General features: G+C 46.6%; 1 protein-coding gene across 4 annotated transcripts; it reads right to left on the reverse strand.

The window, feature by feature from the left end:
* Positions 1–43617: 43617 nt before the first annotated feature.
* Positions 43618–118203, reverse strand: PTGES3L (prostaglandin E synthase 3 like). Of its 4 annotated transcripts, none has more exons than XM_069237753.1 (8): positions 117729–118196; positions 85832–85945; positions 79382–79448; positions 77990–78088; positions 61200–61289; positions 56631–56697; positions 46091–46116; positions 43618–44474 (listed from the first exon to the last, which is right to left on the reverse strand). In XM_069237753.1, exons 1-7 carry the CDS (start codon positions 117731–117733, stop codon positions 46112–46114), a joined length of 447 nt encoding a protein of 148 aa, XP_069093854.1. In that variant the 5' UTR covers positions 117734–118196; the 3' UTR covers positions 43618–44474; positions 46091–46111. The 4 variants fall into 4 exon arrangements, with proteins under 4 accessions (XP_069093854.1, XP_069093853.1, XP_069093852.1 ...); XM_069237752.1 differs by having other exon boundaries at positions 56635–56697; positions 117729–118191; XM_069237751.1 differs by lacking the exon at positions 46091–46116 and having other exon boundaries at positions 117729–118197.
* Positions 118204–144179: the final 25976 nt, after the last annotated feature.

The raw sequence follows: 144179 nt of genomic DNA on the forward strand, positions 1-144179 counted from the left end.
ACTACGACCTCAGAACCAAGAGATGGCAAGAGCTTTGGACTATGATCATACTCAGAATATCAATCCTGTAACATCTATGCATTCATAACATAAACCTTTGATCATGACCTAGAAAATCTCAAAGAATTAAATATGCTTTTCATATATTATGCTTTCCAAAAAACAATGAAAACTATGATTTGCTTATCTCCAAAAATACTTTCACATTCACGACTATAAAGGCCGAAATGTTTTTACTCATTGAACTTGACTCGCTTTACTTACAATACCAGGAAGTGCTTTTACTTGCCTTGCCTGGAGCGCTACGCTCGTTATGATAAGGGGATGCTTTACTCATGTGGCCTAAATCACTTTGATTGTTGTGCCCAGAGCCTTTTACTCCTGTGGATTGAAGCGCTTTGATTGCTGTGCCAAGATCACTTTACAGCTGTGGACCGAAGCACTTGAATTGCCGTGCCAAGAGCGCTTTACATCTGTGGACTGAAGCGCTTGAATTGCCGTGCCAAGAGCGCTTTACACCTTTGGACTGAAGCGCTTGAATTGTCATGCCAAGAGCGCTTTACACCTGTGGACTGAAGTGCTTGAATTGCCGTGCCAAGAGCGCTTTACACCTGTGGACTGAAGCGCTTGATTTGCTGTGCCAAGAGCACTTTACATCTGTGGACTGAAGCGCTTGAATTGCCGTGCCAAGAGCGCTTTACACCTGTGGACTGAAGTGCTTGAATTGTTGTGCCAAGAGCGCTTTACACCTGTGGACTGAAGTGTTTGAATTGCCGTGCCTAGAGCGCTTTACATCTGTGGACTGAAGCGCTTGGATTGCTGCGCAAAGAGCGCTTTACACCTGTGCTCTGAAACGCCTTTGATCGTCGCGCCAAGGCCGCTGTACTCTGGAAACTGAAAACGCTTTGCTCGTTGTGCTAAGAGGCGCTTTACTTCTGGAAGTAACAACTTCCTCCAAAATTGGATTCATCAAGGCCTTACCGCTACGAGTACGACCTACTCGTTTTTGAATTCACCATGGAAACAAGGATACTTCGATTGGATGTCACTCTGCCATGCAGGAACTCTGCTCTTCTTCAGAGAAACCCCCACGAGGTCTGAATGCATCGAAGTCTTCAAAATAGTGAGCAACGTGCTTGGGTATGGCTGGGCTTTATAGGCCTTCCACACCCCAAGATGGCTGCTGCCTCTAAAAACATGGGAATTGTAGTCCCTTCATGGAATAGCACTGATAAGTGCATCTTGTCCACCAATGTCCTGAACCTGCAGCTCTATGAGCTTTGCCACAGGGCAGATGACGCTGATGGCCACCTTTGGAACAAGAGGGGATGACAAGTGATGCGCATAAAGCACTGCAGAGCCGGGCAGCGGAGTTTCGGGTGGGACCTGGACCACGCATGGCCTTATTCCTGACTCTACTAGAACACGTAGCACATAAAAATATATGTCCTACCTTTTAAATACACAGCACCCTGCCCATTCGGGCTATCTAGGGCCTACCTTAGCGGTGAATTAGGTGTTAAAAAAGGAGTTTAGGCCTTGGCAAGTAGTTTGACTTGCCAAGTCAACGTGGCAGTAAACTGCACATGCAGGCACTGCAGTGGCAGGCCTGATACATGTTTGAAAGGCTACTTCTCTGGGTGGCACAATCTGCACTGCAGGCCTACTAGTAGCATTTAATTTACAGGCCCTGGGTATATGGTATACAACTTTACAAGGGACATACAGGTAATGTAAATAAGCTAAACAGGTGTAAGCCAAAGGTTTTAGAGGAGAGAGCACATGCACTTTAGCACTGATTAGCAGCAGTAAAGTGCCCAGGGTCCTAAAGCCAACAAAAAGAGGGTCAGAAAAATAGGAGGAGAAAGGCAAAATATTTGGGGATTACCCTGCAGAAAGGGCCATTTCCAACAATAGGCAATTACATGAACTATGCAACCAGCAAGTTTAGTGGCAAAGTGTACAGATTTTAAGTGCAAAGGATTCAGTACAGTTCTATATGAAATGCAGCATAAATTTTCCTTTTAAAGGTGGGAATAAAGGGTTCCGGGGTGCAGAAAACTAGAAGTCCTGTTAAAGGGTCTTAAACAAAGACTTTCATTAACAAGTATATGGTTCTCAGGGTGACGACCAATAGAAAACAAGCAAGAAGATACATTTTACTACAGAACACATTCAGAGATTCCGTCATGGTAGTATTACATTGAATTTCAGTCATTCTCACAGTATATTGATGCATGCTAGTTGATGCATTCATTGTATGGCAAAAGCCTGAGACAGTTAGGATGTCTTTGGTTAAGTACAATGTGGGAAAAGTCTCCTGGAACACTCTCTGTTTATTAGTGTAAAGCTCACAATTCTTTATTTAGATCAAGAAACAACACCCGTAGTCATCACATGATATATTGTGATATAGATGCAAGATGGAGAACAGGGTAAACGTAGTTTAGTTTAGCATAAGGTCAGCTCATTTGCATTTAATGTGCAAAAGGAAAAAACTGTTCCCACACTGATATTTTAATGACCCAGCTGGTACAGAAATTAGGAAATCACCTAAACCTGGTATTTTTCCCCTTGTAATTACAGACTTGAATGACATTAAATTATAGATGCCAATTGACGTGATTCAGGTGGGAGACTCCTGATTTTTTAAGCAAAAAATGGCTTTAGTTTAGCTTTTCACTCTCTGAAATTGCCTCTGCTTCAATAGAGTTCAGTAGGTAAACTACTTTCTCCCAATTATTCTTTTAAAATCTCCCACTTTCTGCTTCTAAAATCTTGGCATGTATGGTAAATGTGAGAAGAAAACAGTTCAAAATGTGCTCTACACGTCCTTTAATGACGCCTGACTAATAATTAAGCAGACAGAAAGGCCATCTTTACAGTGAATATTGACCATTTTGTATAAAGTTCAACTTAAGAATCATGTCTGAGCCTTTCCAGAATCTTAAAACGTGAACAGATGGCACATATTTTTCTCTGCGAAAGTTGAAAAACCGATGTACACCCTCGCAGACACTGTGCAGCGTCTCTAAAAAAATTAAATGTGTGATATGGCTGCAACATCCTTTTGTAGGTGTGGGCATGCATTCCACACCAACAAAAATCACTTTTTTTAAATCAATCTAGCATGAAAGTTTAAAAATAATAATAATAATGAATGAGCAGATTGCTGGAGAGGGTTTGGGTGGTGGGTGAAGCAACCTGGGGTTGGGGGGAAAGCAACACAGCAGGCAGAGAAAAAGCAAAACGACGGGGGCAAGGAGAAGCAACAAGAGTGAAAGACACAGGTAAAAGAGAGAAATGTGGAACACAATTGGCTGAGGTCCACAGGCGACGGAGAACAACATGAGTACGGGTGGGGGAGAGAAGCACATGGACAGAGAGAGAGAAGGAGGTGGAAAGGCACATGAGAGAGACAACTGGAAACACACACACTCTCATGAAGTGCTTAAACAAAAGAAAAAAAGTATTTCCCTAAATGCAAGCAGATGAACGGTTGAAGCTAGAAAATCATTGAAAAGCCCTGTGAGGGACAAGCACAAGATTGTAAAATAATAATCAAATATAAAGAAGCCAGATGAGAGTGATAAAGAGTTTTATATATATTAGAATTCATATGACAATAGATACCATGTATGTGAAGTTGATTGCATTTATTTGGCTAACGTAGGCCTCGATTTTAAAATGGTTGGTGCTGTTTGTGAACATCTTTTCAGCATGTCATTTTTTTCCTTGTCTCTGTTTCACTCTGCACACAAACGATTCATTCATATGAAGATGTAAGGCAATTTTCCCAGACATAGAATGCAGTTTCTTTCTTTACGACTCTATTGCACACTCTTCCACTGAGAGCCTCACCTACTGGGACAATGGTGGCTTTTCATGAGAACCTGTCCTTGTACACTAAGGTGCAACGTCTGTACTTACTGTTGTGGTGCCTGAAGTATCCTGGGAGTAGTAACTGTATTTTTTGTAAATCTGTGGGATGGTGTTGAATAATGTTATTTCAGAAAGTGTATTGTTGTTTCTACTAACCTGATTGGTCCAACTTGTGGGACCCTTATACAGTTTAGTTGAAGAGCAACAAAATCTGTCAGGGGTTAACACCACTCCCAGTCCATCAGGGACAGTCGCGGCTTGCGGGGTTTACTGGGGGCGGGGAGGTGCGCATGCGGGAAGGGGTATTAATAAAATTTTAAAATACATTTTTAAAAAACTTACCTGCGGCCAATCCTGACGCTACTCAGAACAGCCCTGGCCTAACAACCCACATGTTAGACTGGCCTTTCTGGCAGTCTGGCACTTCCAGATGTGCCAGCTTCAAAGGGCAGGTTTGTGAGCCATTTTGTTTTGGTCCCGTGAGCCATGAAGGGACCAAAACAACAGCCCGCACACTGGCCCTTTTCAGCTAGCCCATCTGGCAGTGCAAGTCTGCCAAACTCCCATCTGGTAGTACAAGACTGCCAAAATGCCCAAAAAGCCAGTCCAACACTGTGTTTATCTCTTTATAAAACGAGGACGACAAGTCCTAGAATGCACAGAAAAAACCTGGACTGGATGAGGTACGCACATATGGATCTTGGAAACTTGGGGGCTCTGGTTTTAGGACAGTCAGAGGATGCAGAGCCTGGGGCTTCAGGGTGCGAGCTGGATGGTTTGGGATGCCACTTCTTTACCAATGGAAGGCTGGAATATAAAGAGCCTGCTTTAATGACCTAGTGTGGGAGGGTTTACCAAACTGCCACACAAGACTCTCACATGGAAGTTGGATCTGGATCAATGAGTGCCGTTTTGTATTTAAGCTTATAAACAGGGACGGCTCCTCCGCTAAGGCGAAGGAGTGTTGCCCCGCTGGATGTTTGAAAAAGGAAAAATGAAATGATAATAACATATGCTACGTTATTATCATTTTATTTTTCCTGGGAGTAATGGGCGGGGCTGGGCTGGAGGGAGGGGGCCGGAAGAGGGCTATGCACCACAATGTGCGCATGTCTGTTTGGCCTGCCGTGTTGCGCCGGCCAAACAGACATGTGCACTTTGCATGTTCTCTACTCGCCTGTATTGCACAGTGGAGAACTTCCACAGGCTCCCACTCACAGTCTGGGCGACAAGAGGCAAAGCAGGCCGCTCAGACCAATCACAACGCTACTGTCATGCTGGTGACAGCAGCGTCGTGATTGTCTGAGAACCTGCATGCACCCAGGAACAGGAAGAAGACGAGGATGGGGGTGGGGACAAACGTGTCTCCCCTCAAAGGTAAGTGTTTTAAAAAATATATATATATTTTTTAACCTCCTCTCCCCTCCCCTGTCCCAATGCGCCCCATCCCACCCAGCCACCCCAGTTCAGTGGCAGCCGCCACTGCTTACGATCTACAGTTCACACACACACATGCTGCTCTTTGTTAAGGGGACATGGCACAGTTTCCTGGCTAAGGAGCGTTCTCTAATGAGACTGTCAGGGAACGCACACATGGGAGATTATTCTGTGAGTACTGGGCATGTGCCAGTTAAGTTCTTCAGGATTATTTTTAACAAGCTAGGGCATGGGGCGGAGTCTAATCTTTAGCACTAGAGCCAAGAAAGAACAAAAGTGAGACTGAATAAGCTGATATGCTAGACAAATTATAGACCCTGCAGTATTGCAAGGGTTACTTTAAAATGCATTAGTCTAACCCAAGTTGCATGATAATTTTCAGGATTGGATCACCCTCTTAAACATCTGGCCTCAGCCTCATTTGGGAGCCAAAAGTTTGACGGGTATGCTATTCAGGGGTATGCTATTCAGGGCTCCGCTGCGCACATAAAGGTTTCTGAGAGCCAGCAGAACTGCAGGAAGCACACTACCACTGAGAAAAGCCTAATGCAAACCTTTCAATTAATGGAAGGAGGGGTTCTAGACAAAGCAGAGCTATGCACCATTTGTTAGTGATGATATATTTTCTGCATTTATTTTGCGCACCCCCATACGTCCACTTAGTGCAAATGTAGGTTTAAGAGAACCTGAGTTATGTAATGTCTTCCATGATACACCAGTCACCGAACAAGCCATTTTCATAATTCCTGGGAAAGTTGACACATAAGACACTTCACCCATCCATGTAGCTAGGTAACACAATGGATTGGATTAATTCGAGGGCTAACATGCAATCAGTCTCAAATTTCATAGATCTGGCAGACCTATACCATTACCAAAAAAGGTCCTGCACCCTTGTGGTGCACTTGTTCCTCACTTATTACTACAAAATCTCTATTTTCTCCAAATTTCCAAGGGCTTTGCTTACTCTACGTACAATGAAATGGCTTCCCACCTTTCTCCTACCTCATCCACTGGATTTAGTAGCCTTATAATGTTGGCACACCATGTGGCACCCACTTACTGCCATGCAGGATTCCAAAAGGTCCAGTTTCTCGTTTACTCCTTTCCTCTTCAAACCCTGGGTCTGATACAGAAATATTTTGAAGCCATAGAGAAACTGCATGCTGGTGGCCTAAGCCAACCTAGTTCTGGTGTGTCCAGTCTTTGGGATGACAAGAATCCTTCATCTTCCCATTGGAAGACAGCATCAAGTCAGAACCCTCCTTGAAATAACAGACCCTCTGCCTGCCGGAGAGGGAACAAGCTGAATCCCTGCAAATGATCTCCTTAGAACAATGGAATAATCCTCTGAAAAACAGCCACATCATCCAAATACATCCACTCCCCTGGAGGCAGACAACCAATTACAATCCCACAATTGATGCTACTCATACCAGGTTGAGCACATTTATGCTGCCTGCAGGACAGCTGGCTAGCCTGCAGGGTAGCAATGCTCCTACAGGTTACTTCAAAGTAGAGACCTGCTCTTCAGGAACACTCGCCCCTGTAGTGAGAAGAATCGTACATCATCTCACTTTGAACTTGTCCTGGACCTTAGATTGATACAGAACTTCAGCATTCATACATGCAAATAGTTGTCACCATACCTTATATACTGCTGTATGTAGACAGGTGTCATAAGACTCCTCTAGCCCTAATCATACATCCAGAGGGATATTCACATATGCAACAGGGCTAAATCCTATACTGGAGCTTCATTGTATCAAACACACAAAAGATGATGAGAATGCTTGTGTAGGGTAGCATTCCAACCCCATTGTTATTCATTGTATCCACACCCGTGAATCCCTTTCATTGAGAGCATTCTCACAGTCATAGGAATATTAATTCAGTCAATCACATGCTTACCACTAGAGCTGAGCGAATAAAATGCCTGTCTTTTCCCACCTAGTTGCATGCCCACACTGGAATCTATCCTCTGGTTCCAGGAACTGGTCCTCCAGTAATAAGAGTGGATCCCGTAATGACTGCAAGTCAGTTCCCTACCAATCTGGGTTCTCATCTCAATCCTAGAGAAATGCATCCACTGCCTTACAGGCTGTAGGCACTCGGGGCTGATTAATATTTTGGCGGTATGTATACTCTGTCCCAATGGCAATGGAGTATACATACTGCCAAGATAAAGGTCTGTCCCCTTCCTTTTGATGCATGCAGGCCTTATGCTTGGCTATGGTGGTGACTACTCCAGCACGCCATAGCCAAACATCTCAGATGGCCAGACAGAGTATCGGTTGTCAGAGAAATGCCTATATGTTCGCCCATCCAATCAGGATGGGTGGACCTATAGCCATTGTTTACTGTCTGTCACTGCCAGGCTAATCCTGGTGATAAGGGACCATAAAATGGTAATAAACGAGAAGACTCCCGTGGCGAGGGTCCTTTATTTTTTTATTTGGAAAAATAAAATCCCATTTTTGAATTTTGTTTCTGAAAGAAAAAAATAAAACTGTTACGTGCAGAGCTGAACCAAACAGCAAAATGCATTGACAGGAACAGCCATGATGACTGTTCCTGCCAATGCATTATAAATAACTGTCTGCTTGCAGGCGTGGCTCCTCCGTATGGGTGGAAGATCGTCGCCTCACCCCCCCTGCCGGCAGCAACGGCTGCAAATCCTTTTACAGAGAAAGGATAATAAACTCTGTTTATTATCATGTCCATTAAAAGGGGCGGGCATTGGAGGTGAAGAGCCGAGGGGAGTGCTCTGTGCACTCCACTCAGAGCGCATGTGTATTTGGCCGGCCGTCTGTGGTTGCTGGGCTGGAGAAAGCCTGCACAGGCTCCCAGTTTGCCACTCCCAGCCAATCCTGACTCTGCTTTGAGCAGCGTCAGGATTGGGCAGGGCAGGCTGGGAGCCTGTGCCTGCAGCAGCAACTGGAGAGGAGCGGCGCACAGCGCAGGAGCAGAGGTAAGTTTTTTAAATTTATTTATTATTATTTCATTTTTTCCTGTGCCCCCCGAACGCCCCACCCAGCCATGCAAGCCTCTCCTGTTCATTTATAATTGTCACTGGCAGTCCCTCCACCAGGGTAATTGGAGTAATATACTCCATACCCCTGACAGAACGATGGGCCGTCCACCCATATATAAGTCACCTCCTCAGGCTCTTCTCACTGTCTTTAAGTCATCTGCAATATCACAGCTTGGAGAATCCAAACATCCACCCTCACAACCTCTCAGGAATCCCATTTACATTACAGACAACGGTCACTCTTCCTCAATGGGATGACACTTTAATTGCTGGATACCTTTCTTTGCCACTGTCAGGTTTCCTGCATGGGCGGCCATTAATCAAATTCCTTCAGATGCCATAAATGTGTCCCTACAGGGCAGAGAACTCTGTCTAAAAGAGAAAATGTGACATGCAGAAAAATCGCATTCTGCAGTGGAGGGAAAAGGAGGAGGAGATAGAAGTGTGATGCAGGAATTTAGATGAGTTCCAGGAGAATGGGGGCTATGCTACCTCACATTTCTTTGTGTTTCTGGTATGCATTTGGTTGACTCAGGTTCCAATGCGGATCTAGCTTGCACACAATTATGCCATCAGCAGCCTTCTAGTGCACACTTCTTAGGGTCCTTGGCTCTCTATAACTGTGTGATCCTTGAAAATTGTATTGCCACTAATTCACAATCTGATGCTCAAGGCCTTTTTTAAAGGCTCTTCAGGGTGTTCCATGATAACTATGGCACTGTCTACCAGCACCAGTTGATCAATGCACTGAGGCACCCACTGCCACTACTCCACCTTAATAAAGATACATTAGATGGCCTTATTGCTCAGTCTCATGCACTATTCTCCTGCACTCCATCACCGCCATTCTCAGATTTGAAACTTGGTAGGTGATTTTCTTGGAAGCACTAGTGATATTATTCCATGGTTGACTGGTTGCACGGTTTTTAGACTGCATTTAACTTGGCATTTCAATGCCTTGCTTCAATTCCTGCATAGTTACAGCCTTCTGGCACCTCAAAAGGAGGGAGGGCCTCCAGCATGCACTCAGATGTCTCTCTGATGGTAAACAGGAAGCAATCAGATGACATGCTCCACACCTTGGTTCATTGCACAGTTTCCATGCAGATTCTTGAAGTCTTCAATTTCTGCCCTTCACTTTCCCAGCCCCCCCTCACTCATCTTCTTCTTATGCTCTCTTACTTTGTGAAACGGGTATGGTCCTGAGACCACTGCTCTGATAATAGCTCCATATTGTTGGTGGTATACAAGAAGCACTTCAAAAGACACTGCAACTAAGTGGGCAATGCTGAAAGGCTCTGAATTTGCTGGTGACCCCCCTCAACTAGACTGTGGCATGGGGTATGTGGGTGACCCCCAACTCCTTTGATTCCACCTCAAGGTCGTGTTCTTGCACCTTGGGGTTTTGTTGTCAGAGGCCCCATCTGGGTGGCCTTGAACCATGAACTGTTAGTCCTATATTGGATGTGTCAACCATCAGGCAATGATCAGGTACACGAGGTGAGATACCACACACAAAGGCAGCACACTGAGACTTGATATGGTTCCCATGTTTAAGATCCCTTGTGGAATACTGCAACAATGTAATTAATTTTAGTTGCCTTTGTTGTAAATTTCACTCCTTTATGAGGGTCAAATGTGGTTAGTAACACAGAATGTTGATTGGTAATCAGGATCAAGATCACCAAGGACTAAGCATAAGGGTAACTAGCAGCAAATGACCTTAGAACAGGTAGAGCAATATGACAGCCAACTGACAAGTACTAAATAAAGAAGAACAGTTATTTAGGAAACCAATAGACAGTCAAAATTATGACTTTACAACATGGTCTTCAAGTGCTTCAGAACTGTCAGTGAAAGCTCAATGGCGAACCAGTAAGAATAAATAGATATTTATTCACGGAATTAATCAGAAAATCATCACAGTTTGTTTACAGAAGGAATCAACAATATAAAATCCGACCATGACAGGATGAATTTCAGGTCCATTGATAATCTTGCACCTAAGCTTGTCTTTTCCTGCAACGTTTGGGATGTTCCATCATGGAAGGAGCCTCATAAACTCTTGTCACCACATCACTCACCTCAAGATAGCTCCTCTTCTGTACTTCTAAGAGAGGGTGACGTACAAATAACCACTTTCTCTTCATCGTTGTCTACTTGGTACAAAGTAGTTCAATGTGCTCTTAAGCTAGCATTGGTCATAAGTACACATTTTTGCTCACATGAAAGTGACATAATGTGGGTACCCTTCCCATTTCTTCCTTTACTGCATCAAATGCTATTTGACATTCTTCCACCCATGTCTATTTCATTCCTCTCAACTGAGTCACAATGCTTGCAAAATTCTGAATGAATTTGGAATAATATTTTTCTAAGACCAAAAATGATCTGACCTTCAAATCAAATCAAATCAAATCATTAACATTTATAAAGCGCGCTACTCACCCGTGCGGGTCTCAAGGCGCTAGGGGAAAAGGGGGGGTTATCGCTGCTCAAACAGCCAGGTCTTTAGGAGTCTCCGGAAAGCGGAGTGGTCCTGGGTGGTCCTGAGGCTGGTGGGGAGGGAGTTCCAGGTCTTGGCCGCCAGGAAGGAGAAAGATCTCCCACCCGCCGTGGAGCGGCGGATGCGAGGGACAGCAGCGAGTGCGAGGCCAGAGGAGCGGAGGAGGCGGGTGGGGACATAGAAGCTGAGGCGTCTGTTGAGGTATTCCGGTCCCTTGTCGTGGAGGGCTTTGCGTGCGTGGGTGAGAAGTCGGAAGGTGATCCTTTTGCTGACTGGGAGCCAATGCAGGTGTCTCAGGTGTGCGGAGATGTGGCTGCTGCGGGATATGTCGAGGATGAGGCGGGCCGAGGCGTTTTGAATGCGTTGCAGGTGATTTTGGAGTTTGGCTGTGGTCCCGGCGTAGAGGGTGTTGCCGTAGTCCAGGCGGCTCGTGACGAGGGCGTGGGTCACGGTTTTTCTGGTGTCGACGGGGATCCAGCAGAAGATCTTGCGGAGCATGCGGAGGGTGAGGAAGCAGGCGGAGGACACGGCATTGACTTGCTTGGTCATGGTGAGAAGAGGGTCCAAGATGAAGCCGAGGTTGCGGGCGTGGTCTGTGGGGGTCGGTGCGGTGCCGAGGGCCGTGGGCCGCCAGGAGTTGTCCCAGGTGGACGGGGTGTTGCCGAGGATGAGGACTTCCGTTTTTTCAGAGTTCAGCTTTAGGCGGCTGAGCCTCATCCAATCTGCGACGTCCTTCATACCCTCTTGTAGGTTGGTCTTGGCGCTGGCGGGGTCCTTGGTGAGGGAGAGTATAAGTTGGGTGTTGTCGGCGTAGGAGGTGATGATGATGTCGTGCTTGCGTACGATGTTGGCGAGGGGGCTCATGTAGACATTGAAGAGTGTCGGGCTGAGCGATGAGCCTTGAGGTACGCCGCAGATGATCTCGGTGGGTTCTGAGCGAAACGGAGGGAGGTAAACTCTTTGGGAACGGTTTGCGAGGAAGGAGGCGATCCAGTCCAGGGCCTGGCCTTGGATCCCGGTGGAGCGGAGGCGGGAGTCATTATTGACTCAGCCAAATCAAACACTGGGGCTTATGCCTTGCTCAGACGTGGAATAGTGCAGGTAAGACACTATTCAAACCATAAACTGGCATTTCTCTCTTTCATTGTAAAACCACTTGGTTCTCTTCTTCTCAACACTTTCTTCAAAACCCTCTAGTATTCTTCCATATATCTGCCCATATATCTGCCGTGCCCCCCCCCCCCCCTTGTAATTAGGGAAGAAAGTAACCTATTACTCTCCAGTACTTCCTTCATGGGCCTCTGGAAATCTGCTGATGTAGAGACCAGACCAAAGGGCATTCTAACAAACTGAAATGCACCCAAAGGTGTAACAAAATAGGTCAAATGCCTACAGTCCTTTTGTAATAGATTCTCATGTTATTCAGAGGACAAGAATATGGGCCTGATTTATCTCACGGAGTACAGTTTGTACTCTGTCAAGGCGAGGTAGTATTTTACTCTTTCAAATTTCTTGTCAAGAATAAGCATATAATGTGGGCCAACATCAGCTAACACTATCACAGGTTTACTACACCTTCAGTGTCACATATGAGCATGACTACTATTGCTCCCTTATCAACTACACTCACTTCTTCAACCTGTTGTACATCACGCATTTTACAAACATGTGCATAGATGCCATGTCTACCACGTGTCATGCACAATTATTCACAAAGCAATTTATGTACTCCAAATTGCCACACCTATAACAATTTAATTTATTGTCAAGATTGAGAACCAGGCCTTTCCACTAATAAGTGGAAAGTCCCATTTTGTTGGAGTGTTAAAACACTACCATATACAATGGACGATATGCACAAACACATTTTCCCATAGACACAGAATGGGCAAAACCCTTTGATACAATTGGCCCTATGTCTCTGAAGAATCAACCACTCCTCGGGAAGAGGATATATATTGTTGATTTCATCAGCAGAACTACAGGAGTTTTTTCCCAAACAGTTATTGCTGCTTTGGGATGTCCTGGGGAAGGTACATCCACTAAAATACTTCCAACAGATTCTGATGTGGATGGGGTACTGGACTCTTCTTCTCTTGCTTCAAAAGGGGCCTGATCCTGTTGACACAAAAGTAGAGAATACAATGTTGTGTTCATATTCAGCCTTGAATTGAGCAGTAAGAGCTGTAAGTGCTGGAACTTAAGTTGAATATCTGTGAAGAACTTGACATAGTGAAGGTTTCTCTTGTTCCATTCACGCTTGCTGAGGAAAGTGCAACTCCTCCCAGAAGTAACAGTGCATTGTTAAAATATATATGAAAGGTGTCACATGTCTCCTTAAGAGGGTATCAGTTAGAAGAAAAAGTCACAAAGGGCAGAACAAAACTCCTTTGCAATATTGGCAGTTCTTAATTGAAGATGTAGTGTTGTACAAGAGTTTGAAAGTAGATTAAGAGTCTAGCATATATTTTCCTTTCAGGAGACATGTCCTCTCAAACCACAGCTGTATGAAATTTCATTTAGGCAGGATATAAGACAACAGGAGAATGGTTGTACACCATTTTGGGCTGGGAAGCTCTGGCTTCATAAACTGAAATTATGCCCATCTTTGCCTAGGAGTATATAAACCTAACACAGTGCTGCACTTGTATGGAAGGTACAAGGAGGGAAGCTGAATGTGAAATATCCTCCCCTTTATCCATCTAACATCCCTGATCTTTTATATCCAGGAGCTCCTTCTTCTAACTTCTCAGCCTGGTGTCCTGGACCATTCACAAGCATCCCACTGCGAGTGGAAAACCTTCAAGGATGCTAAATTTATGAGGACATTGATCCCATTTTGCTGTCCTGGATGATGGAGATGAGAAATTTTCCTGGCATGACAGGTAGGAGGGCCTTTGCAAGAGAGGTAAAGCACACAAAAGATGCTCTTGCTTTCAGACTGCTTATGCGGAGTCAGATGACCACACTGATTCCTCTGCAGAACGAAACCCACTCCCCAGTGAGTCTCATTTACAGCTGTCAGTATCTGAGGCCGGACGCCTAGCTGAAGACCTTTGGTTGCGAGTGAAATGGGAGGTCCATGTCTTAATGGTCTTGGTCTGCCAGAAGAAGGGGCGATCCCTTCCAGTAGCCACAATACCACCGACAAGCAGATAGTGCCATCCAGAAGAAGCCCCTAATGAAGGAAAAATCCCAATGGGCAAAAAACCTCCAGGATGGCAGTGGAAATCAGGAGTGAGAAGATAAAAACTAAGAAGCACGCAGAGCACCCAGAAGCAGAACTGATTAAATTCCCAGGAGACAACTGAAGGAAAATAACAGAAAAACCAGAACCAGGAACAACTGGAAAGAAGTTGGGAGCGAAGAAGCTATTGAAAGGACTGAAAAAGCAGTGCGATGTGAAGAGAAGTACATCGGACCTTCCTTTATGCCCCAGAAATCTGTAAATTACATCAGGAATGGATATCAACATGATGAATAGGGAAAGTCTAATTGGATTGAGAAGGTTATATCCCACTAGTCCTCACTAGAGGATTCTGGGAAGAAGATTGTTTTCAATAATGGAGGCAGTGGAGGTGCCTCCTGGTAGCAACCACCTAAGTAGCAGTACAGAGGATCATACTGGCCGCAGCAATGTAAGTGCCTGTGAGGAGCGCAGCGCCCCACCAGCACCCACTGCAGTCCCCCTGCTGTCAGTATGCAGTACACCTTACCTCCCCGAGAATACCTCAGTAACTGGCGTGGATGCGGCTGCAGTGCAAAAACAACAGTAATAATACACTGCACAAACTATATTCTTCAAACTCAAAATGGGTGCATTGAAAATGGGGATGATCCATCATCTGGACTGACCTTATTCTTTGCTTCCTATAAGACATAACTTTTGATCTACTTTGGTGTTCAGCTACTACTTCTTGGGTCTCTCTTGCTGCAAGACATCATCTTTGGAGTCTGAAGCAGGGTAGAGAAAACTACTCAAACATTTGTCTTTCCTTGATCCAAACTATTTAGTCCTGACCTAAATGATTTGATCCAAAAAGTGACTGAAGAACAGATGTTTCAAACAGCTGCTGGTCATTCAAGTTATTTTCTAGCTTGCTGATCTGCGATTTCAAATACATTTCAGTCATATCTGCACCAGTCCCAGCAAGTGCAGCAGCCTCCAAAAGCATGATTTATCCTCTTAGGAGGCAGTGGGTGCAGAAACAGAAAGTTTCTGGACTATTAGACTCAGCTGGTTCAGGATGCTTTGGTTATAGAGATTGTAGGATATAGTTGTTTTCCACCTAACTCCAGACTAACATTTTTCTAATGACACCTTTTCCACATCTATCAGTATGGTAAGAGGCTTGGTTGAGAAATGCCCAAACCTGTGCTTGCTCATGGAGCCATCATTCTGGTTCTGCTTTCTCCAATAGGACAACATAATTCATTTCCTTTCCCCAAAGCCAAACAGGAACTTTTGTCCAATTTTGAAGCTGAGGGGTGTAATTTGATTTGTACATCACATTCCTTCAATATGGTCTTCTTTCAGTCAATTATTCCTCTGATATCCACTGGGAGGTTCCTGGTGACACTGGACTTAAAAGACACTTATTTTCAAATTCTGATTCATCAGAATCATCTAAGAGGTTTATTATTTGCAGTACCAATTCTGTGCTCATCCATTCAGACTCTCAGCTGCTCCTCTGCACCTGTTATCACCTGTCTCCGCTTTTCTTCATGGAAAGGGTTCTGATATTTCATTGTTTAGACAACTGGGTAATCTATGATTAATCTTGGACACTCAGAAATTCTAAAAGTGTCCAGAGTGTCCTCCCTCCCCCCTCCCTTCTTAATGGCTGGCGCTGCGCGTCGCGAGTGAGCGACCTCTGACCTGTTTTTGGTCTAGAGCTCGCCCCCCACGTCCGCAGCACCACCTTGCTGTCTCGTGCCCCTGACTCCCGCCCACGCTGCTGCTAGCGTGTTCAAGGCCCTCCTCCACCCGCAGGCATCCTCCTGCGCCTCATCCTTGGTGTCTAGTGGGCTCTGGTAAGCTTCGCTAGACCCGTGTGTTCTCTGCCGCTTTTCGCCGTATATGTAAGTGTTTTTCTACTTTTCAGCGCCTTGCCTCCTTGTGCTCTTGCCCCCATTTGTGCCCCTTCTGATTGCTGTATTCCGATTGTATTTTGTGCCATTTACCATATTTTGGGACTGTTTTTAACTTGTGCCTTACTTTTGTCATTTTGTGCCTTGTTTATCCTGGTTTTCGCCCCTTAGGCGCTCCCCCTTGCCGCTTCCACTGCCGCTGCTTTCCTACCGCCCGCCCCCCTCGCGCCCCCATTCGCCGCTCCCTCCCGCCTCCCAGCTGCTCCTCCCTCCCCACTCCCTTCTTAATGGCTGGCGCTGCGCGTCGCGAGTGAGCGACCTCTGACCTGTTTTTGGTCTAGCGCTCGCCCCCATGTCCGCAGCACCACCTTGCTGTCACGTGCCCCTGACCCCCGCCCACGCTGCTGCTAGCGTGTTCGAGGCCCTCCTCCACCCGCAGGCATCCTCCTGCGCCTCATCCCTGGTGTCTAGTGGGCTCTGGTAAGCTTCGCTAGACCCGTGTGTTCTCTGCCGCTTTTCGCCGTATCTGTAAGTGTTTTTCTACTTTTCAGCGCCTTGCCTCCTTGCGCTCTTGCCCCCATTTGTGCCCCTTCTGATTGCTGTATTCCGATTGTATTTTGTGCCATTTACCGTATTTTGTGACTGTTTTTAACTTGTGCTTTACTTTTGTCATTTTGGGGGTGATTCTCACCCTGGCCGCCCGCCAGAGTTCCCCCCTCCAGAATACCGCACCGCGGTCATTAGACCGCTGCGGGTATTCTGGGTTTTACACTGGGCTGGCGGGCGACCGCCAAAAGGCCGCCCGCCAGCCCAGTGTAAAACAACCTTCCCACGAGGACGCCGGCTCCGAATGGAGCCGGCGGAGTGGGAAGGTGCGACGGGTGCAGTGGCACCCGTTGCGAATTTCACTGTCTGCAATGCAGACAGTGAAATTCATTGTGGGGCCCTCTTACGGGGGCCCCTGCAGTGCCCATGCCATTGGCATGGGCACTGCAGGGGCCCCCAGGGGCCCCACGACACCCCATACTGCCATCCTGTTCCTGGCGGGCGAACCGCCAGGAACAGGATGGCGGTATGGGGTGTCTGAATCCCCATGGCGGCGAGCTGCGCCGCCATGGAGGATTAAGAAGGGCAGCGGAAAACCGTCGGGAGACCGCCGGTTTTCCACTTCTGACCGCGGCCGAACCGCCACGGTCAGAATGCCCTGCGGGGCACCGCCAGCCTGTTGGCGGTGCCCCCGTCATTTTAGCCCTGGCGGTCGACGACCGCCAGGGTTAGAATGACCCCCTTTGTGCCTTGTTTATCCTGGTTTTCGCCCCTTAGGCGCGCCCCCTTGCCGCTTCCCCTGCCGCTGCCTCCCCGCGGCCCCGCCCCCCTCGCGCCCCCATTCGCCGCTCCCTCCCGCCTCCCAGCTGCTCCTCCCTCCCCCTCCCTTCTTAATGGCTGGCGCTGCGCGTCGCAAGTGAGCGACCTCTGACCTGTTTTTGGTCTAGAGCTCGCCCCCCACGTCCGCAGCACCACCTTGCTGTCTCGTGCCCCTGACCCCCGCCCACGCTGCTGCAAGCGTGTTCGAGGCCCTCCTCCACCCGCAGGCATCCTCCTGCGCCTCATCCCTGGTGTCTAGTGGGCTCTGGTAAGCTTCGCTAGACCCGGGTGTTCTCTGCCGCTTTTCGCCATATCTGTAAGTGTTTTTCTACTTTTCAGCGCCTTGCCTCCTTGCGCTCTTGCCCCCATTTGTGCCCCTTCTGATTGCTGTATTCCGATTGTATTTTGTGCCATTTACTGTATTTTGTGACTGTTTTTAACTTGTGCTTTACTTTTGTCATTTTGTGCCTTGTTTATCCTGGTTTTTGCCCCTTAGGCGCTCCCCCTTGCCGCTTCCCCTGCCGCTGCCTCCCTGCGGCCCCACCCCCCTCGCGCCCCCATTTGCCGCTCCCTCCTGCCTCCCGCCTCCCAGCTGCTCCTCCCTCCCCCTCCCTTCTTAATGGCTGGCGCTGCACGTCGCGAGTGAGCGACCTCTGACCTGTTTTTGGTCTAGAGCTCGCCCCCCACGTCCGCAGCACCACCTTGCTGTCTCGTGCCCCTGACCCCCGCCCACGCTGCTGCAAGCGTGTTCGAGGCCCTCCTCCACCCGCAGGCATCTTCCTGCGCCTCATCCCTGGTGTCTAGTGGGCTCTAGTAAGCTTCGCTAGACCCGTGTGTTCTCTGCCGCTTTTCACCGTATCTGTAAGTGTTTTTCTACTTTTCAGCGCCTTGCCTCCTTACGCTCTTGCCCCCATTTGTGCCCCTTCTGATTGCTGTATTCCGATTGTATTTTGTGCCATTTACCGTATTTTGTGACTGTTTTTAACTTGTGCCTTACTTTTGTCATTTTGTGCCTTGTTTATTCTGGTTTTCGCCCCTTAGGTGCTCCCCCTTGCCGCTTCCCCTGCCGCTGCCTCCCTGCGGCCCGCCCCTCTCGTGCCCCCATTCGCCGCTCCCTCCCGCCTCCCAGCTGCTCCTCCCTCCCCCCTCCCTTCTTAATGGCTGGCGCTGCGCGTCGCGAGTGAGCGACCTCTGACCTGTTTTTGGTCTAGAGCTCGCCCCCCAAAGTCCGCAGCACCACCTTGCTGTCTCGTGCCCCTGACCCCCGCCCACGCTGCTGCTAGCGTGTTCGAGGCCCTCCTCCACCCGCAGGCATCCTCCTGCGCCTCATCCCTGGTGTCTAGTGGGCTCTGGTAAGCTTCGCTAGACCCGTGTGTTCTCTGCTGCTTTTCGCCGTATCTGTAAGTGTTTTTCTACTTTTCAGTGCCTTGCCTCCTTGCGCTCTTGCCCCCATTTGTGCCCCTTCTGATTGCTGTATTCCGATTGTATTTTGTGCCATTTACCGTATTTTGTGACTGTTTTTAACTTGTGCCTTACTTTTGTCATTTTGTGCCTTGTTTATCCTGGTTCACGCCCCTTAGGCGCTCCCCCTTGCCGCTTCCCCTGCCGCTGCCTACCTGTGGCCCCGCCCTCCTCGCGCCCCCATTCGCCGCTCCCTCCCGCCTCCCGCCTCCCAGCTGCTCCTCCCTCCCCCCTCCCTTCTTAATGGCTGGCGCTGCACGTCGCGAGTGAGCGACCTCTGACCTGTTTTTGGTCTAGAGCTCGCCCCCCACGTCCGCAGCACCACCTTGTTGTCTCGTGCCCCTGACCCCCGCCCACGCTGCTGCAAGCGTGTTCGAGGCCCTCCTCCACCCGCAGGCATCTTCCTGCGCCTCATCCCTGGTGTCTAGTGGGCTCTAGTAAGCTTCGCTAGACTCGTGTGTTCTCTGCCGCTTTTCACTGTATCTGTAAGTGTTTTTCTACTTTTCAGCGCCTTGCCTCCTTGCGCTCTTGCCCCCATTTGTGCCCCTTCTGATTGCTGTATTCCGATTGTATTTTGTGCCATTTACCGTATTTTGTGACTGTTTTTAACTTGTGCCTTACTTTTGTCATTTTGTGCCTTGTTTATTCTGGTTTTCGCCCCTTAGGTGCTCCCCCTTGCCGCTTCCCCTGCCGCTGCCTCCCTGCGGCCCGCCCCTCTCGTGCCCCCATTCGCCGCTCCCTCCCGCCTCCCAGCTGCTCCTCCCTCCCCCCTCCCTTCTTAATGGCTGGCGCTGCGCGTCGCGAGTGAGCGACCTCTGACCTGTTTTTGGTCTAGAGCTCGCCCCCCAAGGTCCGCAGCACCACCTTGCTGTCTCGTGCCCCTGACCCCCGCCCACGCTGCTGCTAGCGTGTTCGAGGCCCTCCTCCACCCGCAGGCATCCTCCTGCGCCTCATCCCTGGTGTCTAGTGGGCTCTGGTAAGCTTCGCTAGACCCGTGTGTTCTCTGCTGCTTTTCGCCGTATCTGTAAGTGTTTTTCTACTTTTCAGTGCCTTGCCTCCTTGCGCTCTTGCCCCCATTTGTGCCCCTTCTGATTGCTGTATTCAGATTGTATTTTGTGCCATTTACCGTATTTTGTGACTGTTTTTAACTTGTGCCTTACTTTTCTCATTTTGTGCCTTGTTTATCCTGGTTCACGCCCCTTAGGCGCTCCCCCTTGCCGCTTCCCCTGCCGCTGCCTACCTGTGGCCCCGTCCTCCTCGCGCCCCCATTCGCCGCTCCCTCCCGCCTCCCGCCTCCCAGCTGCTCCTCCATCCCCCCTCCCTTCTTAATGGCTGGCGCTGCGCGTCCGCGCCGCTGGCGCGCCAGAGGCGCGCCGGAGGCAAGCCCGTCTGCGGCCATCCGGGCCTGGACCGCACCCAGCGCCACCCCCCCTGGTCCGCACGCCCCCCACAACCAGACTTCGCTACTCGGCCAGCGAACTCCTCGCCCTTAACCCTGGCTCCTCCACAGCCTGCTTCCAGGCCACTCCGAAGCACACCAAAGGACCCTTCTCCTGCCGCACCTGCAACTTCACCTGCAACAGAACAGCGAAGCCTGCAACAACCAACAGCAACCACCTCCACTGCATCCTCCTCAACACACGCTCCGCAGGAAAGCATGCCATCGAGCTCTGGGACCTGCTCGACACCACCGCCCCAGACGTAGCCTTCCTGACCGAAACCTGGTGGAACGACTCCTCGCCCCAGACATCGCCATCGCCATCCCTGACGGCTACAAGATCACCAGAAGAGATCGCACCAACGGAATCTGTGGAGGAATAGCCATTGTCCACAAATCCACCCTCAAGATCCACACCCACACGGACGACACCCTCAAGACAGCTGAACACCTTCACTTCCAGATCCACACGGACCCCAACACTACCCTCAGAGGAACTCTCATATACCGACCTCCAGGACCAAGAGCCCCCTTCAGTGACACCATTTCCGACCTCGCAAGCACCCACGCCCTTGCCTCAATGGACTACATCCTCCTTGGAGACCTCAACTTCCACCTGGAGAACAACAACGACGCCAACACCGCATCACTGACCACCAACCTCTCCAACCTCGGACTCAGACAACTGGTCAACACACCCACCCACATCGCCGGTCACACTCTAGACCCACTCTTCACTGCAAGCAACCACATCTCCTTCAGCCACACCACCGAACTCCACTGGACCGACCACCACTGCGTCCACTTCACATTCAAGAAAAACACCGAACACCACCGCACCCCACTACCGCCGCACCGCCGCTGGGGCAAAGTCACCGAAGACCAACTAACCAGCACCCTCGCCAAGAACCCACCGACCGACCCCACCGACCCGGACTCCGCCGCCATCAACCTCCAACAGTGGATCCTCAACTGCGCCAACACCCTCGCACCACTCAAGAGGCCCACCGTCAACCAAGAAAAGAAAAAAGCAGCCTGGTTCACAGACGAACTGATCACCTCCAAACGCACCTGCCAGAAACTTAAGAAAAAATGGCTTCTCGAGTGCACACCTGACAGCCTGGCAACCCACAAGGAAGCCACCCGCAAGCACCACCAACTTATCCGACTCGCCAAACGCTCCCACTTCACAGAACGCCTAAACAACAACGCACACGACAGCAAGGAGCTCTTCTGAATCGTGAAGGAGCTCTCCAACCCCAGCGCCAACGTCAACGACGTCCCACCATCCCAGAAACTCTGCGACCCACTCTCCACCTTTTTCTACCAGAAAATCGCCGCCATCCACGACAGCCTCAACACCACACCTCCGCCAGACCCCACCCCCGACAACTCCTCCTACGCCGACCGCCTCACCACCTGGACCCACGTAGATGACGCCGAAACCCAAAAGACCATGAACTCCATCCACTCAGGATCCCCCTCACACCCCTGCCCACACCACGTCTACAACAAAGCCGACTCCACCATCGCCCCCCAACTTCGTAAGATCATCAACCTATCCTTCGATACCGCGACCTTTCCGGACAGCTGGAAGCACGCCGATATCCAAGCCCTCCTCAAGAAACCCAAGGCTGACCTCAACGACCTCAAAAACTTCCGCCCGATCTCCCTCCTCCCCTTCCCAGCGAATGTCATCGAGAAGATCATCAACGCCCAGCTCACCCACTACCTCGAAGACAACTCCATCCTAGACCCCTCCCAATCCGGATTCAGACGCAATCACAGCACCGAGACTGCACTCCTCGCCACCACAGACGACATCAGACAGCAAATGGACAACGGCAAAACTTCAGCCCTCATCCTCCTAGACCTATCCGCTGCCTTCGATACAGTCTGCCATCCCACCCTACTAACTCGTCTCCACGAAGCCGGAATACAAGACAAAGCCCCCAACTGGATCTCCTCCTTTCTTTCCGGCAGAACCCAGAGAGTCCGACTCTCACCCTTCCGCTCCAAAGCCACCAACCTCATCTGCAGCGTCCCCCAAGGCTCCTCGCTAAGCCCAACGCTGTTCAACGTCTACATGGCACCCCTCGTTCAACTGGCCCATCAGCACAACCTCGGCATCCTCTCCTATGCCGACGACACCCAGCTCATCCTCTCCCTTACTAAAGATCCACACACCGCCAAAGCCAACCTCCACGAGGGATTGAAATCTATCGCCGAGTGGATGAGAAACAGCCGCCTGAAATTAAACTCCGATAAGACGGAAGTCCTCATCCTCAGACGCTCCCCCTCGGCCTGGGACGACTCCTGGTGGCCCACCGCGCTGGGACCCCCACCTACTCCAGCCAACCACGCACGCAACCTCGGCTTCATCCTCGAGTCCGCTCTCACCATGTCCAAACAGGTCAATGCAGTCTCCTCCTCCTGCTTCAACACCCTCTGCATGCTCCATAGAATCTACAAGTGGATCCCGACGGAAACCAGAAAAACGGTGACCCAGGCCATCGTCAGTAGCAGACTTGACCACAGCAACGCACTCTACACAGGCATCCCAGCAAAAGACATCCAACGACTCCAACGCATCCAGAACGCATCCGCCCGCCTGAGCCTCGACATACCCCGCCGATGCCACATCTCCCACCACCTGAAGGACATCCACTGGCTCCCCGTGGACAAGAGGATCACCTTTAAACTTCTCACCCATGCGCACAAAGCACTACACAATGCCGGACCCGCCTACCTGAACAACAGACTCAACTTCTACGTCCCCTCCCGCCAACTCGGCTCTTCCAACCTCTCCCTCGCCATCGTTCCCCGAATCCAACGCAAGACCTCCGGTGGCAGATCCTTCTCCTACCTCGCCGCCAAGACCTGGAACTCCCTCCTGACCTCCCTGCGCCAGACCCAGGACCTCCTCACCTTCAGGAGACTCCTCAAGACATGGCTCTTCGACCGATAGCAGCTGCCCCCCCCCCCCTCAGTGCCTTGAAACCCTAACGGGTACATAGCGCGCTTTATAAATTTAATGATTGATTGATTGATTGAGATTCCTCCTCAATTTTGTAAAGCTGCACCTGATTCCATCCAGAGAAAGACAGTTCACTGGGGTTCTTTTCATAATGGATCTAGGATATGTTTTTTCTCCCAGAAGACATAAGATTCTCTCTACAACCCAGTCTGACACTACAGATGAATCACCTTCTGGCTCCAACTCGAGAGTAGCTGCAGATTCAGGGATTCCTAGCTGCAACTACCGTGCAGTTCAGAGGGCAAGCATTCACATCAAGCATTTAGAGATGTGTCTCCTTCCTCATTGGTCTTCAGATCTGAGAGAGTGTGAGACTCAGGTTGCAATATCACCAAATATAATTTAATAGTGGTTAGGTCCACACCACCTCTAGAAAGGGGTTTCTTTATCTCCTTCATCCCCTCTAATTTTGACCATAGATAACAGGCAATGCAGTGAGACAAGAACATCGGTTAGCTATCAAGGTAGTTCACTCCAGTGGCTTAACGAAACTGGACAGGAGCGGATCACGGGGCGCGGAAGGGGAAGCGGCACAGGAGGGGGATGGGGGAAATACACATTAAGGGGGTCATTCTGACCTCGGCGGTAAAAGGCGCTTACCGCCGGTCAGAAGACCGCCATAACACCGCCGCAGTCGCGGTAAACCGCCACGGTCATTCTGACCCGCAACTGGCAAACCGCCAAAAACCCGACATCAACAAAAGTCCGCCACACCAACGGCCAGCGAAAAACTGGCGATGACCAAACCTCCACCATCACGCCAACAGAAATACGCCCATGCCATTCCGACCCACAAATCCCCGCAGCGGTCTTTCAACTTAGGTATTCCATTGGCGGTACACACCGCCGCGGTCAAAATACACACACCTTTACAAAACACTACCACATTGGACAATTCAAAATACACACACCTGAGACACATACACACACTACTCCCACACACCCAATACAATATAAAACACACACCCACATCACCCACAAACCCTTACGACCACAATTGCGACTGAAGGCCAGAGAGAGACAGCACAGAATAGAGTACACCATCACACAGAGGCAAATCACTACATCACCCACACAATATCCACGCACAAAACACCACACACCAACACACTCACCACACTCTACAACACATACCCCACCCCACACCTCATCCACACCACCCCATGGCACCCCAAAGACACCCCAGGTTCTCTGACGCAGAACTCAGGGTCATGGTGGAGGAAATAGTTCAGGTAGAGCCCCAGCTCTTCGGGACACAGGTGCAGCACACCACCATTGCCAGGAAGATGGAGCTAGGGTCAACGCTGTGGCACAGCATCCACGAAATCGGGACGACATCAGGAAGCGGTGGAACGACCTACGGGGGAAGGTGCGTTCCATGGTATCAAGGCACAACATCGCGGTGCAGAAGACTGGCGGCAGACCCCCACCTACTCCCCCAGAATTTACAGCATGGGAGGAGCAAGTCTTGCACATCCTGCATCCTGAGGGCCTCGCAGGAGTAGGCGGAGGAATGGACTCTGGTAAGTCAAATCTTCACTACTTCATTCCCCCCACCCCACCTGCATGCCAAATCATACCCCCACCCTCACCCCCACCCCCATCACACCAACTCCTTGCAAATGTCTCACCATCACAACCCACCCATCCCAAAACCTAGCCCTGCATGCGTCCCCAAAGCATGGACACCCATCACCAAAGCATGCCCACTGCACATCCCCATCTCCCCCACAAGCCACCGTCACAACAGCCCCCACAAGGGAATGCCAGCACTGGGGTACACGGCCACCCACTCATTTCACGAAATGGCACACACAGAAGCAATAACCATACTCTTATACCCCTGCAGGACCCGAACGCCACCACACCGCCCAGGAGGGTCCAGAGATGTCCATCCCACCCCCAGAAGAGGCCCCCAGTGATGACAGCAGCTCTGTCTCCCTGGACCCAGATGACCAGCCCGGCCCATCGGGGACCTCGGGACAGTCGGTTCCCCACAGACAGCCACAGGCTACAGCAGACCTAACCCCATCTGGGAACACCAGCACAGCTCCCACCCAGCGGGCCCATGCCTCTGTCTCCAGGACACGTCAATCAGCGGTGTGTCTACCACTACAGGGCACCCAGGTTGACCCACCACCCCAACAACAACAGGGACCTGGGGGCAGTGGTAGTGGGCACACGGTCCAGGGGACAGAGGCCCAGGGAAACAGGGGAACTGGGAGGGCTGCTGTGCGACGGTGGGGGACAGTCCCAGGGAACCCACTCTCCAAGAGGCCCTCTCCTCCATCATGGGAGCATACCACCGCTCCCAGGAGACGATGGCTACGGTACTGGCCAGGTTCCAGGAGATCCAGGTACTGCAGGAGGAACAGTACATGGGGTTCAGAGAGGAACTGAGAAACATTAGTTCCGCAATGGGGACCATCGTCGTGGCTCTTAACCAGATAGTCACCACATTGCGGGACCATGTGGCACCACAAAGGGCCCCTGTCACTAGCATGGACCAAGACCAGGCTACCACCTCCGCCGGCGCTAGTGGACAGGAGGCCCCCACACAACGACAGGCCACCAGAACCCCACCTCCTGCAGAAGAAGAACCACCCCTCAAGCGGGCCTGAGATCTCAGAAGAAGACAGAGTAGGATGCCAAGACCCCGGCCAGCAAAGGATACCCCCTGATGTCATCCCACTGTACCACATTGTCACCCTGTCCAACCTTAAACTGCCCCTGCTCCATCCTTCCACAGGCATATGGACAATGCACCTGTGAGACTGAAAACTGGACTCTGCCATGGACATTACTCCACCATCACCCATCACCGTTTTTCAACCATGTCCCTAAATTTAGCACTTTAATAAAATCACTTATTGCACTTAAAAAATCTGGAGTCTGCTTGTATTTTGAACAAATGTATTAGACATAACGGTGCCAAAATGTTCAGTTACATTGTGATGACAACATACCACTGTCACACAGCTGTAGTCCATGGGCAAACAAAGCAGAGGTCACGCAGTGGGGCCCACAGCTCTGAAAACGGAAGGGAAAGTCACAACTCAGTTAACAGAAACTGGGGGGAAACACAGACAGTAGAGAGGCAGGAGACTTTAAGTAAATGTAAAATGGCGGGGTTGATTCGTACCTGTGTGCTACTGAAAATACTGTTGTATCACTCTGTCCCTGTTGTCTGTGTCGTCCCCATCGTCTTCCTCCTCTTCACTCTCCATAGGCTCCACAGCTGCTACAACACCACCATCTGGACCATCCTCCTGCAGGAAAGGCACCTGGCGTCGCAAAGCCAGGTTGTGAAGCATACAGCAGGCCACGATGATATGGCACACCTTCTTTGGTGAGTACATTAGGGATCCACCTGTCATATGCAGGCACCTAAACCTGGCCTTCAGGAGGCCGAAGGTCCGCTCGATCACCCTCCTAGTCCGCCCATGGGCCTCATTGTACCGTTCCTCTGCCCTGGTCCGGGGATTCCTCACTGGGGTCAGTAGCCACAACAGGTTGGGGTAACCAGAGTCACCAATTAGCCACACACGGTGTCTCTGTAGCTGTTCCATCACATAAGGGATGCTGCTATTTCGCATGATGTACGCGTCATGCACTGACCCAGGGAACTTGGCATTTACATGAGAGATGTATTGGTCAGCCAAACAGACCACCTGAACATTCATCGAATGATAACTTTTTCTGTTCCTGTACACCTACTCACTTTCACTGGGGGGGAACCAAGGCCACATGGGTCCCATCAATGGCACCAATGATGTTGGGAATATGTCCAAGGGCATAGAAATCACCCTTCACTGTAGCCAAATCGGCCACCTCAGGGAAAACAATGTAGCTCCGCATGTATTTCATCAGGGCAGACAACACTCTGGACAAAACCTTAGAAAACATAGGCTGAGACATCCCTGATGATATGGCCACTGTTGTTTGGAATGATCCACTTGCCAAAAAATGGAGTACTGACAGCACCTGCACCAGAGGGGGAATCCCTGTGGGTTGGCGAATGGGGGACATCAGGTCTGGCTCCAGCTGGGCACACAGTTCCTGTATAGTGGCTCGGTCAAGTCTGTATGTCAGTATGACATGTCTTTCTTCCATTGTCGACAGGTCCACCAGTGGTCTGTACACGGGAAGATTCCGCCATCTCCTCGCAAGTCCCAGCGGACGGTGCCTAGGAAGGACAACATGGAGCACAGAGTCAAGCAACCCACAGGTACGTAACCACAGCTTGCACAGAACACGATTCGCTATGCATTGAATGGCTCGTATGAGTGGCAATGCAAGGCCTAGGCCTGTGTGACGCAGTAGAAATTAAGCCATGTGGGCCCTTGAAATGGCGGCTGCCTGACCTGTGAAGTGTGACAATGGGATGTGAGGTCAATGCGCTGGCGTGGCACACCGTGGCGGTAGGCGGTCGAAGACCGCGGCACAAAGCAGCATTGGTTAACATTGAACCCTATGGGTCTCAGGAGCCAATGACGATGTGCGCCGGCGGTCGTGGTACGCACCGCCGCGGGCGTGACTGCCATTTTCTATCTGCTTAATCACTCGAGACCTGATCATCCACAGGAGAGGACCTATACTGCAAGTGCTGCTGTGACCTCGGTCTGGAAGAGACAATGGCTGCTGCGACTGGGGAAAGGGCCCCTGCCTTCACATCTGAGGAATTGGAGAAACTTGTTGATGGGGTCCTCCCCCAGTATGCGCTACTCTACGGTCCTCCAGACCAACAGGTTAGTACACTGGGACCATGCTTTGTGGGCAATGCCTGGGTTGAGTGGGGTGAACGAACGATGGTGCGGATGGGAGCGTATGAGGCATGCATCAAACGACAGATGAGAGCATATGCCACATGGCAAGGGTGGGGATGGGGGGACACTCACATCGAGCATGCAGAAAATGATGATATTGTATTTTCTCTCCCTGTATGTGTCACATAGGTCAGCGCCCATCAGAAAGTCGACATTTGGCGTGCCATCGCCAAGGACGTCCGGACCCTGGGGGTCCACAACAGACGGGGCACCCACTGCCGCAAGAGGTGGGAGGACATCCGCCGCGGGAGCAGAAAGACCGCGGAGGCTCTGCTGGGGATGGCCTCCCAACGTAGGAGGGGTGCCACGCGTCAATTGACCCCCCTGATGTCTCGGATCCTGGCGGTGGCCTACCCAGATTTGGATGGGCGCGTGAGGACATCACAGCAGACACAAGGGGGTGAGTACACTCTCATTCTGCTGACTATGCGCGCAGTGGAGGTGTCTGGGTGGGGGAGGTGGGCTGTGGGTATCCCTAGGCCAGGGCGATTTCTGTAGGCTAGGCCCCTCCGTAAGGCATGGCCCTGTGCCCCCGCCCCCCACCTCTGTAGGGTGCCAAGTACAGCTATCCATGGCCCTGTGTCACCTATGTGTGCAGTTGTCGTCCATAGGCTTGTAGGCCATGTCCCACTGATTGAGTAGTGTACCCCAAGTGCGCGGCGTAGTGCAGGGGGCTTCTGTGTCTGTCCTCTCCGCCAACTGTGTTGCCAATGCATGCACTCAACATGTCTTTATTTCCCCCCCCCCCTTTTTTGGTCTGCTCTTCCTGTTCATGTGTGCATTAGCATCATCTGGCGGAGGAGAAGTGGCATTGGAGCACGAGGGAGCTGCATCTCACATGGCCCCGGAGGGCCATGCAACGGACTCTGATTTGACCAGTGAGACGGAGGGCGAGGGGGGCTCCACAACGGGGACACGTGGAGACATCAGCGACACCGACACGTCCTCGGAAGAGAGCTCCCTTGTGGTGGCGGCAACATCCGTGCCCACCGCAACAACAGGTACAGCCGCCACCCAGTGCACCAGTTCCGCCCTCCCAGCAGCCCCTCAGCGTTCACCCCGTGCCCGCTCGCACACCAAGGCAGGCATCTTCTTCGCCCCAGGCACCTCAGGCCCTGCCCCAGTTACCCCTGCTGCCCTCAGTGAGGAGGTCATTGACCTCCTCCAGACGCTCATTGTTGGGCAGTCTACCCTTTTGAATGGCATCCAGGGGGTGGAAATGGAGGTGCATCGGAGCAATGCATACCTGGAGGGCATTCATTCGGGTCAGGCTGCCTATGAGCGATCGTTCAACGCTCTGGCCTCAGCACTGACGGCAGCCATTGTCCCTGTCTCCTGCCTCCCTCCTCCAACTCCCTCCACCCAGTCCCACTCCCCTGTTCCTCTGCCTAGCCCAGACACACCTACAGACCAGCCTGCACACACCTCAACACCCAAGGTCAGCTCATCCAAACATAAGCACCACACATCACAGAAGCATTCACACAAGCAACATCCACATGCAGACATGCCAACAGCCACTGCCTCCTCTGTGTCCCCCTCCTCCTCGTCTCCCTCCTCCCTCCCTGTGACGTCCCAACTCACACTTGCATGCACCACTTCATCAGCCACTACGTCCATCACCAGCACACCCACCAGAACACTCCGCACACTTGCAGTCACCACCCCCACTGCCATATACACGTCCCCTGTGTCCTCTCCCAGTGTGTCTGTCACCCCCTCTTCCAAACCACACAAACGCAGGCAGCCACCCACCCAACAGCCATCCACCTCACGACAACCTCCGTCACAAGCACCTGCACCCATAGACAGCACACTTGACTCTCCTACAACCACATCCTCTTCCTCCACTCCCATACCCACTGCACCTACCCTTCCCATTGCTCCTAAAAAGTTTTTCCTCTCCAAAATTAACCTCTTTCCATCACCTGACCCACCCCCTCCATCTCGTAAAAGTCCAATCTGCACCTCAGCCACCACAACCCCTGGACCTACAAGGACCATAGTCCAGGGATATTGGAGTCCCCCACCTTCGAGGGCAGCCACATCGGCCAGCAGCAAAGGGACAGCCAGCCCACCCCCTGGGAAAAAATCTAAAAAAGCCAAGGGCCGGCGCAAGAGAACAGAGACGGCAGCCTCCACAGGCACCACGCTGGCACCGTCAGGGAGTGGGGTGCCACCTGGCACATCTCCAAAGGGAGGCAAGGGCCACAGAGGATCAGGCAAGGATGGCAAGGGCAGCACGACCGACAAGTCCGGCAGCAGGCGAGCTGCGAGCTGCCCAGGAGGGCCCCACCAGCCCCATTCCTGGGGTGAAGGAGGACACCCACGGGCACGGGACACCAGCACAGGAGGGCCCAGCAAGCGAGAAGTCAGATGGCGAGTGAACACCATCTATTGCCCGGATCTGGTGCCCTGGAGTCACATGTGAAGAACCGCAGAACAGGGCCCCGCCGTCTCAAGAACCGCTGAACAGGGCCCTTCAAGACAAGCACCGCTGAACAGGCCCCCGCCGCCTCAAGAACCGCTGAACAGGGCCCTTCAAGACAAGCACCGCTGAACAGGGCACCGCCGTCTCAAGAACCGCTGAACAGGGCCCTTCAAGACAAGCACCGCTGAACAGGCCCCCGCCGTCTCATGAACCGCTGAACAGAGCCCTTCAAGACAAGCACCGCTGAACAGGGCACCGCCGTCTCAAGAACCGCTGAACAGGGCCCTTCAAGACAAGCACCGCTGAACAGGCCCCCGCCGTCTCAAGAACCGCTGAACAGGGCCCTTCAAGACAAGCACCGCTGAACAGGGCACCGCCGTCTCAAGAACCCCTGAACAGTGACCTTCAAGACAAGCACCGCTCCGCTGGGCCCTTCAACTCAAGCACCGCTCCGCTGGGCCCTTCATCTCAAGCACCGCTCCGCTGGGCACCGCCGTCTCTGCACCGCTCCGCTGGGCCCTTCAACTCAAGCACCGCTCCGCTGGGCCCTTCATCTCAAGCACCGCTCCGCTGGGCCCTTCAACTCAAGCACCGCTCCGCTGGGCCCTTCTTCTCAAGCACCGCTGACACATTGGCAGAAGGGGCAGGCCCGGATCAGTGTCGGACAGGGCTGCATTATACACTCTGGGCACCAAGAGTCCTCCAGTACCGCTGGAGTCTGTCATCCACTTGTGAGACTGTGGCTTTGCACTCCCCAGGATGGCACAGTGGGCAAGCCACCCACTGTATAGGCTTGAGAGACTGTGGCTTTGCACTCCCCAGGATGGCACAGTGGGCAACCCACCCACTGTAGAGACTTGTGAGACTATGGCTTTGCACTCCTCAGGATGGCACAGTGGGCAACCCACCCACTGTAGAGACTTGAGAGACTGTGGCTTTGCACTCCCCAGGATTGAACATTGGCCGTGGAGGCCCCTCGTGGATCTGGCGTCGTGGACTCATGTGGCTGAGGTGGCCCCCCTTCCCTTCCCCCTGAGGTGCCTGTAGTTTTCCTATCTGATGCCCCTGCAGTGTTCTCTCCAATGGATTCGGGTCTCATGTGTGGGCTTTGCCCATGTGTTGAGGACTATTGGCCCACGTACAATGACAGAAAGCCAATTCTGACGGGACAATATACATATGTGTATATAGTTATGGGATGTTCGTCTTACTTATTTACTTTGCCTTACAATATATTTGTATTACATTAACTTATTATTTTGTCTTTGCATTCTTCCAGGGGGTTTGGGGGGTGTCACTCTGAGTTGTTGCTCTGCCTTGGTGTGTAGGTAGTTGGGGGGGGGGGGTGTCGCGTATGTGTGTGCCCGTAATCTTTTCTCCTCCCCCCTCCCGTGTGTCGTAGGTGCAGTTCTCACCGTTGTCTTCTGCGCCGGTGTTCGTGCTCCTGGTAGAGGAGCAGGTAGACAATAGCTGGTAGGATGTGTAGTTCTGGTTCCATGCTGTCCAGATTCCTCTTGGAGTGTGTAGAGGTGAGCGTTTTCCCGTTCGTAGTCTGTTTCCGCCGTGTTTTTATCGGCGGGGCTCCCGCCCCGGAAAAGGAGGCGGATTGGTGAGTTGTGATAGGGTGGGCGGTACATTGTCTCCCGCCTGTCTGTTGGCGGTGACCGCCGCGCTGCTTGTCTGTACCGCCGTGGCGGTCAGAGTGTTAAAGTGGCGGGCTGTGTTGGCGGTTCCCGCCAGGGTCGGAATTCCATTTTTTGGGCCGCCTGCCTGTTTGCGGGTTGGCCGCCGCTTTAACACCGACCGCCAGGGTTGGAATGACCCCCTAAATGTATTAAATACAAAAAAACACTTACCTTCTCCGCCCACGTGCCGCTCCTCTGCTGCAGGCAGGCACAGGCTTACAGCCTGCCATGCGGCCAATCCTGACGCTGCTCAGAGTAGCATCAGGATTGGCTGGGAGCTTTTAGCCACGGCGCTCCCAGGCAGACCTGGAGCCTGTGCATGCTCTCTCCAGCCTGGTAACTGTGTTGCTGGGCTGGAGAGAGCCTACTGCGCATGTGTGTTTGGCCGGCCCAAGATGGCCGGCCAAACACACATGCACTCTGTGGGCGAGTCTGTGCACTCCCCCTCACTGCTCGTCACCCCTCGTTATTATTGTTTTCTTTTAAAAGTTTTGCAGCTGGTGCTGCTGGTGTAGGGGAGACGCTCCTCCGCCCTAACAGAGGAGCTGCCACTGAAACTGGAGGGGGCCCCCCTACACAGAACAAGTAGGGGCCCCCCTCCGGACTCATTCAGTCCAGGTGCTGTGCTGGAGCTCGGACCCCCCCGCCTGCACTGTGGGGGCCTTTGTTACACCACAAGTCCACTCTTTGAACTAGAGGTAGCTTTTTGCAAATTAACAGTGATATCACTGATTCACTACTTATCTGGTGAGAAGAGCAGTTCTGATTCGTACAATCAGGTGGAAAAATCATATATCTGTTGTCAGGGGTAACAAGATAGCCTTAGCTTGAAAAATGTGCCTACATTATCTTTGTTTGTGCAGAAATTAATCCCCTATATCTACAGGCCTCCTATTTGCCAGATAGGGGGGGGGCCCTACACAGAACAAGTAGGGGCCCCCCTCCGGACTCATTCAGTCCAGGTGCTGTGCTGGAGCTCGGACCCCCCCGCCTGCACTGTGGGGGCCTTTGTTACACCACAAGTCCACTCTTTGAACTAGAGGTAGCTTTTTGCAAATTAACAGTGATATCACTGATTCACTACTTATCTGGTGAGAAGAGCAGTTCTGATTCGTACAATCAGGTGGAAAAATCATATATCTGTTGTCAGGGGTAACAAGATAGCCTTAGCTTGAAAAATGTGCCTACATTATCTTTGTTTGTGCAGAAATTAATCCCCTATATCTACAGGCCTCCTATTTGCCAGAGAAGGAGAACCCCAGGGCAGATCTACTCAGCAGAGAATTTCCATCCTCAGTATCTTACTCTCTACCTTTATTTCAGAAAGTGTTCCAAATGGTGATGAGTTTGTCTGGTGTCATTTGGTTGGACCTGCTTGCTTCCCTTTAGATTGCATTTCTTCCCAAGATTTGTTCAGAGAAATGGTGTCTGACCGTTAGTGGACATGATGCCTTGTCTAGAGCCTAGGCTTCTGTTTTTTCCTTAAAACCTTTTATTGAAATATCATGAAGCATGACAGGTAACATATAGTCCAGTATTCAAGGCTTGGAGTACAAATGTGGGTGTGGATTGGACCCAACAAACAGAAACAGATATTCAATTTTCAATGTAAAGAGGACCCCCCCCCTTCAACCTCCATCCCATACCCTCCCTTCTCACAAACATCCAGTCCACTCTCTCCCACAGCTGCCTATTTCTCACTATGCAGAAGGTGTAGTCTCACGCCTCTCTGATGAATCAAAGCCATGTAGTCGCTCTCCAGTTATAATGTCACATTAGGTGAAGCGAGCGGAATGATCTGGGACAACCCAGACCAGGCCCGGCATCTGTTAAATACTCAGCCAGAACCTTCCAGAGTGTCAAATGCATGCCACATTTCCTAAAGTCTCCATTTAAGTTTCTCCACAGCTAACAAAGCCCACAACTTGCTCGCCCATTCGTGTACTGTGGGTATCCGAGGTGTTTTCCACGTCTGAGCTATCAGCTGTTCTGCTGCCAGCAGCATATTGAGCATTATTCTTCAATCCACTGTCGTCATATGATCATAACCCTCAGGACGGAGCCAGTTTCCAAATCGGGCCATAGGGGCTAGCCCATCACTCCTTTACTGGGGCTTAAGGCTTCTTGCCGAAAAAAGTTAGTCTTGGGCTGGCCTACCACACATGAATCACATCTCCCTCATGGCCACAGTGGCTCCAGCACTGACAATCAGACCGACTATACATGTGCTTCAGCTGTCTTGGTGTAATGTACCAATGCATCATTATTTTACATTGGGATTCCATTTGTTGCACACTTTTACTAAGGGACCACATGCCTTTCTATAGTTTTTACCACAGTTTCAATTGTATAAGATGGACATGTTTCAAGACCATCGCAGCATATATGGCCAGGTTGGAACTGCAGACTCCTCCATGAAGAGACCATAAAAAGAGGAAATTAGACCCTTGGAACCGGAGTATATAGTAAATGATTTTCCCACTTTAAAAGGGTACGATTAGCTGCCAACTCATTAGTAGGAGAGAGAAACCAATGACATAGTTGGAAGTATTGCAGTCTTTTGTACTTCAAAGTCGATTTTGCATTGCGGGAAATCCTTGATCATATTATCTCAGAATACACGTAACACCCTCCAACCCCCCTCGGACCTTCTCAAGATCTCCTGTTTCATCCCTGGCGTGAAATCTATGTTGCCTAGCAGGGGTTTAAAGGTTTAGATGAGGAGTGAAAAGGGGTCGATGTAGGAGTCTTGGTGAGAGAGCCCCATATCCCAAATGAGGTTTTAAGTATTTCAGACAAATAGCAAACTGCCAGCCTCGCTTGTTTCAGAAGCCATGGTACCACCCAGGGTGCCCTTCCCATAACTGCAGCGTCCATGCGCACCCAGTGTCATCCAGTTTCATAGAGGGACCATACACAAAATATACAGAGTTGGGCAGCTTGGTAATATTTTCTAATGTCTGGCAGCGCTAGTCCCTCCTGCCTGGCTGCTCGCAGTACTGTCCTTGGCACACGTGCTCACCCCACCGCCACCCCTCATATAAAATGGTCAATGGATTTCTGCAGGAGTTTTAATTCTAATTCTAGTAATTTGACCAGGAGTGCCTGAAAGAGATGGAGCAAATGGGCAAGATATTCTGCTTAATGAATGTCAACCTCTCCTACCAGAAGACATATAGAGATTTCCATCTGGACAGATCAGCTTTAACAGCATTTAAGAAATGCGGGTAGTTGGGCAAGTATAATTAATGATGCTGCAGGGTAATATGCACCCCCAGATCTTTCATTTTCTTGCTGGCTGCCCAGTGAGCAGATTGGAAGTGTTGTTGTCAACTCCATTCTACACTCAGCAATTCCGATCTTTTTAGATTCACTTTGAACCCAGAGATTTTTCCGTAGGTGTCCATGAACTTCAATGACCAAGGAATCGTTTGGATAGGATTTGTCAGGGTTAGAAGTATGTTGTCTGCAAAGAGGTGTATAATGTGTCTCTCTCTCCTCCAAAGGTCCTTCCCTCTATATCAATATGCCTCCGAATGATTGCAGCCAGTGGCTCAACTGCAAACATAAATGATAACGGAGACAGCGGGCATCCCTGTTGTATTCCTCTATGTAGGGGGATTTCACACGGCTTTTCCACATTAACCAATATACGGACACTCAGAAGGCTATAGTTGTCCACTATCCATGTTCTCATTTAATGTCCCAATCCAATGGCTACCAGAAGCCTAAAAAGATAGTGCCAGCTGATCCTGTTGAATGCCTTTTTGGCATCTAGCAACAGTTTTGCCATGGGTATGAATTTATAGTGGGCTTTCTTGACTAGGTGCAGCACTCTCCTGATGTTGTCCGCTGTCTGTCAGGAAGGGGCAAATCCCTAATGGTCAGGATCTATTGGGTATGGCATATGGGGCAGGAATCTATTAGCCAGAATCTTTGTAAATATCTTTGCACCCGAGTTCAACAATGCGATGAGCCGATAGGAGCCACATTAAGTAACCTGCTTACCCAGTTTGGGAACTAGGGTTATGTGAGCCTTAGCCATGGAAGGTGTCACAAACTGAGATGACAGAAATGAGTTAAACACGGCTGTTAAGTGTGGAACTAGGCCACCCTTAAAATGTTTATAAAACCAATTTGTGAGGCCTTCAAGGCCAGGGGTTTGTCAGGATCGAGAGCTAGGATTGTGGCAGAGACGTTCTCCTCAGTAATTAACTCTTTTAAATTAACTCTGTTTCTTGTTTTAAAGTGCGGGAGTCATGCCTCGTCAAGGAAGGACTGCGCTGCAACAGATGGAATCTACAGGTTCTTCCCAGTATAACTCAGGATAAAAAACCTCAAGGCACTGAATTTATCTTGGGTGTTATCAAGACCAATATTCCATGGACCGAAAGGCAGGGATTTGCCTAGAAAGAGTCTGGCTTGAGTCTCTGTACCAATATTGTACCCGTCGTATTAGCTTGCTCATTAAATTTTTGTTTAAGGCACAACAGCGCCTTCTCAGATTTTTCTGTAGTGAGTAGGTCTAGCTTCCCCTGAAACATGATGGCTTCCTGCAAATCCTTTAAGGATCCCATGTCTGTGTTGTTCTGCAGTGGCTTTGCAATCCGCCTTCAATGCAGCCTGTGATCCCCATAGATGTTATGCAGCCGAGTTCTCTCCACTATGCACTGACCTTGGAGGACTGCCTTGAAGGCATCCCATATCAAACTAGGCTGTACCTCCCCAATTATTTTCTCATCAAAATAGTGCATCATTGTATCCCTGAGGGATTGCCGGGCCAGCCAATCTCTAAGTAATGATCTGTCAAATTTCCAGTTGGCACGCTTCCCTCACCGGTCAGCTCCCCATCGCTCCCACACTATCATTACATAATGAGATAGCGCTATCCCACCGTGCACTACGGGATTTGTGGTTTCTGTAAGATCTGGGTTCCCACATATATACGATCTATGTGGGAGTATGACCTGTGCACGCAGGAGAAAAAGGTATTTTCCAGCGTGTCCAGATGCATGTATCTCCAAAGGTCAACGACACACAAATCTTTAAGGCCTTTAAGGGCTGTGGATGACAGTGTACCTGAGATTATCGATCTTGCGGGTGTCTATCTAGTTAGGCGTCAAGTATAGTGTTTAAATCTCCAACCCACAGCATCGAGGCAGGTGCCCTGTCCCTGAGCATTTTAATGATCTGGGTCAGGTACGCATCCTGACCCCGATTTGGGGAATATATTGAATATATTACATGGTTCCCCCTGGTGAAGACCCTCAAGATAAATGTAGCAGCCCTCAGAGCTATCTTTGGTGATGTGTCTCATGTTGTATGAGAAATCTTTACGAATTGCTATCATGATCCAGCTCTTTTAACAGCGGCACAGATCTGGGTTGAAAAAGCTTTATTTCTCATTAGTGCTGTGGCAGGAGTCCTAAAATGCATCTTCTGCAGGCAGTCAATATCCAGCGCTGCCTCTTTAATTTCTCTCCACACCTTGTGGCACTTTATGGGGCATTCAGTCCATTAACATTCCAAGATACAACCTTGACCATCTACTGAAGTGAAATGGGCTTGATACAGGGACATGGGCTTGCACTCACACCTCAGTGCGAGCCTGCACACCCGAACTGGGCACAGTTGGCTATGGTACCTAAATCCTCATGCATGTCTAGGCAAACCTACCATATTATGTAGATAAGTGAACCCTCATCCCGATAGCTCCCCTTTAATTCCCCCATTGATTAACCATGTGTAGTGAAGAAAAGAGTCTGATTGGCCACAGTGTTTCCATAAGCACTCAGCGGGCTTCGCTAACACACCCAAGCCCACCCTTTACCCCCCACCCCATAGTATCTCCTACTTCAAGTTCAGTGGTGGCAGCCCTTATCTGTTTATATCCATTGCCTCACCACGCCATTACTTTGGGTATGCGCATCAAACCTTTCCATGTCATAACACTCAAACAAACATTAGGAACAAATAGCAGAATTCAACACCTCAATGTCATTAAGCACTACTAGTGTCTGCAACACATGGGATCATGGTGGCTTACAGCAAAGCAGTCCCATCTAGGCCTTCAGACATCAGTGAGTAATTCAGTGAAAAGTCAATTATGCTTGATCCTGTGTCGATCTAGGTTCCTCCCAACTCTTTTGGGCTCTATGTTCCCTGTTGACACCAGTCAAGGCCTCTTTGCTCTGCTGTGGTGGACCAAGGAGTTCCTAGGCATCTTCTGGTGTATGAATAGTATAGGTGTTCAAATCCAGCTGGAACCCCAGTGCAAATGGAAACATCCACTGGTAGCAGATCTGCCGCTTGCGGACTGCTACCATTGCTGAGGCCACTGCGTGGGATTTATCTAGCACTGCTTGCGAAGGGGTCTGAGATAGTTCAATAGAGTAATCAAGCAATGGGAGCTTTTCCAGTTTTCTAGCCGCCAGCATGATCTTATCTTTCATCTGGGAGGAGCCAAGTTTAAGTATGATGTCCAGTGGTCTCAAATTTGCTGTTTGTCTATGGTCGTCACTGAGCATTACACTAAAGAGGTCCATACAAAAGCATAGGATATCATCCCCTTCCTCTATTTCATGGATGTGGCATATTTAGATATTGTCCCATCTGAGCAATACACTCCTTGTTAGTTGTGACAAGTTCGCCCATATCTTGTATCTCCTTTGTAACGTCCACCAGGATACCAGACTTCAAGGCCTGCATTTGACTAGTTATTATGATGGAAAGCTTGCTTTAAAGGACATTCAGATGCACTAGATCTTCCTTTGTAAGGGGAATACTGCCCTCACCCTTTTTCATGGACATAGTGGCATTTAGTAGCTCAGCCTAAGTAGGGTGCCCCCGGTACGCAAAGATCCACTATTGGGGTTTCAGCTGCCCTTTCATAGACCGGGTTCTCAGCACTAGTCTCGAGTTGGACAGAGGCCTGGAAGACCAAGCCAGCACTTTGCTGTAGATAGGGAATTACAGACTGAATTAAAACCGGAAAGCCATTAAACCAGCGCATACCGGAAGTGTGCCGATATTGAGTCCCAGTGCAGCACAGGAAGGTGTGAGGAAGAAGCGCCTACGAACAAGGGGGGCCCAGGTCAGCAATTAATTCAGTACATCTGCTCAATGAGCCTTCCTTCTTTCTACTTAACAGCAATAAGCCCTTCTGTGCCGCCGATCTCTGGGTCTATAAGCTCTTTTATCCTGACTGCGCATTCAACCTGATGGATGGGTAGACTGTAGTCTCCTCGGCGATTCACAGCACTCGAGCGTGACCTTGTTCTGGTGCACGCGGTGCTACAGCAGGCCCAAAATGGCCGCCAACACTTGCTACCGTCTCAGACGGCAGTCTCTGCTTATTGCTGGCTTCACACGCTCCCAGTCGCCCAAATTACAATACCATGGGTGCCGGCGCTGTTCCAGCCATCTCTGCCTTCAGTGTCGAGGAGTTCCATCGAGAGCACAGTATTAGAGCTCACCCAGTGAGCGACATACCCGCTCGACTGCAGGACCCCCTCTACACACCAGGGTTTTCTTTACAGGACATGTCAACCAGTGTTTTCTTTATGAATTCCCTCTGAGTCATTCTCTCCCAAAGTATGCTGGAGAAGACTTGAAAGGAAGTAGTGAAAGTATCCTGATTCCTCTGTTCTGGCCATTCAGACCTTGTTTTTCAGTCACTATTCAGTTAGTTGTGTATAAACCTTTCCACTTTTCCCTGTGTCCTTCTCTTCAGTTTCCAACTCTTTCCCTGCAAACTTTTTTCCATCTTCCCTTCACATTGCAGGACTTCAAAAATAGGGATGTTCTAAAGATGTAGCTTTGGACATTCTAGATAACCCTCAACCACTTACAATGTTTTTTATGTTAAGAACTGGACCCATCTGAAAGCATAGTGTAAGGATCATAGTCACCTACTAAGTTCTTGTAATATATTTTTCATTTTAGAGTTTCTTAGAGATGAATCTCTCAAGGTTCAGCTTCCTCAATGTTTGGAGCACAGTTCGCTGCTAATTAATATTTTATAGAGGCCAGGGGATCCATAGCTTTAGCAGTGGTACCTGTGATTGCTTGGCTTTATGGAAGGTCCTGTAAAAAACGTCCAGTAGATCACTCCTCTTTCTCATTGGGTTTTACTTACAGTTTTGAAGGGTTTACATACTGCCCTTTTTGAAATTTATCAACTTTCCCTTTGTCTTGGCTTACAGCTCAAATATAATTTTTGTAGCAATAACTTCTGCATCTAAACTGGGAGAGACGGAGGACTGGTAATGACTTTTTCGTATCTCCATTTCTTTCTGCAATGGTAGTGTGAGAATGCATCCCACCTATTTGCTCCCCCTAGATTTTGTTTGCCTTTGGACTACCTGGTTTATGGACCTCACCCGTGAGTCTGACTACCTAAGTCTCATTCACTATTCAAACGGATTGGAAGTGCTACTGACAGTGTCTGCCTTTTAAGATAAGGTCCACTGCTGCATAACTAGGGTAAGAGGCCCTGAGTTGGTTGCTCATGAGCATGTACACACACATGTGTTGCACTACTGTCTAATATCTGCACACAGGTAGTCTGGCATGGGGGGAACCTACAGAGACTGTTGCTGACCTGTGTTGGTCTTTTAATGTAAGTGAACATTCATAGTGTACGTCTCATGTGCTTAGCCTTAAAAAATGTGACCATACAGTACTAAACACTATTGGCGAAATCTGCCCCAAACTACAATTTCGAATTAGTTAGGCCTAGAGACTTAGGTGACACACCAATATTATGGTAAATCTGAATGCAGATTTTACAGTAATTTCCATTTATCAGCCATCCTCGTGGCCCTAGTAGATTTATAGTTCTCTGAGTCAGCTTCTAAATTGATTCTGGTCTGTGATTACCCTTCTGGACCAAAGTGATTACTCTGCTGACCAACTTGAGGATCAAAGGCCCCCCACACAATATGGCCATTTGCCAGAAATTAGGCCTGCTTCTGGGAGAGGAGAGGCTGGAGACAGAATCTGGGTGCCACGCCAGGTGCAATGTTCACATTGCACCTGACCTAGAAAGGCTCAATCCACAAGGAAACAAAGAAGGGTAGCCAGACCCCTGGAGCCAGTTACAGTAGGGGCTGACATTTTGAAAGGCCATTGTGGCAGTTGTGACGGGGCTTTGGTTCTTAGAGGTCTTTTAAGAGAGTACTTGATGGTGCCATCTTGGAAATTCCCAAAATGCTATGCAGGAGGGTTGAGACAAGGATGCAATAATGATGTGTCACATTAGGATTGGCCAGAGGTGTCTACCTTCTGGAACGTCCACCCCCACTTAAGAAGCCCTACACAAAGAATAGACTTTAGAGAGCAGTCTGGAGCTGGGGGGAGTGATGCCAGAGGATGCCTAGATGGAGGAGAGAAGAGAACTGACCCCAATGAAAAGAAGGACTTCTGATTTCAGTTGGCACTCTGGGACTAGGATTCATTTCTCAAGGGTCATTGACATTGCCCCTCACACCCTCTAAGGGACAATAGAGAGATGGACCTGCTGGGGGGACCCTGTAGTGTTCTCTTTGAAATTCTGTGGGCTGGTCCTCCAGGACCATCACAGCAAAAGGGGGAGCCCCCTGTCTTCCGCTAACCCAGGTGCTCTGCAAGTAGCCCAAGGAGGCTGTGGGGCCTGGAGTGTGGAGGCTGATAAGGCACTCTGCCCTTGGGTTCTGTATGTGCTGCTGAGAAAGGTTTCAGATGCAGAAGAAGTGCCAGGCATCCAAACATGTGACAGCCCCCCCCCCGCCCCCCGAGGAAGAAGAGCAGTAAAAACCAGGATCTTTAAGAATTGTAAACTTTAGAGGCCAGAAGGTCTGAAGAAACCACTCCTGGTGGCTGGCCCACACCTCCTCCCTAAGTAGGCTTTGGGCTCTGGTGTTAATTTCCAGTAGACAGAAGGGTGCGGACTTACTAGTTATGAATAAAACACATCCTTCACAACCAACAATGTATTTTCTTACATGTGGTATTTAAGAAAGGTCCAGATTTCATTCAAAATGTAAATTCTCGGTTCTATTTTCCCAAGAGATTATTTTAATTATTTTACCAGTTTTCAATCCTGAAAGTGACAGAGATTTAAAGTGTATTTATTCATTAGATGCATGTTAAGCATTACTTAATGTTTTAGTTATAACAAAAGACATTCATTCTTCTAAGTCCTTATTTCTTATTTTTTTTGGGGGGGGGGGTTCTAAAGAAAGAAAAAGCAACGACCACTGCCACTTTGAGTAGATAAGCAAGTCTTTTTGATTATGTAAATCTATGGATCTTTTTGTGACTGGAAGATTTCGATGTAGATCCATCAAGGAAACAGTGACCTCACAGGCAGAAGTGTGTGGTGTGCCTTTCACTGAGATCTGTAGTGTGGCCACGTAGGCGAATTCACATACTTTTGTTATACACTAGAGTTTTAATGTGTTAGAACCTAATAGTGGTTCTTATCGTTCAGGAGTGTCAAAATCAATTTCTGTTTGAAATCTGTTTTTTTATCTTACAATTATTTTTTTTCTTTATCATTTCCTGGTTCCTGCGTGTTTATGAGATTTTTTATATATCTTTACATAAGTAAGTACTGGGAGGTGGAAGACAGATACAGCAATGATGTTTAGATAACTTGTTTTCATGGCCTTGGCAAGCCGGTGGCTTATTAATTATATTTGTTATTTGTATTGCAAGTACGTGCCACAAAGATAAAAAAGAAAACATGCCACCGCCTACACTTTGTAGTCCTATGATTGCAATAAAAGCTTTCAATTTTCTAGAACATTAACCATTGCATTAGTTTGTTATAGACCAGTATCGATGCTTCCCAGCTGGTAGCTGTACTTAGAACACATGTAGAAGCCAGATTGTATGCATATCGTATGACAATATTATTCTCATTAGCACACAGAAACAGTTATTAGCTATTAGCTTTCAATTACTTTAACTTGAAGACATTGATTAAATACACAAATATAAGTAAAAATAAAATATGATAAAGAACAGATAGATGACAAAGGACATGGCAAAGCTCTGGCAGTGAAGTTCTCTTATATTTTAGGTGGCTGTGCACACGTGATTAGGAAAAAAATTTCACTCACAGTGCAAGAGCGCCAATGGCTGAAGGGGGTGAACTTACTGCGTCATGCTATATTCTATAAGGATGCAAGCAACATGTGAACCACTGTTGAACAGACCATTCGATGAAGAGGGCTAACCCAAAGCCCCTCTGTGTATTTATTCTTGAATATATTTTTATATTTGTGTTTTTGTTCATTACATGAGGTTGGTGAGACAGCGAAAACTGTAGCTAGGAAGGCCTAAACAGGAAACATTAAAAATACAAGACTGGTTTTGTCAAGCACACATGGGGCCATGTGAAGAAGATATAAAAAAAGAAGTTGAGTTTATTCTTTGTAATTCGATTCATTGATTTTATTTAAAAGTTTTATAAAAGCACATGTGAATAAGAAACATCAATAAAAGAACAGACGTAGAACAGAAAGAATCACAACTAAATTGTAAAACAGATTGCAGGCAGAGGGCAATTACCTAAAGCACAGACAAAAAAAGCAATGTCTTCAAGCCCTTGGGAAGCAAAAGATCAAAGATATCTCTTCGAAGGGTACCAGTAACATAATTCCCAAACTGCTTAGCCAGGCAGGTACATGATTGGCGTAGTGTTTTGATTTTTTTTTTTTTAATAATGAAGTCTGCATCTACAATCCAAGCCAAGTGTGAGTTCTAGTCAATCTCAGTCCGCCTTTCTATTCACACATTTTCCTTTTTGAATGTACCCTTTACCTAAAAGAGCCCCTCATGGTGAGACCAGCAAATAAAGCCACTGCACGTTAAAACTTGTACCACTGGAATTCTTTTCACTTTAGTAACCTGGATGCATTTGAGTTGCCCGATCCAGGCATCCATCAGTTTTCCGACAGTGTACAAGCATGAGACTGATGATGATTATTCTCTGCAAAATTTTGGAATTACAGATTGAGGTCTCCTTGTTAGCATGTACCACCTATTTGCATATTGCAATAAGGGAGTGTGGGAACTTGTGTGGATTAGGTAGTTAAAAAGGCATTGGACAATGAGTGTGATAGGAAGGTTATTCACCCAAATATCACCAAAAACATAAAAGTATTTCTTGTCTTCCTTTCTCTGGTATTCTTTTAGAAAGTTTGTTGAGAGGGGGAGGTTCCACCAGACACCAGCGCCTTCCATCTCCCAGGTGGTTTCCCATACGTAAAGGCTTCAAATAGACATACAAAGTCCTACAAACAAAGAAAAAGGGTAAGGTAACAACAGAGAAAACGTCAAAGTAACATTTGAGTTCCAATCCTTATGTAATCATCAGTCGTGCACCTCGGACGGATCCTCTCCCCTTGACAGCATCACTGGATCCTCCTTTTAAAGAAATTGGGATTTGGACGTGAAATTTCGTAGACGTCCGGACTACCTGCTACAAGCAAGGTCACACACCTACAAGCAAGGCCACACCTGACAAGAAAGGTCACACACCTACAAGCAAGGCCACATGCCCACAAGCAAGATACCTGCATTTTCCAATATTCTCTATGCAACAGTCCATACCCATTCTGGACCCTCCAGTGACCACCTAGAGTCCCTGGTAATTGCTGATTCAGAGATGATATGGCCATTGTGGTCTGAGGTGCAAACACGTTGGGTAGGGAGAGGGTGGGAATGCCTGCCCCAGAATGAGAGAGACATGCCTAGCATTGAGATAATCTTGTGAGGGAAGAAATAACATATTCCAGGGACCATTAACAGGACAACCCCTTTGGGCGTCACCAGTGTCCTTCGTCAATGTTACAAAGACAAGAGGGATTTTAGAAGGTGAGGTGGGTTAATGTGTAGAATGTGGGACAAGTGCAGGCCAGAGCAGGTGAACTGCGGGAAACACTGAGAGGGTGAGAATGACTTGCTGTGTGTGGAAAGTAGTGGGAGCGCCTTCACAAGCCTGGGACCTGAGTAGAGTGCTCTTGCACTGCAGGCCACCCTCTGATGAGTATTTCTATTATTGTGAGAGTAGAATTTCTGCAGAACATCCAGTTTTGTTGATGTAGGAGTATAAAGCACCCCCCTTTCCAGTGGTGGCTAAGCATAACATAAGCTGCTGCTTATGATCCCTCTGATCTGTTTTGCAAACAATATGACTTTTTCAGTGTGGCGCCTCATCTTTAGTAAAGCATGCCTTTAGATTTGATCATTTTAGTGGTGGGGTGTTTATGTCTGTTGTAAGTCACAGTTTACTGGCATGCTGAAATGTTATTTTGTTTTTACTTTTATTAAATAAACGTACGTCATGCATACATTAAGAAGGATTCTCCTGCTGTCCACCCAAGATCTGAAAACCCTTCCTGGCACAGATCCAACAAGCTGCAGCTCTTCTTCTCTAGTGAAATAAGACTCATTTCCCTGATGTTCATCCTGTCCAGAAGTAAATGAATCAACTATGCCTCAGAGGTTCACGAAGAGGCACCGCGCCTTCAGTGGGATGCACTCCCTTCATCCATCTTGCATCCCCTGCCCTTCTCTGTAAATCTTTGATTTACAGCAAAGTTTGCACTTTTTAAATACACATACATAAATACGACTCAAAGGTTGTGTGATGTCCCTTCTTATGCCGCTACCACTTTTTTGCGGCCTCCTGCTAACCAGTGCTCCTACTGCGTGTATCATTTACTATTCTGCTTCTAAAAACATATTATACATACATGCATACATGCAAACAAATGGGAAACCCGAATGATAAATGCAAAGGCCTAGAACGCCAGCTTATTGTATATCAAACACAGAGATTGTTTACTTTTCCTAACTTGTACAGTTCTAGGAATGTAGCATATGTTAAATTCTCTTCAGTACTTACCTCTATGCCTTTCTTTAAATGTCATCCTGCAAAACGAACCAGAAACAGAGACTATAAGTCAGATGTAGAAATAAATTGAGTTTCTAACAATTAAAACATTTCTTGCAAGGTCGTCTGTTTGGTGTCCTGTTTCGAAAAAGAGAAGCATCTGAAGAATCCTATTATATTTTCTTCATTACCTTAATATTTTTTGGGATACAATCTGGATCCCATTGTGTTCTTCCTGAAAATCTCTACTTCCATGCAATTTTTCCAGGTACTTTTCTATGCTAACTACACCAGCTGTTGTGCTGGAAAATTCTCAAACGGTATGAACGAGTGCCCCAGCACTGTTTATCACTTTACTAAGTTTTACGAAGCTTCCAGAAGTTTACTGTTCTGGTCTTGCGTTAATAAGCTAACAAAAATCTAAAACCATTTGCTTGCGTCTGTGTTGTGTTTTGTTCTTTGGAGTCTGTTTATGGCAACTACAGATTGTCTTAGTACAGAGGTCTTCAAACTTTTTTGCTGTGAGCACCCCTATCCAAAATATTTTGAAGTCGGGACCTCCCTCCTTAACTTTATGGAAAGACTTGAGGGAGTGGGAGGGATAGGGCTGAGAGCAGGGGGTGTGGCTTATAAAATAATTTTAGGGGCACTTTTTCAGTACCTCATAAATAATCCACTAAATTTGAGACATTAAAAAGAGGACTGAACTAGACAAAAACATTACTCCCATTAAGTGAGGTCTTGTGAGCGCCTCGCAATCTTGAGCCCAATGCCACTGCATCTTCTGCACTACTGATAACTGCAGCCCTGAATTGCAACTTGTCCCCTCTGCATCTTTCACCCCTTCCCCACCACACCTGGCCATCACTCCAATCTTGAAAAAGACTGTCTGTCCCTTTAAAAAAATGAGCTCTCACCTCTCTGCAGCAAGGATGCCATCATTCCTAATACTCTCCCCATGTCTCAATTGTAAAGTAAGACAGTCATAATTGTGATGCACTGGGCTGTTCACACTCCTGGGCCACAGTGCCACTTTTCCTGCTTCACTAATGAGAGCTACTGCCTTGTGAAGTGGGAAGTCTCCGTGCCCCTTGCTACAATCCTCCCCACATCCTCCCTTCTGCCATCTCTGTGAAGCCTAAAGCTTCGGTGTCTCCTCTGCTCCTATTTTCCCTTCTCTTAGACCATTGGCCCGATGTCAGAAACAGCACAGGGATAGCAATGGTGCACTGAGCCCAAAAGCAAGGAAGGAATGAGTAAAATAGCCTTCATAGGGGTATAGTTAGGCCCTCACACCCCTGGACCCCAGTGGCAATGCACGGGTGGCACTGCACCTGCAGCACCAGTGATACCTACTCCTCTGCCCATTCTACTGTGCCATTATATCCAGGCCTGAGGCCCAAAGTGGACTGTCTGTCCCTTTTTTCAAACAAAGGGGAAAAATACCCACACCCCTCCTCTCATTGCTTGTGATCTGGGCCCCAATACTAACAAGGAAATTGGCTCCCCCCCCCTTTGTGCTAGTGACACATCTATTATTGTGGTGCAGTGGTCCCTTACACCACTGCCCCAGTTCCTATGCAACTGTTGCACTAATGGTAGTGAAGCCCTTTTAAAAAAACAGTAGTCCCCATTTCTCAACACCTTTTTCAGGCCATCTCTGTGAGGAAGGGAGTAGCTGTCTCAATTGTAATCTAAACAAATTAGATCCCACATAGCGCCCCCATCTCTGGGACATCTCTTTGATACTATCTATGGATTTTGCGTATTTCTTTTTTCTCCTGGGCCATTACCCAGAGGCCCCAGAGGTCTGGATGAACAGCACTCAGAATATGACCATATCGGCCTCCTTCCTTCCATCCTCTCGACTCACCTGAAAGAACATCTGCTAGTAAACAGAGGCTAAAATTGGCAGGGTGGGGGGGCGTGGCTTCGGGCGTCAAGATGGCGGTCGCACTCTGAGAGTGCTCTGGACCCCTCCGTCATCCGCCCGTAGTTAGAGTGGCCTGACCGAGTTGAGGACGTCGTCTTGACGATCCTTGCGACCCCTGGACCCCTGGAAATCTCCGGCGGCGAGTAACTTCATGGGAGCGGCCCCGTTCCCGAGCCGCGCCCGATCCGTCCGATCCGTCCCTGGAAACAAAATGGCGGCCGGGGCTGATTTCCGCGGCTGAGTCGGGGCCGAACCGACGATCTCTCCCGATGCGGTCGAGCTGGAACGGAGGTGTGGCGGGGTGAGGAAAGAACCCTGGAGGGAGCTGAGGCTGCGCTCCAAACGTGGTCCCCGCGGCATGCAGGAGCAGTGCTGCTGCATCTAGGGGGAGAGAGCGCTGTGTGGGTGGCGCTGCGGCCGTGCGCCGGCTCGAGGACATCGGCCGAGGAGAGCTGAGAGGCTGCGCTGCACCCAGGGGAGACCCTGCGGGCCGGGGCTGGAGCGGCGGAGGGGCGTTTGCGGAGAGGGACTTCCTGGTGTCGTGAGTGATGACAGCGGTGTGCTGAGGGTCCGCGGAATGTGGCGGAGACACCGGGATGGGACGAGGCCTCTCTGAGGATACTGACACGTCCGAATAACCAAAATTGAACGGAAAGACTTGGGGCCACCCTCTCCGGGTTCCCGTTCTGAACGGGCCCACCGCGGACCGCTGCCGCGCCGAGAAACACACCGTGATCCGGCCCAACGAAGGGCATAGGCCTTGAGTGACTTCATGGCGCCGCGGGTGCAGCGTGATCAGCCCTGGGGCCGGTCGAGGCCCTACTGAAGGTAACGGCACGAAGTGACAACAGGGTGGGGGAGGGGAGAGGAGTTAGGGAAGAGGATGCCCTACCCCCCCCTTACCATTTAATACCTAATGGCGGTTAGCGGCTGGGTCGGGATGGAGCCGGACCCATCGTGGAGCCACCGGATGCCAAAGGTGGAGAAGACCACAACTTGGGCCTGAACACCTCTCCCCACGCCCTCTTTATAACTGTGGTAACTACAAACGCGCAGGGGACCTAGGCTGGACTTGAAAAACCGCAAGAAGTGAGCTACCTGACTCCTGTTTCCGATATTGCGATGGGGAGAGACAAGGCGAACAAACAACCCCCAACCTCCCAGCAAAAGATTGACCAGTTCACGACGCCGGCGGGCCAGCGAGGAGAGGGAGACACAGCCAGCGGAGGCCCCGCACCAGACGGAGTGAGTGCCATCCTTCAAGCCATTCAATCATCACAGTCTGCGGTAGAGACTAAGATCGGGGAAGTGCGAGAAGACGTGGGTCTTGTCCGACAGGACCTCAGAAACGCAGTGAACCGGATCACTGAGGTTGAAACTAGAGTCTCCCAGACTGAAAACGACCTAGCCGACCTCAGAAGTAAAGTGGCCCAGCTGCAGACCCGAACCGGCGAGCTTCACCGCCGTGCAGAAGATGCAGACGCAATAACCTGCGTTTCATCGGACTCCCAGAGGGCATAGAAGATGGTGGTGCATCTGAGTTCCTAGAGAAGTGGATTAAAACCTGGATGCCAGAGCAGTCCCTTTCGCCCTGGTTCGCGATCGAAAGAGCACACAGGGCATTGACTCATCGCCCCCCTCCAGGCGGCCCAAAACGTCCAATGATTGCGCGCTTCTTCAACTTCAAAGATAGAGACAATATCCTTAAAGAGGCTAGGAGGTTGGAAGATCTTCAATGGGAGAACCATAAAATCCTAATTTTTCCAGACTATACCCGTGAGGTCCAGACCCTCCGCTGGTCGTACGAACACGTTAAGCAGAAACTTAGAGCGATGCAACTTTCATACATGCTCCTCTTCCCCGCGCGGCTCAAGGTCCTCCTGGCCGGGCGAGCGCACTTTTTTGAAACACCTGAAGAGGCTTGGGACTGGCTGACGGAGGAGGGTGTCGGAGCCCGAGGGGGGCCCTCGGGACACTCGGAGAGGGCCCCTCGGATTGGTCCCCTCATCCCGGGAGGTCCCCGGAGGAGCCGGAGGCGCACCAGATCCCGGAGAGGGAGACCGAAAGACACAAACACCTTGGAAAATAATGAGGAAATCCGAGACTTTGGCTCACAAACAGAGAGGGAACCCGCGGAACCCTCGGGGCCTCAGACCCCAAACCAATCAATAGATGACAACAACTTGAGCCAGTCCCCGGCCCTTGGTTAATATGACGCATTTGACACCCACTGATGGGAGTCCAAAAGACTTGGGATGTCAGACTTACCTATGCAGACCTTACAAGGGTCACTATAGAAGGCGCCAAGCCTCCCTAATATATGACACCCGAGACTTGGCAGGCTTTCTCTAATTGTAATTGATCCGACTATATGGAGGGGTCCACCACTCCACCCCAAGGACAGTCCTGCTGGCTGTCTGGTTTTGGTTGGGTATTTGGGCGACAGATGCTTCCGGGGTGGGAGTATGGGGAGGGGGGTGGTTGGGGGGTGGGTTTTTTGAAGTTAGTTTAGATAGGAATAGGAATAAGTTGGTTAGGTCTCTTATTATTTCTTTGTTATGTTTGGAATGGTCACCCCTGGGTCCACAGCCTGACACTCAGCCCTATGTAACACCTACGCAACTCATGCCTGGCACTCACTAACCCAGGTCCTTTCCTGGAACGTAAATGGCCTGTTGGACAAGATCAAGAGGTCAGCAGTATTTAACACTCTCCGCAGGTACTCCCCCTCAGTGGTCCTCTTGCAGGAAACTCACCTCCTTGGGACTAGGTGCCCCATGCTCATGCGGGGAGGATATGACAGAGTATACCACGCGGGCTTCTCCAGGGGCTCTAGAGGGGTAGCCATTTTACTTCATCGCTCTCTGCCTGTGGTGATCACAGCCACGCAGGTCGACCCACAGGGCAGATTTGTTGTGGCCACGGGGACTCTTCATGGAACACCGATAAACTTTATATCTGCATATGCCCCCCCGACGAGACCTTCTTGCACTCGCTCCGCCGAGTGGTTGTGGGACTGCCCCAGGGGACCACCCTGTTGGGAGGGGACTTCAACGCGGTTCTTGATCCCGATTTGGATGTATCCGGCGAGATCACGGCCAGTAGATTAGCCAGGGCTTCGGCTCTGACTGGTTGGACCGAGAGCCTTGGCCTTTGCGAGGTATGGAGAACCTGGCACCCTAGGGATCGTCGGTACACCCACACGTCGGCCGCCCACCAGACGCAATCCAGAATAGATCTGGTATTCATGTCCGCTCTGGACCTCTCAAGCGTCACAGGGACAGAGATACTTCCCCGGGGAGTTTCAGACCACGCACCGGTGCGGGTCCACCTAGGTGGAGCAGATCCCTCCAGACGCCCGGTATGGCGCCTAAACGCGTGGTACCTTCAAGACAAAGACTACACCCAGGAGATCAGAAATCAACTAACCCAATATTTTGATCTGAACCTGGGGTCGGTCCGGTCCCCGGGAACATTATGGGCCGCCTGTAAGGCTACCCTTAGAGGGCATGCCAAGCACCTTCTCCGCTCCCGCGAGCGAGACAGGAACTCTCAGATCTCTGACCTGGAGGCTAGGGCCCTGAGACTGGCACGCCAACAAACAACCTCTTCGTCTGCCACTGCCCTGAGGCAGCTGACTATGGTCAGAGAAGAAATTAAACACATAATGCTAGACTCGGCTAGGTGCATGTGGAGAGCTTCGGTAGCCCGTATATATGGCTGGGGGGATAAAAATGGGAAGCTCCTGCACTGGCTGGCGGCTCGCCCTCTGGCCGGCAGGGTTATACCTGAGATTTTAGAACCCTCGGGCTCCCTCTCCAGGACACCTGCTGAAATTGCACAGAGCTTTGCCTCGTACTATGCCCGCCTCTATGCAATGCACCCCCGCCCTGCCATTGAGAAAGAGACCCCTCTTTTGAATGACGTCACTCTCCCCAGGATCTCCCTGGAGGCAAGAGATAGACTGGATGAAACTATTAGCCTCGCAGAGATAACCAGTGCAATTTCCGGCTTGGCATCGGGCAAAACTCCAGGCCCTGACGGACTCCCGGCAGAGCTATATAACAAATGCAGTGATATACTGGGTCCCCACTTACTCAATATGTATGGAGAAGCCGAGAAACTAGGCCGATTCCCCACCGAGATTGACCAAGCTACGATAGTTGTGATACCAAAAACCCAACCCCCATCGCGGCATTGTTCGGCATACCGACCCATCTCACTTCTGAATATTGAGATCAAAGTGCTTTCCTTGACCCTGGCCTCTAGATTGAAAGAGATAATGCCCACACTAGTGCACCCTGATCAATGTGGCTTTATGCCCACTCGTAGCACCAGGCACTGCATTAGGCGGCTGCATGTGGCTCTGGCACATCGCAGGACTCTGTCACACACACCCTTGGCATTACTCTTACTGGACTTTGAAAAAGCCTTTGATACAGTGGATTGGTCCTACCTTGAATTGGTCCTGCAGAAAAATGGACTCGGCCCCAAATTCCGAGGCCTAGTGAGACTCCTGTATTCCAAACCGACAGCTCGAGTCCGGGTGAATGGAGTGGTCTCTGACCTGTTCCCTATTGGCCGCGGAACCCGGCAGGGTTGCCCGCTATCCCCATTGCTCTTCGCATTAATGATAGAGCCTCTTGCGATACTGCTGCGAGGAGATCCCCTGATCGAAGGCTGGTCCTGGCCCGCTTGCGCAGAGGACCGTGTGGCGCTATACGCAGATGATGTCCTCCTATATCTCTCCAACCCGGCTAAAAGTGGCCCCCGCGTGCTAGAGATCCTGAGCCTTTTCGCAGAAGCCTCGGGGTTGATCCTGAATCCCGCCAAGTCCCTGTTGGTCCCCCTACACCGCTCCGGAGACTGTGTGGACTGGCAGCGGAATATTCCAGTGCGAAGAAACAGCTTTAAATACCTGGGAATATTTATTTCACTTCTCCCTGAGTTGACATGGGAACTTAATGTTACACCGTTAACCAGGAAAATTAGAAGCGATCTCCTACACTGGAGGACACTCCCTCTTAACCTGCTTGGTAGAATAGCGCTCTACAAGATGATGATCCTCCCTAGGCTCCTCTATCTCCTGCAAAATTTTCCCCATCCCATTCCTAGGAAATGGTTTGGGGAAATGGACTCATTGGCACGCCAATTTATATGGAGCGGAGCCCGCTCACGGTTAGCACTCAAAACCTGCCAGAGAGATGTGTATGATGGAGGTTTGGGCATGTCTAATATCCATTTCTACCACCTCGCGTCACAAATACTTGTAATTAATGACTGGATGGGGGGTGGGTGGACAGATCCGGCATACCGACTGGAGCTCCAAACGATGGGATACCCACGGATTTGGGACACCCTTTATGGAGGTCCGATCTCTCGAGACATCCCGGACGTGACCAAGGTGGTTCTGCAGGGATGGCGGACGGCTCAAAAATCGACAGGGTGGTGGGGCCGTCTTACCCAACAGACCCCATTGTGGCAGGGGAGGCAATTGGTGGAGGTGGCGGGCCTGGAGGGGTTTCAGAATTGGGATAACATTGGCATCTCCACACTAGGCGATGTCTGGAATGGGTCACACATACAATCCTTCGAAGATCTCCAGAAAATGTTTTCATTAAATAAGACACAGTTCCACAGATACCTCCAGCTCCGACATGCCTTATCAGTACATATCCGAGTGGGAGAAACCATACCCGAGTGCAGCCCCATGGAGGCCAAGGCACTGATGGGGAGCTTGGGCAAGGGGGGTGTTTCCCAGATATATCGCACCCTGGTCTCCGGCACCTCGGGTTCCCTGGGGGTGCTTCGCCAGAGATGGGAGGGGTGGGTGGGCCCCATGGAAGAGGTGGAATGGAGTGAGGCGCTAATGGCCCCGCGTGCCCTGGCGATTGCTACCCGTCTTAGACTGATACAAACGTATTTTTTGCACACAGCATACCTCACACCCGACAAACTACACAGAGCGGGCCTCCGCCCCACTGCGGAGTGCCCCCGCTGCAGAAATCCCACAGCCGACTTCTTTCACATGGTATGGACCTGCCCGGCCATGGTAGCCTATTGGGGAGCTGTCTTGGGGGAGGTTTCTGAGGTGTTGCAGGAGAATATAGAAAGAGAGCCTTTGCCCCTCCTTGTTGGGAGCATGGGTGACACCGAACTAAGGAGACCGGATCGAATCTTCCTCGGGGTGGCGTGCTTAGTGGCTAAGAGGGATATAGTGGCAAACTGGAAGGCCAAGAGTGCCCCATCACTGGCTAAATGGAGACGGGGAGTGGATTGGTGTGCACAGAGTGAAAAACTTGTATATGAGGCTAGAGGATGTCCGGATAAATACAATAGGATATGGGGGAAATGGGAGACCGCAATAGGCACCTGAACAATATGTCATCTCTAATATTAGTGCTGTCTGGGATCACAGGTTCGACCAATGTTGGGTGCCCGTTGGCATCGTGTTTTGATGTTTGTATCATGGTTTTCTTTCTTTTGCAAAAATCAATAAAAGTTCTTTATAAAAAAAAATAAAAAAAAATTGGCAGGGTGTATGACAACTAAGGCAGAAGTGTTTTTAATTTTACAAAAACTATTTCCATACTTTTTATTAAACACAACCATGCCTGAATTGTTAATTGGGGACCTAGTGGAGGGGGTCTAAAGTGCTTTAACATATGGGGTTACCTGAAGCATCATGATGTCACAGATTTATTATTTTTGAGAGGTAATGTAAGTATGTTGACTTTTCGAAAGTACCCTTTAAATGGGTGTATAAAAATACCTGCACTAGGTACAGTCTGGTTAGTTATCGCTATCGTATACAGGGCTTTTGAAATTATGAGATTCTAGAGTTGCAGCATTTTTTTGCATAACTATTGATTTGCTGCATTTGCGACATAACTTACTACCTGCTGCATAATCTTCAGATTTTAACACCAATCATTTCGATTATAGATTAAACAAACCAAAAGTTACTAAAACGTGGTGACATATGTTTGCACACAGTAGAAGGCCCATCGCAAAGGTTAACTGGCCATCTTCCAGTTGCTTATTTCTGCATTTGGTTGCTAAATTTGTGCTAATGATGGGAAATCTTGCCCAGATAGTACTATGATGTGTATTAATTCTAAAGTAATACTAGCAAAAAGTGTCACTCATTAAACAGCATATTTTGCCTATCTTCCTGCATAATTTAGTAAATCCTGCCGTATCATTTGGTGCTCCCTTGCCACATAATTCCATTGGCCCTTATGCAATAAATCAGCGTGTGGCAGCCTATCTTATAACTGTGTGTAATACAATTTTAGAATAATGCTTTACAAATTCACAGTGCTTTCTGTTACATGCTGGGACCTCTGCACTGCACCAACCAGGATTCAATGCTGTGAATTTTGGGTCCCACATACAGACATCTGCAGTGATCACATTGACCAATTGATGTTTCATAATGTCAAAGAGTGCATTTCCCACCAATTAGTTTCATGTGCATTTAGTTTTCACATAAGGTGTGGGCATTATTTGCAGTTGCTCTGAACATGAAAATACAACAGAATAATTATAATTTTGTTGTGTTTAGCCATGTCTTTGATGCTGCAACCACAAGGCTATCTTCATTTACAAGTACTCACTGAGGTATTTGCGGACCATGGGAACGCCACCACAGACCCTCAGTGGGGAGCACCCACCAGTTTGTAGACCTCGGCTTTAGTAGATTGATGTGTTGATGTACCTGGAATTTGCCTCTGAAAACATTCGTTCAACATACACATGCCACCAAGCCATTTCCTACTATTCCAATCCCTTATTCAATTTAAATAAAATGTAATGGGTATAATTATCATAAACCCAAAACAAACTCTTATATAATCTACACGGAATTAAATTTAAAAAAGAAATTGAAACTCACCTTAATACTAATACTAACCTCAAGCCCTTAAGTAAAGTAATTGCAATCTTAGTAAAGTCATAAGTAACCCTTGCTCTTCATTTTCTGAAACAGTTTTATTTCCCTTAAAGTAATATCTTCTACTGATATTATTGCAGTTACCTAATGTGATGTAGTAGTAGTCTCGGAAGGGACAAACTCTGTAGTTGCTTCATCAGTGTAGTGTCATCGATGTAGTGGGGTTATACCTTTTCTCTGGTCCACTATTTCTCTTTTTCTCATATGTCTGCTGTAGATTTTATCTTTCTCAGTGATAATTACTTAGTTTTGTTTCTAAATTTTCTGTCCTAGAGCTCAGTTCATCTTTGTTCCCTCTGAATTCCAGCTGTGTGACCTGCCCCTTGATCTCAGCACTGTGTAGGAGACATGGGCAGTGCTAACCTAAGGGGAATGTCACTCATCTATCCACAGTAGTTCTCTCTTGTGATCTTCAACATGCTCATGCCACAATTATGATTTTGTTATGTAACTGATGTGTAGAGGAGTGGTTTCTGTAAAACCAGCATGAAAAGTGTGACATCTATAATAAGTAAGCACTTTATTTCCACACTGGAAAACACATACTCCAATATACTAAAAAGATAATGTATTAAAGCCATTTTGTACAAGCGTATTACTTTTGTATATCTCCCAGTTCAAAAAAGCTGTGTGGGAATCCAGGACTCGCACTTATGTTTTTATACCTACATCCAGGTCATCCAAGTCATCCATCGTAGGAGGGGGACCCCGTTCACCAGCTTTGTTGATAAGCTGTAAGCAAGAGGAGAGCGATACAGAATTCAGAAATTAATCAAACAACGAAAAATAAAAGGTCTAAAACCAGCAAGGTCGTGATTATGTGTATTGGCCAATGCAAAATAAGATCAGGCAACCATGGCAACCATGTGTATGCAGAGAAAGTAACATTTAGTGTATACAACGTGGAATCGAATCACCCATTGCTGCACAACAGTGCGCTTGAGAGCCCAAAGATTCAGTTTGGAATTTGGTTTCTGCTACCACTGTGGGAAGATGTAGAGGAAATAATATTATATAGGCTAGTCGGCCCCACGATAGGCCAATAGACATTGTAAGGTGTTGGTGCTGCTGACACCTTAGTCTAGGTTTTGACAACGGACCTGTCAAACAGACTTACTGCTTACAAAACACATAAAGTGGGCTTTAGGTCAGCCCCTTTATTCCACTGGCTTTCTCCAATCAGCCTTTTTTCAGCCATTGGCTTGATTCTTTGCCAGTCACTTCGTTGCTCAGCCCAGTGGAGCATTCATCTCTCGCCTAATGGTATTGACTGCTTGGATGTCCTCTACCTCCCCTCACGTGTTTGCATTGAACTGTACAGAAGTCCACAAAAGATTCCTTCACAATTGCAGCCCTCCCTATAGCTATGAACTATTGCTCCCTTCGGTGTTTCCTGCAGTAATGTTCAATTGCATTTGAAAATGTTTGTTAAAATAGGAGCTCCTTTGAAAGCAATTATTCCAACATCAAATTCTATTGTATTTTATTGCATTGTATTGTATTGCATTTTAGCTTTAAAGGGCAACACTCTGGCATGTGTCTCGATAGTTGTTTAAATACATGCTGGACTGTACAATGCCCAGTAGTCTGTCTGAATGATGCTGTAACTCAAATGTTCCATCCAGAAATTAGTGCGAAATTAGGGTGTTTTTTAAATGATAATGCAGGATGAACCCTGGGTCTTTAGGCACTTCAAAAATGCACAGGACATGTTTGCATAGCACACAATATCTTAGGCATATTAGTACTTTTGTCTATGATTAAGTCATGGCACTTTACCACATTTGAGGGTGCCCCAGATATTGTATTTTAACTTTTTGCCAAATGGAAGTGTGCCTGTCTCTGCACACTGCCCAGCTACTGTCCTTTGTTTTGATCTGCTTGTTTGTGACCTAGAATTGTTGTGTTCCTGATTGCTATGGATGTTGTCTTGGTGAGGTGTGCTTGCATTTCTTTTTTGGCTTATTGTCATTGCTCAAAGCTGTAAATCCCAACATTACAATGGCATATATATCTAACTGAAAGAAATGATGAGAATCATCACCTGTTCTCTCTTTAGTCACAGAACGTACATTGTCTCCAGCTTTACCCTTCCTGCTCAGAGACAGTAATGAGTAGAGGCCGGATTTAGACTATGGCGGATGGAATACTCCGCCGCAAACATGACAAGTTCCATAGGATACAATGTACTTAAAATACAGTGTCCAGGATATCGATCCCTCTTTGCTCATAGAGCTTATATGGTCTTCAGATTTCCCTTTCTTGCTCGGTACTCTTGCCCTCCACCGTCTGTCCCATTTATTTTTTAATTAATTTACTGTTCTTGTGTCCATTAGTATTACTGGGGTTGTGTTCCATGAATTAAATATACTTGCGAAAAAACAATAGCTTCGATTTTATTCCTGATCCTGCATCTACAAATATCACATCATCTCTGTATCTGGCAGGATTGACCTGCGGCACTGCTTACCTATTGTGCGGTGGTTATTCAGTGTTTCAATTGTAATATCTTGTGTCTAAAACAAAAAACACATTTTCAGCAGACCATGTGGCTAGGCACTGGCTTTCTAGTATGTTTTGGTGAGATCATGTTTGATGGCAAATAGATTTTAACCTTGTGAATATCTGGCATTGTTTTCTAGACCTTGCAGTTCTGCTGTTGCCTTTGTAAGTTTGGTCAAGCAGGGTGCATGAGAGGGGCCTAAAAGGCAGGGGAGAGGGAGTGGAATGTTGAATGGTAAGAGTACTAAGAAAGCGAAAACACAATAATTTGTAAAATGATGAACATTTTCAAGGACTTTCTAAACAGAGAAGGCGAAAGTGTGTGTGCGTTTTTGTCTGTGTGTATGTAAATGTTTGTGATGAAATCTGACAGACATTTCACCATACCCGACTGAAAGAACCTGTACCCAACTATTTATGAGAAAATACATTTATTTGGGTGTGTATCATGCCAAACACCCCCCAAAGCTATGCCCCTGACACAGAGTACTGGATCAAAAGCCATCATATACTAAAGATGTCATGTGTGACCGGAACCCAGTTTTTTAAAAGTACTTCGTGGAATTTGTAGGGTTGATTTCATTCTGGAGTGATCTGATATAATGAAATAAATTTCAGGTAGACATATGGGGCCAGATGTACAACCTTTTGTTTCGCGACTCACAATTTCCAATTTGTTTGTGAGTCCCAAATTGCGAGCAGCAAAAGAAAATGTACAGCAGTGTTAACCACACTGTTTGCAATTCCCAAATAAGTCACTAGGGACCTGCCTTATTAATATTCATGAGGCAGGTCGCAATTTGCGACCCATTTGGGATGGCCACACTCACAGGGATGGTGACCTGCTGGGATCAGCAAACCGCCATGTCTGCGACTGCTTTTTAAATAAAGCAGTTTTTTAAAATGCAGCCCGTTTTCCTTAAAGAAAACAGGATGCATTTCAAAAATGAAAATGAAAAGTTTTCTATTCCTTTTTTCAGTGGTCCTATGGAAAAAACATTGGAACCCCTTCCAGTTTGCCAATGGTTTAACACCAATTTGAAATTAGTGTTAACTGTGATTGAAACAATCATACATCCTCCTTTTCGCAATTTGGAAGTGGCGCCCTCTAGAGGCCCCTTCCTAATTGCGAGTCACAATTTCTACTTTGCGAGTCGGTAACTGGATACCGGCTCGCACAATAGGAATGGCGCATTGTACAAGGCTATTTTGCAGTCGCAAGCAGCGATTTTCGACTTTTGCTACCGCAAAATTGCATCGTAGATCTGGCCCATGGTAAATAGTATGCAATATCTAATTCCGGCAGAATGGAGCAACTAATACCGTTTCCAAGATAGACAATTAGGGCCAGATGTATCAAAAGATTTTACCCATTCTGTGTCTATGGAAAAATGTGTTCGTACATATGGCCCTTAGTATGTGCATTTTCGTTATACACCATCGGGTGGGGCTAGCGAGCTTCGCAGCAAAAGACTCACAGTCGGCGACCTAACGAATGATTAGTCCCTTCATGCAAAGGTCATTTTTAATCTATTTAAGTAAATGGATTACAGTCACCGTGCCTGTCATCGATAAAGAATGATTTTAGAGCTTCAGCCATTCCGTCACAAGAAACGCATGAATGGACACGCTATAGATATCGCTTTTTGCAAAGGACAATGTGCTAATCAGATATTTGAGGCAATTTTTCATTTGCATGAATGGGCTTCATTTTGATTCTTGTTTTTTTTTTCATCACCTTTCCTAAACAGCCTGCTAATTTCAAACATCCGAAAGCCCTAACACACCACACATCCTATGCTCACTTCGTATGCCCTCGTCGGAAGAAAAACCACACCATAATCATTCGCACACCATCCATACCAGAAATTGCAGTAAGGCAGCAAAGACAGACTTGTAGACCGAGCAGAGTCTATGGTCTTGCAGCAGGTAGAGAAATGTGCAGCGAAGACTGACCTGGTAGAGGTCTGTGACTCCCGATTTGGCTTATACTTACGAAAACCGGATGGCTTAAAGTCAGTAAGAATGTAGTGCTCCATTTCCGTATTTTTTCAGGAACATGATGCATTCTGTTGTAGTCCTGGTTCACACATTAGTAAAATAATAGACCAGGACTGGAGCACTGCATCCTTGAGACATGACTCACGTGAGAACAATGATCAGTAAAATCAAGTACTTCATACTTCCAAAGTGATGGCATTACCAGCAGAGCAATCAGCTGCTATGGAACCAAGCAGTCACTCCTTTACTCGGGTGACTTCTAGGCCCTGCGTGCGCCCATTGCCACCTCCGTAGTCACAGAAGTGGCCACAATAAAAAGTACTTGATAGCTGTCTAGATATAGTGAGTCGGGCAGGGTAGGGGCGGCAGGGATGGCTCAATCAATTTAATATTAATACATCTCTATATTTACTTTTGTAACTCAGGCTCACATTTTCTGTCACACAGTATTTTGGGTATGATATTATGGTACCATACCCCGTGCAATAAGCCTACAAATTTACATCCGATGCAGATGGCACATTCATCCTACTTCCACCCCTTTTTTTAGCACCCAGATTCATTTTCATCAATCTACTTCAACCAACAAAACTTCACCTCACCTGCTATCCACCTGTTTTACTTATCTGTGTCTAATGCCCCCTCTCTTTTGAAGCCCTTATTGAGATCTTGGGTATAGCAAAAGGACAGAAACAAAATTAGCCACAAAATTAAATGTACAAGGCACCCACATCTAAATATTGTTCAGCTTGAGCCATCTCTCCTTCCTCTTCACCAGCCCAGTCCCGCCAGTTATCGAAGTCCACTGACAGCCAAGCAGGCTGCAAAGAAAAAGCAGAGAAAAACAATGAAATTGGCACCCAGTAAACAAAAAAGGCGAGAAAATAAATAGGCAATGTAAAAGAAAAAAATCATAATACATGAGACCATTAAAGGAATATAGGTGGTGGTTCTATTGTGTGCCATGATATAAGTCTAGGGCAAAAGGACAACAAACTGAATACCTTTTTGGATCTTGTTAGTATTAGTGAATGTTGGAACTAGCCCTGTCTGCAGGGTTATCACCACCTTTTTGCCTTCCTCCTCCTATTTTTCTGTCCCTCTTTTTGTTGTCATTAGGACTCTTGGCACTTTACCCCTGCTGATCAGTGCTAAAGTGCATGTGTTCTATCCTTTAAACTTAGTATGATTGGCTTACACCTGTTTGGCACATTTAATTTACCTAAATGTGCCTCGTACAATGGCCTATATATTAAACGCTATAGTGGGCCTGCAGCACTGCTTGCCCCTCCCACAGAAGTGGCCTTTCACCCCGTCTCAGGCTGCCACTGCGAGGCCTGTGTACACAGTTTACTGCCACATTGACGTGGCATTTAAAGTTACTTGCCAAGCCTGAAACTCCCCTTTTACTACATGTAGGTCAACCCTAAGGTAGGTCCTAGGTAGCCCTATGGGCAGGGTGCAGTGTAGGTAAAAGTTAGGACATGTACCTTAATTGTGTGGCATGGCCTGGTAGTGACAAACAGCCTATTTGGTTTCTCACTGCTGTGAGACCTGCTCTTCTCATAAGCTAGTATGGGGAATTCCCTTAAATGTACTTAGGTGGTAATTTCTGATCTGTGAGGAGTATTGTGAGCATGTTTGGTATGTTTGGAATGGTAATGAGAAATCCTGCTTTTTGATGTAGGTGACTTTTTCATTACTATTGTGGAAATGCCACTTTTAGAAAGCAGACATTTCACTGTGTTTATGGCTCTTATGCTTTGCAGCCTTACTCCAATCCATATCTTGGATAGAGTGACACCTGGCCTTTGTGCATACTTTCCAGACAGCCACCACGCAGGGAGGGTGGAGGTGTAACAGGATTATATCTGCATACTGAATGGTCTTCTTGGGCTGAGAGAGAGGGAGGTGAGGCGCACTTAGATTTGTATGGGCTGCTCTCACACAAAGGGCTTATTTACCCCCTACTGATGTATGGAGCCGGGGCTGGGGTTGAAAGGGAGTGTTGTGCACTTCTAAGGTTCTTCTGAAGTGCCCCATAGATTAAAGACATTTTGAGTATATGTACAGAGGCTGTTGCAACATGTTTTGAGACACTGCTTGGGACTTGTAGCCAAATGCTGCTGGCTCTACATGCTGCACCAGAGGATTGCTGTGCTGGCAGAGGAAACCACCATTTGGACTTTGCTTTGCTGTGATGGCCTGCTTGCCTGCCAGTGAGACTGCCACTTTGCTGAAGACACCAGTGCGCTGATCTGTTGCCTCCCTGCCTGTGCCTTGTGTTCCCAGATGCTCTTAAAGGATAGGCAGCTGTCCCTCACTGCTCCTGGGAGTAAGGGGGGGAATCTGGAAGAGTTCCAGTGGCAGCCCGAGTTGACCATAGGACCGGAATCCATCCACCTCAAACGTCAAGGTCAGCACGTGGTAAAGTGCTGCGTGCGGCTCTGTGTCCCCCCCCCAGCGCATGGGAAGTGTCTTGCCTGGGGAGTACTCGTCCTTTCCCCTGCACCGCCTCTGCAGGAGGAGAGTCACCAGCAGCAGATGGTCAAACCTAGAGAAGAGTGCCTTGGTGAAGGCGTGAACGCCATATAGCAGCACGACTCCCCTGCGGTGAAACCAGGTATGGGGTCAGTTGGAGCAATGCGGCTGACTCATGGCCGGTGTCGCGGATGGGTGTGTGGAACTGCCCTGCCACCCTTCCACCCTGGCTGATCTACTTGCAAGCACTGCTAGCAGCGGGCTCTACTCGGCGTGGCGGAGAGTTGGGCTGCGCATCAAGTGAGGTCCCCGAGTCAGGATGCTCGTCTATGAGGACCACATTGCTGCTAGAGGGAGAGCCTGCAGCAGACACAGCGGCTTTGCCATATCTTACATGCAGGGAACCTGGCAAGGTCCCCTGCCACCGTGAGGAGTGTGTGGGCACCCTACCCCCTCTTTGCTCACACCTTGGGGACCCTTACAAATTGAATCTGGTAGCAGGACGTCGATGGAGGTCTGGATCTGGCTGATTCTACTTGGGATTACCATATTTAAGGTTATAGGTGTGCAGGAGTTCCTGTGCCTGACATTATGGGTTACTTTATCATATAATATGGAATAGGGGTGCAGGAGCACTGTGTCCCATAGCCTGATGGTGAGGCTGGCAATATTAATATGTATATGGTGATGTTTTGGTGGCTCATTTACATTCTGCATCCAACCACTGTATTTTATGCCCTCAGTGTTCACTTGTCAGGATAAACATATAGGCCCACATTATGACATTGGTGGTATAAACCGCCTACTGCCACGGTGACGGCCACCAAAAGGCCATCACTGCGGCTACCATCCGTCCTCTAGATTATGACCACAGCCGGTGTTCCGCCACAAGAAGGGCGGAAATCTGGCCATGGCCATACTGGCTGATGGTGGTAAGGTAGCGCTGCTACCACGAGCACTGCCATGCCAGTAGACCGCCGCCAGCCGTGTCATGACCTTTGATACAGCCTGGCGGTGTTCTGCTGGCGGTCACTGCTAACAGTAGCAGCCCCCCCGCCTGTTCCCTGACGGAAGACCACCTGGATGAAGGTAAGTTGGGCTTCTGACAGGGGAGGGAGGTGGGGGGAGTTGTGTGTGGGGTTGTGTGCATGAATGTGTGAGTGTGTGCGTGAATGCGTCTGTGTGTGTAGTGTTTGCGTGGGTGTATGCATGTGTGTGAATGCTTGTAAGAATGGAAATGTGAATGCGTTTCTGCATGTGTGAATGTGTGTACGCATGTGTTCGAGCATGGATGGATGTATGATTGTATGAATGTGTTAATGGTAGTATGAGTGAGTGGGTGTATGCATGGTGCGTGTTTTCAGGTGTGTGCTTGTATGGAGGGCGGGGGATCAAAGGGAGGAGCGTGGATGGAGGGAGGTGGGGGACATCTGGGGAGTGTTTGGGGGGTGGGTGAACCTCCTACCACTGACAGGGAAGAAATTCCCTGCCACTGTTAGGGCCTACCACCATGGTTTTCGTGGTGTTGTTAATGCCACGAAAACCATGGCAGTAGGCTGTCTCAAAATGCCGCTGGCGGTACTATAGCGGCCACCGGGCTGGAGATTGATATCTCCGGCCCGGCGGCTGCTAATGCCATGGCAGTCTGAGTGGAGAAGTGGCGGGTTGGCTGCAGCCAACCTGCTATTCTCATAAAGTGGCTGTATGTACAGCCAGCCTGTTGGCGGTACTGCCGCCACATTACCACTCACCGCCGGGGTCATAGTGACCCCCATAATATATTGAGTGATGGTATAACCTGCTCAGTGATGGTGTTTCTGATGACCTGTGCAATGTGGGAATATTTCTTTAATTGCATTCATTGTGATGTTTGACAATTGGCTAGTCGGCAAGGTAATTACTGATTTATGTGGTTTTAGTCTATGGTTTGTGCATAATACATTTTATATTTTTATATATCCTCATGCGGAGTATCTTTGTGTGGTGTATTTATTGTGTCACTGGAGTGTGTGTGTTGTGCAAACGCTTTACACATTGTCTCTGAGATAAGCCTGACTACTCTGGCCAAGCTACCAAGGGGGTGAGCACGTGTTATCTTGGGTGTGTAGCTCGCTTACCCTGATTAGAGTGGTGGGTTCTGCCTGGCTGAGGTGCATACCCTCGCCAACCAGACACCCCATTTCCAGCAGTGCATTATTGTGCCTTCAGAACTGGGTGCTTATGAGGACCCCAGTAGAGGGATGCAGGAAGCTGGCCCTTTATGGATGTCAATACCGTGTAAAGGGTCCAGGGGTTCCCCAATGCGTGGTCAGGGCTACCTATGCAATCCCAAAGTGCTCTATTTGGAGGTAGTGTGGTCAAGCAGCCTTAGGAATAACACAGAGGAGTGCAAGACATCTACAAATACATACAATAGTCAATAAATGAGACACATGACTAAAAAAAGGAGAGCCACACCAATTTATAAAAATAGCAAGTATCTTTATATATGTTTGGGCATTAGAGAGAAATGATTCAGATAAGTACGTTTTTAAATAGGAATTATTTTCACTTTAAAAAGTGGGCATTTAGTGCAATTTCTGAGTTCTGCAATGCTATCCTATAGGAGGAAGAACAAGTTCTACAAATAGGTAGAGTACAGCCACTTACAAGACCAATCCCCAGGAGTGAAGGTGAGTAGTGGGCAAGTTTCAAGGCAAAACCAGCAGTACACCACCTTCAGTACCAGGGCGGCCGGCAGCAGGGTGCAAAACAGTGGTGGGTGTGAAATACTTTTAAATGGAGATTGGTCACTACGAGAAGAGGCCAGTCGGGCTGAACCAACAGCGGGGCTCAGGCCTCATAATGCTTGGGCACAGGTAAGCACCGTTGGTCCTCTGCTACACAGCTCAGGGTTGATGGGTAGAGTGGCGTATTTAGGTGTAAGGTTTTCTTTACTGGAGCGGTCAGGGTAGCGGGGGTTGCCTACAGAGGCTGCAGGCGTCATCGGGGAATCCAGAAGCGGTGAAACCACGCTGGACTCAGACTCTGGAGGGCTGGGGAAGCTTGGTGGCACTGGTGGTCCACTTCAACTCAGGTCGGAAACGACAGGTGCAGTGTTGACTTCAGGTGCTGGGTTTTGGTGGTTCCAGAGGCTTCAGAGTCTTTATTGAAGGCAGGCAGTCTTCCCAGGTATCTGGGGTCATGCTGCAGGACAAGTCGACTTTGGTGCAGATTTCAACAACACATGTAAACAGGCCGGCTGGATTGGTACCAGGTCAGCTGCTTCTTTTCTCCTCTTCTGCTTTCGTGGCTCTTCTGTGTCATCTTAGGTCATCAGGATCTGCTTCTGTGGTGCCCGGGCTCCCCTAAATACTGAATTTAGGGACATTAGGGGTGTTTAGGGTAGTAGCTAGTTGGCTACTGACCCTTGGGGTCACTACGACCCCTATATGACCACTTCCTGTGGGAAGTGAGCATAACCCTGTCCCAGAATTCCTATGTGTGCCATTTCAAAGATGGATACCTCAGAAAAATCGTGTTCACCTGACTTGCTAATTTTCCGGCCTGTCCGAGTGCTAAGGGGGACTCTGGCCGGGGGTGGCTTCCTCTCCTGTGAGGGAAGCCAGATTCACCAGCCTAAGGAGGCTAATCGGCAGGTCATCCTGTGGGAGGGGTTTTACACCCATTTCCCAGACAGGCCTTTGTTCTGGGCCTCCTGAGAGCAAAGGCTCTCACCCTAGAAGGTCATATCAGGGTCTAAGGTGGCATCCTGGCAGCCTGGCAGAAACCAGTCAGTAAGGACACCAGGTTTTCAGGGGACACCTCTAAGGTGCTCTCTGCGTGCATGTATTGGTAAATCCAAAACTGATATCAGTGTGGGTTTACCAATATGAGACGTTTGATACCTAACATCCCTATCTTCAGTGAAGCCATCATGCAGCTGGACAACTCATTTTCACAAGTGTCCAGTACATGGTTTAAAATGGCTTCTGTGATCTCTTGCACTGGCAGTAATGGAACTGACCAGCACAGGGGCATACCTGCTCATGCAGATAGGCCCTCACATATAATATTAAGCACTCTGCCTTAGGACTGTCAGGCCTGCTGTAGGGTTGACTTACAAATATTACATACTGGGGTAAAGGATATGGAACACAAGGATGTGTAACATCTTGTGTTTTCAATTTTGTCTGCACCAGCCTCCAGTGGCAATCTGTCATGTGCTTGGTGAGGGGTCACTTAGGGTCTCCCAATTCGTACTGCAGCCCTTAGGGACATTCCTCAGTACCCCAGGCCCTAGGTACCAGGGGTACCATTTACTAGGATCTTACAGAGGGGGCTAAAGGATTTGCCAATTGGACGGTTTTGGGGGGAAGAATACTGGCACTGGGAACTTGGTGGGCAGAGACCTAGTGCACTTCAAAGTTCAAATGCCAGGAACAAGGTGTGTGTGTGGGGGGAGAGGTAGGGCAACAAAAAGACCTGTTCCCGAAAAGGGAGCACTCATAACTCAGGATGTGGTTAGCCGAGATGATCCCATGATTAAGTTGCACCAGTTTTCCTTTTATGAACTATCACATTCTGATGTTAAAGTTCAACTGAAAATTCCAAAGTCTACAACACTCAATAAATAAGAAACACAGATTCAAAATATGTTTTCCTAGGTTCCCTCATGGTTACCAGAAACCACCATAGAACCTTTACAGCTTCAAGTGCTAAACCACAACCCAGTTCCATGAGCAAAATCATTTCACACTCAATTCCATGGGCACAATCATTTGCACCTAGGGCTACAACTGTGTTATTGTGTCTGACATAAGAGTATTCTCTGGGTGTCAATAATGTCCCATTCAAGAGTACTTAAAACAAGTCTCATTATTGCAAAATTAATTAGTACTTGGCGCATCGGCCTAAAAATATAAAAAGGCTACACCTATTCTGATAGCATTTTAGCAACTGATTCCCAAGTGCTCTACAGACAATGAGCTCTTGTTCTTGATTTCCATGGTGCTTTTACCAACACTTTCGATGCTGTGTAGTGTATAAAACAAAAAATGAGAAAAATGACATCCAGCCACACTAAACCTTTTTTTACTCACTCTAGCATTGGAACTATGTTTGTTTGTATGTATTTATCTGGAGAACAACGGAGCCCTGAGTATTTAGTGTCAGACCGAGGATGGTTTTGCAAGATTTTTGTCAACTGCATCACACTATGAAACAAAATGGTTCAGTTGCTGTGAAATATCCTTGAGAGGAGTCTGTATTTTGACTTTGAAGACCTATTTTAGCCCCTTCGCTGCCAGGCCTTTTCCCCCTCAGGTGCCAAGCCTTTTTTTGGCTATTTGGGGCAGTTCGCGCTTAGGCCCTCATAACGTTTTGTCCACATAAGCTACCCACACCAAATTTGTGTCCTTTTTTTCCAACATCCTAGGGATTCTAGAGGTACCCAGACTTTGTGGGTTCCCCGGAAGGAGACCAAGAAATTGGCCAAAATACAGCAAAAATGTAGTTGTTCTTTTTTTTAAATGGGAAAAAAGGGCTGCAGAAGAAGGTCCGTGGTTTTTCCCCTGAAAATGGAATCAACAAACAGTTTGCGGTCACCATCTTCCCAGCTTTCAGGAACAGGCAGACTTGAATCAGAAAACTCAATTATTCAACACAATTTTGGTATTTTACGGGGACATACCCCATTTTTACTATTTTGTGTGCTTTCAGCCTCCTTCCACTTAGTGACAGAAATGGGTGTGAAGCCAATGCTGGATCCCAGAAAAGCTAAACATTTCTGAAAAGTAGACATATTCTGAATTCAGCAAGGGGTCATTTGTGTAGATCCTACAATGGTTTCCTACAGAAAATAACAGCTGAAATAAAAAAATATTGAAATTGAGGTGAAAAAAAACAAAAATAATTCTCCATGTTTTACTCTGTAACTTTTTTCTGCTATGTCAGTTGTTAAAGCAATATACCATTACGTCTTCTGGACTCTTCTGGTTGTGGGGATATATAGGTTATATTTTATATATAGGATATATGCTTGTAGGTTCATCAAGAACCCTAGGTACCCAGAGCCAATAAATGAGCTTCACCTTGCAATGGATTTTCATTCTATACCGGGTATACAGCAATTCATTTGCTGAAATATAAAGAGTGAAAAATAGGTATCAAGAAAACCTTTGTATTTCCAAAATGGGCACAAGATAAGATGTTGCGAAGCAGTGGTTATTTGCACATCTCTGAATTCCGGGGTGCCCATACTAGCATGTGAATTACAGGGCATTTCTCAATTACACGTCTTTTTTACACACTATCTTACATTTGGAAGGAAAAAATGAAGAGAAAAACAAGGGGCAATAACACTTGTTTTGCTATTCTGTGTTCCCCCAAGTCTCCCAATAAAAATGGTACCTCACTTGCGTGGGTAGGCCTAATGCTCGCGACAGGAAATGCAACATGGACACATCACATTTCTACACTGAAATCTGATGTGTTTTTTGCAAAGTGCCTAGCTGTAGATTTTGGCCTCTAGCTCAGCCGGCACCTAGGGAAACCTAGCAAACCTGTGCCTTTTTTAAAACTAGACACCTAGGGGAATCCAAGATGGGGTGACTTGTGCGGCTCTGACCAGGTTCTGTTACCAAGAATCCTTTGCAAACCTCAAAATTTGGCCAAAAAAAGACTTTCTCCTCACATTTCGGTGACAGAAAGTTCTGGAATCTGAGAGGAGCCACAAATTTCCTTCCACCCAGCACTCCCCCAAGTCTCCTGATAAAAATGATACCTCACTTGTGTGGGTAGGCCTAGTGCCCGCAACAGGAAATGCCCCAAAACACAACATGGACACATCACATTTTCCCAAAGAAAACAGAGGTGTTTTTTGCAAAGTGCCTACCTGTGGATTTTGGCCTCTAGCTCAGCCGGCACCTAGGGAAACCTACCAAACCTGTGCATTTTTTAAAACTAGACACCTAGGCGAATCCACAATGGGGTAACTTGTGGGGCTCTGACCAGGTTCTGTTACCCAGAATCCTTTGCAAACCTCAAAATTTGGCCCCAAAACACTTTTTCCTCTCATTTTGGTGCCCTAAAGTTCTGGAATCTGAGAGGAGCCACAAATTTCCTTCCACCCAGCATTTCGCCAAGTCTCCTGATAAAAATGATACCTCACTTGTGTGGGTAGGCCTAGCGCCCACAGAACGTGGACACATCACATTTTCCCAAAGAAAACAGAGGTGTTTTTTGCAAAGTGCCTACCTGTGGATTTTAACCTCTAGCTCAGCCGGCAACTAGGGAAACCTACCAAACCTGCGCATTTTTGAAAACTAGACACCTAGGGGAATCCAAGATGGGGTGTGTGACATGTTGGGCTCTCACCAGGTCTTGTTACCCAGAATCCTTTGCAAACCTCAAAATTTGGCTTAAAAAACACTTTCTCCTCATATTTCGGTAACAGAAAGTTCTGGAATCTGAGAGGAGCCATACATTTCTTCCACCCAATGTTCCCCTAAGTATCCCGATAAAAATGATACCTCACTTGTGTGGGTAGGCCTAGTGCCCGCGACAGGAAATGCCCCAAAACACTATCTGGACACATTAAAATTATCAAATACAAAACTACCTGTTTTTTTTGGTGGGGGGACACCTGCGTTTTTGGTCCTGGGCTCAGCAGCCATCTAAGGAAACCTACCAAACCCAGACATTTCTGAAAACTAGACACCCGAGGACTTCCAGGGAGGTGTGACTTGTGTGGATACCCCAGTGTTTTCTTACCCAGAATCCTCAGCAAACCTCAAATTTATCTAAAAAATCACTTCTCCCCCACATTTCTGTGTGGGATCACCGCACCGGGACAAATTTCCTACCACCCAACGTTCCCCTCAGTCTCCTGGTAAAAATGATACCTCACTTGTGTAGGTGGACCAAGTGCCTGTGACAGGGAAGAGCCAAAAACATGTCGAAATGAGGGGGAACCAAAGTGGGTCCAAAAGGGCAGTTTGAAAAAAAACATTTTTAGGCTGACAAGTGCAGCAGAATTTTTATCGTTATAGATGGGACAATATTGGGTGGTAGGAATTTTGTGGATTCCTACAGATTCCGGAAGTTTCCATCACAAAAATGTGGGAAAAATGTGTGATTTCCAGCAAAGTTGGAGGTTTGCAGGGCATTGTTGGTAAGAAAATGGTGCGGGGTGGATGTGAAGCACACCACCCTGGAATCAACCAGATGTTTAGTTTTCAGATGTGTCTGGGTCTTGTGGATTTTTCTACATGGCAGCATCCCAAAGTCAAAAAAAGTGCAGCCCTCACCATTCCAAGTGGGACGATTTTGAGAGTTACCAAGCTCTCATGGCCCAAATGTAAAATCAAAACTCAAAATAATCAAATGTCTTCTTGCTTGCTGTGTTTTAGTGTGCGGGGGGAGAGCTGAAAGACTGTTACCCCCTTCAGTTGGGGTGGGGGCATAACCAGGCCCATACTGGCTGGTAGCCATCCCCCATTATTTTTTGTTTTTTTTTTAAATTCCATGCCATATAGTATACTTTCTGCCCCCCCCCCACAGGGGTGTGGATCCGGGGTAATTGCCCCATCTGCCCACTGGTGGGAGGAGCAACTTTGGCCCCATTTGTTTGGGGTTGGGGTATGGCGATACCCCCACCCTCTTATTTTGAAAAAAAATCTTCCCTGATCTCTGGTGGGCTTTCTGCCCCCCTTGGGGGCAGATGGGCCTTCCAAAAATAGGCCGATCTGCCCCCAATGGGGGCAGATATGGCCAACAGTAATGTGCCCCCATGGGGAGTGACCCCTGCCCAAGGGGCAGCCCCCCAAACAAAACATACACATACACTCACACCAATCCCTGGTGTCTACTGACTTGGGGGCAGATTGGCCTAACAAAAATAGGCTGATCTGCCCCCAAGGGGGGCAGTAATGGCCTAAATACAATTTGCCCCCCAGGGGAGTGACCCTTGCCTAGAGGTTCGCTCCCCATACATAAAAACATAAAGTAAATAAAAAAATATATATATATCCCTGGTGTCTAGGGGATTTCTGCCCCACTGGGAGCAGATCGGCCTAATTATATTAGGCCGATCTGCCCCAGGGGAGGCAGAAATGGGCTAAAAATTATTTCCCCCCCTGGGGAGCGGCACTTGCCCAAGGGGCCGCTACCCTTATGTCCATTTAAAAAAAATACGAATTCCCTGGTGTCTAGTGGCCATTTCTTCTGCCCGACCGCATCGCGATCGGGCAGCAGAAATGCTTGCAGAGACATGAAAGGAAAGGAAAGGCCTTTCCTTTCCTTTCATGTCTCTGCTGGCCCCCTCCTCGCAAGGGGAAGAGAAATGCTGAGCATTTCTCTTCCGCAATCGCGCTGGAAGCATGCTTCCAATGCGATGGGAGGTGACCTCTGATGAGGTCAGCACGCTTTCGCGTGCTGATGTCATCAGACGTCACTGGGGTTCGGGGGTGGAAGGGGAAGCGATTCCCCTTCCAGCCCTGACCTGGGGGGGGATGAGGGGGTGGCCCTTGAGGGGAGCACTAGTGCTTCCCCCAACGGCTGGTAAAAGGACGTAATGGTTACGTCCATGGCGCCTCACAGGCGCAGCCATGGACGTAACCATTACGTCCATGGCGTGCAAGGGGTTAAGTGACACCTTTCAATTTGATGTTATGGAACTTTAAATGGAATATATGGAGAGAAACCATGTATTCCTCACCTCACTGAATATATATATTTGAGCATGTTGCCTTGTTGTATGGTACAGCCTCAAAAAAAGCAGGTCCTTAATGTGAGTCAGCCAGTGATCGTCAACATTTAGCTGTCCTTTGACTGTCAAACTGGTCTCTACTACGCATCTTGTTGGTGCATGACATGAAACGTTTGAGGTATGGAACTGAGTTGAAATTAGAATGATGAGATTCAGAGTTTGGTCCCAGAACTGCACCCGGTAGTCCAGATGATGCCACAGAACTACTTAAATGTATGGTATCAGGCTTCCAGGCTACACTTCATGGTTAAGCAGATGCTTCCTAACCTATACGTAGTATTTCAGCACTATCCTCCTTGTTTGGGTGAAATGTTTTCGGTGAGGCTTTCAGAACTCATCACATTACTGTAGATGAAGCTTTCTGAACTGGAGCCAAAAACTCAAGATGAAGCCTCCAGCAAAAGACACATTAGCCGAGGTAAGATCTGTGGGACTGCAAATGATATTCTGGTGGCAGCTATCAGAAATGTATGATAGTCCAGCTGTGGCTTTCAGGCCCCAACAGAATACTCTGCATAAGGCCTATAAAATGATTGTTAAAAACCCTAATAAAAAAGACTTGTTAAAAAAATAAATAAGGTCTGAAAATTGGAAACAATGCTCTAGATGTGGGATGCTGAACTACAGATTATATTCAAGATGTAGGTCCTAGACATGAATAGGATTTTCCAGAGAAAGTCTCTAAAATGTCCAAATGTGGTCTCTACTACTTGCTATAACTCCAGAAGTGCATCAAGAACTGGGCACCATACTCCAGAGGTGACCTCTAGTACTACTTCAGAAATGCATGCAGCTCTGTAAATGAGGATTCATTGCAAAGTGCAAACACATGGTCCCTTTTTCCAACTGATTGTACCACTACCCCATACTGCCTTAGTTTCTAGTTATGCTCTTACAATTGGATAGGGTAACCTAAGTACTTTGCCTTCTGTGAGGCAATGAACAGCGGTCTTGCATGAGTGTCTGCCACCTTGTGTTTTTATATGTATTGATAAAATTAGATCATCAACATACAGACTCCAAGAACTATCTAGTGAGGCAATTTCAGACAGAGGGCAAATTTTAAAAACCAAAAAGAAACATATTAAGAATTTTACTTATTTAAATCATCATACTAGGACTGTTTGATATAGATTAGGAAAATTAACTTGGAAGTAAAAAATTGGGATTTCTAAGAATAAATGTATGTTGTTGTGCTTATAATTTCAATATAAATTAGGGAAATTAATAAGCACTGAAGCCTGAACAAACATTTGATCAGAGAAAGGTAATGTTATGTGATGACTCACTAATCACCTGTGAGGGCATCCAGGTGCTTGAGCAGATGTTTAGGTGTGTAGGACCTGCAGAGCTATTAGAAGACTTAGGTCTTCAGCCTCTTGCAGCGTTCAAGAAATGAGGAGGAATCTCAGATGTTTTGAGGGAGAGTATGTGCGAGTGAGGGTGAGACAGATTATAGCCATCTGGCAGGCTGTCTAGTTATGCTGGTCCAGGGTTGTGTGAGGCTTTTTATGTGTGCATGACAAGTTTGAATTGGCTGTGTTTGTGAATGGGCAGCCACTGAAGCTCCTTGAGGTGTGATACAATGTGGGTGCAGCGTGGAAAGTGGAGTATGAGTCTTGCAGCGGCATTCTGGATGGTCTGTGATCTGTTTATGAGTTGCTTGGAGATTCTGGTGTAAAGAAATTACTGTAGCGGAGCCTGCTTGTGATGAGTGCATACACAATGGTCCGTCTGGTATACTGTGGCAGCTCCCTTGAAGATATTTTGTAACATGTGTAGGATGTGGAAGCAGGAGGTGGTCACTCCATTGACTTGTGCCATCATGTTGAGTTTGTTGTCTAGGATGATCCCCAGATTTCTAGCATGGTCCATGGTTGTTGGTCCTAGCTCCGACAGCCACCAGGTGGAGTCCCATGGGGAGGTATTATTTTTGAAGACCAGTACTTCCACCTTGTTGGAATTGAGCGTCAAGCAGTTGGTTCTCATCTACTCTGCTACTATGATCATGCATTTAGTGAAGTTGGTTCAGGTGGTGGTTGTTTTGTCTATCGGGGAGAGGGTGAGTTGGGTTCTGCAGACGTAGTAGATGATGGTCATGTCTTGGGATCAGATGATGTTGGCAAGTGGTGTCATGTAGACATTGAACAGGGTGAGGCTAAGGGATGATCCATGGAGAACCCTGTAGATCAGGTTCATGGTCTCTAACGTGAAGGGTGGTATTCTGACCCTATGGGTTCTTCCAATGAAGGAGAAGTAGATCCAGTTGAGTGTGGATCCCTGGATGCCAATCACTGAGGAGAGGGCTGTAGAAGACAGTTTCAAAAGCCATAAAGAGGGTGATCAGGATGAGGGCCTCTGTTTCTCCTCAGTACAGGATGGTCTGGATGATGGTGGCCATTATACATGCTGTTGTGGTGCTGTGGGTCTTTCTGAATTCCGATGAGGTGTTGTCCAGCCAGTGGTGGACTTGCAGTGGATTGAGAGTTGCTGGTTGATAGCCTTCTCAATCACTTTGGCTAGGTAGGAAAGCAGGGAGCTCAGTTGCTTCGGTTTGGCTGATGGTTTCTTGAAGAGGGTGTTGACTTAAGCATGGTTCCAGTCCTCCAGGAATATGCGATACATTGTGGCGGTTGTGGTGATGTAGATGTGGAGGTGTTGCTGATTTGTGATGTTCCCAGGTTGTAGATCTATTGGGGGCAAGGATCTTTCTTTTGAGGCTCTTGAGTGGATAGTTGGCATGACTGCCACTTGGTCATCTCTGGTGAGGGTTGTCCATTCAGTCAGGTGGCCGTCTAGGTGATGGGTAAGTTGGCGATGAGTTTGCTAGGGTCAGTTTGGTGTGCAATGTTTGATAGATGTTTGTAATTTTGCTGTGGAAGAAGTCTGATAGGTTGTTGCAGAGTTCTTGGGAGGGGGCGATGCTGCTGATGGAGGCTGAGGGTGTGGTGAAGTCCTTGATGGTCGAGAAGATCTCCTTGAAGCTCTTAGTTGTTGGTGTTAGCCTCTGAGTACAGCCTTGTAGGTGTTTTTTCTGTGGTTTAGCGGCTTGCTAGATGTTTTCAGTGACATTTGGTGCCTATGAACCAACTGACCTCTTTGTTTGCCTGTTAGGTTTGGTGGGTGCAAGGGAGTCCGCACCGTTCTTAATCCAGTTGCTGAAGTTGGTGATGTCCTTGTTGAGGTTGTCTGTGGAGTTTGGTTGATTGTGCTGAGGGCACTGAGACAATCTGCTTCTGAGATTTTTCCCCAGCTGTGGCTTGGTAAACTGGTACTTGTGGTTGTGTTGACTTGCTGTGTGTTGATTTGGAAGTGGATGATGGAGTGGTCAGTCTATGTGAGCAGCGAGTTGGAGTTGTATTTGGTGAGGCACTGGTGGTGGAGATGGGGTCCAGGGTGTGTCTTGTAGTGTGTTTTGGTCTAGAGATGAGATGGGTAAGTCTGATGTTGCCCAGGCTCTTGAAGAGTGCTGTGGAGCGTAGTTGATTCTGTTTTCTAGGTGGAGGTTGAGGTTGCTGAGGAGTATGTAGGCTCTGGAGTCGATGGTGAGTGGGCGATAAAGTTAATGATGAGGCTGGGGAAGGGGGTTGTGGTCCTGGTGGTTAACAGGCGAAGGTTCCATTTACGTTGAAGTTTTCAGATATTTGCAGCCTGAAATGCAGATGTTCGATGAATGGGGTGGTATTCTCTGTGGATGCTGAGCATTTGATGGATTCCTTGTAAATGATTGCAAGCCCTCCTCCTGGCTTGTGGGTGTGATCCTCTTGTGCAATCTTGTAGTCTGCTGAGATTCTTGTGACGATGTCAAGTGCTGATGTGGAGTTGAGCCAGGTTTCAGTGAGAAAGAGGAGGTCCGGTGCATCGCTGCTCAGCAGGTCCCAGATTTCGGTCATATGGTTTGCTGAGCGATTGTGTATTGAGTGGCATGCATTAGAGAGATTGTTGTTGAGCGAATTTGCTGTGGCATGTGGTGTTGGGTGGGAGCATTGATTACATTGTTGGTGCTTGCTAGGGGTGTGTGAGTGGGTAGCTGCAGGAGAAATGGCAGTCAGTGCAGGAGAAAGCTCCTACAGTAGCGTGTGACATTGCACAGGGCAGCGGGAGGAGAGGTGTCCCATGCCAAGCAATTGAACCAGCTCTGTGGAGTATCACATGGAGCTAATCAGCACAAACAGGCTTGCATTTGGTGCTCCTTTAGCGTGCCAGTGGTAAACCCGCTGCACATGGCAACCATTAAGTAGGTCCTGAGAAGTGGACGGATAGGCAGTGGGTGGCGCTACTGTGGTGTGGGAAGAAGAGGCAGGAAGGATAACGCACCAGGAGGGTGCAGATAAGGAACGGCAAAGGCAGGACCAAGCAAGGGAGAGGGTGAGAGCAACTGAATACACAACAGAGGGGGAAGAAGGCCCGACACAGGGTGATAAGGCCATTGTGAGAAAAAGCTCAGGTGCACAGAAATCACACAAGAGCACAAAAAAGCAAACAAGAGCAAAAAAAGGTACAAAAGAGAACCACAAAAGAGGCAGAAAAACACAATTAGCACATAGCTACAGGTATCTGGCGTGAAACAGAGGCACAGTGGGTGAACACAGTGGCAGGAAAATACAGGTAAAAGAACAGAAAGCTCCGGAAGCACAATGGGTGAACGAGCAGAGAGCTCACAAAGCGCAAGGTGTGAAACAGAGACAGAAAAAGTGAGAAGCACAAAGCTGAGAGGCACAATGGATAATCATAGAGAGCAGACGAGCAGAGATAGCTGAAAGGAGCGATGTGGGAGCCTCGAGGCGATTGAGCTGGCTCGGGCCTTGACTGTTCAGTGGACCAGTCCAGGTAAGTGGGGGGCTGGGCCTAGGCAGTTTCTTTTTTTTTTCAAGAAAAACTCATGAAGCATACAAACATGATTTATTTTTGGTCTAATGTTCCTTTACTTCCCCATATTATTTTTTTAGGGTTGAAAACCTCTACAAATAATTGTATTAGAACAGAAGAAATTAAACAACATTAAAAGATAAATTGTGGGAGATCACTATTCATGAATAACTAAGCATAAGGGTCAGGTGTGTCTTATGTTGGTCTATAGGCCCAGATCAATGACAGATTGTTTGTATATCAAGATGGCATATATGTAGACACAGTGCCTCTACTTTAGAACAATTTACATATTTAGTGTCTATGCTAAAAATCTGGCATGGATCTAGCCATTACAGGCCAATAATGGACACACCTAAAACATGCGCCAGTGCACTTTGCTTGTCACACATTCATCAGAGCAGAGTGGCAGAGGTGGTGTACCTTAATCGTATCTTTCGTAAGTCGTGGCCAAGGCACTTTCTCTTTTCGTTTCCTCAGGAAACAAGTAATGGATCTATCAGAGCGCCGTTCCCGGGAATCCTGTTAAAACAAGACGGTGATCATTTCAAACAGGACACTTGGACTTCTGAATTTGTGTAAAGTTTATATGTGAATGGTAAAGTGTGTCTTGGAGTTCATAGACAATGACTTGGGTTTTTCTATATCACATGACTTGGATATAAGATATTTTAATTTCCATTGTCACTCCTACCGACCCTTATGGCACTCACATTATTGACCCTCCCAATGTCACACACTCAGTCAACCTGCCAGCATTCAAATCTGTGACTTTTACTTTACACACTGAAGCAGAATCATTGACTCCAAGTCCTATTTTACCATCTAATGGTGACATGCACTCTGGCCTTATTTAGAATTTGGTGGGCCAGATACTCTGTCACAACGTGGCACATAACCTGTCTGCATATTACAAGGGCCTTAAGCTATAAGACACCTGTAGTACAGCAAACAGAGTATCCACCACGTTTTGAAAGCATACCTCATTCTCCAAACTCTAAATGAGGTCCTTAATCAGTATTTCAGAGACTAGTTCAATCACCCACCTTTCATTTCCAGTGGCGGCCAGCCAGAGATCAGGAAGTTCATTGGTGCAAGTCTATATTAAATTTGATTAAAATGTAGCAATTCATAAATGAATGCATATATACCTATATATATATATATATATATATATGTATATATATATATATATATATATATATATATACATATATATATATATATACATACATATACATATATATATATATATATATATGTATGTATATATATATATATATATATATATATATATATATATATATATATATATATATATATATATATATTTATATATTATTCCATTCATTGCTACACACTGGCTCTGATGTATGCATATCATTATATAAGGTGTAAAAAGGGCACTGACCTTGCTGCGGACTATCTCCAGGGTCTACATTCATTACAGGGTCATTAGTTTTAGCATTCTGCTTCCACCTGCACCTCCGCACAATCTCATGTTGCCTGATGTCCATTTTCTTATGATTCACACTTAATAAGATCTTGCCTCCCTTAACCCAAAACACCAAACACCCAAAACACCGAACACCGCAGAGGTGCCCCCTCTAACCAACAAATGCGCAGTTTCTATTTCACGCAGCAACATTTTATAAAGTAAAACGCCATTACTCAATTCTATTAATGTATTTGATAAGGAGTAGATATGAAGTGTGAACTTAGCCCCAAAGAAGACCACTTCCATTAATACATGTACAACAGCAACACGTTGTATCTCTATTATACACAATCAACAATACAGCAGATGGGCATTACCTTTGGTTGTACCAAGTCATAAAGAATGATTTCGTTATACATCTCAATTCCATCTTCATTTTTACAACTGTGGGAGAGAACAAAAAACATTAATGTCTGGATATATTTATTGTGAGTGTGCCCCATTGATTAACCCCACGTGCTGCCCTTAGGCTGCTTTGGACCAGTGATTTTCTTATATCACAAGAATTTGCACATATCTCATATCAATACTTTATGGGATTGTGCTTACATTTGTTGTAGAGGATTCCGTACTATTTTTTCCTGCCTTTACAATCTCACTATCTTCTTCATGCTCGCCCCCCCTTCATCTGTGAAACAGATAATTTACTATTTTAGTGGTCTCCCCTTGCAGGACTTTTTTTCTAGCAATTTCTTTCTCACATATTCATTCTATTCTTATCAGGACTCACTTTCTCCCTCTGCACAAGCTGAACACTTACTGTTGCCCTCCCCGTCTCCCCTTCTCAATTACCCTGTTTGTAGATTCCCCATAACACCTTACTCATTGGGTCCCTGACTCTATATACCTTTTACCACGCTGTGCCACCTATTTGGCCCCCAGCTCCATGATCCCTGCATAGCTGCTCTCTCCTACCTACCACCTCATCTGTTCGACTACTCTATGGGCCAGATGTACAAAGCATTTTTCCAGTTGGAAACGGCCCAATTCACAGAATCGAGCCATTTGCTACCGGAAAAATGTTTTTTCAAATGTACAAAATACAATTCAGCAAGTTGTTACTGAACTGCAGTTCACGATTCTGTATTTGGAAAGGGTGTGTTTTGGGCATCCCTTTTAAATATTGACTCAGTGTGATATTTATTACTGTTTTGCAACCTAATTCCGGTTTACTACCATTTTAAAAGTGGTGGTAACACATTCCCAAACAGCAAGGAGTCCCCTTGGGACAAGGGCGGCGGAGTGTCGCCCCCTCGCCAGCAGCAGCAGCTGCCAAACATCTGCAATACAACGATAATAAAGCACATTTATTATCATTGTATTGTAGAAGGGGCAGGGCTACTCCTCCTGAGTGCATATGTATGTTTGGACGGCCGTCTCAGGCCGGCCAAACATACATGCGCACTAAGCTCTGTCCAACCCGGCACTGAGAGAGCAGGCAGACCAATCGGCTGCTGTCATGCTTCCAGCAGCATGACAGCAGCGTTCAGATTGGCCGCAGGGCAGGCTGGGAGCCTGTGCCTGCGATGTAATAAAGAGGAGCTGTGCAGTGGTGGCAGCGGGAGATTCAGGTACATTTTTTTTGTTTTTGTTTAAATATTAATTTTTCTCCCCTGGGCCGCGAGCCCCGAGCCATGAGCCACTCCTGCCTTGGGACCCTTTCCCCTTTGAGAATGTTGAAAAAAAATGAAATTTCAAAGTTTCATTTTTTTCTTTTTAAATGCATCCCATTTACTTTTCAAAGAAAACTGTCTGCAGTAAAAAAAAAATGCTGTATTAAAAAGCAATCACAGACATGGTGGTCTGCTGACCTCAGCAGGTTACAATCCCTGTGATGGCTGTGGTTCCTAATGGGTCACAAATTGCGACCTATTTCATTAATATTCATGAGGTAGGTCAATTTGCAACCCATTAGGAATCGCAAATTAAGAAAGAAATATTTCAAAAATTTAGAATAATGATTACCAAATAGCGAGTTGGAAAACATTACTACTTTATAAGTGTTATTCTGAAGGTACGTACATCTGGCCCTATGTACTTAGGTAACCAGTGATATCTTCTTCTCCCAACTATGCATCTGACTACCTATCTTATGTATCCATGGTCCAGTCACCATCTCTGTTCTCATGGGTATCCAGAGTCGCTTTTTCTGCTTAACCCAAATGAAACCCACCACCTGACACTTCAATTGTTTCTGTTTTTAACATCATTAATTTACTTAATCTTTTGTTTATGATTTAAATATCCTTTACATGTTTCACTGTTACATTCTTTATCAACATCATAAACCCTTTCACTGGTCAAAGATGGGACTGGTGGTCCTTGGGTTATATTATGCTACTATGCAGAGAGAGCATCAGCAGTTCCATAATCCTACACTATAATGGTTGACAGGGGACAATAGCCACAGGCTTGGCAAGGTTCATGTTCAGAATGCCTGCTGCTTCCATGACGTATGCTTTGAATAAAAAGGCGATCTGAAGTTTGCTATTTTTGAGATGGTGGTGTTACAGATTACCCACAATGCACCAGCAAGCTTCTTAGCATTACACCACCATGGACCAATACCTTTAGTTTAGAAAACTACAAAAGGTGACCTTTAATAGCTCTGAAGTGTAATTAAGTGATTATAAAGAATCTTACTTCTTTTTATGTTTTGGAAGCTTGCTCACTCTGAGTGTTATGTGCCTCTGCAGGATATATGAGCTTGCTACTGGAAACAGCTACTGCAGTAGGACTTAGAAGCTGGGCTGTGAAATCCGAGCTCCTACAAGTGTGTACACCATATAGCTTACGATACTTTCTACCCATCTTATTGTGTACCTCAGACCTGATTTATATGAAGAAGTGGCCAATAAGAACTGCAAGATATCTGCGTCATCAGTATAACTTTGGCTACATCTTAACACTCGCAACAAGTTTGGACAACATGTCTGGTTGCAGATAGGGTTACCACCTTTCTAAGAGAAAAATACCGGCCATTTGTTGTTGATTTAAGAGTCTGCAAAGGCCCGGACATGACACCAAATACGACTTTAAAGAAAATTTAATATAGTCATTTGTAACATGACTTTTCTGCCTTTGTTTACTTTACATATTAGTCAGGGATCGACCTCTCATTTCTAGAACACATTTAAAAAAAGTGCTTTCATGTCATATTTACAGTTTAAAATATGTACGGATAAGGGCAAAATAACATCTGCCTTTATGTGATATTGCTACTTTTTGTATCAAATGAACATAAAAAAACATGACCCCCACCCCCAGTGCCTCGAGACCCTCACGGGTGAGTGAATAGCTGCGCTATACAAAAACTGATTGAAAATACCAGTGGTGCCAGTAGAAACCCAGCCAGGTGGCAGTGCTATGTGCAGATGTACCACACATGATGTGTTACTGCAGCTAGAACACCGTTTTAACCATCTGGCAATTAAAAATATGTTTCTGTTTACTTTTGTGTTGCATAGCCTTGTCTGGAAAGCTGCCTATTTAATTAAAAAGGCTGCATCATGCCAAATACACGCCTATGTCTTCATTGTGTGGTATTTATTTTTAAATGAGGACAAGCTCACTGCATCTAGGCGGGTGACATTGTGTTGGATGGGCGCATTGTCTGCTGCTGTAGATGACCTATCTTGGATTGTATTGTGTTTGAAGGATGCAACTAAGTTTACATTTCCTTTTATTGTCACTTCTCTTCTGGTCAGTGCACATCTCATTGATTGCTTGCACTTGAGTGGTACAGCACATGTTCTCCTTTTGTGTCCTCCCACCTCTTTCTCGGCCTCATATACACACGGATGACTGACATGCTTGCTTCATTACTGAGTGCATAGAAACAGAGGGATTAAACAGTTTTTTGGGCCTGCAAGCATTATTTGGGCTGCTTGGGGTTCTATCTCCAGTGGGCCTTTCTCCACTGGATTGATGCAGTGTGGAATACTGATTAAGGATGAGGACTTTTCGGCAGAATTTTCCCTGGTTAGTCATGGAATCATCTGTCATCCTTGGTGGCAAAATGTATGATATTTTCCCAATAGCTGGCTTGGCGTGGTACTGTCATTCTGAAGTTAGCTGTTTCCTCCAGTGAAAGAAATTGAAGTGTGCTAATTAGTGATGCTGAGAAGTTGTTCCTATGTTGTGACTACATTACAATTATTTATGATAATAAAGACTGAAGGATTCATTGACATAAGTATTTAGTGAAACCCGACCAATTCCTTAAGGACTCAGACAGGGTGAACGCCGACCACTTCCTTTAACGCTCAGATGGGGACCTTTTTTCGGCAGAAGAGCAGATGCCAGATAGGTCAGGGGTCAATCTGGACCTCTCTTTTTAGTGTCATCGGAGCAGACACAAGGCCCTTAGCTAAAGACTTGCTTGGGCAGAGCTGTGTGATGAAATATAGCTGTATGGTGTATACACATTTCTGGTTGTGAGTAGGGTTATGAAGGGAGTTTTAGGTGCCTTCCCTTGCAGTTGGTTCCTGGTGTGTGCAAACTTCCCTTTCCATTAGGTATGCTTGGGGAATACTAAAATCTAAGGTCCTGAGAGACCCAGGCCCTCATTATGAGTCTGGCGGTCCATGGACCACTAGGCTTGCCGTGGCGCTTGGACCGTCGCCGACAGGGGCGGTCCGCCTGCCACATTATGACTGTGGTGGAGCCGCCACGGTCCGACCACTGGCATCGCCAGGTTGCCGCCAGCCGACAGCCTGGCGGTGCCGCCAGTCTCAATCCACCAGGGCAGTGCCAGCCACCAAATTACGAGTCTCCTTTCCGCCAGCCTTTGCATGGCAGTCCCACCTCCATGCAAAGGCTGGAGGAAAGGGGGTGCTAGGGCCCCACGGGGGCCCCTGCACTGCCCATCCACTTGCCATGGGCAGTGCAGAGGCATCCATGGACAGCCCGTCTCGATTTTCACTGCCCAAATTACGGGAAAAAGTGCAACGGGTGCTGTCGAACCTGACCCACCAAACATTGCCACAGGCTCTATTACAAGCCAGCATCAATGCTATGGTGTGTTTCCTGCTGGGCTGGAGGGGGGAAATGCTGTTTCCGCCAGCTGGCCCACCAGGAAACTCGTAGTAGGTACCGCGGAGGGACGGCCGAATATGCGGTCATTCCAGCACTGGACTTTGGCAGGCGGCGTCTGCTGCCCGCCAAAGTCATAATGAGGGCCTCAATGTTTCAGCACTACAGGGGCATAGGTCCTATTATCACAATTACTTGTGTATATGCTCATGGCTACTCATCACCAAACTCCTTGTTTGCCATTCCTATTCTCATATGTGTAAATTTAAAGCACACTGTTTAAATACCATTATTTAACAATACACTGCCTCCACATGTATTTCAGCACAAAACGCACCATTCTCAACAAGAGTGGTGTTACAAGCAGTAGGTGTTATTTTTTATTTAACTAAAAAGTACTAAAACATTTGTCAATATTATTTTGTTCATGTTTTTGTTATCCTGGTGATTTCATAACCCATTAACGTGCTGATGTTACAGACAGTGTTACTGGCTTTCTTGGCATTTACACTAGGGACAATGGATGATGGGTAAAACCACATTCAAGTCTGTACCACTTTCTCATTCCAAATAAAATACAAAAACAGTAGTATCATTATATTAGCAAGGCACTCCTTTAACTTTAAGATGGGGGGCTAGTGGAGTAATGTGGTTGAAGTTGCAATGCTAATTTATAATGTTGCACAAATATTTTTCAGAAGTCCCTGGTCTGAACATGCAGTTACTTTTTGTCTTTGGCTTTACAGAAAAAGCACAGAGTGGGATTTGACGAATAAGGAGAATTTATAAAGTATCACAGATCAGTAGTTTATGATGTATCTTTAACCAGTAATCAGAGCACATGCAACATAGTACTGGCAGGCAGAGATTACAGTCACTAAGACTGGACTAGCCAAAGTGAAAGTTCTCTGTGGTCTTGGGCAAACAACTGCTTTCAGGGCGGGATGGACTGGGTAGTAACAGACCACTGTCTTTTGGACATATACAAGATTGTATGCAGTGGGGAAATAATATTCCTGGTTTTTGTGTCAGAAGAACCTGACGTTTTCAAATATTCATCCATTTTTTTCACAACTAGATAAACCAAACCAAGACCAAGGGACTGATTTAGAGTTTGGCAGAGGGGCTACTCCGTCAATACGGTGACAGATATCCTTTCCACCGAAATATAAATCCCATTATATCCTGTGAGATTTATATTTTGGCAGACGGAATAGCCCTTCCGCCAAGATCTAAATCAGGCCCCAAGTCTGCCTTGCATATGGCTGGTCCGGAGTAGCACAGGGGGCAAAAACACAATGAACTGTTATGTAGCTCAACATGATTAACAGGGGGTGAGATTAATTCAAGCCATTAGTCCCACACTTGGTTATTTTTCTCTTCAGGAGTGTGTGTAAACCCTATTATTTTTTATATAATATATTTACTAAATTGTAATGTAAAGCATTTAGGACCTGATTACGACTGTGGGGTATGGGATACTCCATCACAAATGTGACTGATATCCCACCTGCCGTTTTACAAGTTCCATAGGATATAGTTGAACTTGTGATACGATAGGCGGGATATCCGTCACGTTTCTGACGTAATATCCCATCCATCAAGGTTGTAATCAGGTCCTAACTGTCACTTAAAAACATGTTGATGTGTATTCTCCCAGAACACAAAGGGAGAAATTTGTACTTGCTCATTATGCATAATAAGGGTCCAATATTAAAACGTGCTGAACTAACCTGAAAACCATCCGGTCGTCTTCAATGTCAACCTTCACATCTTTGCTTTCTTCAACGCAGAACTCTAGATGCACGTACTTTGTGCGATCAAACCACAGTGTCTTGGCGTGTTGCCTACGATGGAAAAAAGACAAATTCAATCCAAAACAAAAAAAGGATTTAGCAGGTTGCTACCTTTCGGTGTTCAACGTGTTCGTTTTTTTTTTTTTTTTTTAATTGATTAGCTTCATTTTCTTAATTTTTACCTAATTACATTTTCCACTTCATTTGGTGTATTTTATATTGACTTTTGTTTTTTATTTCTTTTTGCTATCTTAGTTTTGTTTTCTTTTTAGGTTTGAGCTTAATGGCAAATAAAGCCATTAAACTCTAGCTATTGTAGGCATTTTCTCAGATCAGACTTTTGAAAAGGTGAATAGCTGACCCTAGCCATTACCAGGAAAAAACAAACACTCTTGTCCTACGTGGTCAAAAAATAAATGCTTCCACTGGCAAGATATAGCAGAAAAAGAATCTCTCTGCTGGCGCGTGCAATCCTTACTGAAACAAGACATCCAACCAACGACAGACAAAGCCTGAAGAGCATCTTACACCAAGTTATGGCTGTTAACGTAGGGACCCGTGTCACATGAGAAAACTTCAATCACTCTAATCTTTGTTTAGCCAAATTAGGACAGTGAATGTCTGGTGGTGAATTGAATCTGGACATTAGTAAACAAGGCTTCAAAAATCTAAGTGCTGATGGCTTAAAAGCCAGCTCAGACAGAACTTGTCAAACATGACATAGGGCAATGTGGGAGCTAGGCCATGCCAGGCTGTGTTTCTCTCAAACCTGCTCATTCGTCAGATGTTACTTCCAGAACAATGTCAGCTATCTTTAGAGCTGTGTGTCTACTGGCGGCTATCCCAGAGCAGCACGTGCTGCCAGTGTTCTGCCTCCTTTTGCTTTGAACTGAAGTGCCAAACCTCAAAGAAACAGTGCTTGAATGCTGCAGCGCTTTTAATTTGTCGAGTTACTGCCTGTAGAAGACTGTTGGGCTCAATACTTAGTTTGTAAATAAATAAGTGCTAGGGCCCTCGTCAGGAGACCACCACAGCTTCCACGACCTATTGTCTCTGTCAGCTCTGACAATGGCAGTACCTACACAACACCTAATCAGCACACTGCTACAAGTGTGACAATTCATACTGTTAGAGGACCCCAAAGCTATTAGATGGGCGTGGTGGCAGGTATTAGTTGTTTACAATGTATATTGAATTAGTAAACAACTGTTGTTCTGCTTATCTTTAAATTACAAAAAACAGTGCCACCATGTGACAGCTATCAAGTGCGGGTGCTGGCAATTAAGCACTGGTGCTGAGGACTGAAAGGCACCAGTTTAAATTAAGCCCTGGTTGGACTGGAGGCTGCCACGCTCCAAACTTCTGGACCTAGCTCTACTCATGGATCCCAGCTCTAAATTTGAAGATAATTGGTAGCTCCTCTTGACGCTTTTGCCCTGGCAACCAGAGATGGGCAAGGTACACCTGTGCCTGCAGCTCAAGCATTTAGAACCACAATCCAATTTTGAGAACAACAAAATTTGTGACCCACCTAACTTTAATGGACATGAGGCGGGTGCGATTTTTTTAAACACAATTACAGCAATCGTTTGTAAATGTCACAATCTTGACCACGCATTTCAATATCAAACTGTGTCCAAGATATTGATCTGACAGGAAAAGTGACAGAACTTCACTGGGATTTAGTGCTTGAACACTTTCCATTGGTGGGTGCCCTCTTGTGGCATCTGTTCGCTAAAATCACAAGACTTCTGAAAAATCTTGGTGTTGATAACAGAGATGTTAACAAATTTGAGAAACCCCTTCTGCAGCAGGGTATGTGGGTATGTGTAGGAGGCTGGACTGGCTTGTAGTGAGTACCAAGGGGTACTTGCACCTTGCACCAGGCCCAGTTATCCCTTATTAGTGTATAGGGTGTCTAGCAGCTTAGGCTGATAGATAATGGTAGCTTAGCAGAGCAGCTTAGGCTGAACTAGGAGACGTGTGAAGCTACTACAGTACCACTTAGTGTCATATGCACAATATCATAAGAAAACACAATACACAGTTATACTAAAAATAAAGGTACTTTATTTTTATGACAATATGCCAAAGTATCTTAGAGTGTACCCTCAGTGAGAGGATAGGAAATATACACAAGATATATATACACAATAGCAAAAATATGCAGTTTAGTCTTAGAAAACAGTGCAAACAATGTAGAGTTACAATAGGATGCAATGGGGAAACATAGGGATAGGGGCAACACAAACCATATACTCCAAAAGTGGAATGCGAACCACGAATGGACCCCAAACCTATGTGACCTTGTAGAGGGTCGCTGGGACTATTAGAAAATAGTGAGAGTTAGAAAAATAACCCTCCCCAAGACCCTGAAAAGTGAGTGCAAAGTGCACTAAAGTTCCCCTAAGGACAAAATAGTCGTGTTAGAGGGAAAATGCAAGGAAAACACAAATCAGCAATGCAACAACGATGGATTCCTGACTGAGGGTACCTGTGGAACAAGGGGACCAAGTCCAAAAGTCACAAGCAACTCGGAGATGGGCAGATGCCCAAGAAATGCCAGCGGTTGGTGCAAAGAAGCTCTTACTAGGCTGAAGAACTGTGAATACTGCAGGAACGACAAGGGCTAGAGACTTCCCCTTTGGAGGATGGATCCCCCACGCCTTGGAGAGTCGTGCAGAAGTGTTTTCCCGCCGGATGGACGCCAACAAGCCTTGCTACACGCAAATCGTGCGTTTGGCGTTTTTGGACGCTGCTGGGGCCCAGGAGGGACCAGGAGGTCGCAAATTGGACCTGCAGAGAGAGGGGACGTCGAGCAAGACAAAGAGCCCTCACTGAAGCAGGTAGCACCCGGAGAAGTGCCAGAAACAGGCACTACGAGGATGCGTGAAACGGTGCTCGCCGAAGTTGCACAAAGGAGTCCCACGTCGCCGGAGACCAACTTAGAAAGTCGTGCAATGCAGGTTAGAGTGCCGTGGACCCAGGCTTGGCTGTGCACGAAGGATTTCCGCCGGAAGTGCACAGGGGCCGGAGTAGCTTGCAAAGTCGCGGTTCCCAGCAATGCAGCCCAGCGAGGTGAGGCAAGGACTTACCTCCACCAAACTTGGGCTGAAGAGTCACTGGACTGTGGGGGTCACTTGGACGGTGTCGCTGGATTCGAGGGACCTCGCTCGTCGTGCTGAGAGGAGACCCAAGGGACCGGTAATGCAGCTTTTTGGTGCCTGCGGTTGCAGGGGGAAGATTCCGTCGACCCACGGGAGATTTCTTCGGAGCTTCTGGTGCAGAGAGGAGGCAGACTACCCCCACAGCATGCACAAGCAGGAAAACAGTCGAGAAGGCGGCAGGATCAGCGTTACAGAGTTGCAGTAGTCGTCTTTGCTACTATGTTGCAGGTTTGCAGGCTTCCAGCGCGGTCAGCGGTCGATTCCTTATCAGAAGGTGAAGAGGGAGATGCTGAGGAACTCGGCTGAGCTCATGCATTCGTTATCTAAAGTTTCCCCAGAGACAGAGACCCTAAATAGCCAGAAAAGAGGGTTTGGCTACCTAGGAGAGAGGAAAGGCTACTAACACCTGAAGGAGCCTATCAGCAGGAGTCTCTGACGTCACCTGGTGGCACTGGCCACTCAGAGCAGTCCAGTGTGCCAGCAGCACCTCTGTTTCCAAGATGGCAGAGGTCTGGAGCACACTGGAGGAGCTCTGGACACCTCCCAGGGGAGGTGCAGGTCAGGGGAGTGGTCACTCCCCTTTCCTTTGTCCAGTTTCACGCCAGAGCAGGGGCTAAGGGGTCCCTGAACCGGTGTAGACTGGCTTATGCAGAATTGGGCACCTCTGTGCCCAACAAAGCATTTCCAGAGGCTGGGGGAGGCTACTCCTCCCCTGCCTTCACACCATTTTCCAAAGGGAGAGGGTGTCACACCCTCTCTCAGAGGAAGTTCTTTGTTCTGCCATCCTGGGCCAGGCCTGGCTGGACCCCAGGAGGGCAGCTGCCTGTCTGAGGGGTTGGCAGCAGCAGCAGCTGCAGTGAAACCCCAGGAAGGGCAGTTTGGCAGTACCAGGGTCTGTGCTACAGACCACTGGGATCATGGGATTGTGCCAACTATGCCAGGATGGTATAGAGGGGGCAATTCCATGATCATAGACATGTTACATGGCCATATTCGGAGTTACCATGGTGAAGCTATATATAGGTAGTGACCTATATGTAGTGCACGCGTGTAATGGTGTCCCCGCACTCACAAAGTTCAGTGAATTGGCTCTGAACAATGTGGGGGCACCTTGGCTAGTGCCAGGGTGCCCTCACACTAAGTAACTTTGCACCTAACCTTTACCAGGTAAAGGTTAGACATATAGGTGACTTATAAGTTACTTAAGTGCAGTGTAAAATGGCTGTGAAATAACGTGGACGTTATTTCACTCAGGCTGCAGTGGCAGGCCTGTGTAAGAATTGTCAGAGCTCCCTATGGGTGGCAAAAGAAATGCTGCAGCCCATAGGGATCTCCTGGAACCCCAATACCCTGGGTACCTCAGTACCATATACTAGGGAATTATAAGGGTGTTCCAGTAAGCCAATGTAAATTGGTAAAATTGGTCACTAGCCTGTTAGTGACAATTTGAAAGTAATGAGAGAGCATAACCACTGAGGTTCTGGTTAGCAGAGCCTCAGTGAGACAGTTAGGCACCACACAGGGAACACATACATGCACACCTATGAGCACTGGGGCCCTGTGTGACAGGGTCCCAGTGACACATACATATAGGCCACAACCTTATGAGCACTGGGGTCCTGACTAGCAGGGTCCCAGTGACACATAACAAACATACTGAAAACATAGTGTTTTCACTATGAGCACTGGGGCCTAGCCATCAGGATCCCAGTGAGACAGTGAAAACAGTGACAAACATCCTGACATACACTCACAAACAGGCCAAAAGTGGGGGTAACAAGGCTAGAAAGAGGCTACTTTCTCACACAACCCCCCCCCAAACGAAGGACAATAAGGCTAACCTTGGCCAGTTGAGACTTTATTGTCTAAGTGGTGATAAGTAGAGAGTAGCTCTGCAATAGACTGGTTACTCCCTTTATCATCCACTATATGGTTACTTCCCTGTGGGGATGTAAACCACCCTGTTTGAAGTTTTTTAGCTAACCAACAATGTGAAGATGTATTTTCAGAGTTTCTATCAGTAAGTTTTAGTTTAGAGCAGTGGGAATTGTCCACTGAACCTATTTGTAGTGATGGAAATGCCAGACAGGGATGCTGTCTCAGTAAAGCCATAGCTGGGCAAAAACTTTGTCCATATGGCTGGAAGAGAGAACAGGGATGCTGTTTCTCTTGGGTTGGAGCAGGGCAGGGATGCTGTCCTATCAGCTCCACACTAGGGCAGGGATGCTGTCCTAAGTGTTGTGAGGCAGTGCAGGGTTTCTGCACTAAAGTTTCTCTGGGAGGGTTGGAGGGATGCTCCATGTTAACTAAAATGGTGCTCTTTTTCTCACCAATGTTAGTTATCCCACAGAGAGGTACTTCCACCTCAGGGAGTACAGTTTTGCCAACTGATGATTCCCTTGGAACAGGTGCCACCCCAGGAGAGGTTTCTCCCACCACAGGAATAGTATCCTGAATGGTAGGGTGGTTAGGGGATACTGTGATACCCTTTTTACCTGTTGATGGAGAGGGATCCTGAGTTTTCAGGCCTTCTCTCCTTTGCTTTTTCATTTCACTTGAAATGAGAGGGAACAATTCCTCAGGGATGCCCAGCATGGCTGCATGGGCATAAAACTCTACATCAGCCCAACCTGAGGCCTCTAGGTCATTACCTAAGAGACAGTCTACAGGCAAGCTAGGTGATACCACCACCTGCTTAGGGCCAGTAACTCCACCCCAACTAAACTGAATTATAGCTAAGGGAAGAAACTTAGTGGAGTTATGGACATCAATAATCTTATACTGTTGTCCAATGATGTGTTGTTCAGGAGGCACTAGGTTTTCAGTCACCAAAGTGAAACTGGCACCTGTGTCCCTGTAGGCCAAGGCCTCAACACCATTTATTGAAACTGTCTGCCTGTACTTATCCATTGTAAGGGGACAAGCAGCCAGTGTGGCAAGGCCAATGCCACTAGGTGTGACAGGAACTGTCTTGGGACTGATTACATCAGTTTCCACTATGGACCCATAAGTGAACCCAACTACACCCTTTGCTTGACTGTTGCCAGCAGTCCCACCACTAGTACCACTACTGCTAGGGGCACTAGAGCTTGATGTATTAGTGGTGGTAGGCTCAGGGGGTTTACCTGGACAGGACTTATCCCCTGGCCTATGGCCTCTGTTTTTACACACAAAGCACCAAGGCTTTTTAATGTGTGCAGGTTGGGAAGAAGAGGAAGAATTTGTTTTATCCGCACCCTCTGAAGAGTGTTTAAGATTTGAAGTGGGATCTTTGGTTTTACCCTTATCCCCATGCTTATCTTGAGATTTTTCACCATCTTTCTTCTTATTGCCATCTTTGTCACCCCCTGTATGAACTTTTCTGTTCACCCTTGTTCTGACCCATTTGTCTGCCTTCTTTCCCAATTCTTGGGGAGAGGTCAGATCAGAGTCTACCAGGTACTGGTGCAACAAATCAGACACACAATTATTAAGTATATGCTCTCTCAGGATTGTGTTATACAGGCTTTCATAATCAGTAACTTTACTGCCATGTAACCACCCCTCCAAGGCCTTCACTGAATGGTCAATGAAATCAACCCAGTCTTGTGAAGACTCCTTTTTGGTCTCTCTGAACTTTATCCTGTACTGTTCAGTGGTTAAGCCATAACCATCCAGGAGTGCATTCTTAAGAACTGTAAAATTATTGGCATCACTTTCTTTCACAGTAAGGAGTCTATCCCTACCCTTTCCACTAAATGATAGCCATAGGATAGCAGCCCACTGCCTTTGAGGGACATCCTGTACAACACAGGCCCTCTCCAGTGCAGCAAACCACTTGTTAATGTCATCCCCCTCCTTATAAGGGGGAACTATCTTGTGCAGATTCCTGGAATCATGCTCTTTTGCAGGATGACTATGGGGAATACTGCTGCTGCCACCATGGGTATCTAAACCCAACTTCTGTCTTTCCTTCTCTAATTCTAAAGACTGTCTATCCAAATCCAGCTGTTGCTTCTTGAGCTTCAGTCTGGTTTGTTCCACTCTCAATCTATTGAGCTCCCTTTCTAACAATCTGTCATCAGGGTGGGTGGGAGGGACATTTCTAGATACAGAGGTATGATGGGAATGAACAGAAGGAGACCTGTCCCTTACAGAGGGCACCCTAACAGCTTGGCTACCAGTATAATGTGAGAGCACACCATCAGTATGGTGTGATTCAACCTCTGTACCAACTATGCTAGACTGTCTAGTAATGGGCAGGCTGAGAAGTTTCTTTCCTGAACCTTTTCCTGGGGGAGTCCCTGGATCAGATTGAGAACCATTAGCTACTTTTTCACCAGATTGGGCACTTAGGGCCTTATCCTGTACTCTAAGCATATTAATTAACAGTTCTAAGGAAGGATTCTTCCCTACACTCAAACCTCTCTCTATGCAGAGACTCCTTGCTCCTTTCCAGCTAAGGTGATCATATGCAAGTTTGGACAGTTCAACATTTTTTCCTGTGCCAGACATTTTTTAGAGAGAGTTAAAGTGATAGAAAAAGAGAAAAAAGTTTTCAGAACTTTTTGGAAAGACAGAAAAAAAACTTTTTAAACTTTTAAGAACTTTTTGAAAGTTTTAGAAGTACTTTTCAGCACTTAGAAAAGAGTGAAAAGAGGAAATGCAAAACTTTTTGGCTATGTGTATATACACTGACCTTGCTTTGTATATTTTTCTCTTATGAAAAGTACAATGACAAGAGTGGTAAGTAGTCTCAAGCACTTATCCCACCACTGCACAACCAATGTAGGAGGCTGGACTGGCTTGTAGTGAGTACCAAGGGGTACTTGCACCTTGCACCAGGCCCAGTTATCCCTTATTAGTGTATAGGGTGTCTAGCAGCTTAGGCTGATAGATAATGGTAGCTTAGCAGAGCAGCTTAGGCTGAACTAGGAGACGTGTGAAGCTACTACAGTACCACTTAGTGTCATATGCACAATATCATAAGAAAACACAATACACAGTTATACTAAAAATAAAGGTACTTTATTTTTATGACAATATGCCAAAGTATCTTAGAGTGTACCCTCAGTGAGAGGATAGGAAATATACACAAGATATATATACACAATAGCAAAAATATGCAGTATAGTCTTAGAAAACAGTGCAAACAATGTAGAGTTACAATAGGATGCAATGGGGAAACATAGGGATAGGGGCAACACAAACCATATACTCCAAAAGTGGAATGCGAACCACGAATGGACCCCAAACCTATGTGACCTTGTAGAGGGTCGCTGGGACTATTAGAAAATAGTGAGAGTTAGAAAAATAACCCTCCCCAAGACCCTGAAAAGTGAGTGCAAAGTGCACTAAAGTTCCCCTAAGGACAAAATAGTCGTGTTAGAGGGAAAATGCAAGGAAAACACAAATCAGCAATGCAACAACGATGGATTCCTGACTGAGGGTACCTGTGGAACAAGGGGACCAAGTCCAAAAGTCACAAGCAACTCGGAGATGGGCAGATGCCCAAGAAATGCCAGCGGTTGGTGCAAAGAAGCTCTTACTAGGCTGAAGAACTGTGAATACTGCAGGAACGACAAGGGCTAGAGACTTCCCCTTTGGAGGATGGATCCCCCACGCCTTGGAGAGTCGTGCAGAAGTGTTTTCCTGCCGGATGGACGCCAACAAGCCTTGCTACACGCAAATCGTGCGTTTGGCGTTTTTGGACGCTGCTGGGGCCCAGGAGGGACCAGGAGGTCGCAAATTGGACCTGCAGAGAGAGGGGACGTCGAGCAAGACAAAGAGCCCTCACTGAAGCAGGTAGCTCCCGGAGAAGTGCCAGAAACAGGCACTACGAGGATGCGTGAAACGGTGCTCGCCGAAGTTGCACAAAGGAGTCCCACGTCGCCGGAGACCAACTTAGAAAGTCGTGCAATGCAGGTTAGAGTGCCGTGGACCCAGGCTTGGCTGTGCACGAAGGATTTCCGCCGGAAGTGCACAGGGGCCGGAGTAGCTTGCAAAGTCGCGGTTCCCAGCAATGCAGCCCAGCGAGGTGAGGCAAGGACTTACCTCCAACAAACTTGGGCTGAAGAGTCACTGGACTGTGGGGGTCACTTGGACGGTGTCGCTGGATTCGAGGGACCTCGCTCGTCGTGCTGAGAGGAGACCCAAGGGACTGGTGATGCAGCTTTTTGGTGCCTGCGGTTGCAGGGGGAAGATTCCGTCGACCCACGGGAGATTTCTTCGGAGCTTCTGGTGCAGAGAGAAGGCAGACTACCCCCACAGCATGCACAAGCAGGAAAACAGTCGAGAAGGCGGCAGGATCAGCGTTACAGAGTTGCAGTAGTCGTCTTTGCTACTATGTTGCAGGTTTGCAGGCTTCCAGCGCGGTCAGCGGTCGATTCCTTATCAGAAGGTGAAGAGGGAGATGCAGAGGAACTCGGCTGAGCTCATGCATTCGTTATCTAAAGTTTCCCCAGAGACAGAGACCCTAAATAGCCAGAAAAGAGGGTTTGGCTACCTAGGAGAGAGGAAAGGCTACTAACACCTGAAGGAGCCTATCAGCAGGAGTCTCTGACGTCACCTGGTGGCACTGGCCACTCAGAGCAGTCCAGTGTGCCAGCAGCACCTCTGTTTCCAAGATGGCAGAGGTCTGGAGCACACTGGAGGAGCTCTGGACACCTCCCAGGGGAGGTGCAGGTCAGGGGAGTGGTCACTCCCCTTTCCTTTGTCCAGTTTCACGCCAGAGCAGGGGCTAAGGGGTCCCTGAACCGGTGTAGACTGGCTTATGCAGAATTGGGCACCTCTGTGCCCAACAAAGCATTTCCAGAGGCTGGGGGAGGCTACTCCTCCCCTGCCTTCACACCATTTTCCAAAGGGAGAGGGTGTCACACCCTCTCTCAGAGGAAGTTCTTTGTTCTGCCATCCTGGGCCAGGCCTGGCTGGACCCCAGGAGGGCAGCTGCCTGTCTGAGGGGTTGGCAGCAGCAGCAGCTGCAGTGAAACCCCAGGAAGGGCAGTTTGGCAGTACCAGGGTCTGTGCTACAGACCACTGGGATCATGGGATTGTGCCAACTATGCCAGGATGGTATAGAGGGGGCACTTCCATGATCATAGACATGTTACATGGCCATATTCGGAGTTACCATGGTGAAGCTACATATAGGTAGTGACCTATATGTAGTGCACGCGTGTAATGGTGTCCCCGCACTCACAAAGTTCAGTGAATTGGCTCTGAACAATGTGGGGGCACCTTGGCTAGTGCCAGGGTGCCCTCACACTAAGTAACTTTGCACCTAACCTTTACCAGGTAAAGGTTAGACATATAGGTGACTTATAAGTTACTTAAGTGCAGTGTAAAATGGCTGTGAAATAACGTGGACGTTATTTCACTCAGGCTGCAGTGGCAGGCCTGTGTAAGAATTGTCAAAGCTCCCTATGGGTGGCAAAAGAAATGCTGCAGCCCATAGGGATCTCCTGGAACCCCAATACCCTGGGTACCTCAGTACCATATACTAGGGAATTATAAGGGTGTTCCAGTAAGCCAATGTAAATTGGTAAAATTGGTCACTAGCCTGTTAGTGACAATTTGAAAGTAATGAGAGAGCATAACCACTGAGGTTCTGGTTAGCAGAGCCTCAGTGAGACAGTTAGGCACCACACAGGGAACACATACATGCACACCTATGAGCACTGGGGCCCTGTGTGACAGGGTCCCAGTGACACATACATATAGGCCACAACCTTATGAGCACTGGGGTCCTGACTAGCAGGGTCCCAGTGACACATAACAAACATACTGAAAACATAGTGTTTTCACTATGAGCACTGGGGCCTAGCCATCAGGATCCCAGTGAGACAGTGAAAACAGTGACAAACATCCTGACATACACTCACAAACAGGCCAAAAGTGGGGGTAACAAGGCTAGAAAGAGGCTACTTTCTCACAGTATGGCCTCAATCAAAGGATGTTGAACTAATCCCAGGACTCAAACCTGGTTTCCCAGATTCAAAGTCAGCAGCTCTGCGTTCTTAATTTATGTGTGAAAGTCATACACAAGTAGTACTGTTGTGTATGGTCACATATAGTGTGCACATTCTCTGTTGAAATGGCTTGCAAGGGTTCATTTTAAAACTGGACTTAGGAACATTCCGCAAAACTTTTGCAATGGTGCGCAAAGATAGCTAATCATTTTAAATATTAATTACATACTGAGCAGGACTTTTGCAGCCCCAACAAAAATTGATTCACAACCCACTAGTGGGTCCCGACCCTACATTTGGGAAATACTTCTGCAGCCAATCGGGAATTTACCAAAGGTGAATTGAAGAGAAAGTAGCTGGTGATACTTATACAAGAATGATCGCCCACTATCTGCTTTTTTCTGATCTGCTTTTTATCTGGTGTGTTGCATGCGCGATTAAATTTAGCACCCTTTTAGTGGGTTTTGTCCCTTTTTAGCTTATATGCTGTGATTTTAATTATGTTTTGTGCTTTTTATAGTGCACCATTTGTTTTCTTACATATGTTACTTGTAGCCTACTGTGGATGTGACTCAGAGTATTTCTCTTGTGTCCTTTATTCTCATGTATACTTTTGTGCAGACACCCATTATTATCCATCATGAAAGTGGGTTTGAGTCATTGGTATTGCAGACAAGTATTGCCCACAGCTTTTGGTCAGGTTTGATGAAACGCTGTGTCTCACCTGTTGCAATTTTTTTTGACCAATTTACTAAAAATCTTTTAAGTATCCAAGTATTAAGACTTCCCCAAATGTGAAACATCTTGCAGTGTATGTTTACGGCATGACATTTTATAACATCCTCTCCCCTTCCAGACATGCGAGTTTATGACAACCTTTACAGGCGTCAGATTTTATGGCATCTGCTCCCTAAGGTTTTTGGAATTAAGGGAGTGAGGCAGTTGCCAGGCAGAGGCAGGCCGTGGCCTGCAGCTGCCATTTTCTCAGCAAGCATGAAGCGGCTTGGTGAACTCAAAAGGGCTGCAGGTCACAGGCAGTGACTGAAGTGCATTAGAACAGTGGTTACCAAACTTTTGACTTCTGTGGACCCCCACTTTGTCATTACTGGAGCCCTGGGACCTCCACTGAATCTTAATTGAAATTCGGGGACCCTCCACTGAGTCATTACTGAAAGCTGGGGACCTAATCTGTTATTAATATTGACTTTTCTAAGCAGTTGCAGATTTCCTGAGGAGGCTTTGCGGACCCCCAGGGATCCCCGGACCACATGTTGGGAACCATTGCATAAGAAAATTATGGGCACTGTGAGCCGGAGGGCTTTGGGGCAGGGTCAGTGAATGTAGGGGTGGGTCAAATGCGTGGCAAAAAAGAAAAAAATAAACTGTTTTGTAGAATTTTCACCTTCAGATAACTACATATAAAATAACACACACCTTTAATGAAAAATAAATGCAAGTTAAAATAATCGGAGAGGCGCTATTTTATGTTATGAAACCTCTATTGATTTATGTGTTCACTGCAGATGTTTGTGCATGTAACAGAGACCTAGAGAGCTGAATTCTGGTTGGTGCAGTTAATAATAGTGAGTTGTGTTTTTTTTGGTGCTTTGAGGTCCCAGCCTGTGACAAAAAGCACTGTAAATATTGGAGCCGTTATTTTAAGCTTGCATTACGCACATTATAAGATAGGCTGCCACAAAATGTGCAAAAAAGATTTGAGTATAAGACTGGAAAAAGTGCTTCCAATATATAGGTTTTAGTAATAGACTGAACGCAGTGTAGACATTTTTTACAACCATCTATTAAAAGCATGCTCTCTACAGGTCAGTTGGTCAGATTCTTGCACTACCCCTCAAAAAGGTTACATCTTTGTCCTCACAGAACTACGTCAACTAAATAGAATACCGACTTTGATGGAACCTTCACATTTGCAGATTAACCAATTGCACAATTTTAATTTATTTTAGGCGGCAGAGCCCTGGCAAGAAGGCTTGTTCTTTGTTTAGCTGTCCGTCCCTTTCTCGACTTCTCAGCACTGGAAACTCCTTCCCATTCACTTCAGCTGAGGTGTCTTAACTTTATGAGCTTAGCTGTCCTGGGACGGTTATCTTTTTAGAAAAACTAGGGGAACTGTTTTCATCAAATTCAAAAAGTATGGGCACATCGTGCACTTCAGATAAGGCCCACTTTGGCCTCTGCTTATAGGCATTCTTGGTGGCAGACAGACTGGCAGCAAAGAGGGTGGTGAAGCTGGGGTCAGAGTTGTAAGTGTGTACTCTTTAAGCACTGCAGTGAAGGCTCAGCCAGAGGTTTGGTGGGTCTACAGTCAGATCCAAGAGGGCCTATTCGGGTTGAACCCAAACAACGCAACAGAGCATAGGTGCCATGACCCAATACTTGAAGTAATGGGGGGGCTCCCAGCTACAGAATGGAAGAAGAATTTACTGGAACGAGCACCCAGTCCCAAACTACCTGTCAGAAATGGCGGGAGTGTCCCACTGAAACTAACCTAACTCGAGTCACCACAGATAAGACTTGGCTCTTCACTCAGTCCGGCCACTTGGACAGAGACATGCAATACAATATAGAGCCTGAACCGAGCTCTGCACACCTGAGGGACAGAAGCTCTTTCTCAACAGGGTGATCCCAGAGGTTCTTCCCCTCACAGAGGTGATGTTAGCAGGTGGCCTAATAGTGGATAAGAGCCCCAGTAGATCGTACTGGAGATTTTGGGAGAGGGGGGACAGGAGGGGCAATTGGGTTCTGTTTCCTCTAAGTTTACAGCATGACTGAAATTGATGGGCTTCGGGGTGACTGACTTCACCTTTTACTCAGTGGCACATGGCACCTATGCCTGCATTTATCACATCCACTAGCCTAATGTCAGGGGATCAGAATAGACTACTGCCCATATAGCACCTACCACACTAAATGGCTATTGATAGGCTCAAACCAAGAAAAACAACATGGAGCTTGAACAACAACCTTCTCCACAAGTGAACTTTAAGAGAGAACTTTGAGGAAGATAACCCAGATTTCTTCAAAGACAACAATGTGGGTGTTGGTGATGACTCCACAGCAATGCTTGGGCACACTGTCAAAGCAGTTTTGAAGGGATCCTCTATTATTGTCAGTGGACCAATGGGCTGCAAAGATTGACACCTGGACTACAGAGCCAACTATCCTCCCCCTTGGAAGCAGAACACAAATATATATCTTATAAAAAAAGACATGGGCGGTCATTCTGACCCTGGCGGTCAAAGACCGCCAGGGCGGAGGACCGCGGGAGCACCGCCGACAGGCCGGCGGTGCTCCAATGGGGATTCCGACTGCGGCGGTAAAGCCGCGGTCGGACCGGCAACACTGGCGGGCTCCCGCCAGTGTACCGCCGCCCCATTGAATCCTCCAAGGCGGCGCAGCTTGCTGCGCCGCCGAGGGGATTCCGACCCCCCCTACCGCCATCCAGATCCCGGCGGTCCGACCGCCGGGATCCGGATGGCGGTAGGGGGGGTCGCGGGGCCCCTGGGGGCCCCTGCAGTGCCCATGCCACTGGCATGGGCATTGCAGGGGCCCCCGTAAGAGGGCCCCTAAATGTATTTCACTGTCTGCTGTGCAGACAGTGAAATACGCGACGGGTGCAACTGCACCCGTCGCACAGCTTCCACTCCGCCGGCTCGATTCCGAGCCGGCTTCATCGTGGAAGCCTCTTTCCCGCTGGGCTGGCGGGCGGCCTGAAGGCGACCGCCCGCCAGCCCAGCGGGAAAGTCAGAATTCCCGCCGCGGTCTTTCGACCGCGGAACGGTAACCTGACGGCGGGACTTTGGCGGGCGGCCTCCGCCGCCCGCCAAGGTCAGAATGAGGGCCATGGTGTCTTATCGTAAACACCTCGGCGTAAGTCAGGATACTAGACATTGACAAGACAAAGCACCCCCTACTTAGAACAAAACTAAAGGCTACCTCCTCAGGTAATTGTCACAATTCACTACCTATGCTCTCGTACTCCCCACAAGGGGGCTGAATTGTGGGACTTTCCAAAGCTCTAATAAGTTTCCAGACGTTCCCCTGTATGCATATCCTGACTTCCAGCCATTTGGAAGCAATTTGGAGATTACCACCCATTCCCAATCCATTCCCAATCGAGGCCGCATTTTGTGGAAGCCAGTCTGCTCATGCTTGGAACTCCAATACCTATAATCCCCTGCTCACTGCTTCTTCTCCACCCCTGCAGGCCAAGGATGGGTGGAGGAATTCAGTACACCTATGGCTGGCTGCTGCTAGCCTGCTCACACCTGCTGCATGTGATTACTGTGAACCCCTTTAAGCATCAGATCCCTTCAGTCCGGTGTTAGTCATTGGAGCTGTTTTCCAATGAGACCGACCCTTGTTTCCTGATGTTTCTGAGCCATAGTTATTCCTTATTCCTGTTCCAGAGCCTTAGTTATTCCTCCCTTTTTTCCTGAGCTTTTGTTATTCTTTCTACCTTGTTCCTGAGCTGTAGTAATTCCTTGTTCCTGTTCCTGGGCTGTAGTTGTTTCTGTTCCTGAGCTGTAGCCATCCTTGATCCTGTTCCTGGGCTCTAGCAAATCCTTGTTCCTGAACTAGCACTCCCAGCAGTGCTACTTGACTCCTAAGCCTCAGCTATTGAACTATTTCTGCCTACCGTGTTTCCTTGTTTCCTTATTACTGCACTAGCACTTCTTGTGCTCCCTTGAAGACTCTTCTACCTGAACCTTTAAAGCGAAAAGTAGTAGTTGAATGAGAAATACCTAAAGGATCACACTAACCCAAGAGTAAGTACCTCCAGCTTGAGCAGAGGAATTGGACAAAATAAAATGGTACAGGCGGTAGTCCGTTTGAAGTTTTGGCAAAGCCACAGGTCCCACATGTACAAAACGGTCTGTATGCCCTTATCTCCATTGCTAACCTACCTACATTATTATTTTTGTAAACCAGGGTTTCTAGCTGAATCAATGACTGTTGCAGTCATTGTTGTGATTCCTAAACAAGGCAAAGATCCCTCCCAGTGAGGTCCGTACAGGCAGATCTTTTCCTCTAAGCTGATGTCAAACTATTCACAAGCATCATAGCTGCGAGAGTGGGGCCACTAATGCAGGGCCTAATTGACTCCGACCAGTGGGGATTCATTCAAGGATTACAGTGTGACAACAATACCAAAACAATGTTAAGGATCATATTGAATACATGGACGAAATGCAAAAATGTCCTACTGCTCTCCCTCAATGCAGAAAAAGTGTTCAATAGAGTGAATTGGACATGTGGGTGGGTGGGAACATTTGGGCCTTAGATTCATTAAACTGATCATTAAACAGATTATGGCTGTAAGGAAATGGCTCCCTGTTGCAGTTACCCCCCATTTTTTGCCTGATACTGATGCTGACTTGACTGAGAAGTGTGCTGGGACCCTGCTAACCAGGCCCCAGCACCAGTGTTCTTTCACCTAAAATGTACCATTGTCTTCACAATGGGCACAACCCTGGCACCCAGGTAAGTCCAAGGGCCCTGATGCCAGGGAAGGTCTCTAAGGGCTGCAGCATGTCTTATGCCACCCTAGGGACCCCTCACTCAGCACAGACACACTGCTTGCCAGCTTGTGTGTGCTGGTGGGGAGAAAATGACTAAGTCGACATGGCACTCCCCTCAGGGTGCCATGCCAACCTCACACTGCCTGTGGCATAGGTAAGTCACCCCTCTAGCAGGCCTTACAGCCCTAAGGCAGGATGCACTATACCACAAGTGAGGGCATAGGTGCATGAGCACTATGCCCCTACAGTGTCTAAGCAAAACCTTAGACATTGTAAGTGCAGGGTAGCCATAAGAGTATATGGTCTGGGAGTCTGTCAAAAACGAACTCCGCAGTTCCATAATGGCTACACTGAATACTGGAAAGTTTGGTATCAAACTTCTCAGAATAATAAACCCACACTGATGCCAGTGTTGGATTTATTAAAAAATCTTAGAGATGCCCCCTGTATTTTACCCAATTGTTCAGTGCAGGGGCTGACTGGTCTGTGCCAGCCTGCTGCTGAGAGACGAGTTTCTGACCCCATGTGGTGAGAGCCTTTGTGCTCTCTGAGGACAGAAACAAAAGCCTGCTCTGGGTGGAGGTGCTTAACACCTCCCCCCCTGCAGGAACTGTAACACCTAGCAGTGAGCCTCAAAGGCTCAGGCTTCGTGTTACAATGCCCCAGGGCACTCCAGCTAGTGAAGATGCCCGCCCCCTGGACAAAGTCCCCACTTTTGGCGGCAAGTCCAGGAGAGATAATGAGAAAAACAAGGAGGAGTCACTGGCCAGTCAGGACAGCCCCTAAGGTGTCCTGAGCTGAGGTGACTCTGACTTTTAGAAATCCTCCATCTTGCAGATGGAGGATTCCCCCAATAGGATTAGGGATGTGCCCCCCTCCCCTCAGGGAGGAGGCACAAGGAGGGTGTAGCCACCCTCAGGGCTAGTAGCCATTGGTTACTGCCCTCCCAGACCTAAACACACCTCTAAATTCAGTATTTAGGTGCTCCCCAGAACCTAGGAAACTAGATTCCTGCAACCTAAGAAGAAGAGGACTGCTAAGCTGAAAAACCCTGCAGAGAAGACGGAGACACCAACTGCTTTGGCCCCAGCTCTACCGGCCTGTCTCCCCCCCTTCTAAAAACACTGCTCCAGCGACGCTTTCCCCAGGGATCAGCGACCTCTGAATCCTCAGAGGACTGCCCTGCTCTAGAAGGACCAAGAACTCCCGAGGACAGCGGCCCTGTTCACCAAAGACTGCAACTTTGAAACAAAGAAGCAACTTTGAAACAACTTGCGTTTCCCGCCGGAAGCGTGAGACTTGACACTCTGCACCCGACGCCCCCGGCTCGACCTGTGGAGAACAATCACTTCATGGAGGACTCCCCGGCGACTGCGACACCATGAGTAGCCAGAGTTGCCCCCCCTGAGCCCATACAGCGACGTCTGCAGAGGGAATCCCGAGGCTCCCCCTGACCGCGACTGCCTGCTTCTAAGATCCGACGCCTGGTAAAGACTCTGCACCCGCGGCCCCCAGGACCTGAAGGATCCGAACACCAGTGCAGGAGTGATCCCCAGGAGGCCCTCTCCCTTGCCCAGGTGGTGGCTACCCCGCGGAGCCCCCCCCTTGCCTGACTGCATCACTGAAGAGACCCCTTGGTCTCCCATTGCTTTCTATTGAAAACCAGACGCTTGTTTGCACACTGCACCCGGCCGCCCCCGCGCCGCTGAGGGTGTACTTTCTGTGTGGACTTGTGTCCCCCCCGGTGCCCTACAAAACCCCCCTGGTCTGCTCTCCGAAGACGTGGGTACTTACCTGCTGGCAGACTGGAACCGGGGCACCCCCTTCTCCATTGAAGCCTATGCGTTTTGGGCACCAATTTGACCTCTGCACCTGACCGGCCCTGAGCTGCTGGTGTGGTAACTTTGGGGTTGCTCTGAACCCCCAACGGTGGGCTACCATGGACCCAAACTTGAACCCCGTAGGTGGTTTACTTACCTGCAAAAACTAACAAACACTTACCTCCCCGAGGAACTGTTGAAAATTGCACTGTGTCTAGTTTTAAAATAGCTATGTGTCATTTATGTGAAAACTGTATATGCTATTTTGCTAATTCAAAGTTCCTGAAAGTACCTACCTGCAATACCTTTCATTTGAAGTATTACATGTAAATCTTGAACCTGTGGTTCTTAAAATAAACTAAGAAAATATATTTTTCTATACAAAAACCTATTGGCCTGGAATTGTCTCTGAGTGTGTGTTCCTCATTTATTGCCTGTGTGTGTACAACAAATGCTTAACACTACTCCTTTGATAAGCCTACTGCTCGACCACACTACCACAAAATAGAGCATTAGAATTATCTCTTTTTGCCACTATCTTACCTCTAAGGGGAACCCTTGGACTCAGTGCATACTATTCCTTACTTTGAAATAGTGCATGCAGAGCCAACTTCCTACAATGGCTATGAAAAAATAAATGAATTAATCAGAGTGAATGGGACAGGGCCACCACATCTAGCGACTAACAGGGGCACATATCAAGGTTGCTCACTTTCCTATTTGCCTTCACCTTGGGACCACTGGCTAACTACATTCTATCCAAGGAACATATCAACAAAGTACAGAGATAGATTCATTCAAATTGAATACATTCACAGACGCAATGGTGACGCTTACTAAACTACTCACCTCTACAACTGGTTTGGAGGAATTGCTAAGGCAGTATTATATATCAAATTTTAAGATAAACCTTGCTAAATCTGAGGTGATGGTTAACTCATTGACTGAACAAAGGCACAACCTATACGCATTTATCCAATCAGTGTGCACCTCCAAGGCCATGTTATACCTGGGCATAAGAATATCACATCCTGTCACCTAGACGGTGCCTCTCAACTACCCTCACAACCCCGGTCCCACCGCCCTGCTTAGATTAAGAAGGACATGCAAACTGGTATTTTCTCACCATCTCCTGGTTGGTAAGAGTAGGAGTGGTAAAAACTGTCTATACTGCCAAAACCTGCCCTCATGCTCAAAGCAATTCTTATGTGCCCCTCCCCCAACATACTGGAACAACTTCAAATCAGTCCTAATACATTTATCTGGGGAGGTAAATAAATCCAGTGGGTTCAACAAGCACCTATATCAACCAGAGGGCAGAGGCGGCCTAGCATTGCCAAATATGACATGTTACTAACAAACAACAAAGTCACAATTTTTAATCAAGAGGGAAGGGGTTGAAAAGTCAAAGCAGTTGTACTTTATTGCCAATTTATTTGCAAGGTCCTCTCTATGGACCAAGCCGTGGTTGGGTAAAGCTCAAAGAGGCTGAGGATTCAACATTTTCTCCCATAACTAGGATGAAGCTGATTATGTGGGATAAACTGAATACCAATACTGGATTTCACACCACATCCCTCTACTTTTACGCCTATTAATGAGAACGCTGAATTTAATCTGAGGCTCAATAGACATGATTTTAGGGAGTGGCAAGAGGCAGGATTCCTGATGCTAGACTCACTGTTTAGAGAATGTAGAAATATAATTTGAGGAAATAAAAAAGTAATTTAATCTCTCAGCAGTGGAAAGGCATCAATACTGTCAGGTGCACTGCTGTGGCCCTTCAGCCGAGACTCAGGCTGGTGCTTTCTGGGACCTTATCAGTTTCAACGTTGGATAAAGAATATCAGTCATGAGAAATATGTCAGAACAACATTCTACAAAATAATACTGACAGCTGCGGCCCCAGGCAAGACCCCAGGCCAGATGCGCTGGGAAAGAGTAATGGGTAACACATCTCAGAGAAGGAATGGTAAGTAATTTGCAACAAGGCTAGAACTTCTATCTAATATTTTAAGGGCAAGGAATCCCAACACAAAAGTCTAATGTACTAGTAACACACTCTTGAAAAGCTGTATTCCTGGAATCACTCCATATCAGAGAGCTGCTCGAGAGGATGAGGTGCTAGGGGCTCACTGTCTCATCTCCACTGTCATTGTCCTAAGCTTAACAGATACTGGGCCGAGGGGATCTCAGTGGTTAAATGGAATGTTTAAGCTTCAAATCTCCCATGGCCGGGAGTGATTCCAAGCAATGCCTATGCTGATCCCCCTGTATATTCAAACAATTTCCGATCAATATTTCCAGATTACATATATCAGGGAGATGAAAAAGCCGCCATGGCTAATAAGTACCAATATCGATCAGTGCACAGAGGTTGTCTAGCATTGCCAAATTTAATGTTACTTCTGCTTATGCAAACTTAGAATTAATTGAATGTGTTTTATTAACACGGATGAGTTGCAAATTGAGTAAATGTATTGTAATTTTCATATTGAAGTTTTAAAGTTGATACAAGGCCTTAAATCCATTTTTCATGTGCTCTACACTCCAGATTTCAAATATGCTCTGTCTCATTTCTGTCTGAGCAGCTACTGTTAAAAAATGTCAATCAGCGTTTTGTAAAGTCGCTCATAATTCAGTAGTTTTACAGTCTTGTCTTGTGGCAATGTTTATTTTAGCTGTAACAATTTATGAGCAGATTGTCTGCTGCCAGAGGAACATTAATACAATATTTAAACATTCATGGTTGTTGTCTTGCTGGTAAAACATGGGTTATGTTTATTTTCAAGCAGCATTTTTTTGTAATAATGAGATGTAATTTTCACGTGCTTGTAGGGCAAAGAGACTCACAGACTATTAATTTTGGGAGGGTTTCTGGAGTGAGCTTGTTATGCATGTTATGATTTCTAAATGTAACCGGTCTGAATTGTTGCAATTTTAGGTGGTCAGCTCCTGGTGCCACTTCACGGCTTCGCTGCTGGGATATTTGCAGCTAAAATGTTATAAAAGTGTTTGTATTTGAGAAGTGAGCCTGCTGTTTCACGTGCTCCTCTTGAAGGCAGACTTCATGTTCTTATTTGATTTGATACTTAGATATTTAAACACTATTTCCCTCTCACATAGTCAGACTCTATGTCAGCTTTTTATTGAATCAAAATTTTGAGATTTTGTAGGATTCTCTCCTGCCTTGAAACTGAGCACTCCCTGTGACTATTTGCTCTTTGATTTATTATTTGCCTTGTGCTAGACCGAATTTGGTTCTGGCTACTGACTAGATGAGGGCTTCGATTCCGTTGCCTAGGCTGATTTACATTTAATGCATTTTGAGTATTTTGAATTGATTTTACTGTCCATTACCTTTTTGCCTTTTGCAATGATTTCTAACATGGTTGTATTTGAACATTGGTGTGGGGATTTTTCATTGTGGATTTTCCTATGTGGGTCTCTGGGTTTCCTAGTGATTTATGTCAAGGGGTTCTTCTCATTTGGTACTCACACAGCCACGATCCATCTCATCAGCCCTGGAAAAAGTGCTGACACTTCCATGCGACACAGTCACACTTTTTATTCAATTGGGGACTAAAAAGTCAAAGCAGTAGTACTTTATTGACCACTAAGCTGCCAGGTCCTCTCTATGGACCACACTTTAGTTTGGTAAAGCTCAAAGAAGATGGGGACTGGACTTTTTCTCCCATAACCAGGAGGTCACTAGTTATATGGATTAAACTGATTACCAATAGTAGGTATCATATTCCTCTCCTTTTACTATTAGTGAAAACCCTGATTTACTCAGGGGCTCAATAGACATGCTTTTAGGGGGTGGAGTGATGCAGGCTGCCTGATGCTGTTCTCCCTGTTTACAGAGGAGAAAATTATGGCTCTCATTTCAACCTTGGCGGGCGGCAGAGGCCGCCCGCCAAGGGTGAACCGCCAAACGACCGCCTATGCGGCCGCAAACCCACCAACAACATTTCAACATCCCCGGTGGGCGGAAACAGAGTTTCCGCCCTCCGGCCCAGCGGGGATGTGGGCCGTAACATTGCAGCCGGCTCCCAAGCAGACTCTTCCTGGGGGCCCTTGCACTGCCCATGCCAAGTGCATGGGCACCCAGGGGCCCCGCGAGTCCCCTTACCGCCAGCCTTTCCATGGCGGTGTCTACCGCCATGGACAGGCTGGCGGTAAGGGGAGTCAAAATTTCCAGGTCAGCGCTGCTACAGCGCTGCCCAGGCGGATTGCGACCGCCGGGACCACCGGTCCTGGTTGTGTAATGTGGCATTTCGTACCGCCAGCCTGTTGGTGGTACGACCGCCACTTTAACCCTGGCGGTCGGTGACCGCCAGGGTTAAAATGAAGCCCTACATAATTTGAGGGGAGGTTGATAATTATTTACAAATGTGTTAAAGTGACATCAAATCTCACAGGGCTGGAGCAGTGACCTCCCTTCATTTTAGTCACAAAGGAAGTCGCCAGGGACCTGAAGGTAAGCAAGGAGCATGGTCACCCGGCCCCCCACTCCTGCCTGGGTAGGAAAAGAAAGGCATACGTTGGTTGCAGAGGTCCCTTGACACATTTGGTCCCCGTTCCATTGAACCTGATGTACTAATGACAGCTACACATGAAAAATGGAAGCATCATGGTAATATGGGTACCAGGTGTAATAATATCAAAGAAGCACAGGCAGGAGGAGCTGTTTTAAACCCACCGGATGGCAAACCATGAGCTTTTGCAGAAAATGTACACACTGTATGCACCAGGTCTAGCGTACAATCCACCTCTTTCAGCCTTGCGAGTGTCCTCTCGCCCTTTGCCTCCACTTTCAACAGAAATCAGTAGCTGCATGCCAACAACAGCAGATCAATATAAGTGTAAGTGACACGGAAATAGATGTATGGGGTATCATACACATTTCTGCTGCAGATGTAGTAAACCAATAAGCTTTTATGATAGATTTTCACTGTACTGTGCCTTAACATTGCCTTGTCGCATTGAAGTTCACTTTTGAGGCACTATGTTCACACAGACACTGACTGACAGCGACCTCTGGCACAATGATGGGCATATTTGCTATTTTGGGTGTATTCTGGTGACTGAAACAATTTCATGCAGATGGCGAGACACTTTATGTTAGAGATCTTATGAATGTACTCTGTCGGTAAAACAGTTTAAAAGAGAAAATATTGGACTTAATTGAATCATAGCATTTCAATCTATACTTTAAACAGGCTTAAGCTCCTCAGATTTAGACCTGCTAATTCCCATGGGAAAGGGAGACATGAATAGATATCTAAATAGATGCCATGTTGCTTTGCTGCCTGCAGTTGTACTGTATTTAAAATTACTGAGAGTTTGATTTTGAAATTTTAACACAGAATTCTGTTCTACCTCTATTGGAACACCTCCCTAACATATGTAGCAAATGCCACGCCTCCTTAGTGAGACCAATTAGGCCACACCCTGTTTACATGGGTCATACACCCTTTATTATGCTCCTTCGGTCATACTCCAAACAAATACCCTTGTACAAACCTTTAACACCGACTTTTTATGCCACTAAGCACTGAACGGTGCAGGTCATATTATCATGATTCTGGTGGGAGCTGCCATCACGAGAGATCCAATTCATTACTGCCACTGCAGTTTTGGCAGTCCACATGGCTTCAGCAATGTTTTATGCACACAAAGATAGTTATTTCAGCTTTATGTCGGAGACGCCTTGACTCGGGCACAACAGTGCAATGCCAAGGCACACAAGTTTAATGTTTGCTGTATCACACAGAGTTCTTTGTTGACAGCATGGGAATAAATGATGAGGGAAAACTCTTCCGGATGTACTAGGGCCTGGGCTAGTATGAGGCCAGAAAGAAAAGGGTTAATCATAAAACCATGAGGCTGAGTTTAAGAATACAAGGTTAGAAGAGTTACATTTTAGGCTTATGGGGAATGAGTTTTACAGGGGACCATGCTCTCCTTTTGGTAGCCTGACAAGATGCGAGGCACCCTCAGAGAAACAAAGCGTGTTAGCCAGCAGGCAACGAATTTCGGCATGCACTTGCAAGAACTCAAGGACCAGGCAACTCATACAAATAAAGACTACATTTAACAACAGAAAACTTGTAGTAAAAAAGGATTTACTGACATGGGGCGTCAGAACTAACGAAAAGGGATAAAAGGCCATAAATCCAAGTATCCATGTGGGCTGAGTGGGAGTCATCAGCATCATACACTACAACTTGTTGAAATGGTATTCTCCTTAAATTAGGTCAAATTCGATAGTTAACTATCTGACAAGAACAAAGCATGACTGAGGATGAACTCAGGTAGTGCGATCAAGAAAGCCACTAGTAAGTAACTGGAAAAAACCAATGTCTCAGTGATGTGAGGCATCCTGTATCTTCCTGCTTCCCATTCGAGACAGTTTAGTTGGACCACTACAGGGTTGGTGCTTGAGGGTGATCGACTACTTCTGCTTCAACTGTGTCATTTCAATGATCATGGGCGCAACAGCTCTCAAAGGTGTAACACTGCAGTGATGCCTTATCTTCTGCAATACTACTGCAGCTACCCAGGCCTAAGGATCTTCTCTAACCTCCCCTTAATCCACAATCAACAGTGAGCAGAAAGCTGAACAGTATCAAGGTATTGGAGGTTGCTAGCAGGGTGGTTGTGTGTCAGTCACTCAGCATCTCTGGCAAGGAAGTAGAGGTGCACATGACAACAAAACATCCTGCAGCGCTTCTTCCAGAACTTCAAGAATTCTTGGTTTGGTGACCTCAAGTCCTTCTTCTTCACTGTCTCCAAGTTCTCTAACTACAAGGGATCAGATGGTGCTCTTTGATGCCAGTGGTGCTGAAACAATTTTCAGAGTGGAGGTGCTGGCATTATTGATACATCTCTGAAGTCACATGTATATTGGGCCACCCGGCCACCACCATCTTGGTGAGGTCACACGCAACCCCTGGATGGACTACTCATGGCCACACCCGCAGTGAATATTGCTAATGTGCATGTCAGTTATTTGGAGTGCCAGTGTCCCCTAGGCCCACGCTTCTAGAACAGGGTTTGTGAAAAATAAACGTGCTGCATAAAGGACAATTATAGCAAACAAGTCACGTCCATGCAGCAGGAGAATGGTATTGCTGTAGTGTATGTCCAGTGTTGCATTGTGACGGGCATTCTCCCGAATATATGAGCTAAGCATAGAGTGGTAGTCAATTCCCATGTACATACAGCACGTTTTCCATTGAAATATCCTCTTGTAACAGCAATTAAATTTGCATCAGGCAAGTAGATTTACTGCTAAACCTACATGTTGTACAAACAGTATGTTGTGGAAATTTGGTTTCTGTGCATATTTATCATACAAATATATTGGTTTGTTTTTATTCTAGTAAATCTTTATTTCCATGGCACTTCAGAATTAGAAAAAGAAACAAGATGTCTTATTTGTTCTGTTTTGCTGCTAATGTATTTTGAAATATTTATGAAGCCCATTTCCTTCAACTTTATGGTGGGCTAGAAAATATTTGATATATCAGAGCCGTCTTCTTTCTCCTCTGTACCCCAGGAAGATTATTATTTAGTTGCAAAATTCCCTTGCTTTGGAGCAAGAAAAAGGAGAAGTAAACACCAATCTCCATGTTAAAAAAAGCAGAAACTTGTCAAATGACATTGCCTGATTTTGAGCTCTGTCTTTGAAAATATAACAAAAGATGCATGAAAAAGTATCGCTAAGCCCCTTTATCGACTGCCCTCCTTTTGAACACTTACAGAGTTATTCTGGGGGTGCCACAGCACCTCCTCCACCCCTAGTTCCAGCGCCTTTGTGTAGCAGTAAAGATGCCAATGAGGGTGACACTGACCTGTCATATGAGGTTTCCAGTGCTTGTCCTTCCCACTATCACGCATCGATGATGCAGTTCCTCTGTAAGATGTGTGCTTCCGGCTAGGAAGACCAAATGTAGGACATGCATGGGAAGTGGAAATCTCTCTATGGTGCAAAAGCTGGGTTGCAATATGCAGTTGATTGTTAAAACAGCTTAACATTTGAGACCATTGAGAAAACTGTATTCAAGCATGCTCCACCATATCTCATGAAGTCATGTGTGCGCCTGATGGAGCTGAGGGCCATTATCATGCCCCCACCTCCCAACTGGCTTTACGGGTGACATCCTTAAAAGGGCAGCCATCTTACCTACTGTGGGGAAGCTGCAACCCCTGGCTTGCCCCTTGCGAGCCCTGGCGCTGCCTTTGCGATCCCTGGCCTTAGAGGTGGCAAAATCAGTGGCAGGAATACGAGGGCAGCTCGTCATTATGGACTTCTGCTGGGCGTCCACTTTCCATGTTTTTTATCAATTTGTTATTACACTAATAGTAAATAATGCTACATTATTCATTATATCATGAAAGAGCTTCCTGCATTTCCTCCTGACCTTCACCTGACGGGGTTGGTGCTCGGCTCTGGGCGCAGGACCCGCTAATATTCAACGGCACCAGCAAGTTTCCAAACAAGGAAAACCATCACTCCAAACTGCTTTAATCTCAGAAGTTTATTGTGTATCCATTCCTGGCAATTTTGTATTGGCTGACGCGTTTCAACCATTGCGGTCTTATTCTTAGCCCAAATCTTTATTCATTATTAGTTATTAAAGAATGGAGTGTAATTAACTGGAATACAACCCTCCCTGGCAGCTGAGGTAATCAAAACATGCTTTTCAATGTATGTTTCAATATATGTTGTGTGTGCGCTTGCAGGTGAGAGTGTGTTTATGTGAAAGACAGAGTGTGCATGTAAGAATGTGTATGTTTGTGTAAACGTGTGTGAGAGTGAAAATAAAGGTATTATGGCATGTAATGTAATGTAATGTAATGTAATTCGAGATTTATAAAGCGCGTTCCGACTCAAAGAGCATTGAAGCGCCGCTACCCCTGGCCTTTTGATGAACTGACGTTCATGCATGAAGACAACCAGGAAACTACACTTTGATGTCAAGCAATTGACCTAACATGCAACTGATTCTTCTCCAGATCTAACAAGAAATCTTTCAGTAGCAATGGATTTTCAGGATATCCTCTTATATACCACTAGCTCTGCCCTACAGACTACACACTAATGTCATAAATCTACTGACTTCTTCAAAGGATACTTCACCTCTGTGATTGTTCGTATGCACAATACCAGGGTGTGGTTACAGCCCAGCAAAATACACATTTGTCTAGAGTCAAGTTAATGCAGACCCCCTCCCCCGAGGCTGCGGCTTTTGTGGTGCCTCCCACCTTATCAACAGTAGTAATTTACAAGTCCTCGCTCCTAGTCTAAATGTGGCTGACTTCATGATCTTGTGAGGGATCCACTGGCACGAGTTAAGTTGAATGTATTGCACTGCCTGTTTTAGAGGTTTTTCAAGCAAATGTACATAACAAATTATGTTATGCTTGTCACTAGAGAGGGCTGGTTCTTATTTTTGCCAGGCTGACTATGAAATCTGTAGCTTGTTACCTTTGCTACATCCTGCTTAGCTTTGGCAATAGTTTACCTCCATTTTCCTCTTCTGGACTCTCCTTAATCTTAACCTCTTGGGCATCTAGCTCATATGTCCAGGTTGAAGGCAAACAGTTATGGGCATCTTCCTGCAGCATCATCCCTCTTTGTTACTGTAAGGGTCTGGAAAGGGCCAGATATCCTTCTCTCTAATGGAATGCACAGTATCCCTAATTATCTCCATTTCTTCCAAATCCTCATTCCTTTCCTTAGTCTTTTCTTTTCAATAGGTATATAAGGCACATCCCAAATAATGACTCCCCTTTTCTGCTTTTACGTAGACACATAGATCTAGTTCTGTGCTGTTTGTGGTTTTCTGGGTTGCTGATACTCCACTTTAGAGCAAACTGTATCTACTATCCTCTGTATGGGTCATACCAAGCTGTACCTCCCGGAATTTGTGTAGCTCATGTGAAGCTATTGCATCAGTATCATTCACGCTCCTTAAGTTTTGCAGTCTCAGTAGAGTGCTACTACCAGCTAAAGGGGTTGGGCTCCCATCACTTCTTGGCCAAATATATCCAGTAAACTATTGGTGGCTTACCAGTGCTTTCATGTTTCTGGCTTCTGCCGGTCTTGGGTTGGTTGACTCCATACACTATATTGCTAGTGGCTTATCCATGTCCACATGGATTGCACTTGTGTCCCTCCAGAGTTAGACTATCAGTGGGAGCTGAATCTCTGTCCAGGCATGCAGGCCAAGGAACAAAAGAGAATGGGATCATCTGTGGCTAGCTTACCTTTGGAACAGCAATACATAGTTGACTGATCACAAGATCGCGGCTAAGCTGACTCTCATTACAAAATTATACTGGGTTGTACAGGTTGCCTGCAAAGCTTACCCTCACACTCCTCTAATGTTCTGCATATGATGCTTCTACATGCACTTGCTCAAATCTGGAGCATACTCTCTGGACCTGACACATGACATCAAGACAGTATGATCATGGTTGATGCCCCTACCAACAAACAGCCTTCTGCAACCATGCATGCAAAAGAGAAAATACTTACAGTCCAATATAGTGTGATTATAATCCCCGACCCCCACCTTCCAGATTCAAGTGCAGCCCTTAACATGTTAGCAGTGATTACACCACTGTTACCTTTAGAACACTGTAATCAGACCATTGTTATGCAAGAATCCCTCTAGTTACAACATGCTGGGAACTTGATATGTGTTAGTATTCTTAAAAAGGGAGAAGATGCAATTTTGTTCTGTCTTGAGTAAAATACGTGCAGCGAGACATCATACTATAAAATGGGCCATTACTTGATAATATTTATTTTGTATATTGCACATAGCATAACTTGCTTGCTTTTGGGCACTTCATAAGAGTATATCGGTGAGCACTGACGGTTGGGGTATGTGAGTTATAATATGTGGGTTTCCATTTTCTTTCAGAAGGGCAGGAAGGTATGGGAGCTGGCAAGGGCAGCCACTGAGAAGCAACTGTCTCCTCTGTCTTGCAATATTTATTTTTAAAGCACTGTACATAGAATGGTTGTATCTGCTATTTTTATAATACAATCTAAACCAGTGGTTCCCAACCTTTTGATTTATGTGGACCCCCACTTTAACATTAATGGAACCCAGGGACCCCCACTGAATCATCATTGGAATCGGGGGACCCCCGCCTGAGTCATTACTGGAAGCTGGGGACCTAATTTTTCAATATTTGTTAATATTTTTTAATTCTCTAAGCAGTCGCGGACCCCCTGAGAAGGCTTTGCGGACCCCGAGGGGTCCCCGGACCACAGGTTGGGAACCACTGATCTAAACCATTTTCAGAACATTAAAATCTAGATGTTGACCAGTCACAAGTATTTTACAACTTTTTTCAAAGGTGAATTTCTTCTTCATGCCTGTTGAATTTTCAAGTGCCGCCTATCGAGACAATTGCATAATAAATATGTGCCTCTCACATTGGGCTGGGTGTTGTGCATTATAAGAAAGCAAACATCCAGGCAGTCCTACAACGTGAGCACATAACAAACCCCACAAAAGCCTACAAGAAGCAGAGTATAAAACATGAATAAAATGGTAAAAGATGCCTACCTTTGTTGCAAAAATGGCTCTTACAGGGTTGTGATGTGGTCTGCTTAGGGCAGCATTGTACATACTTGCAAGGGGAAGGAGCTATGGCTTTGATTCTCTCTCTTGACTTCAGCCTACACATCATCCTCATGCTTTCATCGCTTTCCAAATGCACTGACTCCCTTCTGCTCATCACTTAAGAGCAGAGACACAGGTGGAGACGAAGGACCTTACTACAAGGGCCCCATTGTCCAGTGTAATCATTATTTTGCACATGAAATCCGAACAGCTTGTTTTATCATGTGTGATCATTATCGCTTATTACAAGTTTCCCCCACAAAATGGAGCATAACGTGTGCTTACGGCACCAAAATTCACATATTACTGTATTACTGTATTTTCCCAGTAGATTCCTACAGGTTTAACCTGCTGAGATATATATGGGATATGGATGTTATCACACCGTACTCAGCAATATCGCCGCAACTCATAATACCAATATGTGCAATAAGAGGAATCGCTGCACATATCAGAATTATCTGTGGCACTCATAAAATGGCTCTAGGTATGTCTACTGTATGTTATTGCATTGCGTAGGTTGGTCTATGAGGCTCAGAGGCCACAAATGACTACAACATCTCATTAACTGCTCTCTATGTGTAAAATCACAGAACAAGAACTAAGACAGAGCTGGAGATTTAGAGGCAGATTTAGTAAGATTTCACGCAACATAGCGCTTCAACCAAAGATGCTGTGCTGCACTAAAGGGAGAGAACAGAAAACACCATACGATATAGCTCTGTTGCGCTCTCCATCAGCACTGGCGCACTTTTGCCTGGGTGTGTGATGTCTAGCATAGGTTTTGTACTTGAAGGGTATCCTTGCAGTACAAAACACTATGCTTGGACAAGCTTTAATATGTTTCCAAATGTATATGTGTGATGTACATTACATCAGACATGCAAAGTTGGAAACATTTTTAGGGGAAAAAATAGCTTCTCCGATATGACGTCTGCCTCGAGGAGGAGTCATTTTTAGACACAAATACTGTCTAACAATGTTAGTACATAGATTTGTGTCAAAACCCGTGCTTGGTTGCACGAGAAAGCATACTCATAATCCATGGACCTCCCCCTAGAGGCAAAGTAGCATATAGCACTAATTGAGAACCTTTAGGACCAGGGCTTAATTTGTGCTTGTTGTTTCCGGTACTGAGCTCCGGCACTTATTTTTGAGGGCCGGGGCTTATTCTTCTGCCTCCAGCATTTGCTGCGAGCAAAAGAAACGTTTGGGAAAGACGGCGGAAGAGAAAATGGAAAAAGCGTCACCATGGTAGAAAGGCAGAGTCAACTGAAGGGGCAGGAAGTGGCTTTAAATGGTTTGAAGAGTCCCGAGATGGCTTCAGGATTACGCTGCCCCAGTATTTCGTGCTCGCACATTTAAATGCAGCAGCCGCGTGTTCTAGAGAAGGGCTTTGGGCACCGGCACCTTTTTATTTACAAATTAAGCACTGTTTAGGACTACTTTCAGCGCTACTCGTATCACTTTTGTGAGGCAAACCCAGCAAAAAGAATGTTGTAAATCTGGGCCTTTGAATATTCCATGGTTCTGCAGAGGGAAGGACATGAGCAAACTTTTAAGTTTTCTTCCTCTTGTCATCGCCCCATCACTTTTCTCCCTGCGTACTGACTAATTCTCTACAAAAATCCATAGTCGGTGAGATACAATAGTCCCACGAGGCCCAAAGGTATCACTATGGGCGTGCCACTGACTGAACATTACCTCATGTCCGCGGGCGATGGCTCCCTGCTCAGCAGCAGACTCTCCCAGAAGGCGTTCCGGGGCCGGTTCCGACCTCTCTCTCAGTGGGCTCGGTCCAGGCCTCGTGCTCCGGGAAAGCCTTCGCCTCAGTCGGTTTTCCTCAGTCTCCGCAGGCGTCCGCGCCACGAGGTCCCGGCAGCCCGGCTGCTATATTAAGACTATCTGTGTCCCCAGCTGTTGCTATCTTTAAACTCCCCGGGCTCTTTCTGGAGTGTTCGTGAAGCAGCGCGCTCCGGGGCGACTGGCCCACCAGTCCAGGCTGTGTAACCCGAGACCACTTACCGCCTCTTTCCCAGAAACGGTGTTGTATTCACGTGTCGCTCAGGTGCCCTCCCTCGTCTGTGCTCGGCGGAGATGCTATCCAACAGTGGGTTTGCAGCAATATCCTTCCACGTTTTATAGTTTGTTCCACTGGCAGATGCCCCGGGTGCTCGGTCGGACGAAGATAGTGGCCTCAGTGGCCTATCTGCCTCTTATCCATGGAGAGGTTGCCCACTAGAGTCATTGACTGTAATATGATGACGTAGTATAGGGGACTATGGGAAAATGCGCCAGTAGGTTTAATAGAAGACCTTTTGAAGACAAGTGCATAGTTTAAGAAGGAGGTAAATGTCATGGGTAAGCAGTTGAAAAGTTAATAAAAAAGGGTATAACTTGTTTGTTTTGGTTGGCTAGAAGTTTGTTGTACATATTCCAATTTTATACCGATTTAAATAGAATATTATTTTAAATGTTACGAATATGTTTAGACCTTGCTAGGCAAATACATAATCACGTGTGTGTTCCTTTTGTTCCTTTAACCTGAGAGCACAATACCAGTAGTACCATTAAGTTACTGGCACTGGTAACATCTGATGTAATTGCCAAGCTAGTGTGATTTAGGGCGCTGCACTTAAAATAAGTACAAACGAGTATATACTGGGCAGCTTCGGTAGTTTGTAGGTGCTCCAGCAGCTAGCTTTTACTGAAACGATGAAATTTGGACACGGGCTAGAATGACAAGTACTTTGCTATATCTAGCTTGTAACATCTTCCTCCATCCTACAAATACAGAGCTGTTCACAAAGTAGTTCATTTATCAAATACCGCATTTATTCAGCACTTTTATCTGAGGTTTTCAATCCAAAAACCTTTGCAACTGACAGGAATGGTAACTTATCTGGAGGAAAACTGTCAAACAAGAAGCTCGACCGATTTCCATCTTACACCTTGATGGGCCACCTTGAATTTATAGCAAGCCAAGATCAATGTCAACTTATAGGGTACCACCATCAGAGAATGTGACACATTGTTCCTAAAAGTGGTAGGTTATACCACAATGCATCAAACAGACAAAGATGATGGGAAGAATGGTGGTAATACATCTATCCACTAATCGCTCGGGCCGCATTCCAACCCATCGTTCTTTTGCTCACTATGCCACCTAAGTTAACACCCAGCCATATGAAGAGCTTAATTTGCAAATGAAAGAGTGCTGGTGCCCAAAGATCTGCTCAGAAGCTTGTGCCCCGTGAAATGTAATGTTGGCATGCCGGATACCAAGGATGTGTAATCCTAAATTCACCCCAGGCCTCTTTAATCCACTATCAGACACTCTGCCCGTTTATCTGACTCTTACAGGTTCCTCCTTTCTTCCTTCGTGATGTTTTACCCATCTTTTTCTTCCCCCATTGTTACGCTTTTTGTGTTTTCCCTCTCTTGCTTGAGGTAAAGGCCTGATGTATAAAAGTAAGTGCCGGACCCTAAAAATGTATGCTGGTGGCACCTACTGACAATTACTGGTTCAAATTAAGCACTGGCAATATGCAAATCACTCGACCCTTATCCAATAGGAACAGGGCAGGTCGACCAATGCAACTAGGATGCAAAGGGAGTCACTTTGCTTAGCACAGGAAAAATCCTTACGCCCAGCACCTGTACAGCACTCTGCTGCCTTTCGGCTCGGTTCTCGCTATAGAAATACCACATACATAAATGCATAACTGTCTCCAAAGATGGCAGAGAGACAAGCAACCTCTCTGGATTCCATCCATCCTCAGTGACACCATGAAGCTCTGTATCAGAAAAGAATGAGCTGAGCTTTTGCCAACCCCTTGATTGAACTTGTTGCCTAGGGCGGTGTTTCTCCTAATGCCCTCTCATCTGCCCTACTGGCTCCATAACCTGAACTTCCAACCCACCCTTCTGTGTGGCCTTTTCTGTCAGCTTTGCATATATTGTGTGGGCAAAGTTGCTTTTAGGGGCCATTAGTCCCAATCACGTTTTACTAGTGGTTGACTCTATTAAGGAGTATAAACAATTGTATGGTGAAAAGGACTCCAAGTTTCAAAATGTTAAACCACAAACCATAAAACTTTGCCTATAATAACACCACATTTATAATATGTGAACCAATTGTACCTAAAATATTGATTCTAATAGAACATTTAAAGTACATTTCGAGGTTTAATGATTCTTCCACTGAAATACACTGCAAGAAAAGTAGTTCAAGAAATCAGAGTGGGTATGCAGCATAGGTATTTATTAGCAGTTTTATATAGTGTAAACCAGACCCAGCGGGTGTGTTAGTGCTTTAGTTTAGAATAGTTGTTTTCATATAGCGTATATCTACCAGACCAGGCCTCCTTTCGCATATTGCAACAACCTCTACGGCTTCCCAGGTGAACTTATAGGTTTTGCCATGACATAAAAAAAGATAAGTTTTTAAAAGTTTCCTAACTATCCTTCCGACTCGGCTATTCCAAAGCTTAGGCACCAAATGAGCAAAGGATAGGCTGCCGTTTCTTTCTTTCCCGACCGTAGGCACTGACAGGAGTTTTAGACTGCCTGAACAGAGGTATCTTCTGGGGACAGATGTGGTAAGTAGTGTTTGAATGATAGGAGAGCTTTTTCCATGAAAGACCCGATGGTGCAGTGCACAGGACCTTAAAGTAGATTCTTTTTTGGACCAGAAGCCAGTGTAGCGTTGCCAGGGCAGAACTGGCTGATGTCTGGGTATTTTAGCAATACTCTGGCTCTGACCTTCTGAACCACTTGAAGTATTTTTATCACCAATTTTGAACTCCCTTGGTAAAGGGAGTTGCCATAGTCTAATCACAAACTTATTAGACATTGTTCCACTACTCTCCTGGTGGATTGTGGTAATACATGTAAGAACCTCCTTAGGGATCTAAGGACGCTGAAACGTGTTTCCATTGAAAGATTTTCATTAATCCAAAAACATAAACCTTTTACTGTTTGGGCAGGCTTGGGTAATTCACCTAGTTGTTCTGGCCCACGATAATTCCAGCCATCTAGACCTGCTTTGCCTACCACAAGAACATCGGTTTTGTCACTGTTAAGTGTCCGACTGCTTGCAGCCATCCAGTCAGTAACCTCATTTAGACATTTCTTAAGGAGAGTGGAGGATCAGCTTACATCAGGAATGAGGGCCATGATAATCTGAGTGTTATCTGCGTACAACACTAAGACAAAACCATGTGTCCATATGATTTCCTCAAGGGGGAGAACATACAGATTAAAAAGTGTGGGACTAAGGGAAGATCCTTGTGGGACTCCACACTGAAGGGAGTGAACAGTAGAATTTAGTGTACCTTCGCAAACCTGAAAGCTCCTGTTGGCCAGAAAGGCTTTCAGCCATTTGATGGCATCTCCTGTGATTCCAACTTCCATCATTCTCTGGATGAGGGTGGAATGTGACACGGTGTTGAATGCCGCACTCAGATCCAACATGATTATGGCCGCTGAACCTCCCTTGTCTAAGATTGCCCGGCGTTCCACTGTAGCTATCAGCAGAGCAATTTCTGTACTACAGCCTGGCCTGAAGCCTGTCTGCGTGAGGTAAAGAATGTCATAGGATTTCAAAACAAGCATTTGCAATGCAATGGGTCTCACATTTGCTCGAGTTAGAGCTATTAGCGTTGTAAATTTCTATCTGGACTTCTCTTTCCACATAAATTGAAAATAAAAAGTAAAACAGTTGACATAAGCAAGCCGATTCAAAGAGCCATGGGCGCCATGAGCATGAGTGCGAAGGAGAGACACAAAAAGAAAACGTTTTTCAACTTATCAAACTTATCAGCAACCATGCAATTATCCATGTAACAGGGGCAGTCTCTCAAGGCGGTAACAAAACCGCCCCAAGGAGGGACAAACAAAAAGCATTTACCAATGATGATAAAGGAATTTTGAAAGGCAAGTCCACGAACGAGTGAAAGAGATGGGCTTGCAGTGGGCGTGGTTAAAATCCCACAAATACTTACAACAGGTCAACGTGCTTGCGCGCTCGACCTAAAAACTGGACAGGTGTTTATTGACATGCTTTTCTAATATTTTGATGAATGCTGGAAGCAAGGAAATGGGCCTGTAGATGGGCCTTTACAGAGAGGAGGCTTCACAGGGGCAATTAGAACATGGAAAACAGTTACAGAAGGTGATCAAATTAAAAGGTACTGTTAATGTATATATTATATAGAAAGAAAGAGCAAAGCGATTACCCAAATTACCACACCATAGTGCACTTCCATGAAAGAGTTCTTCATTCTTTTTTTTGTTTTCATGAATTTTGAAATTTCTAGAAGAGTGTTAGATTTCTGGAGGGCATGTTGGCCTTCTGTGAAAAAGTTCTGAGCAAGATAGCTCAGGCTATCATAGTGGCGTATCTTATGTGTGATGCAGGATAATCTCATGATGCTCCTTTCCTTTAATGGGAAACCACTTAACATAAATCAGAATTTTGAAGATGTGGCAGAAACGTTTCTCATGCTAGTGGCCAACCCCTTGGCTAAATACAAGGTTGCTTTGAGAGGGACTTAGTGGAGTTTGGGAAGGATTGTGAGTAGGGAATTAACACAGTCTAATCTGCGAGAACAAGTGACTGAATCACTTGTGTCCAGGATGAAAAGCTTAATTCCCACTTCGAGTTTTAGATGATATAGTACCTCTTTGGGCACCAAACGGATGTGTGGTTTACATACGTGGGTATAACACAAATTGAACTATGATAAGGGCGCTGTAACATCCATCTAAAGTTATCAGTTTATACTACAATCTTTTCACCCCAATTTAAAGTTGGTCTAATTGAATCAGTATTATTGATGTTCAATGTTTTTAGCGCTAGAAAAAGTAAATGGCATTGTGAAGAAAAAGTCAGCGGAAATGAAGAAATCATGCATGTCTTCTGGAAGTATTGGCAGGGACAAGGTTGTAACAGATCCTGTGTGCAGTATGCCACAGTTTAGAGACTGTGCTTTCAATTTCAAAGTGAGTAAGTAGGGGACATGAGAGTGTCACCATGGATGGGGAACTATAGTCTCCAGCCTGTGACCTGCCAACCACAAATAACTGAGCCTTTTCAATATGAGCCTACTCTGCATCCAGTTTCCTTTTCCACTATTCTCCATCCTCTCATAACCCACCACATTCCATTAAGGAACATGGGCAGAGCACTTAAGGAGAAACATTTGAGAACCCTCCAGCTGGTCGTTCTATTACTTATTTTCCTTTGACTTGTCCAGGCACCACAGTCTTTACCATGGAGTAGAGTCTTTGCATTACCTGTCCAACGTACAGAAGCATCAATCTCATTGTCTGTGCTTTGAGTGAAAGTTCTAGCTTCATGTAATTAAGGATATATCTTATTGTAGTCCTAGCTGCCCACAGTTTTTTTAGAAGTCTCCTCCAAGAGCACAGTTCATCTGCATCTTTGTTCTTCCTGTCCTGCTTCTCCATTGTCCAACGTCTGCATCCATACAGGGTCACAGGGAATATTGTATATGTTTTCTGTTGTTCTGGAAAACAGAATCTGTCCATCACCGCTATCTCTTTACTGACAACTTTGAAGTTGGTTAATGCTCATATTGTCATCTTTGTTCTTTTTAGAGTCATTAGCAGCCTGACAAGACTCTGATGTCAGCACTACATACAACATAAAACACACACCAAACAACATACAATACTAACATGCCCTATACTGAACGGGGCTTTGAAGAATTCAACTTCAGCCAGAGGTTGTTGCACGATGATTTGTGGATGGTTATAGTTTTCAGCTTCAAGCAGTACTGGGGCAAGTGAGGTCCTGATTTAGATATTGGTGGAAGAGTTACTACATCAAAACAGTGATGGATATCCCGTCCGCCGAAATCTAAATCCCATTGTATATAATTAGGTTTAAATTGTGGCAGATGGGATATCGGTCACCACTGTGACAAAGTAACTTGTCACCAATATCTAAATCAGGTCATAAGTGCTTTATTTATGTGTTTCTCAGTTGTAGGATGATGTATATACATTTTTTATTCTTTGCGTATGTGCTGTCTAGCACAGGTGCCATGTTTTGATTTTTGAAAGCAACATTCTTTTTATGTTTTTATGTTATGGTTTGAAGTACAGATTTCAAGTAATCACAATGCATGTGCAGGTGAGCATTTGGGCATGCTTGTTTTTGCATGATTTAGCACTTTCAAGCCAGGTCTCTTAGCATTGCAAATGCTTGCTTATATTTAGTCATAGTCCCATTCTTTGACTATGCTCCATGGCTTCTATTATGAGGTTTCTCAAGCATTTTTTACTCCATGCGTCCATGCTTTTCTTCCACACCAGCTTCTCTCATTAAGTATTCTTCATACAAGGCAAAAGGTGGGGGTTGAGGGGATAATGCACCTTTGTCTAACTATGTTGTGACTCACGATCCATTTTCCTTCATCATGTTCTGTCTTGACTATGGCTTCTTGTCTAGTATACACATAAAGCAAGAGAACAATGAGATGTTCTTACTTCTTGGATACTCATTTTCTGGTTGTATTGCAGAATATTGAATAGGAAATACAGTGTGACCAAAATATTGAGCCCTAAATATTGAGGCCGAAAATATTCTCAGCTCGATATTCTGGTGAAATACATATTTTCCAAAGGACATTTCACAATTTGGCATGATTGACACAATCAAAGCTCTTTGCTTAGTCAATACAAAATTATGTTGGTTTCCTTTTGGTATTCCTTGGTGTTTGATTTTTCATCCTTAGCGTGGTCTCCCTTAACTATTTTGCCTCTGTTCCCCAGGTTGTTGATGTGTGCTGGACTCTGATTTTGCTGTTTTTGTTACTCTGGGCACTTAACCACTGCTAACCAGTGCTAATGTGCAAGTGCTCCTTTACAAAATGTGTATGTAATTGGCTTATCCATGATTGGCATATTTGATTTATTAGTAAGTCCCTAGCACAGTGCACTAGAGGTGCCCAGGGCCTGTAAATCAAATCAAATGCTACTAGTGGGCCTGCAGCACTGGTTGTGCCACCCACATAAGTAGCTCTGTAATCATGTCTCAGACCTGCCACTCCAGTGTCTGTGTGTGCAGCATTAACTGTAAATTCGACTTGGCAAGTGTACCCACTTGCCAGGCCTAAACCTTCCCTTTTCGTACATGTCAGACACCCCTAAGGTAGGCCCTAGGTAGCCCCAAGGGCAGGATGCAGTGTATGGTTAAGGTAGGACATATAGGCCCTCATTACAACTTTGACGGGCGGCGGAGGCCGCCCGCCAAAGTTGCGCCGCAGGAATACCGCACCGCGGTCTGAAGACCGCGGCCGGCATTCTGAGTTTCCCGCTGGGCAGGCGGGCGGCCGCCTTAAGGCCGCCCGCCAGCCCAGCGGGAAACAACCTTCCCACGAGGACGCCGGCTCGGAATCGAGCCGGCGGAGTGGGAAGGTGCGACGGGTGCTACTGCACCCGTCGCGTATTTCACTGTCTGCTATGCAGACAGTGAAATACAAGCGGGCCCTCTTACGGGGGCCCCTGCAGTGCCCATGCCATTGGCATGGGCACTGCAGGGGCCCCCAGGGGCCCCGCGACACCCCCTACCGCCATCCTGTTCCTGGCGGGCGAACCGCCAGGAACAGGATGGCGGTAGGGGGTGTCAGAATCCCCAAGGCGGCGCAGCATGCTGCGCCGCCTTGGAGGATTCTGACGGGCAGCGGAAAACCGGCGGGAGACCGCCGGTTTTCCTGCACTGACCGCGGCCAAAGCGCCGCGGTCAGAATGCCCTAAGGGGCACCGCCAGGCTGTCGGCGGTGCTCCCGCCAACCGCGAGCCTGGCGGTCACAGACCGCCAGGCTCGTAATGAGGGCCATAGTAATGTGTTTTAGGTTAACATGGGGGCTACCTTTAAATCTGATTAAGGTGTAGATTCCCTTTAGGAGCGGATGGACATGTGGAGTTTGGGGTCTTTGAGCTCACAATTTAAAAATATATATTTTAGTAAAGTTGATTTTAAGATTGTGTGTTTGAAAATGCCACTTTTAGAAAGTGAGCATTTTCTTGCTTATACCATTTCTGTGACTCTTCCTGTTTGTGGATTCCCTGTCTGGGTCAGTTTGACAATTGGGCTGGTTGCACCTCACACTAAACAGTGACATATAGGGAGCTGGGGAGTAGTCTGCATTTCCTGATGAGCCATCTGTTCTAGGAGGGAGGGGAGGAGTGGTCACTCACACCTGAAAGGGCTGTGCATGCCCTCACACAATGCAGTCTCCAACCCCCTGGTGAGTGTCTGGAGCCTGGCCTGGGCAAGGCAGGATTTCACAATCAAGAGAGACTTTGCTTTGAAGGAGGCCTACTTTAAATGAGAAAATGGGTATAAGAAGGGCACCCAAAACCACAGACTTTAAAACACTTCTGGAAACCAAGAGGAACCTCTGCCTGGAGAAGAGCTGAAGAGCTGAGGAAAAAGAGCTGCCCTGCCTGTGACTGTGCTTTGTGGAGCTATCCTGCAGTTGCTGCTTCTGCCAGAGTAACAGGGCAAAGACTGGACTTTGTGTGCCTTCCATCTTGTGAAGATCTCCAAGGGCTTGATTTAGAGCTTGCCTCGTGTTGTTTGAAGTCTCAGGGACAGCAAAGACTTCTTTCTGCCAGCACCTGGAGTCTCTGGAGAGACTCCTACTCTGCCCTGTGTTGCCCATCCAGTTCCTGGGACCCTGAAAGGAGAAGCTGGCAGCCTAAGAGGAAGAAATCCACGCACAGAACACTGTGCGGGTAAAAGATTGGCACAACTCCGATCTGCGGCTGGGAAATCGACGTGCCGACGTCTTTGCGGGTGAGAATCGACGCTCGCCTGTAATGTGACCGAAGAATCGAGGCATCGAGCTGGAGAAACGACATGCAGCATCGCTCACAGAGGCTGGTGAGATCACAACCCACACTGCGTGGTTTTCGGAACATCGTGCCGCTGGATTTCCGACACAAACACCGCTGGGTGTGTAAAAACAACGCAAGGCCTGCCCAGACTTCAGAGTGCTGACTGGATCGACGCATCGCTCTCCTGCGGAGAGAAGAAACGACGTGCCCCGACCCAATGAAAAGAGAAACAACACAACGTCTCGCCCATGAGTGAAATCGACGCATCACAAACCCTTTTTGACGCACACTCGCCAGTGCAGGGTTATTTTTTGACGTACCCAAGGTACATTTTCACACTAACGGTGTTAGTGTGTGTTTTAAACTACATAAAGACTCTTTTTGCTTTTTAATTGATAATTCGACTTGTGTATTGGGGTTTTTTGTCGTTTCGGTCTTATTTTGTTTAGATAAATATTTCCTATTTTTTTAAACCTGTGTTGTGTCACTTTGTGGTGTTTTCATTAAGTTACTGATTGTGTTGGTACAAATACTTTACACCTAGCACTCTGAAGTTAAGCCTACTGCTCTGCCAAGCTACCAAGGGGGTAAACAGGGGTTAGCTGAGGGTGATTCTCTTTATCCTGACTAGAGTGAGGGTCCTTGCTTGAACAGGGGGTAACTTGACTTTCAACCAAAGACCCTATTTCTAACACTTGGCTTTTTAAATAATGCAAATATAAAAAAAAGTAATGGATGGAATGCTTGAATTCATCCCAGCTACTAGTGATTCTGCAGATAGCATCCCTGTTCATCACTATTCTGCACATCATCTCCCCTCAGTATGGACCCAGCCACATGCAAATCAGTCTTGACCCTCTCCAGTAAGGGCAGTCTAGCCTGAACTGACAGGCCAGATCCTCCCTGAACTGGAACACAAGCTCAAGACTGGTTTCACCCTTATTAAGGCTCATTAGTCAGGTATAGATTGGTTCCAAAGGCAGATCATGCATGGGTCCAGTGTTTTGGCATACCAGTCCCACTTAGGGTAGCATACGGAAGAATACAAATAAGTGATGGATGAAATGCTTGAGTTAATCACAGCCGTTGTTAAAAATGTTTGTTTGAGCATATTTAACCTTTCATCTGTCCATTGTCATACTTTAGCATACCAATTTGTCCACTGTTGTACTTTAGCATGCCAATTCATCCATTGTTGTACTTTAGCATGCCAATTCGTGGTTGGAACTTCTTCTTTACTTACCAGGCACAATATACCACCTACTAGTCTACTAAATGTGTCCTCCTTACTGAAGTTAGATTAAATGAGATGTAACCATTAATTTTATGGCAGCACCATGCCCAAGTCAGCTGTTTATACAACAAATCAGGTTATGAGTAATATTTGTACTTTACCTCCTGTCTTTTTTCTGGCTTCAAAAAGAGGTGAGTACAGCAACTGCCTTGAAGCCACTGCATCACAAGAAGTGGCAAAATATATGGATCTGTCTTTAATGCAAAGTTTTGTGTGTTTTCCTCTTCACTTTCTAAACTGCTTGTTTTCACCAAGCTAGAAACCCAGTTTTTTCGTCTTGGCTACAGACAGCCTTCATTGTCTGTAGGCAAAATTATATTTTCCATTGCATAACATGTACTGATAGGGGCTTTGGGTTAGACCCTTGCTCAGGACTGGATGGCATTGATGTCTATTTTAGTTGTCTGCTCTTGATTCAGTGGCTTTCTTCCCTATTCTTGTGTTTGTCTTGCCCAGCAACATTTTGGTGTCACAGGGTTCTGAATAGATGAATTGTACCTTTCCACTACATACTTGAGGGAATTCTTTTTTATTTTGCATTGAACACTTCAGCAAGTGTTTCGGGAATAAGCAGAATGTACTAAGTGCACACATGTCGTCAGAAAGCAACGTTATGCGATTGTGCCCTGTAGACCCGGATGAGGACGACCAGCCTAGGATGGCTGGGTTGTAGGGAGAGCTAGGCAGGCTGGAGGGCATGGGGCAGGACTTCCTGTGATTGTAGATGGCAGTCCTTTTTAGAACATAACTCTCCTAGAAGTGGTGCCAGACAACATTCCATGTTGTGTGGCATTCCGCTTATCCACCAGTGTGTAAACCGACTTCGCATCACTTTTTTGTTTTTCTCCTACTTGATTCCCAGGTTTTTTACTATTTTTGCTATATATTTTGAACTGTGATGCTGAATATTTTTCTGGGTGTTTCTGTGGCTTTGGTTCTTCCTTTCCATAGTGCTATGCATTCAGGTTTGATACCTTACCTTTGTTCACTCTATTTGTATGCAAAGTGCTATGCTTTTAGGGTTGAAACCTTACCTTTGTTCAATCCATTTGTGTGCACCGGCTTCCTACTCGTTCCTCTGGCTTAGATTCCCACTGTCTTCCATTTAAGAAGCCAGCAAACAAATAATTTTTAATGTTCTAAGTAGACTGTGTTATCAAGATAATCCAGTTTCATTATAGTTGTACATCTTGCAGTTTGAAACACCAGCCTGTCATATCCCTGCTCAAAAAGGAGACCCCAGACCTAAAAGAAAGTTCTGTGAATAGTCTTTTTTTTCTCTCTTTTTTCTTTTTCCACCCCCCACCCACCTATGCCCCCACCAATATCTTCCAGTATTTCATCCTGCCTACATTGTTTTTACGTTTATTGGCAGAATTACCTTCTGGGAAGCAAGGGCGGAATGTCATCAGACTGACTTTGCCTAATATTGTGCTTAACTTAAGTTAAGGCTATTGTGGAAATCCAAGGACATTAAAAAAAAGACAGTAACGAATTTGCATTTTTACTAGATCACATTAATTAGATTTCACATTTTTCTGGGAGACCTATTAGTCTTGCCCAAGGAGTACCCTAAAAAGCACATTTCATGGAGTGTTTCCCCGGTATAACTCTGCTGGAGAAATTCACCAGAGACGTCCCATTTTTTCCAGTCCTTTCTAGCACAATGCAGCCTTCATTGTTTGTCACATCCTATGCAATTTTTTGATCTCATTGCTGAAATCTCCTTTGTATCGTTCTCTAGTCAAGGCAACAATATTAGTTTTAAATCAAAGTCCTTAGTTGAAGCATTATGATGTGGTATTTGAACATGTTAATGCAGTTTTGGCCAGAAACAATCCATTTGAGTGGCATACACTGGTCCATTAACTTGATGAAAAAGGTCAAACGATATTAGGCCATACTTACAGTTATGCGGATGAGATACTCTGTCAAACCATAACAGATATCTCATCCACAATATTAACAGTGCCATAGGCTATAGTACACTTGTAATACGACAGATGGAACATCAGCCGTGTTTGTGACAGAGTATACCATCCGCCAAAATCTAAATAAGGTCCATTGTTTCTTACATCAGTCATTTTAGACAGTTAAAATCTGAACAGCATTGACTGATGAGGCAGCAGCCTCAGCATGTTACCATGGTATGAGGAAGAATCATAAGGATGTGCTTTCCTTAGTGAGCAACTGGTCAGCTACTTCCAATGAACTAATCAACCTGGTTTTACTAATAGACCATCAGCAAAAACAGTCAGTGTGAGAGAAAAAGTATGCCTTATCATTGGATCCCCAGTAGTTCTTCGGATGTGGCCCTCCCTGATATTCCTCTAGAGGACCCTGTGAAAACTGGAAATATTCGTAAGAGACTTAGCGGGTCATTCCGACCCTGGCAGTCGGTGGCCGCCAGGGCCACCGACCACGGGAGCACCGCCAACAGGCTGGCGGTGCTCCTACGAGCATTCTGACCGCGGCGGTTTAGCCGCGGTCAGACGCGGAAAGCCAGCGGTCTCCCGCTGACTTTCCGCCGCTCGTAGGAATCCTCCATGGCTGCGGAGCGCGCTCCGCAGCCATGGAGGATTCCGACTCCCCCTCCCGCCATCCAGTTCCTGGCGGTTCTCCCGCCGGGAACCGGATGGCGGGAGGGGGAGTCGCGGGGCCCCTGGGGGCCCCTGCCGTGCCCATGCCTATGGCATGGGCACGGCAGGGGCCCCCGTAAGAGGGCCCCTAAAAGTATTTCAGTGTCTGCAAAGCAGACACTGAAATACGCGACGGGTGCAACTGCACCCGTCGCACCTTCCCACTCCGCCGGCTCTATTACGAGCCGGCGTCATCGTGGGAAGGGAGTTTTCCCCTGGGCTGGCGGGCGGTCTTGCGAAGACCGCCCGCCAGCCCAGGGGAAAACTCGGAATACCCTCCGCGGTCTTTCGACCGCGGAGCGGTATTTCGGAGGGGGGAAGTCTGGCGGGCGGCCTCCGCCGCCCGTCAGACTCAGAATTAGGGCCTTAGTCTCAAAGAGAGATACTGCAGAAGAAATATTTATTATGTTTTTGTTTGAGAAAGCAGGACATTCTATACATAAATGCTACTAGATGAAAAGAAACAACAATGAGCGATCTTGACAGGCAAAATGGGTTTTGAGTGCTTCATATGAAGAAGTCTTTGCAGTGAGTAAAGGTAATTTTATGTTGAAGGTTACATTGGCCACTCTTTCTGGTCCAGGCCTTAATTCAGAAGCCTGGGTCTGTTTATGGAATTATGGCAAATCCAATAACACACCTACAAGAATGAAGGTAAAAACTAAGGGCCTAATTTAGATCTTGGCAGACGGGGTTACTCTGTCACACATGTTGCGGATATTCTGTCCACCGTATTATGATTCCATTATATCCTATGGAAATTGTAATACAGCTGATGGAATAACCGTTACGCTTACGACAGAGTAACCCGCCCGCCAAGATCAAAATCTGGCCCTGAGTCAATCAAGGTTATTGATGATACAGCTGTGGCATCTGGCAAGGTATATAAAGAAACAGAAAATTTGGTTTTCAGTAATGTATCTTCAACATTGTGAAAATATGCATTTTTAGGCTGCAGCCCACCAGACAGTGCAGCTGTCCGGATTGCTAACAAAATCTTGGGAACATTCGGAAAGCTTCCCAGGGAATGCATTCCACCCATTGCTTACCATTGGCATTGTGGTTTGTAAATCACATTTTCTTGATTTCTATTTGCTGGCTATATTTGTTTTAGGCTGTTCGTCCCTCCTGTTGCGTAAACCTTATTTACTGTACCTTTCCAAGTGTTTGTTTTGTGTAAACATGCTTTTAAATCTTGTTCTTATCTTGTCACATTTGCTGTGCATTCAAAGACAGAGGCCATATGTCATGCTCTGTTTTTCCAGGGAGCTTGGTGTTTATTTTTCTTTCTCTAACTTCAGAGTGAGAGAATTTATGTGACAGTTTTGCTGGAAAACAAAAGGCTTTTCTCTAGCACACAACAAAAATGTGCTAATATTTTTTTGTATTTCTGGAGTGTGTTGGAAACAGATATTTAAATAGGGTCAAAACCCATCAATTCACTAAGTGATGACAGATCAATATACTGTCAAAGGAGATCTGCCCACTTTTTCTCCGTAAAACTATATGTCTCTGCAAATGTAATGGCCATTTCAATTGAAGATCTGTTGTCTGTAATGGCAGTGTGCTACCCACACAATGCATACTCTACTTTACCCCACTCCACTCTAATCTACAGCACTCCATGCCACTGCATTCTACTCTGCACCACTCCACACTATGCCACCACTCTAGGCCACTTCACACGGAGTCACTGCGTTCTACTCTGCACCATTCTACTCTATGCCTCTCTACTCTATATCAGTCTACTCCATGTCAATACACTATTCCAGACGCTACTCTACTTTGCATCACTGCACTACGTACTGCTGCACTTTACACCACTACAGTCGACGCCACTCCACTCTGTTCCACTCCACTCTTCACCCCACGCTGTGCCACTCTGCTCTGCAGCACTTCACTCTATGCCACTGCACTCTGCGTCATTCCATGCTACACTGCACCACTCCACTGCGTGTGCCACTCTACTGTACTCTGTACCACTGACCCCTACGCACAGCACTCTACTCTAATCACTGAACTCTATCCCATTGCATTCTGTACCAATCTACTATGCATGACTGCACTTTATGCCACTATACTCCACAACACTCTAAGCCACTGCACTCTACACCATTGTACTCTACATCACTGCACTCTACGCCACTCTGTTCTACTTTGCACCACTGTATTCTACACTACTGCTCTCAATACCACTCTACTGTGCACCACTCTATACCACTGCATTCTATGCCAATGCACTTTATGCCACTCGACAATATACCACTGCACTCTACAACAGTATACTCTGCAACACTGTCTATCTGCCACTGAACTCTACGCCACTCGACTCTATGCCACTGCACTCTACTCTTCACCACTCTACTCTATGCCACTCTACACCAATGCACTCTATGCACTACACTCTATGCCACTCTAATGTGCATTGTTCCACTTTACGGAAATCCACTCTGCAACACGACACTATTCTATGCCACTGCATTCTACGCCACTCTATTCCACTCTTCGCTTCTTCATTCTATGCCACTCCACTCTATGCCAGACTGCAGTCTACCCCGCGCCACTCCAGTCTTCACCACTGTACTCTATGCCAATGCATTCTACACCACTTTATTACAACACTCTACTCTGTGTCACTGCACTCTAAGCCATTGCACTGTCATTGAACTCTATGTCACTCTATTAAACTCTGCACCACTGTTCTCTAACCCTCTTTACTCTGCATCACTTCAGTTTTCGTCACTGCATTCTGCCCTCAATGCTCTCTACGACACTCCATTCTGCAATTCTGCACTCTTCACTACTGAACTCTGTGCCACTCTAATGTGCACCACTGCACTCTATGCCACTGCATTCTATGCCTCTGCAATCTATGCCACTCCACTTTATGCCACTCCATTATATGACACGCCACTCTATGCCATTCTATACCCCTGTACTCTATGCCACTGCACTCTACTCTACTATGCACCACTGCACTCTTCACCCTTCACTCTGCAGTCTAAACCACTCCACTCTACTCTGCAACACTCCACTCTATTCCAGTGCACTCTACACCACTCCACTCTACCCTGCACCGCTCCACTGTATGCCACTTCATTCAACTCTGAAACAATCTGCTCTACGCCACTGCACTCTAAGCCACTCGACTCTATGGCACTCCTTGTTGCACCATTCAACGCCACTCTACTCTACATCACTCTACGCCACTGTGCTCTATGCCACTATATTCTAAATCACTGCACTCTACACCAATGTACACTACAACACTTACTCAAAACTAATGCACTCTATGCCAACTACTCTGCAACACCGCACTATGCCACTGTACTCTAATCTGCAATGCTCTACTCTATGCCACTGCACTCTATGCCACTCCAAATCATTGTGCTCTACATCACTTCACTCAATGCCACTCTATGTACCATACACCTCTGCTCTCTACAGCACTCTATGTCACTGCACTCTATGCCAACACAATCTACGACACTCTACTCTGCAAAACTGCACTCTCTGCCACTGAACTCTCTGCTACTCTACATGACCGCACTCTTTGCCACTGTACTATTCACTCTACTCTGCACCACTCAACTCTGTGCCAATCTACTGCACTCTACCCCAATGGACTCTATTCCACTACACTCTACTCCACTACACTCTAAGCCACTATTCTCTATGCCACTCTAATCTGCACCACTGCACTCCACACCACGGCACGCAATGCCACACTACTCTACACTTCTGCACTCTATTCTGCACCACTCCACTCTACTCTGCACCACTTCACTCTACTCTGCAAGAATCTACTCTATGCCACTGCACTCTACCTCACTGTACTCTGCACCATTCCACCCTGCGACATGCCACTCTACGCCATTGTCACTGCAAGCTACACTACACCACTCCACTCTATTCTACACCACTCTACTCTACACCACTGTACGTCATTGCACTTTACTCCACTTTCCTCAAAAGCAATGCAGTCTATGCCAATCTACTCTGCACCACTGTACTTTAGGCCCCTTCACTCTAGGCCACTCTGCTTCACTTTACAACACTCCACTCTGTGATGCTCTACTCTGTTAAACTCTATTCCACTCTGACACTCTACTTTACTCTATGGCACTCTTCTCCACTTTATGGCATTCTACAGAACTCCCTCCATGCCACTCTACGACACTCAGCTCTATGCCCCTCATCTCCATTTTACGCCCTTCCACCCTATGACACTCTACGACAGTCAACTCTATGGCACTCCACTCCATTCTGTGCCTTCCACTCTACGATACTCTACTCCCTCCACAACAACGGCACTCCATGACACTTCAATTCACTCTATTCTACTCAACTCTGCTCTCCACCTCTCCACAAATTTCCATGACACTCCACTCTGCTCCATGACATTCTACTTTACGACACTCCACTCCATGCCACTCTCCTTTATGGCAGTAACTTTTATCCATGCTGAACTGCAGCAAAACTGATGTGCAAAATGGCTACAAAATGTAGTGGTAAATCCAACAGCTCTTGCATAGGTGAGACCTACTGTCTTTGCTAATGCTTATTATTTAATTGACACACTGACCTTTCACCCTCAACCAGTCACCCTGCACTGACATCCCCCCGCACCTCAAAAAGCTCCACTGGCTCCAAATCCCAAAACAAGACTCTTTAGGCTCCCAATGCACTCTTGTAAAGCCTCACACAACATTGGCCCTCACGTCGGTATAAACATCCACAAACCTACCAGACACCTTTGCTCAGTTGCACACACTCACTGCATATGCAGAACCAGCCGTGGCTTCTCCTACCTAGCTCCTAAAACTGGAACAACCTGCCCCTGCACATTAGAGCCTCCCCCTCAGTTCTTGAACTCCACAAAAAATGGAAGACCTGGTTCTTCATCTAGTCCATCCCTGGTGCAGCTTATACTGCTCCTGCTTCAGCGCCAGGATACCCTTGAGATGTGTTGTGCGCTATGTATACACACATAACATTACGTGACATAAAATAACATTCCATAGTTCTAGGAAGATCCTAGTTACTTTGTTTTGCAATTGTCTAGTTAGTATACATTTTTCTTCAGATTTTTGTAAATCTCATTGTTTTACTTGTAATTCATGTTCAATGATTCCTCTTGTATTGGGGCACTATATTGTAGCTCTGAAAAAAAGCAAATTTAGAATACCTGAAGTAGATGCTTATTTTCAGGATGTTTTCAGCAAAAAGGAGGCAGAATGCATAACTTCTAATAGGGGATGTGGCTGTTTCACTGCTTTAGTACCAGATGCCTCATGGCCAAATAGATACCTTAACTAGGACAGAAAATAAATATCTTCTAAAATATTTGGGAAAAATGTTTGTTGAGGGTTCATACAAAATTTCTCTTCTCCAGTCACCTATATTATTTGTAATCAAATCTAACGGTGATTTCAGGACTTGCATGGAATATCAGGAGCTAAACACTATTAATATCCAGAATCAATATGCATTGCCTTTCATTTCTGTATTTTTAGATCAACTTCATACAACTTAAGTGTTTTCAAATCTAGATATGTAGGAAGGATATAATCTAGTCTATATTAAACCAGGTGATGAATGAGAAACAGTTTGTTCTAGAAGATATGGACATTTTGAGTATCTAGTTAGGCCATATGGACTTTGTAATGTTCCAGCATCTTTTCTAGTCAATTATAATTTTTCTGGAATAAAAAATACATATGTCATCCTTAAATGATATTCATTTTTTTTTCAAAAACCTGGAGGAACATTGAAAACATGTCAAAGAAGTGTTATCACACAGGCCCATACATTTTTTGTATACCAAATTAGACAAATATATTTGTGAGATTCATTCAATTGTTTGTTAGGGTGCATTTTGTGTAGCAAGTGATACATATGGATACACAGAAGGTTCTTGCAGTAGTGGATTGGCCTTGTACTCACTACTTAAAAGAAATCCAAATATATTTGGGCTTATCAACACATTTTCTACAGTTACAATACCATTGTGAATCTTACAAGGAACTGGGTACTATTTCAGTGGGGGGCTGGATCAGCACAACACTTTTGATAAGTTAAAAGTAGGTTTGACAACTGCACCCATTCTTTGACATACTGATGATAACTTACTCTTCACAATACAGAGAGATGATTCATTTTTTGCGTTACGGACAATATTTTTGTAGAGAGATCTCATTTCAAAAGCTTTACATCCAGTGGCCCTTTCTCACTCATGTTATCATTAACTGAAAGAAACTATTCAATCTATGATGAAGAATTGTTACTATCCGGCAGTGGCTTTACACCGTTTTACTGAATGGGCACATTATAAAACCTTGTGCTGTGTAAAATCAATGAAATTTACTAATTCTGAACATGCCAAGTGAATGCTTTTTAGGTCTCACCTGAGACAGCGCCTTTGCTGTCGCTTGCAAGATATTTTGTTACTTTTAACTTAAAGGGGGCTTGGAGCCCACCCATTCACTGGACTCATTGTCAATCTTGTTAGCTGGCTCCTGATTGGTCAGTGTATGCTGGTTTTATTTTATCTTTGTTTCTGTAGTTTGGTCACCCCCATACTTTTGCCCCAATGCTGATGGCTATGACTCTGAAAGTGCACTGGAGCCTGCCAACCAGGCCCCAGTGCCAGTACTCTCTTCCTAAAATTGATGCTTGTGGATGGTATTCCCAATTGCAAAGGACTTTAAGGGAAACTGCTCCAACTCTAGTTTGCCCTCACCACACATGGGAAGGCCAAAGCACTCATATTAATATATGCCAGTCAGCACTATGGTAGGACTCCATGCCCAGGAGGCAGGGTGCGTTATATTGAACATGTGGACATACAAGTGCAAGTTTATATGTCCCTCAAGTAGTCTGTTTCCATTCAGGGCTACTATAAGTTGTCAGGAGGCCATAGGCTAACATTGACTGGCACACAGACATCCCGAGATCTCCAACTCCATTATGTCTATTATGTTATGTCATTATGTCACTCCAAAGTATGTCTTGTTTGGTATCAAACAACTTGTCCCATTAAATATGACTTTGTTCCAAGGTGACATGCATCCAGGTGACTGCCTTAGAGGTTGCTCAGCAGGTTGCCCCAGGTTTCCTGTGCTCAGGCTGACAACCTACGAGTCGCTGTCACCAAGAGAGGAACTTGACCCCTGCAAGGAGGTGTGAACATTCCCAGAAATCAGAAACAAAGTCCTGTCTGGGTGGAAGGTGTTACCTCTGCCCTCGGCCGGATAGCTAGTGAAGTGGCATATCAATGGGGTGAGCTTCAAAGGCCACACCACCTCTGATATGCTATCAGGCTGACTCCCAAAGGAGGACACATCCATCTTCCTCCCAGGCACATTTGACCCAGGCAGGTGGGAAAATTAGAAAGTCAGGAGCCGTACACCCCCAGAAAGCTAGCCACACCCCTGGGGTGAGCTTGCTGGTCTGTACAGCTGAGGAAGGGTTCTGTCATTTTGGAAAGTGGCAAAATAGAGGGTTCTGGGTAGAAAAGTTGACACCCCTCCCCGATATGGTCACTTCAGGGGCAGATTAGCCGTTGGGGCTAGTAGCTCATGGCGAGTTGCACCCACACTTCTAACGCTTCTAAATCTAGGATTTAAGGGGCACGTCTAGGCACTAGAACCCCATATCAGATTCAACTTTCAACAAAGGACAAAAAAGTGACCTGAGTATTCGACTTCAAGACCTGCACAAAGCAAAGGCGGCATGCTCTATACCTGTGGCAATCACTGTACAACTGTACTACTGTGACTATATAGGACTAAAGACCAGTTACAAAGGCAAGAGAAGGCTCTCTGAGCACCAACGGCAGCTCCAGAACTCCTATGGACTAGAGGTACTAGTCCCCTGCAACCCGCAAGTAAAAGCATGCATCCAGAACCAAAGAATCCCTGGCCTCCGGGCCAGCTGGGTGATCGGTCAAAAGTAAATGGTCTAGTGCATTGTAGGAATTGTAGTCCTGACCTCCAGCAAGTTTCAGGTGGGTACTGTTTTCCCCACACTCCAGGACCCTGAAGTAACTGCACGCTGTGTTTGCCATTGCCAAGGCTTTCTGGTGGTCAGCCACGCTATCACTACCTTTGTTCAACACTGCACCTTGAAGAAACCTCACACCACCTTCAATCATCCACCTCAGCGGCACCCTGGTTGAGTCCTCACTTGCACAGTCTAAGCGGTAAAACTAGCACCTGTATTGCCTGCATTCAGCACCAAGAACAGCCAGGACCATTCTGCACCAGGGCGGTACCAGCCAGGTAAAATTATCTTGCCTGGTGAACCTTGGTCCAGGGACCCGCACCAGCTTAACCTCCAGCGGGTTCCCCTGCACTCAACCTGCAAGTGACCCAGTGTTACTAGTGTGTTTTTACAGCATCCACTGCTCCTGTCTTCAGCACCAAGGACAGCCAGGACAACTCTGTATCTAGGTCCTATGAGCCAGGTAAAATTGTACTAACTGCTGAGCCCCTGTCCTGGAACTTGCATCACCTTAACCCTCAGTGGTCTCCACGGGACTCAACCTGCAAGTGACTGACTTACACTAGCTGTTTTGTCCATTGACCACAATGTTAAAGTTTGACAGTGGTAAAATGCACTGATTTATTTTTCCTTCAAAAATCCATAACTCCAGTTATACAAATCTGATTCTGTTTGTTTTGGTGACTAAATTGATATAAAAATCTGCTCTATTTTTATAAATTGGTGTCAGATTTATTTTGAGTCGTGTCCTTTACTTATCGTCCATGTTGGTTCTCTGAACTGCTTAACACGTGTTCCTCTAGAAAAGCCTGACTGCTCTGTGCCACACTACCAGGACTGAGCTAGTGATTTATTCTTGTGGACCCAGTGGGTACTGTGAGAGCATTACATAGTTAAGCCCATTCCACCCTCACCGCATAATACTCCACCTTCCTACAGTTTGTGTCTCCCTTACGTGGAGCATGGATCAAGTAATTATTTCTTTTTCGATTAGTGTCTGTCCACCGGCTCGCGTTGGAAATGAGGGCCTTTTATTAAATCTTATCTTGCGTCATTGTTATTGCTTGTTGTCCCGCACCCCTTCTGTGTCATTGCTTCCACACTGTTACTTGCCCCTTCCCCTTCCACGTCATTGCTTGCTTCGTTGTTGTTACATCCCATTCCCCATTTCTCCTCCCCCGTTGTTTCTGCTTGCCCATTGTGTTTGCTTTTCCTATGCCCCCTCCTGTTTTATTGCTTGCATGTTCTTGCTTGCATTGTTCTTGTCGCTTCCCTTGTCCCCCTCACCCATTGTTGCTTGCCCGTGACACCCACCACCCCCTACCACCTAAGATTTCATACGTTATTCAACATTCTCAAGATGTCAATATGAAATAAGGTACCAGCTAGGAAAACGGCATGATAAGGCAGCTGCCGTAGTCACACAACTGAAGCTTGATGCAGAGTTTAGAAGAACCCTATATAATAGCCTTGCAGACAATAAACTTAATAGACTTAGAGAACTTTTTGACACCGCTGAAAACAAACTGAAGTTCTTTCGGTCTAGCAGGATCTTCAGCAATGAGTCACTATGTAAAGAACAATATATCACAAGAACATATTGTTTGTGAATCCCTGCATGGGAACGTTTTGTACTGGCACCATGATTCTTCTAGTGCAGGACTCTGTGGGGAAAAGAAAAGAAAACATGTGCTTTGGTGGCTTGTCATTGTTGGTGGCCTTCCATTATAAAAAGATGTTGGACATTATGTATGACATTATGTACAACAGTGTGTCTAGATGACGTCTTTACATCAAAAACCTTCTGGTTTGTTCCACTTACTTTTCCAGACAGGCTCCACAAGAAAAGAAAATACAGCAATTGCAGAGGTAGTAAATTTTTTGGACAAAATAATCACATTTTGTTGCTTTGCGTAAATTGCCAATTGCACCTTAACTAACTGTGGTATTTTTGCAGGAAATTGTGCTACTTCATAGCTTGCCTACTGTTATTGTAATGATAGGAATGTACAGTTTGTTTCAAAGTTCAGAACTACTTTACTTCGAAGACTGGACACCATGAACTTCAAGTCAACAAGTCATCATTCCCAGACTAATGGTCAGACGAAAAGATAGAATCAGTCTCTGGAACAATATCTTCGTTGTTATACTATTAATCTTCAGAAACACTGGGTTACTTGGTTGCGTTTGGTGGAGTTGGCTTATAATAACTCTTTGCATTATATCCTGTCATATTCAAATTTTTTGTTCATTTTAGCATTACACAATAAGTTCCCCACATTGTGCACCAAATATTAGTTCTGTCAGTTACTGCACTGTTATCTGCAATGTCCTTAATCCAAGTTAATACATTTCTTCATTTACAGCAGACAAATGTTGTTTTTCTGATCAACATCACCAAGTGACAGCAGTATACACGAAAGAGGATTCAGTTTGACTTTCCTCTTATTTGCTGTCATTATCTGGCTTTTACTGAAAGCTTGCATAAAAGAATAGTTGTACTGGCTCATACTCAGAGGTGGCGGGTGTGCCCAGTCTTTCACAGCTCTAGACTTACTAGACTTATTAGCTAGATCTAATGCCATTAAACCTCCTCTACTTGTTTTGATAGATGGGACACTATAATTCAAGTTGAAACTCCAGTAGATTTCAGGTGAGTTAAGGAACAATTGCAGCATTTGGTGTCATGGAAGTGCTATGGGCCAGCTGAAAGCTCACCTCATATGTTTACACTTTTCCCTTTTAAATCATAAATTTCAACACAAACCAACACCTAGGGAGGGTACTCTTCAGCAGAGGGTTACTATTAAGAATAGGCAACACGTGCCTAAGAGCTGACGTGTCCTTGGGATGCAGCGTAATGGGGTCACGCTCCATACTCCTATACAGTTACTGTGGACCGCCAATAGTGGCTGGGGCACCAGGATAACTAAGCAGTCCTGAAGTCATGGGGTTAGACTTGTGTGGCATTGTAGAGAACAGTGCTTTTTAGGACATTAATCTCCTTAGGGAGGTTTATGGCAACTTCCTGCATTGTGTGGTTTTCCACTTGCTGACCAGTGCATCCACCAACCCTGTATCCTTCACCCTTTTTGTTTTTCTCTTGCTTAGTTTCTTCGTTTCTTGACTATTTTTGGCATGTATTTTGGACTTTGATTCAAGATATGTTCTGGATGTTTTGTTGGCTTTGGTTCTTCTTTTCCCTAGTGGCGTGCTTCCAGGGTTGAAACTTTCCCTTTTTTCCACTCTATCTATATGCACCACCGGCATTCTCCTGTCTCTGAGTCAGACTCTCACCAGCCTGCCCTTTTAGAAGCCATAAAGCAAAACCCTTTTCTATGTTCAAAGAAGACTGCATTAGCAATATAATTCACATACTTGTGTGTGGCATTCTACTGTGCTAATGTACCTATGTGGACTTGTATTACATTTATCAGTCTGAAATGACAGTCTATGAAAAACCCACTCAGTACCTAAACTCTGTGAAGATGCTGCTAAGTCTTGTTTGTTTCTCTCTTTCACCCTTTACCAGCCCCCTTCCCTCCAGTATTCCAAACTGCCTACCGTACTTTTATTTTATTATATTTGTAAATGATATTTATATAACGATTACTACCCCTGAACAGGGGCGTAATAGACACCCCACCCCTGGAACCACGTAGTGCAGGGGCGTGGGGGCAGCCTTCCATACATAAAGGGGGGCCTCATCAGCTTGTCAGCTCGAGGGTATGGATATCGCAAGGGATCCCCTGACCATCCTTGCAGGGGCACCCCTTAGGGTTTCCTTATGCCAATGTCCCTGATGAGGCCTTAAAGAGCTTTTATGTGCATTAGCAAAATCACATCCTGGAGAGCGGGATGGATTGTCATTATACTCAGGGCCTGATTTAGTTCTTGGCGGAAGGGTAACTCTGTCACAAATGTGACAGATATCCCATCTGCTGTATTACAAGTTCCATAGGGTGTAATGGAATTGTAATACAGGGGACAGGATATCCGTCACGTTTGTGATGGAGTACCCGCCTCTACCTGCCGTCTAAGTCAGGGCCTCTGTCTGAAACTGTGCTCAGAGACTGCATGTGTTTCCTTGCTCCCTCACCTATTAGGTCTCGCCTATGAACACCTGAAATATAGTGCCACACACATTGCAGGATGTGACCTCTGCTGCCCCTCCCAGGTCATGCCAGCCCACTTGCCTGTCAACTATTGGCAGCTGCTACATGAATGACAGGGGGTAAAGAAAACAAAACACTTACCTGCAGCTGCCGGACACCGCCTCAGTGCTCCTCTGCTCCCAGCACCTCAGTGCTTCTCTGCTTCCCTCCCTATCCAATCCAGACGCTTCTCACCTGCAACACAGCAGGAGCAAAGCACCGGAATTGGCCTGAGCAGGCCGAAATGACGCTCAATGAGGGAGTGGCAGCTTGCGCTTGGTCTCCATCTGGCTGTGAAATACAGCTCAGGTGGAGAGTTCTAAGTGCACATGTCAGTTTGGCCGGGCTCAGACTGCCAGCCAAACTGACATGCGCACTTAGAGCGCTCCTAGCACTCCTCCTCCCTGGTGACGTGGAGGATGATGGCCTGCCTCGCCCTACAGTCTGCAAAAAAATAAAATGATAATAAAATAACTTTATCATCATTTTATTTGTCTGCCTTTCAGAAGTGGGGCGACGCTCCTCCGCCATCACGGAGGGGCCACCCTTGCACCAACTAACCTTCCCTCACTAGCCACCAGCAAGTTCATATGGGCCCACTCGTATTTTGGTTTTGCAGTGCTTGTTGATTTCGTTCAGTCATTGGCAAACCCTCCCACTGACCCTGCCAAACACCTTTCTGCGCAGTGCTCAGCATTCTGCAGGTGGAAACCAGACAAACTGGGGGGGCAACTTAGGACCTTTTGCTTTATTGTGGGCACATTGTTTTCATATGTGGGGGGAACGCATTCTGGGATGTTCGCAAAATATTCAGACTAATATATATGGCAGGTTAGTAGGTTGTTGTTGCAAGTCCTGCTGCCGCAACAGTATTGCAGCTTTCAAAAACTACTTAATTATTGTTACATCACGCCATGAACTTTCACAAGATAATGTGCTGTATTCTCTCGAAGCCAGATTTACTGAGATGGAAAAGTGGAAGCTTTTGCTCTAACAAGTAGTGTTTGCAAAAGGTCAATGCCCACATACAGCCTTTCAATCTTCCATTGTTTACGAGAGCCAGATGCTCTCAAGTGCACTTTCTGTCTTGGTTAAGAAGATTGTGTTGCCTTGGCAATAAATAGCTGCTTTGAAAGCTGATCATTCACGTTGCCATGACTACTGGTCTTACTTGTTTGCAGACCCGACTTCA

Source organism: Pleurodeles waltl, chromosome 6 (genome assembly GCF_031143425.1).
Source record: "Pleurodeles waltl isolate 20211129_DDA chromosome 6, aPleWal1.hap1.20221129, whole genome shotgun sequence".
In the NCBI taxonomy this organism is placed as follows: domain Eukaryota; kingdom Metazoa; phylum Chordata; class Amphibia; order Caudata; family Salamandridae; genus Pleurodeles; species Pleurodeles waltl.

Bases quoted from the DNA above. Each gene is read 5' to 3' on its own strand.
- PTGES3L (XM_069237751.1), bottom strand. The intron at 56,698-61,199 runs GTGGGTGCCTTG...TCTTGCTTACAG, and splicing joins AAGCTGAACAATATTTAGAT to CTTATCAACAAAGCTGGTGA. The intron at 44,475-56,630 runs GTATAAAAACAT...CTTTGTTTGTAG, and splicing joins CTTGGATGACCTGGATGTAG to GACTTTGTATGTCTATTTGA.